The 121146-nt window shown below is 38.3% G+C and overlaps 1 protein-coding gene across 1 annotated transcript; it reads left to right on the top strand.

The window, feature by feature from the left end:
• The first annotated feature begins 42899 nt into the window (after positions 1–42899).
• RNF145 (ring finger protein 145) lies at positions 42900–115077 on the top strand. The gene is made up of 11 exons (XM_068536307.1): positions 42900–43235; positions 50177–50380; positions 58457–58565; positions 78768–78859; positions 86183–86418; positions 88879–89054; positions 92425–92565; positions 102781–102963; positions 109765–109912; positions 110835–111191; positions 113454–115077. Exons 2-11 carry the CDS (start codon positions 50197–50199, stop codon positions 113835–113837), a joined length of 2010 nt encoding a protein of 669 aa, XP_068392408.1. The 5' UTR covers positions 42900–43235; positions 50177–50196; the 3' UTR covers positions 113838–115077.
• Positions 115078–121146: the final 6069 nt, after the last annotated feature.

Raw genomic sequence — 121146 nt, 5'->3', positions numbered from 1 at the left:
ACAAGAGAAGCCACCACAATGAGAAGCCTGCGCACCACAACAAAGAGTAGCCCTCGCTCGCCGCAACTAGAGAAAGCCCGTGCACAGCAACAAAGACCCAACGCAGCCAAAAAATAATAATAATTAAAAAAAAATAGTACAAGACTTCCCTGGTGATCCAGTGGTTAAGACTCTTGCTTCCACTGCAGGGGGCACAGGTTCGATCCCTGATCGGGGAACTAAAATCCCACATGCTGTGTGGCATGGCCAAAAACAACAACAACAAAAATAATACAAACATATCCTTACCACTATTAATTTTTAGGCCTATCCTTGAAAATCTTTTCTGTGCTTTAGATATATACATGTGTATACAGTTTATACATATTTTAAAATAATTATGTATACACAGGAGGTTGCAAAAAGAGATTATGTGTACACTTCACTCAGTTTTTTCTAATGATCTCATCTTACGTAATTATAGTACAATATCAAAACCAGGATATTGACATTGGTACAATGTGTGTGCATATAATTGTATGCCATTTTATCACATGTAGATTCATATAGCCATCACTGCAATCAAGGTACAGAACTCTTCCATCACCACAAAGATACGCCTTGTGCTCCCTCTTTATACTCACACCCACCCCCATTTCTGTCACCATTCCTAACCCTTTGTCACTAATCTGGTTTCCATCTCTATGATTTCGTCATTTCCAGATGTTATGTAAACGGAAATATATGGTATATGCCTTTGAGATTGGCCTTTTTCACTCAGAATAAGGCCTGTGAGATTTATTCAAGCTATTGTGTGTATCAGTAGTCCATTTCCTCTTATGGCTGAGAAGGATTCCCTGGTATGGATTTATCACAGTTTGTCTAACCACCTGTTGGACATTGTGGTTGTTTCCACTTTTTGGCTTTTACAAATAAAATAGACCGTTTGTATGTAATACAATTATTGATATTTTAAGGCTTCAGGCTGCCACTTTATTGTTTTCTGGTTTTTGTTTTTCTATTTTCTTTTTCCTGTCTTTCTGTTGGTTACTCAAACATGAGTTAAGAATTCCATTTTGATTTGTCTGTATTGTTTTAAAGTGTATCTCTTTGTATACATTTTTAGTGATTGCTCTGAGTATTATATATACATAACTTAGCAGTCTACTGGTGGTAATATTTTACTAGTTCCAGTGACGTATAAAAACCTTGACCGCTAATTAAGTTCCTTTACTGTCTCTAGTTTATAATTGTCTTAAATATTTCCTCTACGTACATTGAGAACCATATCGAACAACGTTATAATTTTTGCTTCAATCATCAGATACAACCTAGAAATTTCAAGGAGAAGGAAAGTCTGTTGTATTTACCCATATTTTTATTCTTTCCATTGTTCTTTCTTCCTAATGTCCCAGGATTCCTTTTTGTTTAGAGAACTTCTTTTAGTCATTCTCTTAGGATAGGTTTGCTAGCAACAAATTCTTTCAGGCTTGCTTCATTTGAGAATGTCTTGACTTCTCCTTTATTACTAAAGCATATTCTCACTGCTTATAGAATCTGGATTGACAGTTCTTTTCTTTTGGCACTTGAAAAATGTGCCACTTCCTTCTGGCCTCCATAGTTTTAGAAGAGAAATCTGTCAATAAAATTGTTTTTCCTGCTGTTTATAAGCTATTGTTTCTTTCTTGCTGCTTTCAAGAATTTTTTTCTTTGTCTTTAGTTTTCAGAAGTTTGACTATGCTGTGTCTTGGTGGAGATTTATTTAGGTTTATTCTATTTGAGATTCACTCAACCTTTTTATTCTATATGTTTATGTCTTTTGCCAGTTTGGGAATTTTTAGACATTATTTCTTCAGATACTTTTCGTGGTTGGGGTAGAAGTCCAAGCTCCTCATTAGGGCTCCTTTGACACCCCATGTGGGCAGGAAAGGGCACCCCATTACTCTTGTACAGGGGTGAGGGTTCAGGTTCTCCACCAGCCTCCAGTGATACCACCCGAGTTGGGAGGTAGAGGGGTACTTCATCACTACACCCCACATGGCCTCCACAGGAAGATAGTAAAAGTTCTGGCTTCCCACTCAGTCTTCTCTGACACCATCCTGGAAGGGAGTTGGAGTACCTCATTATAGCCTGGCAAGGGTGAAAGGCTAGACTTCCCACTGGGCTACTGCTGACAGAGGTGGTGGAACTACCACTTTTTCTTGTGATATTTGGTTGGAGTATGGCAATGTGTCAGGGGTCTCCAAGAACACTCCTTTGTTCAATGATTCACCAGGAGGACTCACAGGACTCAATTTATTGTTGTATTCACAGTTGAGATTTACGGCAGAAGGTTACAAAGCAAAATCAGCAAAGGGAAAAGCTTCAAGGAATGAAGTCTAGAGGAAACAAAGCACAAGATTCTAAGAGTTCTCTCTCAGTGGAATGGCCCAGGGTGTGCTCAGTTTTTCAATCAGTGAATTGTGACAACACATATGAAGTGTTTTCTCCTGGGAAGCTCTTTAGAGATTCAGCACCCAAGGTTTTTGGAGGTCTGGTCATGTAGGTACTCACTTCCTAATATCAATTTCAGACTCCCAAAAGGAAAGCAGGTGAGCAGCATAAACCACGTGGTTTCCATGAACAATCTAGGCACAGTGAGACACTCTTCTCATTTAGGGAAGGTTTAATATCAGTGCAGGAAAATATCAGTGAAGTTCCCAGATGCCAGCCAAGGCCCAACCTCGCAAACAGGACTTTTTGGCGACAACAGGCTCAGGCCTCCCACGTTGACTCCTTTCTGCACAAGTGGTTATTTTACTTCATTTTTTTAACATCTTTATTGGAGTATAATTGCTTTACAATGGTGTGTTAGTTTCTGCTTTATAACAAAGTGAATCAGTTATTCATATACATATGTTCCCATATCTCTTCCTTCTTGCGTCTCCCACCCTCCCACCCTTCCTATCCCACCCCTCTAGGTGGTCACTCGGTGGTTTGTGACCATAAGTGGTTATTAACTAAATATTTTCTCCCTTGCTAGGCTGTGGCTTTCCTGGTTCTTTGTCTAGAGAGAACAGGCTTTTTGTCTGAGCCCACTGACATTTCCAGGTTGCCAGTATCTCTAGCACCCCAACTATGAAGTAAAAAGAAAACTCAGAGAACTCACTGCCTTGTCTTTCCAGGTAACTAGAGAACTCACTGCCTTGTCTTTCCAGATAACTAGCCAATCTGCCTTCTCTCCACCTTTCAGTCTTCTTATATTTGTTTTATAACATCCAGGGTTTTTAGCTATACTTGGCAGAAGGAATGGGGAGAAATGCAACTGCTCTGTCTCATCCCGGAACAGGAAGTCTCTGTATTACTCTTAAAATTAAGAAAAAAGTGATTTTTAAAATTTTCATTTTGAAAACAGAGTATATATATATATATATATATATATATATATATATATATATAACAAAACATACACACATATATATACACATACATATATATATTAAAAATAGGCTTAATTTTTAAAATTGGATTTAGAACACAACGTGGGATATATCCTCTGAAAAAAACTTCTAGATATACAGTATAGTATCCCTGCAGGCAGTTACACATGCAGAGTGTTAACTGTAAAACCTGTGCTTCTGGTTTATATCCAAAGTCATGTGCATAGGAGACAATATCTTCTTAATCATGGGGGAAATAATTACAAATGTCCCTACCCACACATTCTAGACTAATGAACTATTTCTGAGATGAAAAATTTAGTATGATATACTGCCACCTAATCAACATTCAATTTGAAATCTTAAACAAGAACATCAAATTGTTATTACGTTGCAGTATTTCACATTATGAGGGAAATTTCATTTATTTGTTTTTTATATCTACAGTGACTCATAAGTGAATAAATTAATGTCTCCCAACTTCAATAAATATTAATGAAATGTCTAGACTGTTAGAATCTAAACATTTACAATGTGACAAAGCAAGTTTTGATCACCAATAAGCTATCTGTAATGACTAGTTTACCATTGTTTTATTCATTATACTTCTAATTGTCAGGAAACATTTCTTTAGCAATGTGTTAATGTCCAAAAAGCATTAGATGGGGTTCTAGAGGCAGCCTTGCCTAAAATTATCCTCCTGACTTTGAGGTAATCAATTTCCCCTGACCTCAATACCTGTTTATAAAAATGAGCTAATCGAATAACCAAAAGATGCTTTTAAATTCTATATTGTAAATCTCTAGGGCTTCCCTGGTGGCACAGTGGTTAAGAATCTGCCTGCCAATGCAGGGGACATGGGTTCAAGCCCTGGTCCAGGAAGATCCCCCATGCCACGGAGCAACTAAGCCTGTGCGCCACAACTACTGAGCCTGCACTCTAGAGCCCGCGAGCCACAACTACTGAGCCCACATGCCACAACTACTGAAGCCCGCGTGCCTAGAGCCAATGCTCTGCAACAAGAGAAGCCACCGCAATGAGAAGCCTATGCACCACAACGAAGAGTAGCCCCCGCTCGCCACTACTAGAGAAAGCCCGCGTGCAGCAGCGAAGACCCAGTGCAGCCTAATATGAATAAATAAATAAATTTATTTTTAAAAAAAAGAAATCTCTAGGGGACTTCCCTGGCAGTCCGGTGCTTAAGACTTTGCCTTCCAATGTAGGGGGTGCGGGTTTGATCCCTGGTGGGGGAGCTAAGATTCCACGTCCCTTGAGGCCAAAAAAACAAAAAACAGAAGCAATATTGTAACAAATTCAATAAAGACTTAAAAAAAAAACTGGTTCACATAAAAAAATCATTAAAAAAAAATCTCTAGGTTTTAATTCAATAGTTCTCAAACAACAGCCTATAGACCTATTTGTGTCATGGTTTCCATCAATCTTTCACTTTCAAAATTAGAAATATAAACATCATGTAGTGCATTTTCATAAAGCCAAATGGAAAAATCATGTTCTTTTTCATTGATAGTTTTTATTACTTCTCTCATGTCTGTGTTTATCCTTCCTGGAATTTCCAGAGCTTCATTATTCATAGTGAAATAAACTTCATAGAGAATTTACATTTAGTATTTAAGATTTCATTGATAACATCAAAGTGGTACATTTTTTTCTTGATGCTGTATAAGTATTACCTCAAGTGATTTGTTTTGAAATATTATTTATGGTGTTAACTAACAGAAACTTAATCAGGCTAGCTTGTGCTAAAAAAGTGGGGACTGGGGTGGGGAAGAAGGGAAGTATTACAAGGGCACAGTACCTGACAGAGGGTATTAATTAAATGTTGCTGAACCAGGTACCAAGACAAGTTTAAGATCTTTCACAATAAATCCACAGACCTTATCCTTAGAGTACTGCTATTAATATGACTCTGATTCCCAGTCTCTGTATCACTCAACTTCAAATCCCCAAATCCTGGGATCAGATCTTGTGGTGGTGTAACTTAGGTGACATGTCTGTCTCTGAACCAGTCAACTCCTGCAAGGGCATCAGGTTCTGCCTAAGCCTGCCTTGGCTACTGGGAAGAGTTCTCAGGGAAGAAGGCCTCCCTGTAGGTCAAACAGCCACTCCTGAAGTATCTTCTATACTGATAGTTAAGAGTATTAATTCTCTTCCTGACAGGTCTCAACATTATTCTTTTTCTCTTCTTAACATTCTAGTTAATTCAATATTTATTTATCCACTCTATTCTTTAGTAATAGTCACATTTTATCTGTAAGCAAATCATTCATTTTCATCCTTTCCATCCATATCTCAGCTCTTTGGATGTACACTAAGTTTATTTTATTTTGTTTGAACGAATATTTATTTTGCGTTTTCTTAACACCATAAAATTCACCATTTTAAACTGTACAATTCAGTGGATTTTCGTATATTCACAACCGTCATCACTATCTAACCTCGCAAATTTCCATCACCCTGCGAAGTGATCCAATATTTGTGAGGTGTTCCATTTCCCCCTTCCTCTAGCCCTTGGCAACCGCTAATTTGCTTTCTGTCTCAACCGGTTTGCCTACAATGGACATTTAATATAAATGGAATCATACAGTGTGTGGATTTGCGTCTGGCTTCTTTCACTTAACATAGTGTTGTGGGGTTCTTTTAAATTTTATTTATTTATTTATTTATGGCTGTGTTGGGTCTTCGTTGCTGCGCATGGACTTTTTCTAGTTGCGGCAAGCGGGGGCTACTCTTCGTTGCGGTGCGCGGGATTCTCATTGCGGTGGCTTCTCTTGTTGCAGAGCACGGGATCTAGGCGTGCGGGCTTCAGTAGCTGTGGCTCTTGGGCTCTAGAGCTCAGGCTCAGTAGTTGTGGCGCACGGGCTAGGTTGCTCCGCGACATGTTAGCCACCAGGGAAGCCCATCGTAGTGTTTTAAAGGTTCATCCATATTCTCATCTGTATCAGTATTTTGTTCCTTTTTATGGTTCTATTGTGTGGCTATGCCACATTTTGTTTATTCATTCATCAGTTGATGGACATTTGTGTTGTTTCCACTTTTTGGCCATTATAGATATGCTGCTATAGACATTTGTGTACAAGTTGTGTGGACATACATTTTCAATTCATTTGGGTAGATGCCCATAAGTGGAATTTCTGGGTCATATGGTAACTCTATTGTTTAACTTTTTGAGGACCTGCTAAACTGGATTTACACAAATTTTAAATTCTACCACCTACAAATGTATTTTATGCTATCATTGCTACTAACATATGAAAAAATATTAAATAGTTCCAAATTAGTTCATGGTTCTCAAATATTGAAATTTTTTATATTTTAACTTAACACAAAGACTTCCCTGGTGGTGCAGTGCTTGGGAGTCCACCTGCCAGTGCGGGGTACTTGGGTTCGAGCCCTGGTCTGGGAGGATCCCACATGCCGCGGAGCAACTAAGCCCGTGCACCACAAGTACTGAGCCTGCTTTAGAGCCCGCGAGCGACAACTACTGAAGCCCGCGCCCTTAGAGCCCATGCTCCGCAACGAGAAGCCACTGCAGTGAGAAGCCCACTCACCGCAAAGAAGACCCAACACAGCCAAAAATATATATAAATAAATAAAATTTTAAAAAAATTAACACAAATCTCTCCATTATTTTTTTCTTAGAATTGCCCCCTCAGAATTTGATTACATTTGAATAACTCTGATTTTGACATGAGTCACAGTTACTATTCCCTTTTTGGTGTAGTGAATCTAAGTGTAACTTCTTTTTCATTACTTTCCCCTAATAATATTCCTAATTAACAATGACAATGATAACAGCTATTGTTTATTCATGTAAGCACCTTAGATGTATTATTTCATTTAATTCTCATAACAAACTAAAGAGCAAACTATATATTCTGCATTTTACTCATTGTTTGAGAAAATCACGGGCAGCTGTCTGTTTAAAAGCACAATTTGTGGGCTTCCCTGGTGGCGCAGTGGTTGAGAATCGGCCTGCCAATGCAGGGGACACGGGTTCGAGCCCTGGTCTGGGAAGATCCCACATGCTGCGGAGTAACTAGGCCCGTGAGTCACAGCTACTGAGCCTGCGCGTCTGGAGCCTGTGCTCCGCAACAAGAGAGGCCGCGAGAGTGAGAGGCCCGCGCACCGCGATGAAGAGTGGCCCCCACTTGCCGCAACTAGAGAAAGCCCTCACACAGAAACGAAGACCCAACACAGCCATAAATAAATAAATTAATTAATTAAAATAGCTTTACAAAAAAAAAGCAAAATCATTAAAAAAAAAAAAGTACAATTTGTTACTTGCTGTTCTACTTTTAACCTTGGTTTAATTCAGTTTCTGATCCCTCAACAAGGCTGGAGAATGCAACCTTAGGACTCCAATAAACAGTGACAGACATATCACTGGCACTGCTTTTTAGTCGTACTGGTTATTATTTCTAATCAATGGTCAGCACATCTGATATCTGGTACTATTCCCTCCAGATGTCATCTGTATCAACTGATTTGGACATGGTGCTTTTATGATCATGAGAAATGGAACTTCAAACATTACTTAATTAGGTGCCTGTTTGCTTTCTGTTTTTGTTTGTTTGTTTCAATAAGCTGCTCCAGTGATACTTCCATTTCTGAGCTATATCCCACTTCCAATTCTGTTTTCTGAACTGCTCACTCTTTGATCTTTCTGCTGGTTCCCTTATTATTAAGTTACTAACCACTGACACATGCCCATATCAACATGTCCAAGAAATGCCTTTAACAGGTTAAGTATTATCATTACACCCATTGTGCAGATAAGGAAACTGAGACATAGTGAAGTGCTTAAGTCACACCAAGGAGTTAGTGGAAGATTTGCACCCAGGTAGTTTGACTGCAGAGCAAAATTATCCAATAGAAACATAATTTGAACCACATATGTATAATTTTACATTTTCCAGTAGTCACATAAAACAAGTAAAGACAGGAAATATCCATTTTAATAATATTTTTATTCAACCCAATATATCCAAAATATTATAATTTCAACATGTAATTAATCTAAAATATTAATGAGATATTTCATCTGCTTTTCTTCATACTAAGTCTTTGAAATCCATTGTGTCTTTTCATTTCTCCAAAGAAGACATACAGATGGCCAACAAATGCATGAAAAGATGCTCAACATCACTAATCATTAGAGAAGTGCACATCAAAACCACAATCAGGTATCACCTCACACAGGTAAGAATGGCCATCATCAAAAAGTCTACAAACAATAAATGCTGGAGAGGGTGTGGTGAAAAGGGAACCCTCTTGCACTGTTGGTAGGAATGTAAATTGATAGAGTCACTATGGAGAACAGTTTGGAGGTTCCTTAAAAAACTAAAAATAGAACTACCATATGACCCAGCAATCCCACTACTGAACATATACCCTGAGAAAACCATAATTCAAAAAGATACATGTACCGCAATGTTCATCGCAACATTATTTACAATAGCCAGGACATGGAAGCAAACTAAACATCCATCAACAGATGATTGGATAAAGAAGATGTGGCGGGGCTTCCCTGGTGGCGCAGTGGTTGAGAATCTGCCTGCCAATGCAGGGCACACGGGTTCGAGCCCCGGTCCGGGAAGATCCCACATGCCGCGGAGCAACTGGGCCTGTGAGCCACAATTACTGAGCCTGCGCGTCTGGAGCCTGTGCTCCGCAACAAGAGAGGCCACGATAGTGAGAGGCCCGCGCACCGCGATGAAGAGTGGCCCCCGCTTGCTGCAACTGGAGAAAGCCCTCGCACAGAAACGAAGACCCAACACAGCCATAAATAAATAAATTAGTTAAAAAAAAAAAAAAGTTCATTTCTAAAAAAAAAAAAAAAAAAAAAAGAAGATGTGGCACATATATACAATGGAATATTACTCAGCCATAAAAAGTAATGAAAATGAGTTATTTGTAGTGAGGTGGATGGACCTAGACTCTGTCATATAGAGTGAAGTAAGTCAGAAAGAGAAAAACAAACACCATATACTAACGCATATATATGGAATTTTAAAAAACGGTACTGATGAACCTAGTGGCAGGGCAGGAATAAGGACACAGACGTAGAGAACAGACTTGAGGACACAGGGTGGGGGAAGGGGAAGCTGGGATGAAGTGAGAGAGTAGCATTGACATATATATACTACCAAATGTAAAATGGATGGCTAGTGGGAAGCAGCCGCATAGCACAGGGAGATCAGCTCGGTGCTTTGTGACCACCTAGAGGAGTGGGATAGGGAGGGTGGGAGGGACGCTCAAGAGGGAGGGGTTATGGGGATATATGTACACATATAGTTGATTCACTTTGTTGTATAGCAGAAACTAACACAACATTGTAAAGCATTTATACTCCAGTAAAGATGTGAAAAAAAAAAAAAGAAATTCATTGTGTCTTTTATACTCAGAGCACATCTCAGTTCATACTAGCCATATTTCAAGTGCTCAGTAACCACACGTGGCTGGTGGCTACTGTACTGGGTAACGTAGCTTTAGAGTATGCCTTTTTAACCCTTTATTCTGCCTCCCCCAGTACTTCTCTATACTATTACATCTTCATTATGATTTTGTAAAAGTTTCTTTGCCTTTCCCCAAATTTTATCATATTGGAATTGAAATAATCCATAACTTGCCCATGGAAATTTTTACAATCACACCACTCAAAAGGAAAAATTTAAACACCCCTTCCAAATGCTTAGAATGCTATTATTGCATTCATAATTCATTTGTGGGGGAAAATGAAGTTGTTGGTATTCTTTAGTCTTTAAAACATCATAAAAAAATAACTATAATTAGTATCTGTGGGTTCAAACTGGAATTTAACTCACTCAACATTTGTTGTGCACCTGCAGTGACAGAAACTACCAGCTGGCAGAAGGAAGAAAAGATGCCCTGAAGGAGGGAAAGTATATGGGAGAGATGAGATCTGAGTGTAAACACATCTGTTACCTGCTTTTCCCGTCTCCTCCCTAGGGAAATTCCAATCTTAATTGTCAGTGTGCACTGTAAGTCTTTTTTATTTTCTTTTTATGTTTTATACCTAATTTCTCATATAACAATAGTGTTATATACTGAATTTACTTATAGTACCAAGACAATCTTGGCATTTTGTAAATACTTTCTTTTTTTTTAAATTTTCTAAATTTATTTTTTTTTTATACAGCAGGTTCTTATTAGTCATAAATTTTACACACATCAGTGTATACATGTCAATCCCAATTGTCCAGTTCAGCACACCACCACTCCCAAACCCCCATGGCTTTCGCTCCTTGGTGTCCATATGTTTGTTCTCTACATCTGTGTCTCAATTTCTGCCCTGTGAATGGGTTCATCTGTACCATTTTTCTAGGTTCGACATATATGCATTAATATACGATATTTGTTTTTCTCTTTCTGACTTACTTCACTCTGTATGACAGTCTCTAGATCCACCCACGTCTCAACAAATGACCCAATTTCATCCCTTTTTATGGCTGAGTAATATTCCATTGTATATATGTACCACATCTTCCTGATCCATTCGTCTGTCGATGGGCATTTAGGGTGCTTCCATGACCTGGCTATTGTAAATAGTGCTGCAATGAACATTGGGGTGCACGTGTCTTTTTGAATTATGGTTTTTCTCAGGGTATATGCCCAGTAGTGGGATTGCTGGATCATATGGTAATTCTATTTTTAATTTTATAAGGGACCTCCATACTGTTCTCCATAGTGGCTGAATCAATTTACATTCCCACTAACAGTGCAAGAGGGTTCCCTTTTCCCCACACCCTCTCCAGCATTTGTTGTTTGTAGATTTTCTCATGATACCCATTCTAACTGGTGTGAGGTGATACCTCATTGTAGTTTTGATTTGCATTTCTCTAATAATTAGTGATTTTGAGCATCTTTTCATGTGCTTCTTGGCCATCTGTATCTCTTCTTTGGAGAAATGTCTATTTAGGTATTCTGCCCATTTTTGGATTGGGTTATTTGTCTTTTTAATATTGAGCTGCATGTGCTGTTTATATATTTTGGAGATTAATCCTTTGTCCGTTGATTCATTTCCAAATATTGTCTCCCATTCTGAGGGTTGTCTTTTCGTCTTGTTTATTGTTTCCTTTGCTGTGCAAAAGCTTTGAAGTTTCATTAGGTCCCATTTGTTTATTTTTGTTTTTATTTCCATTACTCTAGGAGATGGATCAAAAAAGATCTTGCTGTGATTTATGTCAAAGAATATTCTTCCTATGTTTTCCACTAAGAGTTTTACACTGTCCGGTCTTACATTTAGGTCTCTAATCCATTTTGAGTTTATTTTTGTGTATGGTGTTAGGGAGTCTTCTAATTTCATTCTTTTACATGTAGCTGTCCAATTTTCCCAGCACCACTTATTGAAGAGACTGTCTTTTCTCCATTTTATATCCTTGCCTCCTTTGTCATAGATTAGTTGACCATAGGTGCATGGGTTTATCTCTGGGCTTCCTATCTTGTTCCATTGATCTATGTTTCTGTTTTTGTGCCAGTACCATATTGTCTTAATTACTGCAGCTTTGTAGTATAGTCTGAAGTCAGGGAGTCTGATTCCTCCAGCTCCGTTTTTTCCCTCAAGACTGCTTTGGCTCTTTGGGGTCTTTTGTGTTTCCATACAAATTTTAAGATTTTTTGTTCTAGTTCTGTAAAAAATGCCATTGGTAATTTGATAGGGATTGCATTGAATCTGTAGATTGCTTTGGGTAGTATAGTCATTTTCACAATATTGATTCTTCCAATCTGAGAACATGGTATACCTCTCCATCTGTTGGTTTCATCTTTAATTTCTTTCATCAGTGTCTTATAGTTTTCTGCATACAGGTCTTTTGTCTCCCTAGGTAGGTTTATTCCTAGGTATTTTATTCTTTTTGTTGCAATGGTAAATGGGAGTATTTCCTTCATTTCTCTTTCAGATTTTTCATCATTAGTGTATAGGAATACAAGAGATTTCTGTGCATTAATTTTGTATCCTGCAACTTTACCAAATTCATTGATTAGCTCTAGTAGCTTTTCAGTGGCATCTTTAGGGTTCTCTATGTATAGTATCATGTCATCTGTAAACAGTGACCGTTTTACTTCTTCTTTCCCAATTTGTATTCCGTTTATTCCTTTTTCTTCTCTGATTGCTGTGGCTAGGACTTCCAAAACTATGTTGAATAATAGTGGTGAGAGTGGACATCCTTGTCTTATTCCTGATCTTAGAGGAAATGCTTTCAGTTTTTCACCGTTGAGAATGATGTTTGCTGTGGGTTTGTCGTATATGGCCTTTATTATGTTGAGGTAGGTTCCCTCTATGCCCAGTTTCTGGAGAGTTTTTATCATAAATGGGTGTTGAATTTTGTCAAAAGCTTTTTCTGCATCTATTAAGATGGTCATATGGTTTTTATTCTTCAGTATGTTAATATGCGGTATCACATTGATTGATTTGCATATACTGAAGAATCCTTGCATCCCTGGGATAAATCCCACTTGATCATGGTGTATGATCCTTTTAATGTGTTGTTGGATTCTGTTTGCTAGTATTTTGTTGAGGATTTTTGCATCTATATTCATCAGTGATATTGGTCTGTAATTTTCTTTTTTTGTCGTATCTTTGTCTGGTTTTGGTATCAGGGTGATGGGGGTCTCATGAATGAGTTTGGGAGTGTTCCTTCCTCTGCAATTTTTTGGAAGAGTTTGAGAAGGATAGGTGTTAGCTCTTCTCTAAATGTTTGATAGAATTCACCTGTGAAGCCGTCTGGTCCTGGACTTTTTTTGTTGGAAGATTTTTAATCACAGTTTCAATTTCATTACTTGTGATTGGTCTGTTCCTATTTTCTATTTCTTCCTGGTTCAGTCTTGGAAGGTTCTACCTTTCTAAGAATTTGTCCATTTCTTCCAGGTTGTCCATTTTATTGGCATAGAGTTGCTTGCAGTAGTCTCCTAGGATGCTTTGTATTTCTGCGGTGTCTGGTGTAACTTCTCCTTTTTCATTTCTAATTTTATTGATTTGAGTGTTCTCCCTCTTTTTCTTGATGAGTCTGGCTAATGGTTTATCAATTTTGTTTATCTTCTCAAAGAACCAGCTTTTAGTTTTATTGATCTTTTCTATTGTTTTCTGTTTCTATTTCCTTTATTTCTGCTCTGTTCTGTATGATTTCTTTCCTTCTGCTAACTTTGGGTTTTGTTTGTTCTTCTTTCTCTAGTTCCTTTAGGTGTAAGGTTAGATTGTTTATTTGAGATTTTTCTTGTTTCTTGAGGTAGGCTTGTATAGCTATAAACTTCCCTCTTAGAACTGCTTTTGCTGCATCCCATAGGTTTTTGGATCATCGTGTTTTCATTGTCATTTGTCTCTAGTTACTTTTTGATTTCCTCTGATTTCTTCAGTGATCTCTTGGTTATTTTGTAACGTATTGTTTAACCTCCATGTGTTTGTGTTTTTTACGTTTTTTTCCCTGTAATTCATTTCTAATCTCATAGCGTTGTGGTCAGAAAAGATGCTTGATATGATTTCAATTTTCTTAAATTTACTAAGGTTTGATTTGTGACCCTAGATGTGATCTATCCTGGAGAATGTTCCATGCACACTTGAGAAGAAAGTGTAATCTGCTGTTTTTGGATGGAATGTCCTATAAATATCAATTAAATCTATTTGGTCTATTGTGTCATTTAAAGCTTCTGTTTCCTTATTTATTTTCATTTTGGATGATCTGTCCATTGGTGTAAGTGAGGTGTTAAAGTCCCTCACTATTACTGTGCTACTGTCGATTTCCTGTTTTATAGCTGTTAGCAGTTGCCTTATGTATTGAAGTGCTCCTTTGTTGGGTGCATATATATTTATAATTGTTATATCTTCTTCTTGGATTGATCCCTTGATCATTATGTAGTGTCCTTCCTTGTCCCTTGTAACATTCTTTATTTTAAAGTCTATTTTACCTGATATGAGTATTGCTACTCCAGCTTTCTTTTGATTTCCATTTGCATGGAATATCTTTTTCCATCCCCTCACTTTCAGTCTGTATGTGTCCCTAGGTCTGAAGTGGGTCTCTTGTAGACAGCATATACATGGGTCTTGTTTTTGTATCCATTCAGCAAGCCTGTGTCTTTTGGTTGGAGCATTTAATCCATTCACGTTTAAGGTAATTATCGATATGTATGTTCCTATGGCCATTTTCTTAATTGTTTTGGGTTTGTTTTTGTAGGTCCTTTTCTTCTCTTGTGTTTCCCACTTAGAGAAGTTCCTTTAGCATTTGTTGTAAAGCTGGTTTGGTGGTGCTGAATTCTCTTAGCTTTTGCTTGTCTGTAAAGCTTTTGATTTCTCCGTTGAATCTGAATGAGATCCTTGCCGGGTAGAGTAATCTTGGTTGTAGGTTCTTCCCTTTCATCACTTTAAGTATATCATGGCACTCCCTTCTGCCTTGTAGAGTTTCTGCTGAGAAATCAGCTGTTAACCTTATGGGAGTTCCCTTGTATGTTGTCATTTTTCCCTTGCTGCTTTCAATAATTTTTCTTTGTCTTTAATCTTTGCCAATTTGATTACTATGTGTCTCGGTGTGTTTCTCCTTGGGTTTATCGTGTGTGGGACTCTCTGCGCTTCCTGGACTTGGGTGGCTATTTCCTTTCCCATGTTAGGGAAGTTTTCAACTATAATCTCTTCAAATATTTTATCGGGTCCTTTCTCTCTCTCTTATCCTTCTGGGACCCCTATAATGTGAATGTTGTTGTGTTTAATGTTGTCCCAGTGGTATCTTAGGCTGTCTTCATTACTTTTCATTCTTTTTTCTTTATTCTGTTCCGCAGCAGTGAATTCCACCATTCTGTCTTCCAGGTCACGTATCCATTCTTCTGCCTCAGTTATTCTGCTCTTGATTCCTTCTAGTGTAGTTTTCATTTCAGTTATTGTATTGTTCATCTCTGTTTGTTTGTTTTTTAATTCTTCTAGGTCTTTGTTAAACATTTCTTGCATCTTCTTGATCTTTGCCTCCATTCTTTTTCCGAGGTCCTGGATCATCTTCTCTATCATTATTCTAAATTCTTTTTCTGGGAGGTTGCTTATCTCCACTTCATTTAGTTGTTTTTCTGGGGTTTTATCTTGTTCCTTCATCCGGTACATAGTCCTCTGCCTTTTCATCTTGTCTATCTTTCTGTGAATGTGGGTTCTGTTCCACAGGATGCAGGATTGAAGTTCTTCTTGCTTCTGCTGTCTCTGTAAGTCTTTAAAGTACATTATAGGCAGACTTTTCCCCTTTATTTTAAAGATATATTTTGTCTTTAATTGGTATAAGGTTGTAATGGTAAAATAAAACCCAGATCCCCAAGAATCCATATAGCATGATTGACGTAAGAAAATTAAGAATGTAGCTTTTTCGTAGATTGCCTCTTATAAGTCATACAGAAGAGGAAATTATTTTAACACAGCTTTTTTTCTTAGCTAAAATTTGTTTTGATACAGACATTAGCCTTTAATTAGAGTAAATTCAGCCTCTGGTATAAAGAACTAGACTTTGAATTTCAAATGTCTCTATGTGTTATAATTGCTCATGTAAAACTCTTACTACAACTACAGTTCATGTTATTGAGGACTTTAAAGTAAACACCAACAATTGAAATACTGTCTTCATACTGTCTACATATAGAAGAAAATGACATTCACTTTTACATAAATTTATAAACACTATTTTTAAAATTACAGTTCTATTGAGATTCCATTTGAGCAGTTGTGTAATCACATAACTGCAGCAGAAAAACTAAAGAAGAGAACGCTGAAAAATACCTTAAGAGAAAAAATTATTGTGTTTTCCTCGATCAATAGACTTGTTAAATAGCAACATCAAAAAATAGTATATGTAGATATTGAATAAAATGGAAGCAATTTACTAATAAAACTCCCATTCATATAATGTATATGTGTAAAACATCCTGAGAATATTTCTATCATGTTTCCATTTGAGCACTTTTATATCACTTAACTAATAGCAATGAAACTAAAAGAGAAAATAATCAAAATTATTTTAGAAGACAATATTCTTACTGTGTTTCTGGATTATTTTAGTGGATGTGTCAACAACAAAAATACTGTAATTACTCTACTTACAAATATAATAAAATGGAAACAATTTACTTTTAAGATTCACATTTAAATAGTCTACAGTTATAAAACAGTGTCTTAAGAATTATAATTCTATCTTCCATTTGAGGCTTGGAATGATCGCTTAATAGGAATGAAGCCAAGAGAGAAAATATCCAAATTACTTTAGTAGAAAGCAAAGATGCATTTTCCCTATGATTCTGATCTTCAGAAATAGGCTCGTTAGAAGCTGAATCACTTCTGTTTTCAGGTTGTGTGGACAAAAACCAAAATCCAGCACTTGTCTAGAGATGTTTATTGTTGAAGTAAAGGATGTGCTGGGCCATGCTGTGAATGTAGTAAAAGACATTGAACTGTAAACTTTAAAATGGTTAATATGGTGAATTTTATGTTATTTGAATTTCACCTCAATAAAAAAATTTTGTTAATATTCTATGAAATATCCACTGTCTGAAACATTCATTATATCCAATTCCAAGATCCCGCAGCCCATTCTCCCATCTTCTCCAACTTTTTCTGTTTATTAAGTTCACTCATTCTTTCTTTCTAGGATTCTGTCCTTGGTCCTCTTTCTATCTCATTTTACTGGGTGACTTTAGTGGGTGATTTCATGACTTTCAACTTCCACTTAAGTAGTGATGATTCACAAATTTGTGTCTTTCTTAAACTCCAGACCCAGACATATAGCTATTCATTAGACCTTTCCACTTGTTGGTTCTGTAATGCCTCAGATTCAGTTTATCTAAAACGTAACTCATCACCAACCAGATTCACTCTCCCAGTATATTTTTCCTGAATTTTACTCAGTTGCTCATGGACAGTATTTAGAAATCACCCAATACATTCCTTTCCTCTGATCCCTTTCCCAATTATAATAAGTCACCCCAAGTCCTGTCACTGCTACCTCATTTACATCTCTCAAAGATGCACTCTAAAATTTTATTAAACGTATATAAAAAGTATTAAAGATATGATATGAGTTGAATTGTGTCCCCTCAATTCATATGTGGGAGTCCTCACATCTAATACCTCGATGTCACCTTGTTTGGAAATAGGGTCATTATAGATGAGGTCATACTGGAGTAGGGTGGCCCCCTAATCCAATATGACTTGTAACCTTATAAAAAGGGGAAATTTGGACCTGAACAAGCACACAGGGAGAGTGCCATATGGAGAATAAGGCTGAGATCGGGGTGATGCAGCAGAAGGCAAGGAACGCCAAAGATTGCCAGAAAACCACCAGAAGCTAGGAGAGAGGCATGGAACAGATTCTCCTTACGGTCCCCAGAAGAAATCAACCCTGCCAACAGGTTCATCTTGGACTTCAGGCCTCCAGAACTATGAGACAATAAATTCCTCTTGTTTAAACCACCCAGGTGTGATACTTTGTTTCATCAGCCCTAGAAAATTAATGTAGTATGTGTGCTCTTTGACCAGAGTATTCACAACTAGTAATTAATCATATGAAAATAATTGCACAACTGAATAAAGGACAACAACAGTGTTTATAATTGTATAACAGGGGAAACAACCTAAGTGTCTTACAGTGGAGACAAAGTTCGTAAATTATGGCATATTCAAACAATGGAATGTCATGTAGCTCTTAAAATTGATGATGTGCATATAAAGCGTAAGACAGAAAGAAATTCATAATATAGTTAAGTTGCTTGAATGGGGCTACAAAAGTGTATATATTATGAGGCCATTTTTTGTCATTTATATTTTGTGTGTTATAAATAGGAAAAAGTCTGAAAGTATACCAACATGTTTACAGTAGTGGAATTTCAGGTAATTTAGTTTCCTCTTTTGCTTATCCATATTTTCTTAGGAGATGTGGTTAAGAAATTAACCTTTAAGTTTTTCTAGTTTTCTCTTTCCCCACTATCTTCTCATAAAGATGCTGCTCTCTTTGCCTGAGTAGATTCACAATTCTTCTCTACCTTGGGAGGGAGGCATGAAGAAAAAGAGAAAGAGGAGGAGGGGAAGAAGGAAAGGGAAGTTAAATCGATCTACTAAAAAACTAAGAAATAAAGATTAGGGAATTTAGAAAGCAAAATATCTAGTGCAAACTGTAGGAGAAAACGTTTTGGGGAGGTAGAGAGGTATGAGGAGAATGTGGAAGAGAGAAAAGGGCAGACGAAGAATGTTCTGGGGGGTTAGAAGATTTTTGAGCAGTGCAAGCTAAAGCTCAGAATTTCATTTGCATTGTTCTTAGCTGTTTGGATTGTACTTCTTTGAATGCAATGTCATAGAGTGAAAAGATCCAATGAGTCTCGGATTTACAAAGTTTACGTTTATTTTTTCTATAGTAATGAACATACAGATTCCAGTGCACAAACTGAAGTATGTAAGAAATGTGACTTTATTTTTCTATATCTGGACCTTAATTTTATTTTTTGTTATTATTCCACCCAGGGACAAAAACTTATCCTTAGATAATGTGAGTTTTTCTGAGATAATATTTAAGTGGAGGCAGGGTGGGGGGCACAGGCTTAAGTAATGTTGAGTCACATGTGGGGCACATCTGGGCTTCAGCTCTTAGAAAAATGGCATCTTCTGAGATGTGGCTCATCCCACCTGGTCTTTGGTCATCCGTGCACCTAGGATCCTGACTTTTCTGGTCTGGTGAGTCTCTTTGGTGGGCACATGCTGTTTTTAAGGCAAGGGACACACTCACTGGGCTCCTGAGCCATACTGGTCCATGTCCACTTTATTCCCTTACACCCTGGGCTGTGGGTAAACTCTGGAATCTTGTCACCTCCCGGGCTCAATATGGGACTTGGGTAGGGAAAACATAGATCCACTTAAGCCATACAATGAGAGTCTGTAATTCTCAAATGCTTCTAGGGTTTTTGCCATTGTATTCCCAACCTTCTAGCCACCTCCCAATACAGATACCGCGAGTTTGACCTCTTTCCTCAAGGACACTTACTGATATTTAACTCTTTGGAATTATCTCAGATTCTCTCTCTCCCCTTGGTCCTGGGAAGTCTTGCCACAGTTTTGTGCTATCTAGATTCTTCTTAGGTCTCTGGGCATCCCTTCACTGTCTCTTTCTTGGACTTTTGTTCCATCTTTTGCCCATGAAATATTCAGCTTCCCAGTGTTCCTTCTTCGGCCCACTGTCTCTCTCAGTTTTCCCAGGTTACCTCTTCCATTCCCAAAGATTTAACCACCACCTCTAGGCTAATGACTCCCGAATCTGCAGTTCCAGTGCAAAATCTATGTCCAGTTGCTATATATCTCCTCTTGATCTCCCACAAGCCAATAACAACTCAACTAATCCCAAACTCTATGTATCTTCTGGAAACCTTTCTCCTGCATTTTCTTTCTCTCTCCTTCATTTGGTAGATACGATTATAAACTGCTAAAGTTACTAAGGAAAAGTGTTTAGTGCTCTGAGGATGTTCACTGGAGGTGCTCTTCATCTGTCTGGGATGGCGAGTAGGGATAAAACAAAAGGTTCTCTCACTGACATGTTACTGCCACCAGGATCTCTGTATCTGCACGGGTCAGGAAGCTGATTATGTCACTTCCTTGCCCCAGATCTTCAGGAAAAACATGCAGTGGTGCATTCAGTGGGGTGGCCACCTTGAAAGAGAGGAGTATTTTATTATTGTTTAGAATTGTTGGCAATTTATTCATAATTGCTTTCAAATACCCCACAGATAGTGCACCCCCTTTTTGCCTGCACCTGGGGCGAACCACTCCAGTTGCCCTCTCCTTGGTATACCATTGAAAATTTGAAAGTCTCCAACCTCCTCACTTATTCCATCTGCCTTTCAGGTAAGGATCTAAAGCTGCATCACTCTGTCATTTCTCACTTCTGTGTCTTTTGGCATGCTCTCCTCTCTGCCTGGAATTTCCTCACTCCATACACACACTTCATCTGTTTAAGATGAAGTTTAAGATTCAGATTGACATCATCTCCCCAAGAAGCCACCTCTGTTCCTCCAACACTGAGTTGTGTGCACTGCTTGGGTTTCCATAGTATCTTCTAAATAGTGAATTCCTGCGTTGTCCACATTGTACTCTAGTCTGTTTATGACTCTATCTTCCCCAATTAGTGTGCCCAAATTATTCATTTTCCTATCGCCAGGATCTAGGGAACTACTTGTCACATGGAAGCCTTCAACAAAGGTTTGCTGAAAGAATTAAGAAATAATAAAATCATTATCACTTTATTTTATTTCGTTATTTTGGTTTTTTTCCAGTTCTATTGAGATATAATTGACATACAGTACTGTATAAGTTTAAGGTGTACAGCATGATGATCTGACTTACATACATCATGAAAAGATGACCACAAGAGGTTTAGTGAACATCCATCATCTAAAATAGATACAAAATAAAAGAAAAAAACATTTTTCCTTGTGATGGGAACTCAGGATTTACTCTCTTATCAACTTTCATATATAACATACAGCAGTGTTAATTATATTAATCACCTTGTACATTACATCCCTAGTACTTATTTATCTTATAACTGGAAGTTTGTACCTTTTGACCACCTTCATCCAATTTCCCCTCACCCCCACCTCTGGTAACCACAAACTTGATCTCTTTTTCTGTGAGTTTGTTTCTTTGTTTTTGAAGTATACTTGATCCACAGCACTGTGTTAGTTCCTGATGTACAACACAGTGATTTGATATTTCTATACATTACAAAATGATCACTGTGATAAGTCTTGTTACCATCTGTCACCATACAAAGATAGTACATTATTATTGACTATATCTCCCATGCTGTACATTTCATCCCTGTGACTCATTTTTGTAACTGGAAGTTTGTATCTCTTAATTTCCCTCACCTATTTCCCTAGTTACCCTCATTCCCCTCTCCTCTGGCTACTACCTGTTTGTTCTCTGTATCAGTGACTGTTTCTGTTTTGTTATGTTTGTTCATTTGTTTTGTAGACTCCACATATAAGTGAAATAGTATGGTATTTGTCTTTCTCTGTCTGACTTATTTTACTTAGCATAATACTCTCTAGATCCATCCATATTGTTCCAACTGATAAGATTTCATTCTTTTTTATAGCTGAGTAATATTCCATTGTGTGTATATTATATGTGTGTGTGTATATATATATATATATATATATATATATAAATATATTATATATGTATAAAATCTCACATCTTATTTAACCATTCATCTGTTGATGGGCAGTTAGCTTGCTTCCATATCTTGGCTATTGTGAATAATGGTGCAATGAACACAGGGGTGCATATATCTTTTAGAATTAGTGATTTTATTTTCTTTGGATAAATACCCAGGACTGGAATTGCTAGATTGTATAGTGGTTCTATTTTTAATTTTTTGAGGAACCTCCAAATGTTTTCCATACTGGCTGCACCAATGTACATTCTTACCAACAGTGTAAGAGGATTTCCTTTTCTCTACATCCTCACCAACACTTATTTGTTGTCTTTTTGATAATAGCCATTCTGACAGGTATAAGGTGATATTTCATTGTGGTTTTGATTTGCATTTCCCTGATGATGAATGATGTTGAGCATCTGTTGGTCATCTGTATGTCTTCTTTGGAAAAATGTCTCTTCAGGTCCTTTGCCCATTTTTTAATTGGGTTGTTTGGGTTTTTTGGTGTGTTGTATGAGTTCTTTATATATTTTAGATATTAACCCCTCTTATGAGGTATATCATTTGCAAATATCTTCTCCCATTCAGTAGGCTGCTTTTTCATTTTGTGGATAGCTTCCTTCACTGTGTAAAAGCTTTTTAGTTTGATGTAGTCCCATATGTTTATTTTTGCTTTTGTTGCCCTTTTCTGAGAAGACATACCCCAGAAAAGTATTGATAAGACTGATACTGAAGAATGTACTGCCTATGTTTTCTTTTAGTTTTATGGCTTCAGGTTTTACATTTAAAGTCTTTAATCCATTTTGAGTTTGTTTTTTAATGTATTTTATATATTTATATGTTTTTATGTAATTATATTTTTAATATTAATTAGGAGTTAACACATTTAGTACCTCTGAAATGCTGCATGTATGAGTTTATGATAAAAGGTGTTTAGTATTATTCTTGAGACATAAGATTTCAATTCTACAGAATACTTATTTTCATGTAAAAAAATGTTTGGAGCAATCCCTTAGTATCTCCTTCTACTTCCTTGGCTGATGCCCCTTAGAAGCCCTTATGTGAACTTTCCACACATCTATTTAAAGCCAGGGTTTGTCTCCACCCATGCTGCCTTGATTCTGCGACATCACAAAGTGGAAGATGTTTTTGAGTTTTAAAGAATGTTCTTCTCCAGATCTCTGCAGAGCTTTTGTTTTGGCAAGACAGTTACACTCAGTGACTTAAAGTTTGGGATTCAATTATTATTCCATTCATTTAATTCCACCAGTAAATGGTGATAGAATTCAGAACTCTGAGCTACAATAATGTGGAATTTTAAAAAGGTACTTGAAATCCTTGACAGCTGAAGCAGGAACATTTTAAATACATATGACAGGGAACCAAATTGTGTAATGTTCTCTCTGTTATCTTCACCAGAGAGATGGGCTCTGGAAATGATTCCTTATTCCAGGTGATAAAATACAATCTGTTCCTCTCTTCCCATTGCCGCCATTTATAAACCATCAAATCTTACAGAATTTTTTCTTCCCAGTGTCTCTCATAATTACCTCTTTCATTTTAACTATAGCAGCCTTGTGAATGTTCCATAACTTCATACCATATCTTATGCACTGATTCTATAAATAGTATTCTAGTGTTGAAATATCAAAAAGAGCTGGAAGGAGTGGTGTGCTGGTAAATGTATCACAACCAATTCTCTGGAGAAAGAAGCTCCGTTTGTAGCACTTGCCAATTTCCATGGTTTAAATACCCCTACCAAGACAGATTTCAGACTATTAACTTGGTGTCACTGAATGAGGAATTAAGGAGAAGTACAGACAGTTAGCTTTTATGAGCCAGTGTGTGCTGCTACAGATCAGCTCCGGCCTGCCACTGGCTGGAGGATTAATTTTTCTAAAGCACATTTAAATCAGGTTGCTCTCAAATTTAGGAATCTACCTGAGCTTCTACTGCCTACCATGGAAACAGCAAATATGATCTGTCTAATTTTCCCTATCACAAATATTATGCTAGACCACTTGATTGAAGACTGCATTAACCATTTAAATGAGCTCCCTGCTTCCACTCTGGCCCTATAATTCTTTTCCACACAGTACCCAGAGTGTTCTTTTAAAAACCCTAATTTGACTGTGTCACCTGCAGGGAGGCAATGTGCCACACTAGGGACTTTGTCAGCAGTGTCCCATGGAGTGGTACAGTGCCCATACTCAGCACCTAAGGCCTCTCTTTAAAATCCTCAGTGGTTTTCCGTTACACTTAGGAATTTGTATAGTATTTGTATTTGTATAATAGATGATTTAACATGACCTCTGAAGGTCTGTATGACCAGGCCCAAACTCCCTCTCCATCCAGCCCCATCTGTGTTTCTTTCCCTCTGATTCATTTTGTTCCAGGTACACTGGACTTGCTCAGTTCCACCACCCCACCAAACTCTTTCCAGGATCCCACCTGGAACTCCCCTCTCCTTGTTCTTCCCCTGGTAATCCCTTTTTCTGAGGTTTCTGCTCACAACACATTTTCTTAGAGAAGCCTTCCTTGAACCCCTAATCTAAATTAAACTCCTTCAATTACTCTCTTTCATGGCATCATACTCTTTGCCTTCAAGGCACTGTAGTGGGTTCTGTCAGTATGAGCTTTTTGGTGGCAGTTTTTGTGTCTAGAAAAGATTAGCAATGATTAGTTTGATTTTAAAATTTAATGCTCCACTTAAGGTTATAATGTCAAAAATCTATTCATCTTTAAGCCTGTTGACTGAAGAAAAATGAGCAACCTAAAATTTGCAAGTTATGTTTTATTTGGGGATCTTACTAAGGACTTTAGCCCGGGAGACAGCCTCTCAAATAGCTCTGAGGAACTGCTCATAAGACGTAAGGGAGGAACCAGGATATATAGGAGTTCTGGCTGAAAAAAAAAAAGTTGTCAAACATGAAAAGTTTGTTGTTGCTAATCTTAAAAAAAACAGACATTTCAAGTTAATGATTTTAGTGCTTCTCTAAGTATGTGAAGATGCAAAAGTCTGAGCTCACTGAAATCATTCCTTAGATATGCATCTTAACTATCTAGGGCTGGCATCCTGTTTTCTCCATCATGAATTCCCTTCAGGGTGTACCGTTGGAGACAGCTGCAGTGGCTGATGGCTTGATTGTGGGCAACATTTGTAGTTTACTGGAATGGCAGGCAACATTCCTTGTTTACTGAAATGGCAGGCAATATTTTTTGTCCACAAGCCTCTAAATTCAAAATAAAAATACATTGCTCTATTTATAAGTAAACAAGACTTTTTTTTTTCCATAAATAAATTTATTTATTTATTTTTAGCTGCGTTGGGTGTTAGTTGCTGCGCGCGGGCTTTCTCTCGTTGTGGTGAGCATGGGCTACTCTTCGTTGCGGTGCCAGCTTCTCATTGCGGTGGCTTCTCTTGTTAAGGAGCACGGACTCTAGGCGCGCAGGCGTCAGTAGTCGTGGCACGTGGGCTTCGTAGTTGTGGCTCCTGGGCTCTAGAGCACAGGCTCAGTAGTTGTGGCGCACGGGCTTAGCTGTGCCACGGCGTGTGGGATCTTCCCGGACCAGAGCTCGAACCTGTGTCCCCTGCATTGGCAGGCAGATTCTTAACCACTGTGCCACCAGGGAAGCCACTAGACAAGACTTTTTGCATTCACTTTTAAGGAGACCTTCATTAATGTGTGAGGCCATTTACGAACTTAATTTTAGTTTCTCAAACATTTTAAATTACATTTATAAATGTAGTGTAATTGTTGTTATTTTGTCATTCAATTGTCTAACAAAAATAATTTAAGTAACTAATATATTAAACACATAAATATGGTGAATATTAGATTCTCTTAAATATTTCAGTACTGTCTTTAAATTTAGTAAAATATTCTTATTAACTGAACTTAAAATCACAAATCAAATGATTGTTCAATTTATACTACAATTTGAAATCACAGGCAATTCTGTTTGATTTGCTAATATACAAAATTCTCCAAAACATTACAAGTATTCTAAACAGCAAGCATACCCCTATTATTCCTCTACTTACCACAGTATATCAATATAATAAGCTTGAATTAATCAGTTATCATCATTTACTCCATTATCTCTAATTGCAATTCTAAACCTTCCTGGAATTACTTAGAGAACGAACTTATGGTTACCAGGGGCAAAATGTGGCAGGGAAGGATAGTTAGGGAATTTGGGATTGACATGTACACACTGATATATTTTAAATGGATAACCAACAAGGACGTACTGTATAGCACAGGGAACTCTGCTCAATATTCTGTAACAACCTACAAATTCTTTTAAGAAAGAATTTGAAAAAGAATAGATACATGTATATGTATAACTGAATCACTTTGTTGTACACCTGAAACTAACACAACAATGTTAACCAACTATACTCCAATATAAAGTAAAAAGTTTTAAAAAAAAATGACAGTTCAGAATGCACCCATACTTTTATAAATATAAGACAGTCATAGTGTTTTCATAGTCTGGTTAGGGATCCAAGAGATCCTTATATATAGTTACCCTGCAATTAAAAATCTCATCTTACTTGTTAAAAAAAAAAAATCTTCCTGGAATTAAAATGGACAGATGAAGCAGACAGTTACACTAAACCAAGCAATTTGGGGTTATCTTTCAGGCAGGATGGCAATTAGGATACAAATTGACCCATGATTGTCTGGGACTTAGGATTTTGTGTTCTCCCAGCACACTGAGGCCTGTTTGTTCATTATAACAGGGATTCCATAGCCAGAAAGGGTCCCATATCCACTTCCCTAATTCTAACCAGATTTGAGTCTATAATCCCTCACCTAGGTTGTTTCACTTTATAATTGAATTTATTTTTATTTTTTTTATTTTTTTATTTTTTTAAATTTATTTATTTATTTATTTTTTTAGAAATTCACATTCTTTTATTTATTTATTTATGACTGTGTTGAGTCTTCGTTTTCTGTGCGAGGGCTTTCTCTAGTTGCGGCAAGTGGGGACCACTCTTCATCGTGGTGCGCGGGCCTCTCACCATCGCGGCCTCTCTTGTTGCGGAGCACAGGCTCCAGACGCGCAGGCTCAGTAATTGTGGCTCACGGGCCCAGTTGCTCCGTGGCATGTGGGATCTTCCCAGACCAGGGCTCGAAGCCGTGTCCCCTGCATTGGCAGGCAGATTCTCAACCACTGCGCCACCAGGGAAGCCCTAATTGAATTTATTTAATCTCTTAAATTATCTTCTAAGTTAAATCATTTCTAAATTAGCTTTTTCTTCCTAGCTGGTCCAGCTTATCTCTTATTGATATTTAAATAGCATACAATTGGATTTTCACATATCTCGTATAGTTTCTACAGCCCTGTTTAAAGACAGAGATGGATCTCAATCTACAAACTCAGTTCTGCAAAAACTCTTACTTTTTAAAAGTATAACTGACCTTAATTAATAATTTGAGCCTCCATTCAACCAGAAATTAAAAACAATATTAGAATCATTACTCACCCTCCTTTTCTTCCTGGGGTCCCAGGGACTTACTTAGAGCCACGACATTAGGGGAGGGGGAATATGGTCCTTGATTGTCATTCATTCAAGCTGATGACTGCTGTGAAGTCCCTTGTCGCCTCAGTTTCTCAGTAACAGCCTACACTGGTCTCTTCTGTCACCTTCTGGCTCCCACCTATAGGACTCTCCAGGTACAGCTCTGCCTGGCTTCTTCCATTTATCCCTTAGGGGTGGGGCAATCCATTCTGCTGCTCCGGCACCACGCTAAGTTATGGAAAATTCTCTGTGTGTATTATAATAAAAATATATATATATATTTGGTTTTTGTTCCTGGTTCCTGGCAGAGAACTCCTGAAACCCTGGGAATTTCCAATAGGAATGTCTTTTGTTATTCATAACAAGCCCCTTTCCTGCATACCTGAAATTATGCTCATGAGGTGATTCTTGGCTTCTAGATAGCTTCAGGGTGGGGGCTGGTCATTAGAGGAACCAACCACATGATTAGAAGGTTGGAACTTTCAGCCACACCTCCAACCTTGGGGAGGGGAGAGGGGACATAGATTGAGTTCAGTCACCAGTGGTCAGTGATTTTATCAATCATGCCTATGTAATGAAGCTTTAATAAAATCTTTGGAACAACGAGGTTTGGGGATCTTCCAGGGTGGTGAACAAACACATCCACGTGCTAGGAGGATGGCGCACCCAAGGAGGACATAGAAGCTCTCTATGTACGCCTCACCCCACCCCCCACCCCTTGCCTCATGCATCTCTTCCATTTGGCTGTTTCTGAGTTGTATCTTTATAATAAAACTGTAATGGTAGGTATAGAGCTTTCCTGAGTTCTATGAGTTGTTCTAGTGAGTTATTGAACCTGGGGAAAGGGGAATAGTGGGAATTCCCAAATGCGTAATCAGCTGGGCAGGTGTGAGTAGCTTGGGGATCCCATTTGTGGCTGGCATGCGAAGTAGGGGCATTTTTGTTGGACTGAGCCACAAACTCCCTTAACTTTTGTGTAGGCACTAATTCCACGTAGTTAGGATCAGAATTGAATTGAATTGTTGGATACCCTGTTGGTATCAGAGAATTAGAGAATTGGTTGTTGTTGGAAAATGACAGGCTTGCTGTCAGCAAAACAATACTAAGCTTTTTTTGAGTTTTATTCCTCTGTGCCCTTGGATCACTTTGCTTCCTGCACCAAAGAGAAGCACTGGCGACTATGTGAGGCTTCAAAAGTCAAGTGCCTAGACCTATCACAAAGCCATTTCTACTCTGAGGTTGGTCGGCTTGCTGGGCTCCATGTGAGAAGGGGACCACCATTCTCTTCTGGTTTCATGCACCACAAACCTACCTTGGATTTCTGTCATTCACCAGATCATGGGCTGGCAATGAGATAGGATAGAGGCTCCTTTTCCCAGAGATCCAGCAACATCTAAGCTCTAATCACTTCCCTTCTGATTCTCCTCTTCTCCAACCTGGAAATGTGCTAGTCTTTGGGCCAAGAAGATTTGCTCTGACTCATCAAGTATTTTCCAAAATCACTCTTCATGCCAGAGTTATATTCTTTGCCTCCTGAAGACTGGAATTTTAAAGACAAAAGCTGGGACAAGATTCCTGTTAGTTATATATTGGGTTCTGCTGTGTCATACCTTTTCTGAGTCATTACATACAGAATACTAAGCTGAGTAAATGAGTAAGGACCAAAGGGGAACAGAAAATACTGGGAACAGAAACCACATTGATTAATGTTATCAAAATATTAACCCAGCATACACTTTGGTGGTTTGTTTGGCAATTGCAAATGTTTATGGAATATTATTATTTGATGTCAATCTTCCACTAGATTGTAAACACCATGAGGACAGAGATTATATCTCTCTTGCTCATTATTGTATAAAAAGCACCTAGATGGTACCTAGCACCCAGAAGAAACTCAATAAATACTGTTGAAGGCATAAATGAATTTAAACTCCTTAAGTTGACATTCAATATGATTAACCAAATGATGATGACTCCCTGCTCTGATAAACTAATTTTACTTGGGTATTGACCAACTTTCCACATCACCTGAATTAGTATGGTTACTAGCCTCTGTTTGTCACTTATTCAAGACTGGATCACTTCTTTGAATATCTTCTTTGCTAAAAATGTCCTTTCTCCACTCTAATAATTCATCATCTTGCCTACTTTCAGACTATGATTTAAAACTGACCTCCAAACAGCCTTCCGTGATTGACCTCACTCATACATTCACTCATTTCATTCATTCACCCATTTAAAAATATATACAGAACAGTTGTTATGCATTGGACACCATTCTAGGCATTGAGGATATAACTGTAATTAAGACAAAGAACGTCTCTATTCAAATAAACAAATATATAAATAAGGTATTTTCAAATAGTGATAAATGCTATTAAAACACAAACATAGGGCGATGTGATAGAGAGTGATTGGAGAACAAAATTAAACAAGGGTTCAGAAAAGGACTCTGAGCTGAGACCTGCATAGTGGGAAGACAATATTAGGGTAGAGCATTTATGACAGCATTTCCAGCTTGAAGATGAACAGGTACAAAGGACCTGGTACAGACACAAGGTTAGGGTGTTCTGGAAAAGCAGGGGTGAAGGCGTGCCTGGAGCTACATGAGAAAAAAGAGAGTGGTAAGAGTGAGGGTAGAGAGGTGAGCAGGGCCAGATCAAGCAGGGATTTGTAGGCTAAGAACAAGAGTGTGCATTTTATTCTAAATGTAAGCAGGTACTTTGGAGGCTTTGAAACTTGGGTGTGTCATTCTGATTTATGTTTCAAAAAACTAATTTAGCTGCTGGATTACAGATAGACTACAAAAGTGAAAGCAGAAAGACCAGGTAGAAGGTAATTGCAGTAACTCGAGAGATGATGATAACTCAGTGTGAACTGGAATGGTAGTGAAAATGTAGAGAAATGGACAGATCAGGGATTTATTGATTGATTGATTGATTGATTGATTGGCTCACTGATGGATTCGTTGGGGGTGGTAATGGAGGAAAGGGTGGATGGGGAAAGAGCAGAATCAAATTTGATTTCTACACATTTTAATTTGAGCAACTGGGTGTTGGTGGTGCCATATACTGAGATGTGGAAACAGGGAAGGAAAGATTAAGGTGGTAGTTTAAGATTAAGGGGCATTCTATTTAGTTCATGTCTAAGATGTCTATTAGACGTCTAGGCACAGATGTCAAGTGTGTAGTTGAATATGTGAGCCTGGAGCCCAGTAGAAAGCCAGAGTATATAGTGGTCAAGAGAGAAGACTTTGGACCCAATGTACCTAGTTTCAAATCCTGGCTTCTCCTTGCTATGTGGGCTTGAACAATTTACTTAACCCCTTTGTGCTTCAGTTTCTTCATCTATGAATTAGGGATAAAAAGAGTACTCAACCCATAAGTTTGTTTTAAGGATTAAATGAGTTAATACATGTAAAGCACTTACTATAGGACCTTGCACATGGTAAGTATTCAATAAATGTTAACTACTATTATCAATATGTGGCTGGGATTTGGGTATAGGTGAGGGCTGGAGCATAAATTTGGGAGTCATCAGTGGAATTTCAAAATCATGGTATTAGATGATATTCCCTCAGGAGAGAGTGCATTTAGAGAAGGCAAGGGGACCCTGGGCCAAGCCTTGGGTGGTCGCAACATTTTGAGCTGAGGTGGGGGAAACAAAGTTACTACCAAAGAAGAGCAAGTAGGAGCCAGCCAGGAAGTAGGAGGAAAGCCAGCAGACTGCGCAGTCACAGAACATGTACTGGGTTGAATAGTGTGTGTGTGTGTGTGTGTGTGTGTGTGTGTGTGTGTCCCCGTCCCCCCACCCCCGCAGAATTCATGTCTATCTGGAATCTCAGAATGTGACCATACTTGGAAATAAAGTTTTTGCACATATAATTAGTTAAGTTCAGATGAGCTCTTTACTAGATTATGGTGTGCCCTGGATCTAAAGACTGATATCCTGTACAAAGGCCATGTGATGATGGATACATCATCTATAAGCCAAGGGACACCAAGGACTTCTAGGGGCTGCCAGAATCTAGGAAGAGGCAAGGCGTGAGTCTTCCCTAGAGCCTTCAGAGGGAGCATGGCGCTGTCAATACCTTGATTTTGGACTCTCAGACTCCAAAACTGTTAGGAAATAAATTTCTGTTGTTTTAAGGCACCCATTGGTGGTAATATGTTACAGCAGCCCTGGAAATTCAATGCAGAAATCAAGAAATGGAAGTGTTTTCCAAAGAAGGATTGATGGACCCATGGGATGCTGCTGAGAAGTAGAATAAGATGAGGACTGACAAGGGCTCATTGGATATGACAATGAGGAAGTCTTTGATGCACTTGCTTGGAACAGTTTCAGCTGAATATTTGGGATGGAATTCTGACTGGAGCTGATTGAGGGGAGAATGGGGAGTAAGGAAGTTGAGACAGTAGCTATAGACAGCTTTTCAGAACATGTTCACAGTGGGGATGATGGTAGTGGGGCATGAAGTCAGGAAAATGTTTTTTTAAAGATTGCCATCCCAAGTATGCTTATATGCTAGTGGCAATCATCCAGTAGGGAGAAAAGTTGACGGCACAGAGGAGAAAGGGAATTACTGCAGATTTTTAAGTCCTTAGAAAGCCAGAGAGGCTGAGATTCAGATCACTGGTAGAGATCTGGTTTTTGATAGGAGCAGGGAACTTTCTCCCACTGTACAAGAAGGAAGGCCCAGAACATCATTCTAAAGCTGGTAGATTCCCGGTGGAAGGATGAGGAGCTTGATAGATTGTTTCTATTTTCTCAGCTACTCACTCAGCTGAAAGTGAGCGGAGGAGACAGAGGGCAGGTGGTATTGGAGGTTTGAGTAGAAAGTAGAGTGAGCCACTCTGGGGAATGAAGAAAAACTTATCAGGACAATGCAGTGAGTTTGTGGAGCAGTGCTGAGGGCTAAGCTTTGAGATTAGTGATCCGGTTGTGCGGTTTATCCAGCAATATCAGCCTCTCAGGTGCAGAGCTGACAGAGGGGAGAGAAAGTTAAGAACATTTACAGGCAAGAATTTAAATGGTAGACTATAGAATTTACTGTGGGTAGAGAGAGATGTAAAGACCTAAGAGGGGTATATAAAGAGTTGGTTGGCTCAGTGGATTGGAAGCTTGATGCTGAGAAGAACACGAGTGTAAGCACTATAAAAAACAGAATCAGAATGTTTGTAGGAGTGACCAGAGAGAAAGTTGCTCGAAATAGAGGTTTTGGAAGTTGATGTTAAAGACAGTTTGAGAGGTAACTATGGGTGTAGGTGGGTTGGAGAAAAAGATCATTTAAGTGGGAGGGTTAAACTAGGAGATTGGGCAGGGGGGAATGGGAAACAATTGCTTAATAAGTACGGGGTTTCCTTTTGGGGTGATGAAAATGTTTCGGAACTAGGTAGAGGTGGTAGTTGTACAACATCGTGAATGTACTAAATGTCACTGAATTTTTCACTTTAAAATGGTTGATTTCATCATATGTAAATTTCACCTCAATAATAATAATAAAAAGAATAAAATACACATGGATTATCTGTGTGGTTGTTGAAGTCACCAAGAATGAGGACATAAGCAGAGACAGAGAGGAACTCAGTGAGCCAGGTGTAAAGTTATCAGTGAATGGGGGAGAGAGACTAAGCATGAAGTCATTCCATTTATACTGTCCCAGCGGTGTGTAATCCTATAAATTTGTTCCTCATTTGCTTCATGTTCACTCAACCACATTTTAAAAGACTTAGCTATATACAACATCCTAAACAGAAGGGAGAGAAGGTGAGAGATTCAAAAGAAAAATAAACATTGGTTCACACCATGAAAGAGTTTATAATCAAGCAAAGGAGAAAATACACACAAAGCAGCTTTAAATCAAGGCATCATAAGTAGTCCATCCATCTAACATCAATAAGAGGCTTGAAGGCAGGAATTATCTGTTTCATTTATATCATACTTAACATCTGCAGGAATTGTGTGTTCTGATTCATTTATATCCTATCTAGCATCTAACAAATGCTATGAATGTGCTTAATAAATATTGACTGACATTTAGTATCTTTACTATCTTTGAATAGTGAAGTTATTAGCATGATGAGCCAAAATAGAAACAACAATAATAACAATAACAATAGTTAATGCTGCTTTTCTTGTGCTAGGCACTGTTCTAAGCAATATATGTATAGTGCGTGTGTATAAAATTTAATCTACAAGGTAGGGGTTATTACATGGGAAATTAGGCACAGGAAGGTTGAGTAACTTGCTCAGACTCACACAACTAGGAAGTGGCAGAACCAGGTTGTGAATCCAGGTGGAGTAACTCCCAACTCCACTCTCTTAACCACCATCTCTATTTCCTATTTAAGAAAAGGCAATTTTCCACACTGTACTCTGAAGTCTATGGCCCAAAGCAAACTTTCTCAATTTGTGCAATCTTGTACAGACATCAAAGAGTGCTCACAGGGAATACTCCTGAAGTGTTACTCTCCTTCCTGTTTATATAGGTAGTTTAGGGAAAACTAATACCAAGGTATTCATTACCAAAGGGAGACCAGTGGAGTTTGTGTTCTAGACTCTGAAATGTGCCTCGTGAACAAACTCATTAGCTCTCTGGTACAGTCAGTCCGACAGAGGGCAGAGTACAGTGTGGTCAGGGACACAACACAACCAACCCAGATGCATCTGCGTTTAATCTGAGCTCTGCTCTTGACTAGTTAGTTGCGTGACATCAGGCAAGTTACTTGACCTCTCTCTACCTCAGTTCCCTCACTTTAAGGATGGAGATAATTATCCTATCTACTTCCTAGGGTATTTGTGAGATTAAGTGTGATAATTCATGTAAACCACCTAGTACAGAACCTAGAGCAGAGTGAATGTCCAATACAAACTACTCTCCTGCACAAACTCCTCAGCGGTGCTCCATTTCCCGTTAAAGTCCAAACTCCTTAGTATGGCTTGGAAAGTCTTTCCTCAACTCCCAAACAGACCCCAGCTTACCTTATCTCTCCCCACTTTCCCTCTGTAAATCTAAGATCCTGTCATAATTGTATGCTTGTCATTTCTTGCATGCACTTCACTTTCTGGGCATACCTAGCAATATTCGTGATGTAGTCAAAGCACAACCCAATTTTGTCACCCACTAGCCCTTAGCATTTTTATTCAGAAGAGCTAATTTTGCCCTGCCCTCCAGTGCAAACTTGGGCAAATCCCAAGACATCTTAATTAATGGACAGTGTTACTCATTTTAAGTCACAAATAACAGTCTTGATTCGTAATTAGAATGTGTCTAGTTAAGAGATTAGTTAAATACCTCCATCTCTGTTCAAAAAGTGACAGTTCTCTCCATGTGTGAAGGCCTGTGGTCAACCAGCAGCTACATCAGACCCCACCTGGGTAGAAGCCACCTGAAGCTTTTTATTGAAAAGGATATATGGACATAAAACAGAAAGTGATATAATTGATAGACGAGGACCCACAGTATCACTGATTCTCTAATCGCTCTGGGAAACTACTGCATACAGTGACTAGAATAGGGCCCTGGTTGCAGAGTGCACAGGCTGCTTCCACACTGGTTACTAGTTATTTTGTAGGATCTGAACAATCAGCAACCTACTGCTACTGCTACTTCAAGTAGAGGAAGCTAGCTGGCTTTTTTTGTTTTGTTTTGTTTTTTAATTGACATATAGTTGATTTACAATGTCATGTTAGTTTCAGGTGTATAGCAAAGTGATTCAAATATGTATATAGATTCCATATATATGTGTTAGCATACAGTATTGGTTTTTCTCTTTCTCACTTACTTCACTCTGTGTGACAGACTGTAGGTCCATCCACCTCACTACAAATAACTCAATTTCGTTTCTTTTTATGGCTGAGTAATATTCCATTGTATATATGTGCCACATCTTTATCCATTTATCTGTTGCTGGACACTTAGGTTGCTTCCATGTCCTGGCTATTGTAAATAGAGCTGCAATGAACATTGTGGTACATGACTCATTTTGAATTATGGTTTTCTCAGGTTATATGCCCAGTAGTGGGATTGCTGGGTTGTATGGTAGTTCTATTTGTAGTTTTCTCAGGAACCTTCATACTGTTCTCCATAGTGGCTGTATCAATTTACATTTCCACCAACAGTGCAAGAGGGTTCCCTTTTCTCCACACCCTCTCCAGCATTTATTGTTTGTAGATTTTTTAATGATGGCCATTCTGACTGGTGTGAGGTGATACTTCATTGTAGTTTTGATTTGCATTTCTCTAATGATTAGTGATGTTGAGCATTGGGGAGTCTTGGAACTAGTTTACTCACATTCCTTTTATAAATTATGGCCATGGGGGAATTTGCCTTATACTTTTGCTAGTCTCTGAATCTGTTGTTTTGGCACCTCATTTGTCACTGAGGTAGGAAGTGTTCCATCTTACCATTCTGAAATGTGTGTGTGAAGTATGTGTTCTCCTCCCCCTCTATTTGCCTTACCTTTTACTCACCTAGCTGACCCTTGTCTATTTTCAACACTTAGAATGTCTCTCCCTTCCTCCCACCCCATGACCCCATAGAATGGGCTAATCTCTTTTATTTGTATTTCCATGGTAACCTTTGCCTACCTGTCATAACCAATCCAGTCCACTTCATATTAAAGCCATTTCTGTGTTTGTCCCTAACCCCATGAGACTGGAAGTTCTGGAAGGCAGGGACTCTTGAGATGTACTGTTATATCTTCAAAGTCTAACAAAATACAATTTAAATTACCATTGGTGATAGCATAAAAATCCTCAAATAACTTAGGAATTTATGTAATAAAAGATATGCAAGACCTCTATGTTGAAAACTTAAAATCTCAGTGGTGTCTTGGAAAACTCAACAAGCCAAAATTCCAAATGTGACTCCAAAATTGATAAGAAAATGCAAAGAGCCAAGATCCTCTTGAAGAAAACAAAACAGAAGAAAGGAAACCTGGTGCGAAGACTTGTTCTTCCACATATCAAGTCTTCTTCTTTAGCCAGAGTAATTGAAACTGTTGGTATTGGCACAAGCATAGACAAACAAATCAGTTGTTTGGAATAGAAAGTTCAGAAACAGAGCTCCTCAGATATGTACATTTGATTTATGATAGGGAAGGCTCTATGGAGCAGGAGGAAAACACGCTTAAAACAAGTATTAAACATAAAAATATTAAATTTAAATGAAGAAATTATGTTCATCAAAAAAAAAATACCACTTAGAGAATGAAAAGGGAAGCTACAGAACAAAAGAAGATTTTTGCAGCGTATATAATTAACAAGGCGTTGCATTCAGAATATACAAAGGATTACAAAACAAAAAGCAAAAGATAAATAACCCAGGAGAAAACTGGGTAACAGACTTGAACAATTCACAAAAGAGGAAATATAAAAGGCCACCAAATATATGAAAACATACTTGACCTCATCAGCAATTAGGGAAATGCAAGCTAAAAACTCCACTAGAATGGCTAAAATTAACAGGACTGACAATCTTAATTGCAGGCTAGAATATAGAGTAATAGGAACCCTGACAGATTGCTGTTGAGAGTGTAAATTGGTAGAAACATCTTGGAAGACAGTTTGGAGTTATCTAAGAAAGTTGAACACCTGCGGACCCTTGGGCCAGCAGTTCTCTTCAAGAGAAATGTGTGCACATGTGCACCAGGAGACAACTGCAGAAGTGTTGATATCAGCACCATTCATAGTAGCATCAAACTGGAATTTGGGTGTTCCTGAATCCAAATGTTCATAAATAGCAGAATGAATAAATAATAGTGTTATATTCATAAGATAGAATTCTATACTGAAGTGAAAATTAATGAACTGCAGTTTCACATAAGAATATAACTGAATCTCAAACACAATGTAAAGCAGAAAAAGCTTGTCACAAAACAACAGTTACCATATTATTTCATGTATAAAAAATTCAACAACAGGCAAAGGAAACTACAGTATTTAGGGATTCATACTTAGGTGGTCAAACAAAGAAAAGGAAGTCACTATATTACATCAGAAAAATGGTTACCTTTGTGGTTAGTGAGACCGTTTTGAATAGGAAAGAATATGTGGGAGACTTCTGAGTATTAGCAAGCTTCTATTTCTGGATAGTAGTTAAATGGCTGTGTTTCTCAATAACTTGTTCAGTTGTACAATTGTGTTTCTTTGTACTTAATCATCATCATTTTTTGTAGTTACTTCCTTATCTTCATAACAGCATATTATACTGACTAGCAAATTAAAAGGATTGAAGGCCTTGGGACTCTTTTCACTACAGATAACAGAAAACACAACCCAAACTGGTTTAAGCAAAAAAGATAATTTATTGACTAATATAATTAAAGAATAGGGGGTGGACATGCTGGCTGCAGATGAGGCTTAGATCAGGGCTTATACACTGTGACCAGGTCCTGGTTTCTTTTTACGCCTCGGGTTCTTTTACTTCCTTTGGCAAATTTTCAGATTGGCTCTTCCCTTTTGGATCCAGGATGGCTGCCTGTAGTCCATGAAATTATAGGATTCCTTCTTTAGGTCTAGCAGGAAAGAGAAACTTTACTCTCTCAATAGTTCAGTCATAAGCCCTATTGTGTCTTCCCTGATTGGCTTGACTTGGGTCATGGGTCCTTCCCTGGACTAATCACTATGGGAGATAGGATAAACTGATTGATCCATCCATGGCCAATAGCCAATAGACTACATGGCTAGAACATTCAAGGTAGTATTAAAAAAAAAAGAGAGAGAGAGAAATAGATATTGAGGAGGCAAAATAAGTAATGTCTATGACAATCAATATCCATTCTGTTTAGTTGGATGTCATCATACTTGAAAAGCAACACACAGTTTTGTACTATTAACCATCTCAGGCTTACTTAGAATCAAGACAAAGAAGGTGGCTGGGTAGGATAGAGGTACACCAGCTGAGCTTAAATCTGAAAACAACAACAAAACATTTTTTTCTCTGCTGATGTTAGAGATTCAAAACAGTCACAAGCTCTCAGACTGATTAAAAGCAAAGCTGGCTTGTAAGACATAGCAATAAGGCAATGAGTGAAACTTGATTGGATCTAGATTAGAAAAGATCTTGATTGGATCTTTGTTCTAGTTATCTGTAAAAGATATTTCAAGGAGAACTTGGAAAAACTGAGTATTGGCTGGACAGTAAAAGATTTAGGGAAATTATACTTCATCTTATTAAGTGTGGTAATGGCATTTGGTAATATTGGAAAAAGCTCTTATTATTAGAAGAGGCAGGCTAGAGCATTTAGGGGTGCAATGTGTTGATGTATACAACTTACTCTCAAATAGCTTAACAAAAGACACACACATATAGATAAAGCAAATGCTCAAAACTTTAACAATTGTTGACTCTAGATGGTGAGTGTATGAGTGATGATTGTAATATTCTTTTAATTCTTCTGTATATTTGAAACTCTTCAAAATAAAAAGTTGGGGAAATAAAAAAATGTTTGAGGGAAAAGCTAAAAAATCTTGACCAAACAAAAAGCTGACGTGTTTCTATGCTTTTTCCTCCTGCAGTCTAGGTCTTAGTTCCACAAGAGGTAGAAAAAAATAAATTTATTTTGGTATTAAAACAATATACAAGTGCTATTGCTTTTCCAATTATCCATGAAAAATATTTATTCAGCACCAACTATGTGTATGCATCTCATTGTTAATAGGGAGTTATAATTTTATCTCTATCTGATTTTATTACAGAATAAATGTTGCCAACCAAATACCAAAGGCAGAAGGAAGGGAACTAATAACATTTACTGAGGGCTTACTTTGTACCAGGAATATTAGCATACATCGTTTCATTTATTTTTCATTATAACCCTGTGAAGTAGATACTATCATTATTCCTGATTACAGATGACAAATGGAGGCGTTTGTATACTTGGCACAGGGTCCCACATCTAACAAGTAGGGGGCATCTGAATCTAAGAGTAAATCTTTCATTGTCACTGCTGGTGGGAATGTAAAAATGGAGCAGCCACTTTGAAAAACAGTCTGGCAGTTCCTCAGAAAGTTAAACATTGAGTTACCATATAACCCAGAAATTTAATTCTACTCCTAAGTATATACCAAAGACAAATGAAGATGTGTTCACACAAAAGCTTGTAGAACATGAATGTTTATAGCAGCTCTATTTCTGAGTCAAAAAGTGGAAACAACCCAAATGTCCATCAACTGATGAATGGATAGATGGAATGTGGTATATTCATACAATAGAATTTTATTTGGCAATAAAAAGAAATGAAGTACCTATACATGCTACAACACGGATGGACCTTGAAAACATTATGCTAAGTGAAATAAGCCAGATGTGAAAGGCCACATCTTACATTACTTCATTTATATGAAATGTCTAGAACAGGCAAATCTGTAGAGACAGAAGGATTAGTGGTTGCCTAAGGCTGGGGGGAAGGGAGAGTGACCTAATGGATGCAGGGATTTTTTCAGAAGGGAGATAGTGATGAAAATGTTCCAAGATTGATGGCAGTGATGGCTGCACAACTCTGTAAATATACTAAAACCCACTGAATTTTACAATTTAAAATAGGTGTAATGTATGGTATGTGAATTATATCTCAATTATATCTCAAAAAGAGTGACTCTCCCCTTTACTGACCCATGTTACCTGAGAAAACTATAGTTTTTCTCTTAGAACTGGCTTTCAAAATCAAACTATGGAGGTGCCAGGTTGAATGAGATTTTATATATCAAGACTCTTCTATTCTAGAGAGTTAACTCTTTGAATTGGACAGAGAAAACCCTTGAAGTTCCCAGAAAACATTAGGAATGAATAAAGTGAGTGAATAAGTGAATTCATGAAAATTTTCCTCTCCCCGTGTTTCCAATGTTGGCTATCCAAGTTGTTTGGATTTTGGCCCCATTATGTGAAGTTTGGTATATGAGCTTTTATCTCTGGATCTAAAAGGCAGGGCATAACTGGCCACCGGATATCTGCAGGTTGGAACCAAAGGACTATTTCTATGTGAATATTAGCAAGAGTTGGTTTTATAAGGAATTCAGAGACTTGCCTTTTGGAATGGCTTGAACTGTAACAAATATGCACTCTTCCAAACTTTGAACTGACTTCCTCCTCCATGTTGAATACAGTTAGTGAACAGTAAGATAACCTTTAGAATCCTGAACAGTTTATGACTATTCCATAGTCATAAACACTCCACTTCTTTCCTTCTAGCACATGAAGCTAATTCCTTTTATGACTAAGCTGTGGCATTTGGGTATTTCCTTAAGCTTGGTTCCAGGTACTTACCATGTTTTTTCTCCTGACCTTTCCTGATTGTGTGGGTTTGGGTGCCTCTAGAAAGTACTTACTCTGCACTGTGATTGCTTTCTTTTATTTGAGCAGTCCTGTCTAATACCCCATCCCCTTGTTCTTTTTCCGTCTGCTTTTCTCTTTAGTTTGATTTGGTTACCTGTTTCTGGCTATGTGGAGCTTTCCCGAAACTGGATTAGCAGCGCTAACAGCAGTAACCCTTTAATTACCAGAGTAATTTTCTTTGCTTGTTTTGAGGTCCAGTGTTTTACAGGAAGCTGCTGTAAAAATCAAATGTGAAAAAGACACGTGACTTTTTCCTGCTTTTACCAGTCCAGAGAACTTAAGTGAGGGTTACAGGGCTTCGCACCAATGTGTTTTTCCCTTTAAAAAAGGAAAGGTGAGAGCTGAGGTAGGCTTCTCCTCCATTTAAACAAAACACACAAATCCAGTAACAGTGCTAAAGTAATACTTTCCAGATTCTGTAATTCACCCTAGAAGAATAAATCAATCCAGTTCGAATCTGTTTATATAGGTTTTGACTTCATTGTAATCTTGTTTCTGGCCTTATGTTTTCTTGACTGAGTCAGTAGTAAAATTGGTAAAACAGGGAGGAAATCAAAGGAAAGGCCTTGCTATCTTGGGCAGTTTCCTACTCCAGTCGTTAGTCATGTGGCCTCTGTAATTTCTCATTTACCAGGCTATATAAAGAGACTTATAAAACTGCCTCCTGGCAATGTAGCAGGCTTAATGATTACTCTTAAGTAGTCAAAGGCACCAGGATGAAAGGTGGCTATAAAGAGTTATGAACGCAATTCCCAGAAATTTTATAATAATTTTTTTTTAAAGATTGATTGATTGATTGATTGATTGATTGTTATGTTGGGTCTTCGTTTCTGTGCGAGGGCTTTCTCTAGTTGCAGCAAGCGGGGGCCACTCTTCATCACGGTGCGCGGGCCTCTCACTATCGCGGCCTCTCTTGTTGCGGAGCACAGGCTCCAGACGCGCAGGCTCAGTAATTGTGGCTCACGGGCCTAGTTGCTCCGCGGCATGTGGGATCTTCCCAGACCAGGGCTCGAATCCGTGTCCCCTGCATTGGCGGGCAGATTCTCAACCACTGCGCCACCAGGGAAGCCCCCAGAAATTTTAAAAACTTGATTTCTGTAGAGATATCAAACTGGTGGAAGGGAAGTTACTCTGAATTTGATTGATTGATGCCTACAGGAATTACATCTTCTAAATGTAGAGTTTGCATTTACAATTTTAGCCAGATACAAAGGTCGCTCAGAATTGGGGATTTACCATAGTACAGAGGCCAGAGGCTTGAATTTCCAAGGAGAGCCCGCAACACGAATCTAGGTTGAAGGACGTTAATTTCTTTTCTAACACGCAGAAGTTGAGGCTTTACAATTTCAAGATGCTCCAATCTAGTGGCAACATTTTATCCACTACTGGGTGTGTATCTTCTGTGTATGTAGGCATTGCCAACCTCAAAGGCCAGACTGGTTTCTAGTAGCAACTGGCTCTCAGGAACTAACCAAAGACAAAGCAAGGAACAGTGTAGGGGTATTTTTGGGAAGGGGCCGAGGGCCAGGGGATTTGTGGAGGGTCGTGGTGAGGCAGGGAAGTAGAAAAACTGGAGAATAAGGAGTCCTGCCAAAGCCCAGAAGACCAGCAACATCCTTGATTCATTCTGTGCACAATGTGTTTCAGGCTTTGTATCGTGGGTAAGTGCGGAACAGTTCCTGCCAAGGTGTGTTCACATTTAAATTAAGGTAGGAATGCTGGTCAGTGCTAGGGACTTGAACAGAACAAATGGATTTCCTAACCTTGGGAAGGGGGTGTGTACACTAATCTGTTTTTAACCGTGGACTAAAAGACAAACACACACTACTTGATTTCATACTACAGTAAAATTCTTTGAACAAATTCTTTAAACCAAGGGGTCGGAATTTTAAAATTACAGATAGTGAATAGTTCTAATTCATTTATTCATACATCCACTCACTTATTCAACAGAAGTTTATTGAGCGCCTATTCTGTGCTAGGCACTGCTGAGCCATCACAGATGTGGTCTCTGACGCCAAGGAGTTGACAGTCTAGACCAGTCAGTAAGGGAGTTAAAAAAAATTCTGGCATCATTGCTCCTGCGGCTGCATCGGGTGAGGATCAGCCCTTCCAACTCTCCCCCGTGGTCCTGGCAGGTAAGTATGGGTGTGAGCGCGTGTGGCTCCTGGTGTTTGGGGAGTGTGAAACAGCACGTGTCAGAATGGCGCGTGTCACAGTGCGCGTGCAGATGTCGGCGTTGTACGCGTCTCCATTGCGGCGGGAGCCCGCCAGTGTGGGCTGCGGGAGGCTTGTGTCTCCCGCCCACTTACCGGAGGCGGCGCGGGAACCACCCGGCCAGAGCGACTGCCAGTGACCGCGTGTGCGCGCGCGCCCGTGCGGGGGAGGGGCGCGCCGCGCTGGCAGCGCCGCGCGCAGGCGCAGAGCGCGGGAGCGCGGCCACCGCCGCGGCAGAGCGCCGGGGGCTGGAAGAGTGAACGAAAGGGGTCATGGCTGCCGCCGGCTGCTGAAGAGCTCGGCCCGCGAGCGCCTGCCGCCGCGTACGATGGTGACCGCACGGGTCGGGCCGCTGCCGCCGCCGCTGCCGCCGCCTCCCAAGACGCTGCATCCAAGGCCCGGCGCGGAGGAGCCGCCTCTGTGAGCCGCGCCGTCCCGGCCCCCGCCGCCACCGCCCGAGGAGAAGGAGAGGGCAGGCGAGAGAGCCGGGGAGTTGCGGAGTCCGTCTGTCCGCCGGCGGCGCTGCCCCGCGGGGAAGGAGGCCGCAGCCTGAGGTGACCGAGCCGTCCGCCCCGGCCGGCCCACTCCTATCCCGGCGCCCGGTTCGCATGCCATATCCTCTCTCACCCCCCTCCCCCTTCCCTCCTCCCTTCCCCCATCCAGTCGCCCGCTCTGTCCTCTTCTCCCCCTTCGCCCCTTCCCCCGTTCGCCTCCCTCCTCTTCTACCAAGCTTCGGCGGCGTCCACATCCCCTCTTCACCCGCAGCGCCCCTCTCTCCCTCCCAACCGCCAGTCCCTCCCGCGGTCCTCCTGGCCCCCCCTTCGGCTGTCTCCGACTCTGCCCTCCCCTCCCGGGGCCCAGCTTAGAGCCCCCTTTCCCGGCTCCCGGGCCTTGTTCGCCGCCTTTCCACCCTCCACCCTCCTGGAGCTCTCTCATCTCCCCCGGCATTCCTTAGATGCCCTCGCTCTGAGCACTCCCCCATCGCCTCCCCAGTACCCCATTTCGGGGCCTTTTTTAAGCCCCTTTCTGAGCTGCCCCTTTCCTAGCTGCTCCTTTCTAGCTCCTTTCTTCCAGTTCCCACTTCCAACTTTCCTTCTTTTTCGTTTTTGTCCACTTTGCTCACAAGCTTCCCTCCCTCTTTTATTTCACCCTAGTCTTCTTTGGTTTACACAGCCCCAAACTCAGCTTCTCCCCTTTCATTCGGTTTGAGGTTGTTTGGGGGTGCGGAAAGGCCTGCCAAGTCATTCTTCAAGTGGGGACCCATTTGCTCTGCATGGCGTCTGTCAGTCCTTTTTTTACAGTAAAAGGGGTCCTCATCCCTTTTTGTCCCCATCGCTTCCTCTCTCGTTTGCCATCCTTTCCGCATCCCCCTCCACTTATGCTTTTACCAACCAAGGACCCCGAGACCCTTGCCCTCCTTCAGGAATGGGTCCCCTTTCTGTTCAGGGATGAAGAACTTCGCCCGTGTCTTTCTTCAGCATCTTTTTGGTGCGTGGCGCGGCCGAGCCAGCACCCTTGGCCAGACAGGAGGGGAGCTCCCTGGCACGGGCCTCTCTCCTGGCAGAGTTTTTGTGGACGTAATCCCTTAGCCCCGCGGCAGCGCCTGCTTTGCAGCGAGCTGGGTTGGGGTTACTATAGTTCAAACGCAACTGAGATCAGCAGGCGTGGGGGGCGGGGGAGGAGGTGCGGGGAGAGAGGAAGGGGGCTTTGCAGTGAGAAGGCATCAAAGATTAATGGATGGCTTTGCATCGCAGCCTGCAGTAAACAGGAAACTAGTTTGAAAGGAAAGGAGAGGGACTGTGTCTTTTTATTTTTTAAAATACGGACTGTGCAGTTCCGGTGAATCTTGAATCCTGCCCAAAGGATGAGCTGTCGGTGCTGCAGTCATGACCCAGGCTGAGCGCCCAATGACAGAGAGAGCAGTTTTTATTTCCTCTCTCTGGCTGCTTAAGTTGAAGGATGGCCCTTGTATTCAGAGTGGACTCCCTATCTTTGTCGATTTGGAGATGACCAGAAACCACAGAATTGCTAGTAGTTTATGTGGAAATCAGGTACAAAGTTAGCTAGCAGTGAGTGGGAGTGGGGAGGGCCAGCTATATTTAAAACTTGTGCCAATGCTTATGTAAGAAGTGCGTTCTCCCTGGTATCTAAGTTTTTGGCTGAGTTTACTTATGATTTTAGGTTTTTGCTCTGCCCTCTGACATTTTCAGGGATATGGACAGCCAGAAAATCTGTCTTTCTGAAGATTGGCTTTAGCTGATGGTATAATTTTGTTTTGTTTTTCAAATTGGATTGGACAAAGATGATGAATGATAGTTTTTCTTCTGTGCTGAGGGAAAAAGGTGTAAAAACTTTAGGCATTAAATTATCTAATACTGTACTGAATAATTTTAAATTGGATTATATGGCATTCTTTGTTTTGTCCAGGAGATGTGAATTCTGTTCATTTTTTGGGTAAGATAACATTTTCATTTCTTTTTCTTATTTAACATAATTCTTCAGCAGATGAGAAGAGCTATGACTTTAAAAACTTAGGTTTTTCGTATTGTTGATGATTTGTTTGATTTCTTCATATTCAAAACCAAAATGTAGTGTTTTCAGGAAAGTGTAGAATGAGGCCCCCTGTGTGTCCTAACCACAAACGTGAAGGATGAACTGTGCAATGTTATACTTGTACAGGACATTCTTGTGTTTTTAAGTAGCAACTTGCTGCTTCCAAGCCTGGGAATGTCATTTAATGAAATGGTTTGGTCCTCTTTTTGGTTAGCTTTTTTTTTTTTTTAATTTTATTGATTGATTGATTGATTGATTGCTGTGTTGGGTCTTCGTTTCTGTGCGAGGGCTTTCTCCAGTTGCGGCGAGCGGGGGCCACTCTTCATCGCGGTGCGCGGGCCTCTCACTATCGCGGCCTCTCTCGTTGCGGAGCACAGACTCTAGACGCGCAGGCTCAGTAGCTGTGGCTCACGGGCCTAGTTGCTCCGCGGCATGTGGGATCTTCCCAGACCAGGGCTCGAACCCAAGTCCCCTGCACTGGCAGGCAGACTCTCAACCACTGCGCCACCAGGGAAGCCCTGGTTAGCTTTTGTTGAGCCTTTTTTTTTTTTGCTGTTATTGGAAAGAAAGGATGGATTTTTTTTTTTTTAAAGCTGTTTTACTGTGTAAAGCATCTATGAGTCGTATTTAGTTTTCATTACTTTCTGAGATGGTGTGGTGGAGTGTTATTTTCCCAGTTCTTTTCACATTTCAAGGAGGAAATTTAAAAATCATGCACATTGGTGACCACCTAGAGGGGTGGGGTAGGGAGGGTGGGACGGAGACGAAAGAGGGAGGAGATATGGGGATATGCGTATACATATAGCTGATTCACTTTGATATAAAGCAGAAACTGGTGCACCATTGTGGAGCACTTATACTCCAATACAGATGTTAAAAAAAAATCATGCACAGAAGGCAAAATGTACGTAACTGAACAAGGCAGGAAGTATCTTATATACTTGGCTTTAGAGAGTGTCAGACCTTTGAATTTTCTTTGCCTTCAGCTCTTCTGCTTATTTTCGAGGCTTATTTGGTATTGTTTTGGTTTTAAGAGAATTTTGAGCTCCCTCTGACTTAGAATATGCTCATTAGCACTAACAAATCTAAGAAAAAGATAAATTAGGCTTGAACCAAACATCTTAGTGGTATAATAATCTCTTTACCCCAGTAGAGAAGGCTCCATTTTTATTTCACGTTTTTAAGTTAGTCATTTGGCACATGTGAGTGATTTCAGGTATCTGCAAGTAAGATATATTTCAACATTTTGTTTAGGTGTTGGTTTAGTTTGTGGTGCCGGAGTGTGGTTTATGGTATTTGTCTGTGATGGTCACCACCCTATCATGTGGCACTTCTACTGCAGAAAGGTTCAAAATGTGTTTTTCCCCCACCTCTCATTTGTTTCCACAGCTCTTGTGGGTAACATTTTAGATTTGGTTTTCCGTGTGTTAAACTTGTTTCCTCCATGTCCCTCCCCTATACATGGCCAGTTTGCCAGTGATGTACTGAAATATCACTCATATACAGAAATAAATGAAACATGTAGTAAGCAATATATTTGTTATTCAATGGGATATTTCGTTCTCTGCAGGCAGTAGAGTTTAGGGATCTGTCTTGGATGTTCTTTTGTATCAATAGCTTTAGGAACCCAAGATTTTCTTTTTATCCTTGTTCTGTTTGTGAGGCAAGAGTAGTGGTAATTAAGAGGGAATGTATACCATTCTGCTAATGGCCTTTTGTAATAGAAATATGGTCCTCTGTAAGAACTGGGAGATTTTTTTCCTTAGCATTTCAAATTTTGATTTCTAATGCAGGATTGGTTTAAATTTTTTTCTTTACCCCTGTAAGAGCTACAATAAATAGTGAAAGTGGGCACAGTTAAAAATAATGAAAACATTAAAAACATACAAAGGCTCTAAGTCAGATGAAATAAATATGGACCACGAATATTTTTTATTTATGTGTGTATGTATGTATTTATGGTTGCGTTGGCTCTTTGTTGCTGCGTGCGGGCTTTCTCTAGTCGTGGCGAGCGGCGTCTACTCTTCGTCGCGGTGCGCAGGCTTCTCATTGCGGTGGCTTCTCTTGTTGTGGAGCACGGGCTCTAGGGCTGCGAGCTTCAGCAGTTGTGGCTTGCGGGCTCTAGAGCGCAGGCTCAGTAGTTGTGGCACACGGGCTTAGTTGCTCCGTGGCATGTGGGATCTTCCTGGACCAGGGCTCGAACCTGTGTCCCCTGCATTGGCAGGTGGATTCTTAACCACTGAGCCACCAGGGAAGTCCTGGACCACAAATATTAACTCAGTAATTGTCTCTTTTTGTTGTTGTTGTTACTTACAAAAGCAGTAGTGATTTATATTGGATTCTAGAATATGGAAAAATACTTCTCCATTATAGAATAAAGCCTCTCAGTGATATTTTTACCTAGGTCCATGGTAATTTTCACACTGGTGACTGGTGGTTTGTGACAAAAATCTATCATTTGTGTACTTTGAAATGAATTCCAAAAGTGCATTGAGTTACCAGTTTGACCACCAGAGTAAGTAGTTACTTTCTGTGTATTTCCTTAAGTCATCTAGATAGCTTAGGCACATTACATTACACTTTTTTTTTTTTTTTTTTTAAGATTTATTTTATTGATTAATTGATTGATTGATTGCTATGTTGGGTCTTCGTTTCTGTGCTAGGGCTTTCTCTATTTGCGGCAAGCGGGGGCCACTCTTCATCACGGTGCGCGGGCCTCTCACTATCGTGGCCTCTCTTGTTGCGGAGCACAGGCTCCAGACGCGCAAGCTCAGCAGTTGTGGCTCACGGGCTCAGTCGCTCCACGGCATGTGGGATCCTCCCAGACCAGGGCCCGAACCCGTGTCCCCTGCATTAGCAGGCAGATTCTCAACCACTGCGCCACCAGGGAAGCCCTACATTACACTTTTTACCAAGAATTTATTTTTTCAAGTGGGCTGCTCCCCACCAAGTAATACATGGGTATACTGAAACATTTGGCAAACAGAAAAAGGTAGAGGGGAATAAAAATCACCCCAGGGCCACTGTTGAAAGGATGTTAATGTGAACATTTTGGTGTATATCTTCCCAGAATATTTTTTTTTCTTAATAATATTATGAGCTTTGAGAAATTTAGGTTCCTGAATGGCATAATTTGTAATAAATGTTGATTAGAGATTTTATTTCTCAGCGCTTTTTTCTCCTTAGGACACAGCTATTTGGTTGTGATTCTCTCACAATATTATCTTTTTCTTATGTAGGAAAATTATTAAAGCGGTGTTGTTCTTTTAAAGTAATCAGAATTACAGTTCTTATTTATAAAAATGTTAATTCTGCATTATTGGTAGGATATACATAACATTTGGGTAGTGGGAATGATATGTAATAAATCAGTTTTTAAGTGATTGAAAAACTTATATTAATGGTTTGCCAAGTTGAGCTGCCTTTTTTTCCCCCCAGCTATCTGAGCTAGGAAGCTATGAAAATTAGAGGGTGAAATGGAAATACTGACAAATATTTAACCATAACATAGCAATCTGTCACTATAATTTTCTTCAGAAATCAATGTTTTCATTTGTCCTGTAATGTCTGAAATTACTGCCAAAGCTAGAAGTGTGTTTTGCTTTCTCAGCAAAGTTCTTAAAAGAATATTGTCAGAGCAACAATCTAGAATTATCATTACTCCTAAAATTGTCCTTTACCACTTCAGTTTGTTCTCTTCTCTTGTCTATAATTCCTTGGATTAATTTGCAGCTGTATCATATAAAGCAGTATTACGCCAAATTGTCCTTTTAAATAGTAGATTGTCTGGGAGATCCTTCATTTCCTTCCTTTTTTTTCTTCTCCCCATTCCACCACTACTAATCAACAGCTAAGCAAAGACAGAGGCTGCAGACCCACAATGCCTGACTTCTTCCATGTGCCAGCATGTTTGTGTGTCAGGCGAAGAATTTAATGAGCTTTTTCCTACTTTGAAGGCAGATTGTGGGAATTTCAGACTAAGTTTAATTTTAATGATTCAAGGAAACAATATTGCAAATAATGTTATCTTTACCTATATCATGAGTTCTCTGAACTGTATCTATATCACATAAATTCAGTACTTCAGTTTTGATTTTAAGTAATAAGGAAAAGGATAGACTACGAGAAGCTGTGCGCTAAATGTGCAATCATGAAATTCTTATTGAGTAACTTAGGCTTTTTCATGTAATAACTATTTAAAATTTGCCTTCTTTTTAAAAAGCTGCATAAATCTCAAAGATTTTTATAGAAGTGAATTTTTCAAGATAATTGGACAAAGGTTACAGTATTCTTATAGGGTGTTTTGTTAAATGCCTAGATTTGGAATTAGGAGGGTTTTTTTTTTTTTTGACCATGCCATGCAGCTTATGGGATTTATTTATTTACTTATTTATTTTTAGCTGCATTGGGTCTTCGTTGCTGTGTGCAGTCTTCCTCTAGTTGCGGCGAGCGGGGGCTGCTCTTTGTTATGGCGCGCAGGCTTCTCATTGTGGTGGCTTCTCTTGTTACAGAGCACGGGCTCTAAGCGCACAGGCTTCAGTAGTTGTGGCGCGCAGGGTCAGTAGTTGTGGCGCACAGGCTTAGTTGCTCTGCGGCATGTGGGATCTTCCTGGACCAGGGCTCAAACCCATGTCCCCTGCATTGGCAGGATTCTTAACTACTTTGCCACTAGGGAAGCCCAGGAGCTTTTTATAAACAAATTTTGAGGTCTGAACATTTCATCAGAGTCTTAAAGTTGAGCAGACCTGAGAGAGTCCATGTGAAAACACAATACAAAGCTTATTTCCTAAATATCTAGAAGTAGTAGATGTGTCTAAGGAGCTTTTTTTACATTGTAACATAGTTTTTGTGTAGTATGTGAGAATCCATTAGATTGATAAGAGGATATCTGAAAGCTATTTGAGGTAACTTATTTTTATATATTGTGTCTCCTGAATTTTAGGTCTGCTCCAAGAAAAAAACATGGCTGCAAAGGAGAAACTGGAGGCAGTGTTAAATGTGGCCCTGCGGGTGCCAAGCATCATGCTGTTGGATGTCCTGTACAGATGGGATGTCAGCTCCTTCTTCCAGCAGATCCAGAGGAGTAGCCTCAATAACAACCCTCTTTTCCAGTATAAGTATTTGGCTCTTAATATGCATTATGTAGGTAAGTGTCTACAGTATCTTTCTTAAGCTTCTGGTGAGCATTCTGATTTATTTTATGTCTTTGAATATTCTTAAATTTGGGTAAAATGAAGTCCTTTTACATTGAGATGACAGTAATATAGTTGATGAATATGAATCTTGTTTATAGTCTTATTTGTCTTACAATTGCACATGAATTATTAGGGGTAGAGGAAAACAGACAGTGTTGGATTTATTTTACTGTATGAAACGAGAAGGCAGAAGAAAACATTTTATTTTTTAATTTATTTTTTTCTTCTAGGTTTATAAGATATAATTGATGTACATAGAAGAAAACATTTTAGATTTTAATATGAATAAAATAAATAACAGGAAATACCTTTCCAGGCATTTGGCCTGTTCTAATTTGTCATTATTTTGGGATTTGGTAGTAATTCAGAAAGTAAGCTTTTTAAAATGCAGTATTTTTATTGTTCCAAAACATTAGTATCATTTGAAGGTAAAGTATTCATTTCAGTTAAACGAAACATGGAAAATGATATTATAATATTAAGAAAAGTGCTCCTTGAAATATAATTGATATGATTTGGAGTTAGTGGTAGAAATAATGTGGAAAGAAATTAGAGTTAAAGGTTAAAGAAATTAAAGTCAAGAAATACAGGCAGGAAGCAGATAAAATCCATCTAGAATAAAAGTCATGATTCTTAATTTTTAGGTTAGTTTTTGTTTTATATGTAATGATAGCAACAATATATTTTCATTTAACATTGCTGTTTTATAACTCAAGATGTGGTTTGAATGATGTACTGTAGTGGTTTTATTAATATTTTTATTATTAGAATTGTCTGTCAACAAGTATATCTTTTTAAAATTTGTAAAGCTTATCTTTTATAAAATTGTTAAGGGTTGTCCTGTCTCTATGAGACTTATTTTTATCTATAAAAGAACTTTCTGCGTTTCAGAACTTAGCCCTGAGAACCCCTTACAGCTCTAAGAGATTACCAAGTAAGCCATTGTGGGAAGGAGTGTGGTATAGTAGAAAAGACAGTGCACGAGAGGCAGAACATCTGGGTACAATAAACTCATCTCTCTTAGTTGGTACTACCTTGGGAAAGTCTCTGAAATGAGAAGGTTCTTTTATGCTGCAAAACACTAATTCTCAGCCCTTTATTCAAGGCTTGTATGTTAGCCAATTTATGGAAAATAATTCCAGTCTGTAGTAGAAGAACAATTGGGTACTTGGCTTAGAATTTTAGCTTGATCACTAAAGTAATTCGTACTGTGGTTTTAAAAATGTGATTATCATATGTATTATTTCTGAATAGATTGAAATATTTATTATAAAAACAGCTGCCTAATAACCAGAAACATTAATTGCAGAAATTGTATGGGTCCTAGTACAGTTGCAGTTCATACTCACCAGCTTATAACTTTGGGAACTCAACTGAGCCTTTTTTTTTTTTAAGAATTTATTATTTATTTATTTATTTTAAAATACAGTTTTATGCAAATAAAAACAAAGGACAGATCATTGGAATTTCTGCCCTCCTTAAGGAAAGACATCAATACTTTTACAAGCTTAGCCTCATTCAGATAGAATTTGGAGGCTTTCGGTCTTCTTTTATTTTTATTTATTTATTTTTCATTGCTGCATGCGGGCTTTCCCTAATTGCGGAGAGCAGGGGCTACTCTTCGTTGCGGCACGCGGGCTTCTCATCTGCGGTGGCTTCTCCTGTTGCAGAGCACAGGCTCTAGGTGCACAGGCTCAGTAGTTGTGGCACACAGGCTTAGTTGCTCCACGGCATGTGGGGTCTTCCTGGACCAGGGCTCGAACCTGTGTCCCCTTCATTGGCAGGAGGATTCTTAACCACTGCGCCACCAGGGGAGCCCCAGTTGAGCCTCCTTAAATACACTTATTACATGCTATGGTAGAGTAAGCTCAGTGATTGCATGAGTAGATATTTTCAGCTTGAACAGTTTTTTGGTTAGAGTAACCTCTGTGTCAGTATTATGTAGTGTTTATGTAATGTTCCAGTTTACAGAATTTCACCCTTAAATAAATTTTTAAAATTGGTAGTTTATGGTTCAAAAACCAAAAAGCATAAAAGGTACACAGTGAAAAGTGCCTTCCTCCTATCTCTGTTCCTCATCCACTAAGTTCTCACTTTGAGTCCCAACAAGTAGCTATTTTTATTTCCTTGTGTATAATTCTATGGATATTTTTATGCATGTATAAGTAAATATAAAGATATATTGATATATAAATGTAAATATAATAGAGAAGTACAAATGTATATATTTCCCTTTTTAGTACAGATGATAATACTACTCTTCTGAAACTTTGTTTTAACTTAATGATGTATCATAGAGCCATAACTGCTGTTTTTAGATATTTACTGTTTTTTTACGTTGACACTTTCTGTTCTGCCAAATCTTAAGATTCTGATGAACTCTTGAGGCCTCACTCTCCCCCCAGCCCTCCAATTCTGTTTCATAGTGGCACGGTACCCTTGTATGGCTGTACCGTAATTTATTGCACGAATTGCTTCATTGGAGGATGTTTTAGATAGCTTCTGTCTTCTGCTGTTTCATTCAGTGTTGTACTAAATAATTTTGTATAGCCATCATTTCAAAAGGTGCAAATATAGCCTTGGGATAAGTTATTAGAAGTGAAACTGCCGGGTTAAAGAGTATATATACATTTGTACTATTGATTGATAACGCTCTCCATAGGATTTTACTATTTTGTACCTCCACAAACGGTGGATGAGAGTTCCTGAAATCCTATATCCTTATCAAAACAGAGTTATCATACTTTAATATTTGGCTGCTCAGTAAGTGAAAAATGGTTGTTTTTTAATGTAGTATTAATTTGTATTTCTCTTATGAGTGAGATTGAATTTATTCACGTGTTTTAAAAAAACGTGTATTTCCTCCTCTGAGTTGTCAGTACATGTCCCTTGCTCACTTTTCTATGGGTTTGTTAGCCTTTTCTTACCAATTTATGGGAGTTTGGTATATACTAGGGAAATAAACCCTGTGTGATGAGTTGGAATTATATTTTCCAATTTCAGTTCTCTTGATTTTGCTTCAGATTTTTTTGACATGCAGAATTTGTTTTATGTGATTGAATTTATCATTTTTTTCCTATAGCTTTAGGATTTTGAATCAATTAAAAAAAGCCTTCTCTGTTTTTGAGTTTATAAAGTATTGTCATGTTTTATTGCATTATTTTTGTTTTGTCATTTTTTACATTTAAGTCTTTTGCTCCATTTAGAATTTATCTGCTTGTACAGTGTGTTTTATTCCATTTCTAAACTTTTTCTTCTGTTTTTTTAGTTTCTTATTATTGAGGATTTAGATTATATTTTACTGTCTGATAGAATTAGTCTCTTCATTTTTCTTTATTTCCCTCTCTGAGTTTTTTTGTTATTATTAGTTTTCTATATAAACTTCAGAATTATCTAATCTTGTTCCAAAAACAACCCTGTTGACCTTTTTGCTGAGATTGCAAACTATTAAAATTTTAAGTTAGGATGAAGAGAGAACTTAAGGATGCTAACTCTTCCTTAGCACAGAGAGACTTGCTATGTTCAGATTTCTTTTGAGTCCTTCTGGAGTGTTTAACGTTTTCTTTATATAGGTCTTAGACTTACTGTTAAGTTTGTTCCTAGGTATTTTATCTTTTTTATTACTATTATGAGTTTTTTTCCCCTTTATAGCCTCTAATTGTTTGTTATTAAGAGCTTAAAAATCAAGGTGGGCAGTGTTAATATTTTTGCTTATGGAGTATAATTGTACCTTTGAACTTAGAAGCTTTCCAGTGTTGGTTCTGTCTGAGAACAGCAAAGAAAAGTGACTGTCCAAATGTAATTGGTGGAATGTTAATTATAGAACTGTTTTGCAGCATATAGGATATAAAAAGGGGAATAGAAATAATATTGAAAAGGAAGAATGGGGCCATTTGTGAAAAACCCTGAATACAAATGTTAGGTATTGTGCTTAATTTGGTAGCTAGTGATGGGTCAGTAAGGAATTTTGAGCAGGTGAGCTGCATCTTAAAATTGATTAGGCAATGTTGTATAGGATAATAGGTTGGGGAGGGGAGAAACTGGAGGTAAGAAGACCAATTAGGATTTTAGGCAAGAGGTAATGAGAGCCAGAGCTAGCATGGTAGCAGTAGCAAAGGAAAGAGTGGATATGAGAATAGTTCTGTTGTAACTGCAGTCATTAAAATCATTAGCGACCTAACATGTAAAACTCAAACTTCATTTATATCCCTATTCTGCAGACCTTTCCATGTTTGTGAAGCTGTTGACCACTTTCTCTTTTTTAAAAATGTTTCTGTATTCTTCTAACTTATTGACCATTCCTTCTGACTCTTTTGCTGTATTTTTTTCTTTGGACTTCTTTAGTCTTGATATTCCCAGAATTTGTGTTTAATTTTCATCTTCTGTCGTTTGGGTGATTTCACATAGTTTTGGCTACAAATCTCTATCTACACTTTTCACAGCTTTTTTGACCACCTTAGCCTGTGGTAGTGTTCCTCCTCTTTGATCCCATGGTATCCAGTTCATACCTCCACCATAGCACTTATTGTGCTGCATTCTAAGGGTCCATATGCTCATCTATCTTCCTAACTAGATTGTTAACTCCTTTAAGGTAGGATTGGGGTTGTCTATTATCTCAGTATTCCCAGTACTTAGCTAGTGCCTGATGCTGAATAAATGAATTTCTAACTACCGTTAGATATCTCCACCTAAATATTCTACAGACACCTCAACTTATTACTGAACTCATCATCTTTACTTCAACTCAAACCTCTTCCTTCTTGTGTATTTCCTGTCTTAATAGCAAAGCCATCCTCTCAGTTATCTAAGCTAAAAACATCAGAACCATCTTCACTTCCTTGTTCTCAACCACTCACCAGTAGATCACCACTAAGACGTATTTGAATATGTATCTCATAGCTGACCCTGCCAACTCTATATCCAAAGCTACTGTTTTATTCCATGTCCTCATTTTTTCCCCCACTGCTAAAATAATCCTTTAAATATTAGAAATTTCTATATTTTGTTAGGAAGATTCATCAATGTTATTTTAAGCAGGTCATCATTTTTAAATACTGCCAGTCTTGCTTTTTAATTATACATTACTGTTGGGTTAGCTTCATCATTATCAATTTAGTTTGTTGTGTTCTGTTTGGATAATCCTATAGCGTGAATAATGATGCATATTTGCATCTGCAGTAGTTTTGTATTTTTCAAATAATTAGATTATGTATACAGTTGACCCTTGAACTGTGCAGGTCCACTTATATGTGGATTTTTTCAGTAGATACGTACTACAGTACTACATGATCCACAGTTGGTTGAATCCGTGGATGTGGAACTGTGGATACGGTGGGCCAACTGTAAAGTTACACTCAGGTTTTCTACTGAAGAGGAGGGGGAGGGGTTGGTGCTCCTAACCCCGGCATTGTTCAAGGATCAACTGTTTATTGTAGTTCGGATGATTTATTCCTACTGCTCTTATATCAGCATAAGTATTCATAATCTCTCAAAAATCTTCTTGTGTGATATATTTTCTTATCACAGAATTATTTTTTCACTGGAATGTGAAAATGGGGGTATAGGTGAGCCATATGGTTTTTGTTGTTTTTTGTTTTCTTACCTCACCTAAATGGTATCTAAAGGATCTGAGAACGTTAGCCCAGGCTAAGCTCCTTATTATCATATTTAAGTCTTTATACTGAGGCTTTAGCCACCAGTTCTATCAGCATCATCTCCCAGTGCCCTCCCAATACTCTTTCTATTTACACCAGAATCTAGTCTAGCCTATAGAATTTACTGTCTCCTGAAAATATCCTTCGTGCTTTCATGGCTTTTGGACCTGCTGTGTTCTTTTTTCTTAGAATGTTTCCCCCTTTTCTTAGCCTAGTAAAGATCCATTCATTCTTTGAGGTCCAGGTGAAACTTAATCACTTAACCATAGCCCTTCTAATTTTTGTTTAATAGAGCACCAGTAATGTATCATACTTTTGTTCTTGTTTGTTTTTTCACTAGACTGTGAATCTTTTTTTTTCCTTTGGATTTTCCATGTCTAGGAATGCATATGGATAATACTTTACACATAATAATGTTGGTTGAATGACTGAATAATTGAAAGAATGAATGAAATGAGTATGTTCCATCTAGAGGATTTGGCAGCTCATTTTATGAGATGTGCAGGAGAAGGGAAAGATAATATCTGGAAAGGAAAACGATAGTTCATTAAAAGTCAAGAATTTAAGGAAACGTTTCATGCAGTAGACTGATTAGAAAATCCTTCAGCCACAAACAGTAAAAATGCTTGCTAAATATAATAAACATCCTTTTAAATACTTCTAAGGTCCTGTGAGATAGGGATTAACACAATTATTTGGGGGAAATTATTTTAAGAAGTGAAAAGCAGATAGAAATATGTATCTCTGGCTTCTGCTGGGTTGTTCTTGAAGTTCGGATGTGTGGGAAGTCTGTAGTCTGTAGCACCACTCCTGTTTCTTTAGCTTTAAGCATGATCGATTCAGCATGAGCGAGACATTAGGTGCTAAGAAGGGACATCTGTGCCCTAATAAAGACTCATTCATAAGAGGAAAATAAACTAGGATCAGATTTTTGCAAGACATAGAATGTTACACTGAGAGGTTCAAAACTTTTGAAGGTTTTAGAGCAAGAGAGTTGTCTAAATGAAAGTGATAGTTTTGGGAATATTACCCTGGTAACAAAGCATAGGATGGATAAGGATGGGAAGAGACAAAGAAAAATAGCAATTAGTATCAATAAATTATTACATTACAGAGCGGATTAAGACGGGGCATAGGGACTGGGAAGGAGGGGTAACGTAAGAGATCTGTTGAGGAAGACTCAGTGGGACTGGGTGATAACAGGGGACTCAGGTTTGAGTCAGAGTGAATGGGATTTAGGAGAGTGAAAGAGGGTGAGGTGAGCTAGCTTGTTGAGGGAGGAGGATGGGAGCTCAGTTTGTACTTATTGTATATGAGAACCTTTAAGTGGAGTATATCTCAGGCATCATGAGCTACGAGATGTCTACTTAGAATAGGAAATGAGTAAGGTTTTTTGCTTATGTAGTGGGTTCTCAGAACTATTGTTGTGTCATCTGGAATGGTATATTTGAAACAAGAAAATAGATTCTTTGAGCTAGATACTTTATATAGAGAATAGAAGTTGTTCAGGAACTAAATTTTCTGTGTTCACTTGAGAGGGTGAAAAGAAAGTAGAGAGGAGGATTTAGAGGGTAAAAGGAAATCCACGTCACAGAGCCAGAGAATAAGTTTTGAGGGTAGTTGCTTCAGATGCTGGGACAAGGATTAAACTTGAGTCTTAGATTTGTCAAGTAGGTAATTGTTGACTTTCAAGTTTCTTTAGAGAAAAGAAAAGGGGGTTTGTAGAGGATCTAAGATTGTAAAGGGTAAAGAGGGAATAATAGTTAGAAAATAGAGGCTTTGGTACAGATAATTTATAACATTTGTCAGTGGAATGAGAAAAATAGGTAATAGGAAAAGGAGAAATCAGTGTGGAGAGAAGTTTTTCTTTAAGACTGGGGAGAAGAGCCCTGCACATCCTTTGAAAAAAGAGTTGAGGATGGTGTCAAGGGAATGATTGAAGATACAGGAGGTAGAGTGTCTTTTGGAGTTGGAAAAATAAAATCTGAGTCACATAGAAAGCGCAGTCATAGAGAGGGACAGTAAGACACTCAGTTCTTCTGGGACTAGAGAATGAGAGAAATGGCATAGAAGAAATAAGGAGACAAGGAAAGGTAGATGATGGAGTAAACCCTCTTGTACCTTTGTGTGATATATTTGATTATAAAGTAGAAAAATTTACAAAGGAAATGAAAAATGCTTTATATTTTTAATAGAAAAATCCATACTGATTTTGCTGTCCTAAACTTGCTTTGGTAGTGAAGTAAAAAACCTCAAAGTTGTTGAAACCTAATTGGGAAGTAATTTACTTCAAGCTCTTTTTATTATTGTAATTAACTGGAAGACTAAATTAGAATCGAATTTTATTTATATCTCTCTTAACTTCTACTACAGGTTATATCTTAAGTGTTGTGCTACTAACCTTGCCCAGGCAGCATCTGGTTCAGCTTTACCTATATTTTTTGACTGCCCTGCTCCTCTATGCTGGACATCAAATCTCCAGGTAAGAATGTGAGCCATTTTTGAAATGTATGACTGAATTTAAAGTTTTCCTTTACCAATAAAATACTTTTCATGAACACTGTTAAGAAGCTGAGGCTTTGGTAGGTATCCAAAACAGACTTTTTTTTGATACTTGTTTTCTAAATGAATATTATCATATAGGATTAATAGCTGGGGTTATGTCTCAAAATTTTTTTCTGCTTTTAAAAACAATCTTACTATGAAACGGACCTTAAGGGTATGTTTACAAAGATACCCATGAGCTTTTCTTTATTACCTGAGAAAAGAATATCCAAAGACAGGATACAGGAACTATTTAACAATTACGGACTTCATTACTGTCATCATTTTAGGAAGTCGGTTTATGATGCATGAGTTATCAGCATAAGGTGCAACCATGTATATAGTGGATGATTGATATAAATTATTTCACGAGGTTAATTGTATAGCTCAGAACTTCTGCCTCTTTAGAAGTATTGTCTGTTTGTCTTGGTCTGCTGGTCCTAAATTTTAAGACTCTGGTCTGCCAATGAATATGAGCTTCTTACTTTGAAACAATATTAAAATTGTTAATATTGTTAACAGTACATGTAATGGGGTAGAATAAGTTTTGTGGGTACAATATTTGTTTTGATTGAAATGTGTAACTGTAGCAAAATGTACTCCCAATTCTAAGAAGAGTGGCAGTTACTTTGCATATATAACAAGATATAATTTTCTAGAGGTTTGAAACACAGATTTTGGTGTAGGTTTGAAATTTAATCTTAGAAATAGCATTTTTGTATTACTAGAATTGAATGGTTGACTTTTAAAAAACCTTTTTCCCCCTGATTATAAAATTATACTGTTCGCTGTAGGCAGTTTTTGGGAAATATAGAAAATTTAAAGGCAGTAGCAATCACCTGAAATTATACCACCCTGAGATAGACCTGTTAAGATTCTGTTATTTCCTTCCAGTTTTTTAATACCTTCCACTTTTCACCACTTCATTGGGTACAAAAGAATGACAGTTACTAACAGTCACTGACTCTTGGTCCCTTTTGCTGAAGCAGGACCTCCATCTTCCTTATTTCATCTAGTTATTTCCTGAAGTCCCCCAAGTATTTCCCAGAAACTCAGTCTTCTCACATTCTTCTCCTCTGTTCCTATCTGGTTGATTTCCTCTGCTCAAAATGGTACCTGGAGGGTGGTGTCTTACTCTTTAACTTCTGCTGCTATCCTTGCCCAGGGTATGTTCTTGGATGTCAGAATTGCAAAATATGGAGCTGCAAGAGCAGTGCTGCATGTTTGTAATTGTCACAGTGCTTCAAATCAAGCTGCTTTACTCTAGGCTTTTCTAATTTCGTGTCACACAAGTATGTCCCTGTGTCTTAGCCTCCTTCACGGGAACAGCTTGAGCCTTTTCCTACAGCATCTTTCTCCATAGAGCCTAGACTAGGAGTCCAAGGGCCAGCACTGACTCAGACAACAGGATATCCTTCCCATTCCAGGACCACCAGTCCCAAACCCTGACGCAGTCTGTTCCTGTGGCCTTACCCAGACACTTCTGAATCTCAGCTCAAGCTGGAGACACTAACCTATCTTAATTTATTCATTTTTAAATAAAAATGGTATCTATGGAGTATAATGCAGTAGTTAGAGCATGGGCTCCTTAGTCACCATTTTAGTGTGTAAAATGAGTGTTTGGGCACCTAAGAATGACATATCTTTTGGAAGAATGGATGGGGATTGGATAGGTTCAAATCCATGTTTCTCATTTACTGCTCTATAACCTTAGTGTCACTTACCAGAAAGGTACATCTCAGTTTCTTCACCTGTAAAATGCTGATAATATTTTAAGGGGCTATTATAAAGATTCATTAAGATTAAGCATTTAAAACTCTTAGCACAATTTCTGACACATCATAAGTGCTCAGTGAATTTTAACTTTCTTATGTCTTGCTTTTATTATGCAGCGATGTTTTGTGAGCATTTTCCTGTGTTGTTAGTCTTTAAAAAAAGATTTTTTTTCATGGCGGGGTATTCCATGGTATAGCTATATAATGCTATCTTTTTAGAGTTGATAGGATTTTGATGATCAATCAAAGAAATCTGAAAGTTGAAGGTAGAGCTATTAAAATTGTTATTTTTATATGTTGTTATAATTCCTGGTGAAAGAACACTGAACCAGCACTTTCCCCTTATGGTTTTTTGGTTTCCATGAGGTTTAGTGATGTAGTGATGGCTAAAACCTTGTATCTCTATTTTATCTGCAGTATTATCATCCAGGGCTTTTCTAGAGAGATCAAAATTCTGTTATGTAGGGATAAAGGGGACCCTAACAGTGTCAGAGATAAAGAAAGCCTTTTTCTAACCATTTTTCTTTGCCAATTTCAACGTTTTACTTTTAGTTTATAGGAATGTTTTTTCCAATATTTAAAGTTTGTTTTCATTATCAGAAAATTTATATTTATTTTAAACAGTAAAAAGAATTGTAATAAAATTTTACAGTGTGCAAAAACATTTCTTATTTTTTATTTCATTTTGATCCTTCTTATAATCCTTTGAGATTTACAGATGAAAAAACTGAAATTGGCCAACATCTAGGAAGGCATGATCCCAGACTTTAACTTGAATCCAGGTTTTCGGATTCCTAGTTCAGTCCTGTTAGGGAAATAGCATGGTTAGTGGAAGGAAAATTAGTTTTAGAATCAGTAGGATATGAAGTAGTTTCCCTACTTAGTAAATATGTTACCCTGGCAAGTTGATTCTTCAAAACTGTAAAGTAAAACAATGCCTATCTTATGGAGTTAGTTTTGGTGTTAAACTAACAAATTTCAAGTTATGGCATATTTTAGTATTTCTCTTTTTAGTATAATTGACACTACATGGTGCTATCTCAAAAAGATTAGCAAAGATGTGTTAATCCTTGAATAATTAATAAAATGTCACGTTTAATAAACTTTGTGTCTTGAAGGTGTCTCATTTACAGACTATTAAGGCTGAATTTTTTAGTTTAAAAAGTATAAAGGTTCATATTTCATGTGGCAGCTTCTTAAACAAGTATCTTTTTAAAAAAATAACAGCTTTATTAAGATATAATTCAGATACCTGTTTAAAGTGTACAGCTCAATGGTTTTGAATACATTCACAGATCTGTGTAAATCATCACCCCAATCAATTTTAGAACATTTTTATCACTCCAGAAAGGAACCCTGTATCCATCGGCAGTCACTTCCAATTTCCTACCAATCCCCTTCCCCTAGCCTTATGCATGTCAGTCTGTTTTCTGTCTTTATGGATTGGCTTATTCTGGACATTTCATATACATTGAATTGTATAGTATGTGATCCTTTGTGCCTAGCTTCTTTCACTTAGCGTGTTTTCAAGGTTCATCCATGTTGTAGCATGTATCAGTACTTCATTTTTCTGTCCAGATCATATTTTGTTGTATGAATATAACACATTTTGTTTATCCATTCATCCATTGATGGACATTTGAGTTGTTTCTGCTTTTTGGCTGATACGAATAACACTATGAACATTTATGGTTTTTGTGTAGGTGTCCTTTTTGTGTGGGGGGGTGCATATACCTTGGAGTGGAATTGCTGGATCATATAGTATCTATGTTTAAACTTTTGGGGAACTACCAGACTATTTTCTAAAGTGGCTGCACTATTACATTTCCACCAGCAGTGTATGAGTGTTCCAGTTTCACCACATCCTTGCTAATACTTGTTGATATCTGTCTTTTTCAGTATAGCCATCATAGTAAGTGTGGACTGATATTTCATTGTGTGTTTGATTTGCATTTCTCTGATGGCTAATGACGTTGAGCATGTTTTCATGTGTTCATTAACCATTTGTAAGTTTTCCTTGGAGAAATGTTTATTCAGATCCTTTGCCCATTATTTACTTGGGTTATTTGTCTTTTTTAAAAAATTGAGTTGTAGGAATTCTTTACATATCCTAGATACAAGTGCCTTCTCAGTTAAATGATTTGCAAATATTTTCCAGCATTCACTCCAGTCTACTTATATCAAGGTAGAGTGTAGTATGGTCCTGAGAAGGAAAATCAATACTTGGATAATTTAAATAATGAATTTGATACTTCAAAAATTGGCTGTAGAAAAAGACATTTGCAAGTATTAATTCCTTATATTGAAAATTTCATGAACTCTTGAAAAGCTGGGTCTCTCTTTGCTTTAATACATGTATAGGCATACCTTGTTTTATTGGGGTTTGCCTTGGTTTGCAGATACTGCAGTTTTTTTTACAAATTGAAGGTTTGTGGCAACCCTGCATCAAGCAAGTCCATCAGTGCCATTTTTCTAACAGCATTTGCTCACTTCATGATTCTGTCACATTTTGGTAATTCTTGCAGTGTTTCAAACTTTTTCATTATTATATTTGTTATGGTGATCTATGATCAGTGACCTTTGATGTTACTATTGTTATTATTTTAGGTCACCACAAACTGCACCCATATAAGATGGCAAACTTAATAAAATGCTCTGTGTTCTGACTGCTCCACTGACTGGCCATTTCCCCATCTCTCTCCCTCTTCTTGGTCCTCCCTATTCCCTGAGACACAATAATATTGAAATTAGGCCAATTAATAACCCTACAGTGGTCTCTTAAGTGTTCAAGTAAAAGGAAGTGTCATGTCTCTCACTTTAAATCAAAAGCTAGAAATTATTAAACTTAATGAGGAAGGCATGTCGAAAGCTGTGATAGGCTGAAAGCTAGGCCTCTTGTGCCAAACACTTAGCCCAGTTGTGAATATAAAGGAAAGGTTCTTGAGGGAGATTAAAGTGCTACTTCAGTGAACACATGAATGATAAGAAAGCTAAACAGCTTTATTGCTGATATGGAGAAAGTTTTAGTGGTCTGGAGAGAAGATCAAACCAGCCACAACATTCCCTTAAACCAAAGCCTAATCCAGAGCAAGGCCCTAATTCTCTTCAATTCCACGAAGGCTGAGAGAGGTGAGGAAGCTGCCCAAGAAAAGTTTGAGGCTAGCAGAGGTTGGTTCATGAGGTTTAAGGAAAGAAACCATCTTCATCACATAAAAGTACAAGGTTAAGCAGCAAGTACTGATGTAGAAGCTGCAAAAAGTTATCCAGAAGATCTAGCTAAGATCATTAATGAAGGAGGCTACACTTAAGAACAGATTTTCAGTGTAGACAAAACAGTGTTATATTTATAAGGAAGAAGATGCAGTCTAGAACTTTTATACCTAGAGAGGTCAGTGGCTTCAAAGCTTCAAGGGACAGGCTGACTCTATTAGGGGCTAATGCAGCTGGTGACTTTAAGTTGAAGCCGATGCTCATTGACCATTATGAAAATCCTAGGACCCTTAAGAATTATGCTAAAATCTACTCTGCCAGTGTTCTATAAATGGAACAACAAAACCTGGATGACAGCATAACAGTTTACAGCATGGTTTACTAATATTTTAAGCCCACTGTTGGGACCTACTGCTCAGAAAAAGATTCCTTTCAAAATATTACTGATCATTGGCAATGCATTTGGTTGCCCAAGAGCTCTGTCAGAGATATATAACAAAATTGAATGTTTTCATGCCTGCTGATATAACATCCTTTCTGCAGCCCATGGATCAAGGAGTAATTTTGATTTTGATCTTCAAGACTTACCATTTAAGAAATACATTTCATAAGGCTATAGCTGCTGAAGATAGTGATTCCTCTGATGGATCTGGCCAAAGGAAATTGAAAACCTTTTGGAAGGAATTCACCATTCTACATGCCAGTAAGAACATTTGTGATTCATGGGAAGAAGTCAAAATATCCACATTAACAGGAGTTTGGAGGATGATTCCAGCCTCATGGATGACTTTGAGGGGTTTAAGTCTTCAGTGGAGGAAGTCACTACAGCTGTGGTAGAAATAGCAAGAGAACTAGAGTTAGAAGTTGAGCCTAAAGATGTGACTGAATTGCTGGAATGTAACAACAAAAACTGTAGCACAGGGCTTCCCTGGTGGCGCAGTGGTTGAGAATCTGCCTGCCAATGCAGGGGACACGGGTTCAAGCCCTGGTCTTGGAGGATCCCACATGCCGCGGAGCAGCTGGGCCCGTGAGCCACAATTACTGAGCCTGCGCGTCTTGAGTCTGTGCTCCGCAACAAGAGAGGCTGCGATAGTGGGAGGCCCGCGCACTGCGATGAAGAGTGGCCCTGCTTGCCACAACTAGAGAAAGCCCTCGCACAGAAACGAAGACCCAACACAGCCATAAATAAAATAAATAAATAAATATAAAAAAGTGTATATTAAAAAAAAAAAAGGAAAAAAAAAACTTAAAAAAAAAAACAGAACTGTAGCACATGAGAAGTTGCTTCCTATGAATGAGCAAAGACAGTGGTTTCTTGAGACGGAATCTACTCCTGGTGAAGATGCTGTGAAGAGTACTGAAATGACAACAAAGGATTTAGAATATTATATATTACATAAAAATTGATAAAGCAGCGACAGGGTTTGAGAGAATGGATTTTAATTTTGAAAGAAGTTCTACTGCTGGTAAAATGCTATTAAACAGCATTACATGCTACAGAGAAATCCTTCATGAAAGGAAGACTCAGTGTGGAACACTTCATTCTTGTCTTTTTTTTTTTTAACATCTTTATTGGAGTATAATTGCTTTACAGTGTTGTGTTAGTTTCTGCTGTATAACAAAGTGAATCAGCTGTACGTATACGTGTATCCCCATATCCTCTCCCTCTTGCTCTCCCTCCCACCCTCCCAATCCCACCCCTCTAGGTGGTCACAAAGCATGGAGCTGGTCTTCCTGTGCTATGCATCTGCTTCCCACTAGCTATCTATTTTACATTTGGTAGTGTATATATGTCAGTGCTACTCTCTCACTTCATCCCAGCTTCCCCTTCCTCCACCCAGTGCCCTCAAGGCTGTTCTCTATGTCTGCATCTTTATTCCTGCCCTGCCATTAGATTCATCAGTAGCACTTTCTGAAATTCCATATATATGCGTTAGCATATGGTATTTGTTTTTCTCTTTCTGACTTCATTCTGTATGACAGATTCTAGGTCCATCCCCCTCACTACAAATAACTCAATTTTGTTTCATTTTATGGCTGAGTAATATTCCATTGTATACATGTGCCACGTCTTCTTTATCCAATCTTCTGTTGTTGGGCACTTACATTGCTTCCATGTCCTGGCTATTGTAAATAGAGCTGCAATGAACATTGTGGTACATGACTCTTTGAATTATGGTTTTCTCAGGGTATATGCCCAGTAGTGGGATTGCTTGGTCGTATGGTAGTTCTATTTTCAGTTTCTTAAGGAACCTCCATACTGTTCTCCATAGTGGCTGTATCAATTTACATTCCCACCAACAGTGCAAGAGGGTTCCCTTTTCTCCACACCCTCTCCAGCATTTATTGTTTGTAGATTTTTTGATGATGCCCATTCTGACCGATATGAGGTGATATCTCATTGTAGTTTTGATTTGCATTTCTCTAATGATTAGTGATGTTGAGCATCCTTTCATGTGTTTGTTGGCAATCTGTATATCTTTGGAGAAATGTCTGTTTAGGTCTTCTGCCAATTTTTGGATGGGGTTGTTTGTTTTGTCGATGTTGAGCTGCATGAGCGGCTTGTATATTTTGGAGATTAACCCTTTGTCAGTTGCTTTGTTTGCAAATATTTTCTCTGATTCTGAGGGTTGTCTTTTCATCTTGTTTATGGTTTCCTTTGCTGTGCAAAAGCTTTAAAGTTTCATTAGGTCCCATTTGTTTATTTTTGTTTTTATTTCCATTTCTCTAGGAGATGGGTCAAAAGGATCTTGCTGTGATTTATGTCATAGGGTGTTCTGCCTATGTTTTCCTCTAAGAGTTTTATAGTGTCTGGCGTTACATTTAGGTCCTTCATCCATTTTGAATTTATTTTTGTGTTATGGTGTTAGGGAGTCTTCTAATTTCATTCTTTTACATATAGGTGTCCAGTTTTCCCAGTACCACTTATTGAAGAGACTGTCTTTTCTCCATTGTATATTCTTGCCTTCTTTATCAAAGATAAGGTGACCATATGTGTGTGGGTTTATCTCTGGTCTTTCTATCCTGTTCCATTGATCTATATTTCTGTTTTTGTGCCAGTACCATACTGTCTTGATTGCTGTAGCTTTGTAGTATAGTCTGAAGTCAGGGAGCCTGATTCCTCCAGCTCTGTTTTTCTTTCTCAAGATTGCTTTGGCTATTCGGGGTCTTTTGTGTTTCCATAAAAATTGTGAAATGTTTTGTTCTAGTTCTGTGAAAAATGCTATTGGTAGTTTGATAGGGATTGCATTGAATCTGTAGATTGCTTTGGGTAGTAGAGTCATTTTCACAATGTTGATTCGTCCAATCCAAGAACATGGTATATCTCTCCATCTGTTGGTATCATCTTTAATTTCTTTCATCAGTGTCTTATAGTTTTCTGCATACAGGTCTTTTGTCTCCCAAGGTAGGTTTATTCCTAGGTATTTTATTCTTTTTGTTGCAATGGTAAATGGGAGTGTTTCCTTAATTTCTCTTTCAGATTTTCCATCATTAGTGTATAGGAATACAAGAGATTTCTGTGCATTAATTTTGTATCCTGCAACTTTACCAAATTCATTGATTAGCTCTAGTAGTTTTCTGGTAGCATCTTTAGGATTCTTTATGCATAGTATTATGTCATCTGTAAACAGTGACTGTTTTACTTCTTCTTTCCCAATTTGTATTCCGTTTATTCCTTTTTCTTCTCTGATTGCTGTGGCTAGGACTTCCAAAACTATGTTCAATAATAGTGGTGAGAGTGGACATCCTTGTCTTATTCCTGATCTTAGAGGAAATGCTTTCAGTTTTTCACCGTTGAGAATGATGTTTGCTGTGGGTTTGTCGTATATGGCCTTTATTATGTTGAGGTAGGTTCCCTCTATGCCCAGTTTCTGGAGAGTTTTTATCATAAATGGGTGTTGAATTTTGTCAAAAGCTTTTTCTGCATCTATTAAGATGGTCATATGGTTTTTATTCTTCAGTATGTTAATATGCGGTATCACATTGATTGATTTGCATATACTGAAGAATCCTTGCATCCCTGGGATAAATCCCACTTGATCATGGTGTATGATCCTTTTAATGTGTTGTTGGATTCTGTTTGCTAGTATTTTGTTGAGGATTTTTGCATCTATATTCATCAGTGATATTGGTCTGTAATTTTCTTTTTTTGTCGTATCTTTGTCTGGTTTTGGTATCAGGGTGATGGGGGTCTCATGAATGAGTTTGGGAGTGTTCCTCCCTCTGCTATATTTTGGAAGAGTTTGAGAAGGATAGGTGTTAGCTCTTCTCTAAATGTTTGATAGAATTCGCCTGTGAAGCCATCTGGTCCTGGGCTTTTGTTTGTTGGAAGATTTTTAATCACAGTGTCAGTTTCAGTGCTTGTGATTGTTCTGTTTATATTTCTTATTTCTTCCTGGTTCAGTCTTGGAAGGTTTCGCTTTTCTAAGAATTTGTCCATTTCTTCCAGGTTGTCCATTTTATTGGCATATAGTTGCTTGTAGTAATCTCTCATGATCCTTTATTTCTGCAGTGTCAGTTGTTACTTCTTTTTCATTTCTAATTCTGTTGATTTGAGTCTTTCCCTTTATTTCTTGATGAGTCTGGTTTCTCGATTTTGTTTATCTTCTCAAAGAACCAGCTTTTAGTTTTATTGATCTTTGCTATTGTTTCCTTCATCTCTTTTTCATTTATTTCTGATCTGGTTTTTATGATTTCTTTCCTTCCGCTAACTTTGGGGTTTTTTGGTTCTTCTCTCTCTAATTGCTTTAGCTGTAAGGTTAGGTTGTTTATTTGAGATTTTTCTTGTTTCTTGAGGTAAGATTGTATTGCTATAAACTTCCCTCTTAGAACTGCTTTTGCTGCATCCCATATGTGTTGGGTCATCGTGTTTTCAGTTTCATTTGTTTCTAGGTATTTTTTGATTTCCTCAGTGATCTCTTGGTTATTTAGTAGTGTATTGTTTAGCCTCCGTGTGTTTGTATTTTTTACAGATTTTTTTCCTGTAATTGATATCTAGTCTCACAGCTCTGTGGTCAGAAAAGATACCTGATATGCTTTCAGTTTTCTTGCATGTACCAAGGCTTGATTTGTGACCCAAGATGTGATCTATCCTGGAGAATGTTCCATGACCACTTGAGAAGAAAGTGTATTCTGTTGTTTTTGGATGGAATGTCCTATAAATATCAATTAAGTCCATCTTGTTTTTTTGTTTTTTTTTTTAATTTATTTATTTTTTGGCTGTGTTGGGTCTTCGTTTCTGTGGAAGGGCTTTCTCTAGTTGCGGCAAGCGGGGGCCACTCTTCATCACGGTGCGCGGGCCTCTCACTATCGTGGCCTCTGTTGTTGCGGAGCACAGGCTCCAGACGCGCAGGCTCAGTAGTTGTGGCTCACGGTCCTAATTGCTCCGCGGCATGTGGGTCTTCCCAGACCAGGGCTCAAACCCGTGTTCCCTGCATTGGCAGGTGGATTCTCAACCACTGCGCCACCAGGGAAGCCCGTCCATCTTGTTTAATGTGTCATTTAACACTTGTGTTTCCTTATTTATTTTGATTTTGGATGATCTGTCCATTGATGAAAGTGGGGTGTTAAAGTCCCCTACTATTTTTGTGTTACTGTCAATTTCCCCTTTTATGGCTGTTAGCATTTGCCATATGTATTGAGGAGCTCCTTTGTTGGGTGTATAAATACTTACAATTGTTATATCTTCTTCTTGGATTGATCCCTTGATCATTATGTAGTTTCCTTCTTTTTCTCTTGTAATTGTCTTTATTTTAAAGTCTATTTTGTCTGATATGAGAATTAGTACTCCAGCTTTCTTTTGATTTCCATTTTTTCAGTCTATGTGTCCCTACGTCTGAAGTGGGTCTCTTGTAGATAGCATATGTATGGGTCTTGTTTTTGTATCCATTCAGTCAGTCTGTGTCTTTTGGTTGGAGTATTTAATCCATTTACATTTAAGGTAATTATCGATATGTATGTTCCTATTACCACTTTCTTAATTGTTTCGGTTTTGTTATTGTAGGTCTTTTTCTTCTCTTGGGTTTCCTACCTAGAGACGTTCCGTTAGCATTTATTATAAAGCTGGTTTGGTGGTGCTAAATTCTCTTAGCTTTTGCTTGTCTGTAAAGGTTTTAATTTCTCCGTCAAATCTGAATGAGATCCTTGCTGGGTAGAGCAATCTTGGTTGTAGGTTTTTTCCCTTTCATCACTTTAAGTATGTCCTGCCACTCCCTTCTGGCTTGCAGAGTTTGTGCTGAAAGATCAGCTCTTAACCTTATGGGGATTCCCTTGTATGGTATTTGTTGCTTTTCTGTTGCTGCTTTTAGTATTTTTTCTTTGTATTTAATTTTTGATAGTTTGATTAATATGTGTCTTGGCATGTTTCTCCTTGGATTTATCCTGTATGGGACTCTCTGCGCTTCATGGACTTAAGTTTGACTGTTTTCTTTCCTGTATTAAGGAAGTTTTCAACTATAATCTCTTCAAATATTTTCTCAGTCCCTTTCTTTTTCTCTTTTTCTTCTGGGACCCCTATAATTTGAATGTTGGTGTGTTTAATGTTGTCCTAGAGGTCTCTGAGACCGTCCTCAGTTCTTTTCATTCTTTTTTTTACTCTGCTCTGCAGTAGGTATTTCCACTATTTTATCTTCCTGGTCACTTATCCGTTCTTCTGCCTCAGTTATTCTGCTATTGATTCCTTCTAGAGGATTTTTAATTTCATTTATTGTGTTGTTCATCATTGTTGGCTCTTTAGTTCTTCTAGGTCCTTGTTAAACGTTTCTTGTATTTTCTCCATTCTATTTCCAAGATATTGGATCATCTTTACTATCATTACCTGAATTCTTTTTCAGGTAGACTGCCTATTTCCTGTTCATTCGTTTGGTCTGGTGGGTTTTTACCTTGCTCCTTCATCTGCTGCATATTTCTCTGTCTTCTCATTTTGCTTAACTTCCTGTGTTTGGGGTCTCCTTTTCACAGGCTGCAGGTTCGTAGTTCCCATTGTTTTTGGTGTCTGCCCCCAGTGGCTAAGGTTGGTTCAGTGGGTTGTGTAGGCTTCCTGGTGGAGGGGACTAGTGCCTGTGTTCTGGTGGATGAGGCTGGATGTTGTCTCTCTGGTGGGCAGGACCACGTCCACTGGTATGTTTTGGGGTGTCTGTGAACTTATTATGATTTTAGGCAGCCTCTCTGCTAATGGGTGGGGTTGTGTTCCTGTCTTGCTAGTTGTTTGGCATGTGGTGTCCAGCACTGGACTTCACTGGTCGTTGAGTGGAGCTGGGTCTTAGCGTTGAGATGGAGGTCTCTGGGAGAGCTCTCGCCGATTGATAATTACGTGGGGTCAGGAGGTCTCTTGCAGACCAGTGTCCTGAACTCGGTTCTCCCACCTCAGAGGCTCAGGCCTGAGACGCAGCTGGAGCACGAAGATCCTGTCAGTCACACGGCTCAGAAGAAAAGGGAGAAAATAAATAAATAAAATAAAATAAATAAAGTTATTAAAATAAAAAATAAGAAAATATTACTAAAATTTAAAAAGTAATTTTTTAAAAAAAGAGCAACCAAACCAATAAATCCACCAGTGACAACAAGCACTAAAAACTATACTAAGATAAACATAAAAATCAGAAACTAGTCTGTCGTGTACAGCAAACCCCAAGTCTACAGTTGCTCCCAAAGTCCACGACCTCAATTTTGGGAAGATTCCTTGTCTATTCAGGTATTCCACAGATGCAGGGTACCTCAGGTTGATTGTGGAGATTTAATCCGCTGCTCCTGAGGCTGCTGGGAGAGATTTCCCTTTCTCTTCTTTGTTTGCACAGCTCCTGGGGTTCAGCTTTGAATTTGGCCCCACTCTGTGTGTAGGTTGCCCTCTGGTGTCTGTTCTTTGCCGAGACAGGAGGGGGTTAAAGGAGCAGCTGATTAAGGGGCTCTGGCTCACTCAGGTCGGGAGGAGGGAGGGGTACGGTAGTTATAATTGGAATGTGGGGTGAGCCACCGTAATGTTGCACCAGCCTGAGGTGCGCCATGCGTTCTCCCGGCGAAGTTGTCCCTGGATCATGGGACCCTGGTGGTGGCGGGCTGCACAGGCTTCCGGGAGGGGAGGTGTGGATAGTGACCTGTGCTTGCACACAGGCTTTTTGGTGGCTGCAGTAGCAGCCTTAGCGTTTCATGCCTGTCTCTGGTGTCCGCGCTGGTAGTCGTGGCTCATGCTGTTCTCTGGAGCTCGTTTAGGCGGTGCTGTGAATCCCCTCTCCTCGTGCACCCTGTAGCAAGGGTCTCTTGTCTCTTAGGCAGTTCCAGACTTTTTCCCGGACTCCCTCCCAGCTAGCTGTGGCACACTAGCCCCCTTCAGGGTGTGTTCAGGCAGCCAACCCCAGTCCTCTCCCTGGGATCCGACCTCCGAAGCCCAAGCCTCAGCTCCCAGCCCCCAGCCCCCAGCCCCCACCCGCCCTGGCTGGTGAGCAGACAAGCCTCTTAGGCTGGTGAGTGCTGCTTGGCACTGATCCTCTGTGCGGGAATCTCTCCGCTTTGCCCTCTGCACCCCTCTTGCTGTGTCCTCCTCCGTGGCTCCAAAGCTTCCCCGCCACCCTTACCCCGGTCTCCGCTCACGAAGGGGCTTTCTAGTGTGTGGAAACTTTTCCTCCTTCACAGCTCCCTCCCAGAGGTGCAGGTCCTGTCCCTATTCTTTTGTCTCTGTTTTTTCTTTTGTCTCTGTTTTTTCTTTTTTCTTTTGCCCTACCCAGGTACTTGGGGAGTTTCTTGCCTTTTGGGAAGTCTGAGATCTTCTGCCAGCGTTCAGTAGGTGTTCTGTAGGAGTTGTGCCACGTGTAGATGTAGTTTTGATGCATTTGTGGGGCAGAAGGTGATCTCCACGTCTTACTCCTCCGCCATCTTGAAGGTCCTCCATCCATTGTTGTCTTATTTTAAGAAATTGCCACAGCCACCCCATCCTTCAGCAGCCACCATCCTGATCAGTCAGCAGCCATCAACCTTGAGGCAAGACCCTCCACCAGCAAAAAGATTATGACTCGCTGAAGGCTCAGATGATGGTTAGCTTTTATTTAGCAACAAAGTATTTTTAAATTAAGGTATGTACATTTTTTTTAGACATCATGCTATTGGACACTTAGTAGACTACAGTATAGTGTAAATGTAACTCTTATATGCACTGGGAAACCAAAAAATTCATGTGATTTGCTCTATTGTGGTATTCACTTTGTTGTGGTGGTCTAGAACTGAACCTGCAGTATCTCCAAGGTATGCCTTTACTCATATAATGAAGCTGATTCTCCTTAAGTGAATAAAAACTTGTTTAGAATATGTTTATAAAATGGGTATAACTTGCAGTTCACAAGAATTAAACTTTAGAAAATCCATGGGCACAGCTCAGTTAGTATGAACATTTAATATTAATACTCTAATTGAACTCATTAGAATTTGATAAATGTCAGGTTCTTTAATACTTAAAATTCTAAACTATGCTTTTCATTTTGAGTGATCTAAGGAATGTATTTTCCAGTGTCAATCCTACTTTAAAATTGAGACTATCCAGAACTACAGGGAAAAAAAGAGAAATTGTACAAAGTGACATGACCATTACTGTGAGAGTGTTTTCATGGTTTACATCCACATTAAGTGTTTTTCTCTAAAATTTTAAACTTCATTATTTTTAAATGCCTTGTGTTATTGTTAGGTTTATGAACCAATGTATCAATTTTGTACATGTATGACTTAAGAGCCCATGGGTTTCAAATGATAAAAGTGTACTCTTTTTCATCCTTGTCTTGGGTGTGTAACTATGATTTCAAATGTAAAACTTTCCCAGGAGTTACTTACGTGTCAATACAGATAACTAGGTCTCCATTTTATGAAAGCTTGTGTAATTCAAAGCTATAGATGAGGGGTTCTCTCTTTTGGAACTGTTAGCATTTTGGGCTGTGTCATTCTTTGCTATGGAGCAGTTGTGTGCATTACAGGATGTTAACAACACCCTGTCTCTGCTAACAGATAGCAGAGTACCCCTTCCCCACAATTGTGAAACCAGAAAGTACCACTAATTGCCAAACGTTGTCACCCGGGGAACAAGATTTTTTCGGTTGAGAACTGCTGTTAGATAAAGGAATTGTAAAATGAATTTTATCATTATATACTCAACTCCTAATTTTGACAGGAATAAAATTGGTCCATTTCAGTGTCCGATATGTTTTCTTCTTTTGAACATTATCAGATCAAGGCACTAAATATTTAGTAGGTGGTCAGAAAGAAGCTGAAGAGAGAAAATAGGGTGGCCGTGTGGCAGAGAAGATTTAAATGATGAAACTGGGTAAATGAACTGTTCAGTTGCTAGTACAGCGCTTAGGGTGTGGTAGGTACTCAAATCCCGGTGTTTGAACATCTCGGGAATTCCCTAGTGGCCCAGTGGTTAGGACTCTGCACTTCCTGGTCGGGGAACTAAGATCCTGCGTGCCGTGCTGTGCGGCCAAAAGAAAAAAAATGAACATCTCACTATCTGGGATCTCTTAAATTGAGCAGTGCCTTTTGTTTGCACATATTGCGAAATATAACTTGGAGGGCTCACCACTTCGTTCTGTGTACAAATAGATTAGGTTTCTTTGGAATTAATATTGTTTGAAAGCTTTAAGTGGCCAGAGTGTACAGATTGTTCCTACGTTGTTCAGTGACGCAGCCAGGTTGCTTGAGAGACTTAGAAATAAAGGTCTTTAATCAGCTGATGAATTGATAAGCTTCTAGGTTTTGTTGTTACTTATTTTTTTATAACTTGTATACTTCTCTTTATAGCAAGAGTTTTTCCTATTGTAAGCTATCCTTGGGGCTCTTTTTTTATACATCTTACACATTCCTTATGCCCCCAAATAGTTGCAACCACAGGAAAGTAGTGTACCACAAGGGGTGTAGAGAAGTAGATTTTCAAAGTGTTCAGTTTACTGGTGCTCAGCGTTAATTGTTAGCATTGCACAGATTGCACAAGTGAAAAAAGAGGTTTAAGAAGGGGAAGATTTTATTCAGTTACAAGCAGAATGCAGGGATTCTTGCTTCTGACTAAATTAATGCATGCTACTCTTTAAATCTAAATTTAAAAATTCTAATACTGCTTTTGAACATCTCATCTGATTCAGTCTTAAAATAGGTATAAAATTCTGTTAAAAATAGAATTTCATGGCTCTTGCCTCAGAGTAAATTTTGGCCTAAAATGACTCATGGAATTTTGGATAATTCTTTCTCTGGATCCTTCTTATTTAGGCTTACTGTCTTGTTTTTTACTGTTGTAAGTGACCCACTCTGTTGAGACTGAGTAACCAAGAGTTTTCATTGCCCGCATGAGATTCCCTGAAGTTGTACATAACTTAGATATAGAGATCTTTGTTAATGTTGCCAGTTTTTTTTTTCCCCCAGTTTTTCTGTATAGTTTGGGAGGCAGTGCTCAGATTCTTCTCTCAGAAGAGACAGGTAAGTAGTGGCTGCCTGGCAAGACTAGTAGTTTAGCCTCCACCAAAGCCACTGCCCTGGCTCTGGCAAGCCAAGCTCGGCCGACCCAAAGGGGCTGCAGGCTTTCTGGGTCTGGCTGTCTTTACTGAGGTGGGGCCTATTGGTGAGTCAGCCAAACAGAGAAATTCTGAAGACTGTCTTGAGAGATAGGAGTTGAGCAAAGGGGAGAGGGTCTGAGGTGCTTAGGAAAGATGTTAATTTCTGTGGTAGGGTGATTGATGCAATGACAGGTCGGGCAGTCCTGGGAGAGGTTGCAGCATTGAGAGAGAGCTATTCATAGGGTCTTAGAAGAGGGCAAAGTGGGAGAGCTAGTGGGAGGAAACTGCTTAACCTCAGGGTGTTGTCATTGTGGCCTAAAGGTTGGTGATTATTCTGGAACGTAGTCGTCCCTTAGTGTCCTATAATCTCAACAAATCACAGAGTGATGAAACATGGAAAGAGAAGAAGAACTAAAAAGAAAATCATAAAAAGAATTAGAAAGTTAAGAGGAAACTTTAAAAACAACAACAACAAAACAACCAAAGGAACATAGGGTAGGATAAAAGAAAAGGAAATAGTTGCATTAAACCCTTTAAAATAACCCTATGAAATAGAATGAGAGGTAAAATAAGTGATATTTAAAATAAAAAGGCAGAAAAAACTAGCTAAATGGAAAAATATGAATCTAGAAGTGAAGATAATAGAAGATAATTTTTAAATAAATAGAGTTGTGAATATAAAAATTTAAAAAACCATTACAACATTCTATATTTTTTTATTTTTTTTAATTTTTTTATTTTATTTATTTATTTATTTTTTTCATGCTTAGTGTTTTATTTCATAAAACAAGCCACGCTTCGGCCCTCAAAACCACGTCCCTGTGTCCCTCCCGTTTCCGCCTCCCAGCCGTCTGGCTTCTTATATTTTTTTCTTACAGCATTTGACACAATTGTAATTTACTAATTGTTAGCCTAAGTATTTGTTTAATGTATGTCTCCTCTCCTGGTTCGTAAGCTTCATCCTAACAGCAACTGTGTCTTTCTTGTCTACTGCAGTCTTTTCAGGGCCTAGCAGTGTGCTAGCAACATAGGTATACAGCAAATTCTTTTTGAGTTAGGATAAAGAAGTATAGAAAATATTAATTTTCCTTAGAAGTTTTGTTATGTGAAATTAGAATTTAAGGTAAGGGACTAAAGAAAAACAAAGAGGCTTTTAAAAAGAGGCTAAACTAAAGTAGGCTAGGAAATAATACAAAACAATTAACAAATGTCTCAGCAGTAAGAAATTCTTGATAATGTTGAGTTTCCTGAGTTTATTATGAAACATCAGTAATACGATGACAAAAGCAAACATGTGAGAGAAAATAAGACAGGGAACCCAACTGTGTCATCTCCTCCCCTCGCCCCTCTCTGTGAGAGAGCTCCTGGGACTGAGGTCCTTTTGGTCCATCTTTTGGCTTTTCCCCTTGGAGATAGTGCTCTTGTAGGCCCCCCTTTTTTATTGAGGTGAAATTCACGTAACAAAATTAACCTTTTAAAGCGAACAGTTCATATAGTACGTTCATAATGTTGTGTAACCGTCACCATTATCTAATTCCATTTTCATCACCCCAGAATAAAACCTGCTACCCTTAAATAGTTGTTTCCATTCCCCCTCCCCCCATCCCCTGGCAAACACCAACCTGCCTTTTGTCTTTATGGGTTGTCCCTGCCCTCTTTTTATTTTTTTTTTATTTTTTAATTTAATTTTTTTAAAGTCTTTATTGGATTTGTTACAATACTGCTTCTGTTTTATGTTTTGGTCCTTCAGCCGCTAGGAATGTGGGATCTTAGCTCTCTGACCCAGGATCAGACCCGCACCCCCTGCATTGGAAGGCAAAGTCTTAACCACTGGACCGCCAGGGAAGTCCCACGTGGCCTCTTTTTAAACTGGATCTATTTGAGAGGGATGTGCTATGGCCAAAAAGAAATTATTTGGCTTTAAAGGCCTAGGTAGTACTGGGACTCAGAGCTACATATCTTTTAAATATAAATTTATTTCTTTAATAGCATTTTCAAAGACTTCGTAAACGTAAATGGTAGTTATGTGTCTATTTTATTTTAAACTTCATAATTCTCTTAATTCTTTAGCTTTCTATCTTAAAGCTCTATAAAATATAATAATTACATTGACGGTTACCTATACTACTCTAGTAATCAGATATTTATATATAATTTGCACGTGTAGCGTTTGTGTCTCTCTACATTAAAACAAGATTTCAACCACTGACCTTCTGGAGTGGGTAATTCTTTGTTGTGGGGGCTGTTCTGTGCACTGTAGAATATTTTAGCAACATCTTGGCTTAGGTGCCAGTAGCACCCCTCCACCCTTCCAAGTTGTGACAACTAAAAATGTCTCCAGACATTGTGGACTATCCCGTCAGGGGCAAAATCACCCCTGGTTGACAGCCACTGCAGTAGAATCATTCCCCTTGAGAATTTGGCATTCTCTTTACTAGAAAGAGACTATTAATATGTTATTTGTTAAAAATAATCCTCCTAGAGTTATAGAGGAGAATTGCTAAATCACCCAAGAAGCTTAGTCATTCATTGGTTTTTATAATTGTTCCCAAAACTGCTTTAAATTTTTATTTTAGTTTTTAATGTTGATTTTTGGCAATACTCTCCTTGCTAATTATGTAAGGGTCATTTCTTGTTTGGCTATGTTATGCTAAAGGAATTCAACTTGATTGCCTAATAGGAAGTAATTTCATGGAAAAAGTAAATACAGCCATCTGAGTTTTTCAGAAATACTTAAACATTAAAACTGTATTAAAGTACAGTGAATAAAGCATTCAGCAGGTGAAGAAAAGGAGAATTTTTTTAACACAAACTTTCCTACTTTGATGTCAGAAGAACTTAAGACAACCATGTTCTACTATTACCACTGAACTTATTGATAATAAATTAAATTCTCCCTTTTTGTGCTTCCCTCCTCTGCCCTAAAAGTTCTGTTTTCTCAGAGTGTAAAGGCTCTTTGGCCACTACTTAAAGCTTGTTATTTCTCAGTGATCAATGTTAAATGAATTAAGTTTTAAAAGGAATATTTGATTTGATTTAAAATATATCTCAAAATAAGTTTGTAGCCTACTAAATATTATAATTCTAATTATAGATTCCATGTAGACTTGAAAGTGACAGTTTTTAAGGACTGTCCTGCTACAAGCTAGTTTGCTAGCTAGTTTGTGATTTTACCTGTAACTAATTAAGTATAACTTGGGACAAAACTTTGGGGAAAAGAAGATGGGAGGGATGTTGGAAGCTAGTCAAAAGAGGGGAAATTCAATGTAATAGTATTAGGTGTTATCAGTTAAGTAGTAGGGTTGAGAGATGGCATCTCAACTGGCTTTTTCCTGGGCATAAATTATTTAATAAGGTCGTGAGAAGAAAGAAAATCCCACAAAGTGGAGCTTTGGCTGCTTCTCTGCATAGTAAAATTCAGTTTCAGTAAATTCTGTTTCCAGTGCATGGACGAAGGAGATGAAGCCCATCCCTCTATAATTTTTTGTACCTAAATTTTTCCTTAGTATAGATGTGGAGAGAGGTGTTATTAACATAATATGCTTTTTATAAGAATGCTTTGCTGTAGCAACTTCTGTCTCCCATATATGCTTGCAATGTATCTAATGCATTCTTATCATTTTACTTATTTAGGGACTACGTTAGGAGTGAACTAGAGTCCGCCTATGAAGGACCAATGTATTTAGAACCTCTCTCCATGAATCGGTTTACCACAGCCTTAATAGGTAAGTATTATAAAAGAATTAAAAGTGTACGTAGGAACCAACCAATCTTAATTACTATCTTCTAAAATTGGTTCATACTTAATACAAAAAATTGGAAAACTCAAAGTTATTCATGACGACTTTCAAAACATAGCCATTGTTAAATGTTAGTCTTTTTCTTTCATACATAGGTGTTTCTTATTTTACATGTTTATGATCACATATAGCCTGTAGTTCCTTGTGTTTTTTTAAGGGTAATGTAAGTATTTGGGAAGATTAATTGTAAAATAAAGCTAATAATTACTTTGTAAGATTAAAATGAAATATGTAATGTCTTAATATTGTTTACTGTTGTTGAAAGCCATTATCCTATAGTCAAAAATAAAGTGCCAGAAACATCAAGAACTTGAGACATGATTGAAATATTCAGGTAGCAGAATGCTTAAAATAGAAGTGTTGGCTAGGACCCCAAAACAATATAGATACAGTCCAAAGTGAAATACTAGACCCTACCATGCCAAAGTTGCAAAAAAGAAAGTGAGAGAAAACCAGTATGTGATTCTTAAATTCACCCATGTAGAGGGTGTTAAGAGGTTGAATGTTGGGATTTGAAGGAGGATTTCTTTAGGGAGCTGTTTTCTCTAAAATACCTGCCGGGCCCTTCTCATTTAGAGAATTTAGTGGTAGACCATTTGGAGACACATATTTTTTTGTGGCTTAGGGGGGATACTACAGACTGGTATCCAACCTAGGCCTGCAATATCTAAAGCTACACCATCCAAAACAAGCCACATGTGGCTTGTGAGCCCTTGAAATGTGACTAGTCCAAATTAAAATATACTGTAGTGTAAAACACACCCAATTTCTCAAACGTAGTACAAAAATTATGTAGAATGTCTTGTTAATTTTTTAATATAGATTGAATGTCTATGTGATAATATTTGGGATATATTAGGTTAAATAAAATATATTATTAATTAATTTTACTTTTTTTTTTTTACCTTTATAAAATGATGCTACCAGAATATTAAACATTATATATATGGTTTGTATTATAATTCTAGTCTGATATAAAGGCCAGCACTGGGCTGGCTGGCTGGCTGTTGAGTTTCTGACTGTGGAGTGAAAATGTCTTGCGGGGTTCTCCTGTATCATCTAATCTGTGTAGGCAAACGATGTTAGTTTACTATGGACTAGATGAGGGCCCCAAGAGTCAGTGGAATTTTCTTAGGTCCTCCCAAGAGGGCCCTTATAAAGATGAGAAGACTCCAACAGGGATTGAACTTCTAGATTCCAAGGAGCTGAGGAAAGAACCAAAAACAGCCAGAGGAGGGTACATAACAAGCATCCAAGGGTACTGCAGGTGAGAGATCCACAGTGATGGGAACAATCAGAAGAATCCTTAAAAGTGCCCAGGAGAAAGGAGATCCATTTTAAATATGCCAACTGCAGGGAGCACCAATACCATACCATTGTAAGAACATAGTTCAGTAAGAATTTTCTACTTCCCTCCCTCTCCTTCCCTGCCTGCTTCAGTCGTGAGTAAGTCAGGAAAAGAGTGAGACTGTGCTGGCAGAGAAAGAGGAAGAAGCTTGCCTTAATCTCTCTACTCCCTCTCACAATTGCAGGTTTTCTGTGATGCCATAGGAGGCCTCAGATGTAATAAAGGAAAACTCTCAACTTTAAATCAGTTTCAAAGTTTTGTTTGTTATTAGATTGAGGTTAGATTAGATTAGATTAGATTGTGTAACCTGTGCTAGATTAGAAAAGGTATGGGACTTGCCTTAGGGGCAGGAGAACACTCAGTTCACAGAGTGGCTTTTAAAACAGTAGGACACAAAAATAATGTTGCTTTATGGCTGTTTCCCATGAATTGGTATATTCAGTAGTGGTAACATCCAAGTATGAAAATATTTGCTAGGTTAGAAAACTCATAAAGTGTTCTCTTTTATTCTATAATGGACACAATTTAGTATAAATCTGTATATTTCCTTAAATTTTTCCTATCAATGGTTATGATAGTGTGTTTACTCAACTAAGATTCAATTAATTGGAAATAAAACAAAATCCATAAACTATTAAGTAGCAATTTTCTTTAGACTTTGATTTTAAAGTAACTTTCTACTCCTTTTCTTCCATTTCACTAATGAACTTTTAATGAAAAATTAAGTAATTTGAATATGCCATCATTTCTTAGGATTACAGACTTCTTAGAGATAGTTCTTACAGTGGAATCCTGAAATCCAAAGAGTACATTGTGATTTTGATTTATTCAGAATTGTCAGTTGGAATAGGCATGTCAAGTTAAACAACTTCCTATTCTTCTGGAGCTATAGGAAAGATTTCCACTAACAGTATGACTCCTTCCTTCTTTCACCTAAATAAGAGGAGTAGTCTTCTCTTAAAGAGAATCACAGCATATGAGTCATACTCTTCTGTGAAAGAAGATAAATGAAGCCTGTAACCCCAGAGCTGAACACCGAAATGTGCTGTCCTAGACTTATGGGAATTTTCAGAGCTTAAAGGAAGTTTACATCATGCTGAACAAGGAAAAAAAAAATTTTTTTTTTAAGAAGAAAAAAGAGAATTTTATTTGAGCCAAACTGATGATTATAACACAGGCAGCAGATTCTCAGAAAGCTCTGAGAACTTGAACAAGGAAATTTAAATATCATAGCTATGAGTACAGTGAAAGTAAGACATACCAGAATGAAAATTCCTAATCATTCCTAATATTAAAGCATTTCCTCTGAGTATTTTATTTCTTTCAGAGTTTTAGCTAATTTTTTAATCAAAGAAATATACTTACTTTTAAAAGTCAAGAAATACCACAATTTTATGATGAAAATTGGCTTTCTCCTGTACCACTCCTCTCTACTCTCAGGTATCATTCCCCAGAGGCCTCTCTCCTTTCAACTCACCGTAACTTTTCCCTGCTGTTTTCTCTTTTGTCCCTTTCTGTAAATTCTCTTAATTGGATAAGGTTCCTCCCACATTGAGCCCCTAATTTTCTTACTGTTCCATTTTCCTTTTTCTCTCTCTCTGTCTCTCTCTTTGTCTTTTGTTTTACTTTCTGAGATTTCCCAACTTTATCTTACAACCCTTTTGTTGTTATATATTTTAATATCCTGGAGTTTGTTCTCTTTTTGTTGTGACAGTCTTTTGAATTTCTTAGATATATTATTTACTTTGAAGCTTTCTTTTGTTCCTTGCGTTCTCTCCATTTGTTTTGGTCTTTGCCTTACCTGGGACAGCAGTATTTCTTAAGCCTGGATTAGAATCACGTGGTTATATTACATAAAAAATTATAAATACTGATGCCTAGACCCCATATGAGGCTGATAAACTGTAAGTGTTACTTAAATATCCTTGTGTGATCGTTTGTATTAAAGTGAGTTATTAAGTTGTCGATTGGAATCTCTTTAAGGCTTACCAACGGGTATGTTTCACATTTGGTGTCAAGTGGGACTGGCTGTTTTTGGGGGGACCCCTAAGTGTGCGTATTTGTAGGTCTTTTCACTTGGACTTGGGTCAGTTTCCCCAAAGAAGAATCTTTCTATCTCCTGTAGGGGAGGCTAGTGTCAGTGACAAGAGCTGGGTGGCAATAAACATGGCAGCAGTGTTTGGAGATCTAGAGCGATCTCATCTTTCTGGGTGCAGAGTTTTATTTTAATCTCCGTTTTTCATTTGGGCACTGCACCTCACCTCTGCCCTGAGCTGTGCACGGTGCCCAGGAGCCTATTTCAGCCTTTCCGGAGAGCAAAATTCAGTCTTCTTCTCAGGGTGGGGAAAGAGTAGTGGCCTGATGGTTGTTTTCTAGCCCCTAAGATTTTGTTGACTTATCTTACTAGGTGGCCTCTCTTCTCAGTTTTCTTTTTCTATTTCTTTCTTTCTTTTTTTTTTTCTGAGGGTAGAAAGCAAGATTATTGAGTACACTGCAGGGGAGCAGCAGGGGAGACCAAGAGGGGGTTTGCGCTGGGGGAAGGAAACTGGGCTTCTTTTATGGTCCACTCTGGTCACCCTTGGGTTAATGTTCCACCCGTTTCGTGGTTAGGGCTGAGTGTGTCATAGCTCTATCTGCCTGGAATGCCAACTGCTTGTGACTGCTGGTAATTTCCGTTGGGGGGAGAGTGCATTTGTCTTATCTTAAAAGGACTGCCCCAGCCTAAGATGGCTGTTCTTTTGTTAAGCTCTACATTTCCCCCCTGTCAGATCATCAGAGTCAAATCATTGACATCTGGGCAACGACATCATCTTGGGCTACTTCCTGCTGAGAAGGGGCGACATTGGGTCCCAGTTGGCTTTGCTGGTCGGCTATGGGGCTGTGGGATTCTGTGTGAATAGAAATTTTGGGAGGCCTGTTTGAGAGTAGTCAACTGTATTGATTCTAGAGGTTGGAATCCTTGTCTTGTCACCATTTGTAGCTTGATGGAATGAAGTCGGTTTTGTAGCAACTTGTTTGAAGTACTTGGTGACGTTGGTGGATCAGGATGGAAGGAGAAAAGAGGATCTCACAGTGTGCCTGGATTTGCCACAGACGAGCTGCCGCTGCCGAATGCACCAGGTGTTAGAAGTCAGGAGTCCCAAGGCTAGGCCCAAAGGACACTGCCACCCCATCGGGCAGGGACAGTCAGTCGATATGGGACTGGGCTTTAGGTCTGCCAGAGAGTCAGGATGTGCAATCCCTGGTCTCCAGGGACCTTAGACCATCGGCAGTGTTGAAGAGGAGAAAAGACTTTCCAGAACGTAGGCCTTGGGGTGACAGTGAGTCGGAGCCCGTCCGGAGGCCTTGGGTCCCGCTGAGCAATAACCCTGGACGGGGACCTTCAATTGCCCCAAGTCATTAGGTCGATCATTACTATCGGAAGACTGATTAGAAAAGGCAGAGAGAGGAGAGAGAGGCATTCCCTGTATGGGCCACCAAAATGCTGTGGACTGCGGTGATGGGGCTGGCAGTGTGGGTGGTAAAAGAATTTACCAAGCCAGAAGTGAGGGTAGAAAGCGAGATCTATTGAGTACACTGCAAGGGAGCAGAGGGTGAGAGCAAGGCGGGGGGATCTGCCTCAATTTTCTTTATTATTAGGTGTTTTTCTCTTTCTTAATGCCTTTATGAATGTTTTTCATATGATTTGAATATCAGTTCTTTAAAAGCTAAAATTAGTACTTTGTGGGAAAAAATACCACATATGTTACATACAGTGTAGTAAATTGTTAATAAATTTTCAGCTTTGTATAAAAATAGTTGCCGTTTTTGAATTCTTCTAACAATAATATGGATAGAACACAAATTAGAATCAAAAAATATTGTTTTGCTTTTCATTGGCAAGAAGGAAAAGAATTTGACTGATTCTTAAATTAATTTGGAAGATGACATGTTCAAGAATTTCTAAGAAATTCTGAGAGGAGCAATAGGAGGAGACTTGTCCAGTCAGTGAAAAGGAATACTGGGCACTGTCATCAGAGTAGAGCACTGAAAAAAAATAGCAAGTTCCGACACAGACACAAAATATACAGAAGATTTTGAAGTATACCAAAGTGGCATTTCAAATTAATGAGAAAAGAATTGGATGATTCCAATAGCTAGTTTTGAGACAACTGACTACACATCTGGAAAAACAAACATAGATCTTTACTTTTTACCTTATTCTAAAATAATTTCCATATATATTAATTTTTAAATTAAAGAAAATATATGTGATTACATGTATAATCTTGAGTAGGGGGAGCCATATAATTAACCATGGTACCAGAAGTAGAAACCATTAAGGAAAAGATTGATAGGTTTGACTCTTTATAATAAAAACTTTTATACTATGAGAGAAAAAAGTTATTAAAATACTCAAATGACAGATTGGTAAAATACAATCATATGATAAAGGAGGTTAATATCTTGATCAAACAACAGAAGGCTACATATCCTAGTAAAAGAATAGACAAAGAATGTGAACAAACGTTTTGCCAAATAATTGCAAATGCTTTTACATATTGATTGGCCAAAAAGTTCGTTCGGGTTTTTCTGTAACATCTTACAGAAAAACTCGAACGAACTTTTTGGCCAACCCATTATTTATTGGTAATGTTCAGTGCTACTGGTAAACGACAAAATACAAATTTAACAAAAACTTAGAAAATATTCCTTGCCCTTCCCTTTCTTAAATTATTTTCACTGTTGACAGGTAGGTGGGAAAATGGGCGCCCTGTACACTGTGTGTTTTGTTTCTGTAGGGCAATTGACAGTATGTGTCAAAAGCCTTAAAAAATGTTTCTTCTGACTCAGTAATCCCACTTATAGGAATTTAGGCTAAGAAAATATTAGGAAATGTGCTCCAAGTAGTTTATACAGTGATGTAAATGTACAAGCTTATTCATAACAAAGCATTTTATAATTATGAAATATTTGAAAATAGCCAAATGCTAATATTGTCATATGCATTCAGTTTTTTAACTAAAAAAACAACAAAAGGCTTTATTTACTTATTTATTTATTTGAGAGATATATGCATAATGTATTAAATGAAAAAAGCTGATTGTGTGTATGCAATAATCTCCTTTATATAAAACATTTGTGTATATTCACATGCATAGAATAAATCTGAAAAGGTAACAACATGAATAACTTTGAGCACTGCCTAGGTTTCAGATAAAATGCTAAGGCTTTACGTGCAATACCTTATTTAATGAACACGACATTAACAGTGCTACCTTTGGGTGACAGGACTGTAGGAGATTGAGGCTTCTTTTTCCTTTTTACTTCTCTGTATTTCCTAACTTTTCTATAATCATGCATAATCCTCTGTGAGAAGAATTTGTTGTTTAAACTTTTCAGTTTTAACTTCTCATTATTGAGTCATTTGGGAAGGCTTGCACGGTCCTGTAGAAGCAATTAAAGATTGAAAACCTCAGAATAAATCTTGTCACAGCATGATCTTGGACAAGTAACTATATCTCTTGGATTTTATACTTTTACCTCTAGACGAGAACAGTTAAATATTGAGGGCCTTTGTAAAAGGAGCTAAATATATTTAGTTGTAGCTGAATTATTGTTTGAGTGAGACATTTTAAAAAATTGCCATATTATATATGCCATCTGGAATGTGATAAAGACCAGTGGATATTTGTGCTGTTTTTTTTAAGTCAATCCTAGGGAATGGGTGCTCAAAATTCACAGAACATGTGAATATGTAATTTTGGTCAGATGAAATTAAAATTTGATTTAAAATATTATCTAAGAGATCCTAACTAAACTCCTTCAAAAGCTGTGTCATCATCCTTATTAACAGTGTCTTGTTTTTATTTTGTGGATACCAAATCTCAAAATTAAATACGTTCTCCCCCCCCCTTTAGGTCAGTTGGTGGTGTGTACTTTATGCTCCTGTGTCATGAAAACGAAGCAGATTTGGCTCTTTTCAGCTCACATGCTTCCTCTTCTAGCACGCCTCTGCCTTGTTCCTCTGGAGACAATTGTTATCATCAACAAATTTGCTATGATTTTTACTGGATTGGAAGTTCTTTATTTTCTTGGGTCTAACCTTCTAGTACCTTATAACCTTGCCAAGTCTGCATACAGAGAGTTGGTTCAGGTAAGACTGTGTAGATAAAATTCTACATAAATATTAAGTATATTAAAGATTTAGTTCACTTTTATTTCACAGTCATGGTCATGGTAACATTATGTTTGACAGTTTCAAAATAGTAACTATTTTCAACCTAATTAGGAGCATCTGAGATTCTTTATTAAGTTCTATTGAGAGGCAGTAAAGTGAGGTAAGTGCTTCTCCGGAAGCAGATGGTCTGGGTTCTCACTCTGATGCTGCTGTTTACCAGCTGTGTAACCTGGGGTTACTCACTTAAGTTTACTCATCTGTAAAATGGAGCTAATAATAACTGTTGTACTTAACGCATAGTGTAGCCGTGAGATTTGAATGAGTTCAGTGCCAGGTAGATGATATTCAGTGTTAACTACGATAACAAAGACAAGAATGATGTAGAATTGAATACCTAGAGGTCAAATCCTGTTTTTTTCCTGATTATAGTCTTGTGAGTACAGTTTTTTCCTTACGTTTGTTTAATAGACTGAGAAGTTAAATAGTTCTGGTATGGTATGACAGATTTCATTTAGATGTGGTGCTTGGACTGATTTTGCCAACATAACGTGCTTCTGTTTCTCCTACTTTTATCAGCCTTTGCTCTCAAACAGATTATTTCCAGACACAAACAGTAGGTATTCAGCAGATAAATAGTTCTATTTGATTTAATCAGTGAATTTCAGTATATAAAATAGGTCTTAAAACTGACATTGGTATAAAGAGAGAATTAAAATGGGCATTCTTTCCTAGCTCTTTACTGTGTGCATGACCGTAAGGTACAGGAAGCTTTCAGATTGGTCAAACTGATACTACTAAATGAATCCTTTCCTTGTTGTTATTGTTGTGGCCCCAGGGGCAGATTTCCCAGAAAAATTCCCTAAGCTCTTGGCCTTACCCTGATTCTACTGATTTCTTCATCTTACGTAATGATTAACTTGAGCAACTTTCTTGAAAGTAGATCTTCCGAAGAAGATGAAGTTATTTTCATACTCTGATTGAACAGTTTCTTCATGGGGAAGGGTTGTTGTATTCAGAGTCAGAATGACGAATTTATGTATTTTTTATTTGAATTCAATCTTGTGGAACTACCCTGGTTTGTAAGAAGCGGTAGATATTCAGTAAATATTACTTGGATACTGTTTATTTAGTCACTGTAAGGACAAAGCCTCCGTTTTTCAGTGTCATGTTTACCTTCTCGCTTGCCATAAGGTTCTTGTAGCACAAGGTGTTGCAGTTGAAAATAAAGTATAGGTTATGAAATTCGTGACCTGGAAAGAATTGGATAGACAAGAGATGGAAACTGTCAGGTATTTTAGTGGTATTTTCCTTGAATGGAAAGGAGGAAAAGTACTCTACCTCTCAGTGATTAGTTTGCTGCTAATAATAATTTTGCAGCTAGCTGGACAATTTCCTTTTTCTTTCAGTATTTTCTAGTTGGGAAAAAATAGGGGTTAATCATGACTCAGTTTTAGAAAAAATATTTGATTTACAGATGAAAAAATGTAAATTTAGAATAACCTACAAGTCAGTGTATTTTCATTTAAGGTCTTTATAGTTTTTGAAACATTCTGGTGTCACACCGAGCATTCCGGCAAGACCAATTGGCTGCTTAGGTTAGAGTTTGTAACCTACTTGGCAAAACGCTGTTGTGTTGCCAGGATCCGGCGGTCCCTGGCTTAGTAACTCCAGAAACTTGGTTACGGCTATACTCTTAGGCTGAATCAGATTATGAGAATTAATTCCTCCTAATCAGTCTCATAAGAAATTGTTTTATAAACTAGACAGCTAATTTATTGACTTATAGTAGTTTAATAAACTTTTTTTAGGTGTGCCTTTTTTCCTGGTGTTAATGCACTTGGCAAACCAAATCATTTGAGAAATGTTGCTTGATAAATACACAGTAGGAGCAAGGGGAATTGATTTGTCTGGGGGAAAAGACTTCCTGTCTTTGCTCCATAATAAACTTCTCCAGTGATTATTCTGTCTTCCATCAAACTACTTCTCATCTATGACCTTCCTGAATAAACTCTGGAAAATTCTTTTATATTTCCCTTCCTCCTAGCCCCTCAAGCAGTATTGCATCGTTCATGCTAGTCCTGTTAGACATGAGTAAGTTTACCAAGGCTCCTCAAACTCCCTTGATGTAGTTTTACTCTGACTGTGACTTTATTTTAACATTATCCCTGAACTGTTAGGGCAGTTTACTGTTGCCATTTGATGAATGTGTGTCAACGGTTAATAATAATGCAAAATCAGAAAATTAACAAAGACATGCTAATTCCTACTTGTATGTATAGAGCTAACTTTGAAGGAATTGAGTTGAAATAATCTTGCAAGAAAAGAAAAGCTACTCAGTTTTTCTCTTTAAGTACTTTAGGTTAAACTCTTTTGTGTTTAAATGTGTTTATTGAAGTGATACAAGGTGTTTTCCTAAAGTCGTATTTTCTTACTCAGGTAGTGGAGGTATATGGCCTTCTAGCCTTGGGGATGTCCCTGTGGAATCAGCTGGTAGTCCCTGTACTGTTCATGGTTTTCTGGCTCGTCTTATTTGCTCTTCAGATTTACTCCTATTTCAGTACTCGAGATCAGCCTGCATCACGAGAGAGGCTTCTTTTCCTTTTCCTCACAAGGTAATTAATAAGAGTATACGATACTATATATAACCTTAGGAAGAGAAAACTTTGATCTAGGAATAGTAAGTTTTTCAAATTAACTTTTGTCAGTCTTTTTATAGTGCTTCATATTCAATTAAAATAGGATTTTCACTCAGTGGAGGCCTAGGTCTGGCAATGTAGGGAGGTGCTAATATAATAATGGTGGTATATTTGGCTGCACTGTAGACTGTAGTACAGCAAATGATTTGTGGAAAGGTATGTAGCAAATTGTAAAAATGTTTTTTCAATTTCAAGTTAAACTACTGGAAAAGAAATATGTTACTAAAAACTGTCACTTTAATTGAGTATTTAATATGTGCCAGCCACACTAATAAACACTTCTTCATACTTACTTTTATAGCAGCCCTGCAAGAAAGGTGCCTTTATTATCATTAGCATTTCAGAGCTAAGGAAACTGTACCAAGAGTAACTTGCCCAGGTGCCAGTGCCAAAAGAAGGGGTGCTGACACTCAAACCCCATCTGAGTCCAGATCCTATGACTTACCTATATACTTTCACTATGCCCTGTTATTTTCAATGTTTTGCTTCCGTATTAAGATAGAGTCAAATAATGGTAAAATGAGTATATCATAGTATTTTACTATTTAACCTAAAGGAATTCTAAGACTTGGTTTCTAAAGTAAATTATTAAAAAAAAAAATCTTAAGTCATTAGAGTCCTTTTTCCACCTCATTATCTTTGTTGTGAGCTTATCTAGACATTTGTCACTGTTAAATTCCAAGTTTCCATCTCAAGCCCTCAGAATCTAGCAAATGGGTCTACATCTTCATTCCCTGGCTCATTGTCACTTTAAAAGGCAAGAAAGAAACTCTCCTCCTGGGAAGTAAGTACAGGCGAATACAACTTTAGAGTTTTAGTTAGTAGAGCTGTTGTTTCCCAGCCATCCAAAATGATGGAGTGTTGTGCACTAAGTGGTGTAGGGGAGGAGAAGTTTAAGACAAATTTACTCTCTTTAAGGAGCATGTTACTTGTTAAGATTGAAAATGTTACAAAGTTAAACAGCAATAAAAATGTCATGGGGCAATACCTATTTTGACAAGTAAGTAAAATAAACTTATTGATACTGAGTCAGATTTTGTACTTTCTGAGACTTTTAATTAAAAAGTAGCTTTTATAAACATGCAATAACTGATATCAAACACATTTTAATGGCCAATTCATTGTTTCACTGCTATTTGTTTTTATGTAAGTATTATGGAGATTTTATGCAGAGTTTTAAAATGGTCCAAAAAGTAACTGAATTTAAAGAGAAAGAGAGATATACAGTTCTGTGGTTAGGATAACCTAAGTGTGGGACTGGGATTGGTCATGTTTTAAACCAAATTATTATCCATTGTGAAGCACAATCAAATGAAGCATAGTATAATGTAAGAGGCTTAACAAATCAGTAAGCTATGAATGAATTTGGACTTAACAAAGTAAGAAAATAATGCTGAGATTTTAGGTGAGGCTTAGATATCTTGCCAAAATAATTTTCTTCTTTATTCCTTTTCCATACATAGGATAGGTTGCCCCTTCTCTATATAAGAATATTTTAATTTGGTGTTTTATAGAGAAGTTCCTGTGTGGTTATTTCATTAATTTGTATCTGTGTAAGCATTGTTCTTTGTCCTTCTTGATGCTCTTGTGAGTCAGGTTATGTGTGTATGTTGCCTAGCCAAAGGACAACTTACTTTCAAAAAGGAGGATCACAAGTTTACCAGGATACCCTGACTAAAACAAACCAACAAAGCACGACAAACAAACTGAAAAACAAAAAGAAGGGTTTTTTTGCAGCCAGGAAATAGAAACTAAAATCAATAAAATGTCTCACTGAGGAGAGATGGGAAGAAAAGTTTTATAAATTTCCCAGCCTCTTTCACTTCCCCAAAGCTAGGTTGAAACCTTTCGTTTTCTTTAGTATGCTCTTGAAAAGTAGCACCACACTCTTTTTTAAAGTAAGAGAAAAAGAATGTGCTCCTCTTGAAAATGTAATTAAATCATGCTGTTTGGGTAAAAAAGATTTCTTTAAATATAGATACAAGAATAGAGAAATTGTATGGACATTCAGTAAAACTTTCAGACTTTTCCAATAGGAATGAAGTAAAATTTTTAGTGTTATTTTTAGCCGTGATTCTCGTATTTTTAAATTACTGGACAATTTGTTGAAACATGTTATATAATGATTTTTCTGAGAAAAATATCAAACATTTCAGAAATTAGACTTGTAAGAATGCCATAAAATTATTTATTCATTAGCTGTCAACTACCATGATTGGTAGATATTTTGGCTCCTAATGGAAAACCAAACATTTTTTTCCACATCATAATGCACAGTGGTCTACGTAAAATTAGATGTTTTCACATAAAAAGTAACTTAAAAACAGTTGTGTAAGAAGGATAACCGTGTAGCAGAGGCATGGACCTACATAGTAAAGGGCAGATACTGATTTGCCTGAATGAATTCCTCATCCATGCAAGACACTCTTCACTGAAATTTCAAAATTTAAGATACTGTGCTTTGAACGTTTTTTTATTAGTTGCTTTGTAAATGCTAAATCCAAATTATTGGTACATAATATTACATATATTTGCAAAATACTTGTTAAATTATTCTCAAACATGTTCAATAAAAGTATTGAATGTATTTCTATAAAATATGAAAGTATTTCCAAGGTTTAGTGCAAGTCCAGTTCTCCTTATTAAAAATTGGTATTAAAATTATTTTTAAATGGTCTTGGGCTGCATTCTTGGACATGCTTTTGAAATAACCCAGAAAAAAACCTGCATTTACCTATGCCTAAATTAATTAAAATGTAAAGCACCAGTAGCATGGAAGGCACTGTTGGAGTGAGAGGAGTCAGGGGCTGCAGAGTCTGCACAGGCCCTACCCCATAGCAGTTTGGTCAGAGAAGGAGTTTTGACAAGGAACCACATTAGCAGTACAGTCTGATCGATTTGAACAGCCAGAACCTTTCAGAAGAACAATGGGCAACTATACACGTTTCTTTTGAATATTATCAGCATGTTAATTAGATATTTCTTAAGGTTTGAACAAGAGTTTTACTACCTTTGAAGGAGATGATAGTTAATAAAAATAAAAAAGACTGTGTTTCAGATTTGGTGCTATGTGCTGAATATTTGCCAAAGAGTTAGAAAAATGAGGTTAGAATAATAATAAGAATGGATTTAAATTATTAACAGAGTGGTTAGGTGATCTCATCTCAAATTTTGGGTGTTTTCATTGAGGATCAGATCAAGCTTGGTGGTTATTTAAAGGCCTAAGATGTTTCAATTCCAAATAAACAATTTTAATCGGTCAATATTTCCCCCCCTTTTTTTCTAGTATTGCTGAATGCTGCAGCACTCCTTACTCACTTTTGGGTTTGGTCTTCACGGTTTCTTTTGTTGCCTTGGGTGTTCTGACACTCTGCAAGTTTTACTTGCAGGGTTATCGAGCTTTCATGAATGATCCTGCCATGAATCGGTAAGTTCTTCACCCTGAATAGCTCTAGGCATTTAAATCTTATGTAACTTGAAGAAGGAATGATGAATTTCTTTGTTGATGAATCTTAGAGGAAATGGAATTTTGAGGACTTTTTTTTTGGAATGGTTGCAATATTTAGATTAAAATACTATGAAAAAATAACTAAATTTCTGTGTATAAAAGATGTATTTTTATTGTATGTACGTAACAATGTATATTAGACACTTTCCTTTCCTAGATTTATTTAAGAGATTTTTGGATAGCTTGCTTTTTCCCATTTGACATTTGTGTCGCTCTGTTAAAATCAGATTTCTAAATTTGATACTTTCTTAAAGATTTTTTTTTTATGTTTGAACATAATTTTGATACTGATTGAAGTTTCAAAGGATGCATTAATGAGGATGCAGAATAGTTATTCCAGTTGTTATTAAATCACTAAGATCACGTATTAGGAAACTATTTCTAAAACTTGTCATGATTTCTGTTATCTGAATTAACATAGAGGTTTAATGGTTTCATTTATATAAATTTATGTAACCTCTTCTTAAAGTATCTAAATATTTATGGGATATTTCATAATTAGTAGATGCTGAGTACCTTGTAAATTGAGGGGAAATTTTAATTTGTTGTATATTAGTTTTTTAATGACAGAAAAGAAAAAACCTATGCTCTGTAATTTTCCTGCCAGTCCCAGCTAACACCTTTATAATGGAAAAAGGGAGTGGGGACAAGACAGAAAAATAATTCATGTTTAAGTTCACAGAATTCATACCATTCAGAAAGCACAAAATGGAAAATGACAACTTTCTTCCCCTACTTCCCATTTCCTCTCCCCAAAGGTAACAGCTATAGATGGTAATTTAAAACATTTCTTATAGGGAAAAGTATATATAGTCTTTTCCACATACTATACACATTGTTCTGTACCTTATCTTGTCACTTAATATGGTTTAGATAGGTTTTTTTGTTTTGTTTTTATGTCAACACATATACCTCGTTCTTTTCAATGAATGCATAGTATTGCAAAAATAATGTATCTTTTTTTTTTTTGGTATTTAAAAATAATGCTGCTATGAGTGTCTTTGTTCATGTCTCTCTTTTTAAACCCTTAATTAGGAAAACTTTAAACCAGGAAAGCTGAGAAAATAGTAAAATGAACCCCTATGTATGTACCTGGCACCCATCTCCAGTAATATGGCCAGTGTTGTGTGTTGTGTGCCCCTGTCAATTCCACCTACCTTGTCCCATAACACTCCCTAGCTGCATTTGTTTGGAGCAAATCCCAGATATAATATTATTTTACCTCTAAATCTTTTAGGAAAAAACCGTAACTACAATAGAGCATTCATTTCTTTTTTTTTTTTTTTTAAACATCTTTATTGAAGTATAATTGCCTTACAATGGTGTGTTAGCTTCTGCTTTATAACAAAGTGAATCAGTTATACATATACAATATGTTCCCATTTCTCTTCCCTCTTGCATCTCCCTCCCTCCCACCCTCCCCATCCCACCCCTCTAGGTGGTCACAAAGCACCGAGCTGATCTCCCTGTGCTATGCGGCTGCTTCCCACTAGTTATCTATTTTACATTTGGTAGTGTATATATGTCCATGACACTCTCTTACCCTGTCACATCTCACCCCACCCCCTCCCCATATCCTCAAGTCCATTCTCTAGTAGGTCTGTGTCTTTATTCCCGTCTTGCCACTAGGTTCTTCATGGCCTTTTTTTTTTTTTTTTTCCTTAGATTCCGTATATATGTGTTAGCATACTGTATTTGTTTTTCTCTTTCTGACTTACTTCACTCTGTATGACAGACTCTAACTCCATCCACCTCATTACAAATACCTCCATTTCATTTCTTTTTATGGCTGAGTAATATTCCATTGTATATATGTGCCACATCTTCTTTATCCATTCATCTGTCAATGGACATTTAGGTTGCTTCCATGTCCTGGCTATTGTAAATAGAGCTGCAATGAACATTTTGGTACATGACTCTTTTTGAACTATGGTTTTCTCAGGGTATATGCCCAGTATTGGGATTGCTGGGTCGTATGGTAGTTCTATTTGTAGTTTTTTCAGGAACCTCCATACTGTTCTCCATAGTGGCTGTATCAATTTACATTCCCACCAACAGTGCAAGAGTGTTCCCTTTCCTCCACACCCTATCCAGCATTTATTGTTTCTAGATTTTTTGATGATGGCCATTCTGACCGGTGTGAGATGATATCTCATTGTAGTTTTGATTTGCATTTCTCTAATGATAAATGATGTTGAGCATTCTTTCATGTGTCTGTAGGCCATCTGTATATCTTCTTTGGAGAAATGTCTATTTAGGTCTTCTGCCCATTTTTGGATTGGGTTGTTGGTTTTTTTGTTATTGAGCTGCATGAGCTGCTTGTAAATCTTGGAGATTAATCCTTTGTCAGTTGCTTCATTTGCAAATATTTTCTCCCATTCTGATGGTTGTCTTTTGGTCTTGTTTATGGTTTCCTTTGCTGTGCAAAAGCTTTTAAGTTTCATTAGGTCCCATTTGTTTGTTTGTGTTCTTATTTCCATTTCTCTGGGAGCTGGGTCAAAAAGAATCTTGCTGTGATGTATGTCATAGAGTGTTCTGCCTGTGTTTTCCTCTAAGAGTTTGATAGTGTCTGCCCTTACACTTAGGTCTTTAATCCATTTTGAGTTTATTTTTGTGCATGGTGTCAGGGAGTGTTCTAATTTCATACTTTTACATGTACCTGTCCAATTTTCCCAGCACCACTTATTGAAGAGGCTGTCTTTTCTCCACTGTATATTCTTGCCTCCTTTATCAAAGATAAGGTGACCATATGTGAGTGGGTTTATCTCTGGGCTTTCTATCCTGTTCCATTGATCTATATTTCTGTTTTTGTGCCAGTACCAAACTGTCTTGATTACTGAAGCTTTGTAATATAGTCTGAAGTCAGGAAGCCTGATTCCCCCAGCTCCATTTTTCGTTCTCAAGATTGCTTTGGCTATTCGGGGTCTTTTGTGTTTCCATACAAATTGTGAAATTTTTTGTTCTAGTTCTGTGAAAAATGCCAGTGGTAGTTTGATAGGGATTGCATTGAATCTGTAGATTGCTTTGGGTAGTAGAGTCATTTTCACAATGTTGATTCTTCCAATCCAGGAACATGGTATATCTCTCCATCTATTTGTATCATCTTTAATTTCTTTCATCAGTGTCTTATAATTTTCTGCATACAGGTCTTTTGTCTCCTTAGGTAGGTTTATTCCTAGATATTTTATTCTTTTTGTTGCAATGGTAAATGGGAGTGTTTTCTTAATTTCACTTTCAGATTTTTCGTCATTAGTGTATAGAAATGCAAGAGATTTCTGTGCATTTATTTTGTATCCTGCTACTTTACCAAATTCATTGATTAGCTCTAGGAGTTTTCTGGTAGCATCTTTAGGATTCTCTATGTATAGTATCATGTCATCTGCAAATAGTGACAGCTTTACTTCTTCTTTTCCGATTTGGATTCCTTTTATTTCTTTGTCTTCTCTGATTGCGGTGGCTAACACTTCCAAAACTATGTTGAATAATAGTGGTGAGAGTGGGCAGCCTTGTCTTGTTCCTGATCTTAGTGGAAATGGTTTCAGTTTTTCACCATTGAGGACAATGTTGGCTGTGGGTTTGTCATATATGGCCTTTATTATGTTGAGGAAAGTTCCCTCTATGCCTACTTTCTGCAGGGCTTTTATCATAAATGGGTGTTGAATTTTGTCGAAAGCTTTCTCTGCATCTATTGAGATGATCATATGGTTTTTCTCCTTCAATTTGTTAATATGGTGTATCACATTGATTGATTTGCGTATATTGAAGAATCCTTGCATTCCTGGGATAAACCCCACTTGATCATGGTGTATGATCCTTTTAATGTGCTGTTGGATTCTGTTTGCTAGTATTTTGTTGAGGATTTTTGCATCTATGTTCATCAGTGATATTGGCCTGTAGTTTTCTTTCTTTGTGACATCTTTGTCTGGTTTTGGTATCAGGGTGATGGTGGCCTCGTAGAATGAGTTTGGGAGTGTTCCTCCCTCTGCAATATTTTGGAAGAGTTTGAGAAGGATGGGTGTTAGCTCTTCTCTAAATGTTTGATAGAATTCGCCTGTGAAGCCATCTGGTCCTGGGCTTTTCTTTGTTGGAAGGTTTTTAATCACAGTTTCAATTTCAGTGCTTGTGATTGGTCTGTTCATATTTTCTATTTCTTCCTGGTTCAGTCTCGGCAGTTTGTGCATTTCTAAGAATCTGTCCATTTCTTCCAGGTTGTCCATTTTATTGGCATAGAGTTGCTTGTAGTAATCTCTCATGATCTTTTGTATTTCTGCAGTGTCAGTGGTTACTTCTCCTTTTTCATTTCTAATTCTATTGATCTGAGTCTTCTCCCTTTTTCTCTTGTTGAGTCTGGCTAATGGTTTATCAATTTTGTTTATCTTCTCAAAGAACCAGCTTTTAGTTTCATTGATTTTTGCTATTGTTTCCTTCATTTCTTTTTCATTTATTTCTGACCTGATCCTTATAATTTCTTTCCTTCTGCTGGCTTTGGGGTTTTTTTGTTCTTCTTTCTCTAATTGCTTCAGGTGCAAGGTTAGGTTGTTTATTCGAGATGTTTCCTGTTTCTTGAGGTAGGCTTGTATTGCTATAAACTTCCCTCTTAGCACTGCTTTTGCTGCGTCCCATAGGTTTTGGGTCGTCGTATCTCCATTGTCATTTGTTTCTAGGTATTTTTTGATTTCCCCTTTGATTTCTTCAGTAATCACTTCGTTATTAAGTAGTGTATTGTGTAGCCTCCATGTGTTTGTATTTTTTACAGATCTTTTCCTGTAATTGATATCTAGTCTCATAGCGTTGTGGTCAGAAAAGATACTTGATACGATTTCAATTTTCTTAAATTTACCAAGGCTTGATTTGTGACCCAAGATATGATCTATCCTGGAGAATGTTCCATGAGCACGTGAGAAAAATGTGTATTCTGTTGTTTTTGGGTGGAATGTCCTATAAATATCAATTAAGTCCATCTTGTTTAATGTATCATTTAAAGCTTGTGTTTCCTTACTTATTTTCATTTTGGATGATCTGTCCATTGGTGAAAGTGGGGTGTTAAAGTTCCCTACTATGATTGTGTTGCTGTCGATTTCCCCTTTTATGGCTGTTAGTATTTGCCTTATGTATTGAGGTGCTCCTATGTTGGGTGCATAAATATTTACAATTGTTATAGCTTCCTCTTGGATCGATCCCTTGATCATTATATAGTGTCCTTCTTTGTCTCTTGTAATAGTCTTTATTTTAAAGTCTATTTTGTCTGATATGAGAATTGCTACTCCAGCTTTCTTTTGATTTCCATTTGCATGGAATATCTTTTTCCATCCCCTCACTTTCAGTCTGTATGTGTCTCTAGGTCTGAAGTGGGTCTCTTGTAGACAGCATATATATGGGTCTTGTTTTTGTATCCATTCAGCCAGCCTGTGTCTTTTGGTGGGAGCATTTAATCCATTTACATTCAAGGTAATTATCGATATGTATGTTCCTATTCCCATTTTCTTAAATGTTTTGGGTTTGTTATTGTAGGTGTTTTCCTTCTCTTGTGTTTCTTGCCTAGAGAAGTTCCTTTAGCATTTGTTGTAAAGCTGGTTTGGTGGTGCTGAACTCTCTCAGCTTTTGCTTGTCTGTAAAGGTTTTAATTTCTCCATCGAATCTGAATGAGATCCTTGCTGGGTAGAGTAATCTTGGTTGTAGGTTTTTCTCCTTCATGACTTTAAGTATATCCTGCCACTCCCTTCTGGCTTGCAGAGTTTCTGCTGAAAGATCAGATGTTAACCTTATGGGGATTCCCTTGTGTGTTATTTGTTGTTTTTCCCTTGCTGCCTTTAATATGTTTTCCTTATATTTAATTTTTGACAGTTTGATTAATATGTGTCTTGGCGTGTTTCTCCTTGGGTTTATCCTGTATGGGACTCTCTGTGCTTCCAGGACTTGATTAACTATTTCCTTTCCCATATTAGGGAAGTTTTCAACTATAATCTCTTCAAATATTTTCTCAGTCCCTTTTTTTTTCTCTTCTTCTTCTGGGACCCCTATAATTCGAATGTTGGTGCGTTTAATGTTGTCCCAGAGGTCTCTGAGACTGTCCTCAGTTCTTTTCATTCTTTTTTCTTTATCCTGCTCTGCAGTAGTTATTTCCACCATTTTATCTTCCAGGTCACTTATCCTTTCTTCTGCCTCAGTTATTCTGCTATTGATCCCATCTAGAGTATTTTTAATTTCATTTATTGTGTTTTTCATCATTGCTTGGTTCCTCTTTAGTTCTTCTACGTCCTTGTTAAATGTTTCTTGCATTTTGTCTATTCTATTTCCAAGATTTTGGATCATCCTTACTATCATTATTCTGAATTCTTTTTCAGGTAGACTACCTATTTCCTCTTCATTTGTTAAGTCTGGTGTGTTTTGACCCTGCTCCTTCATCTGCTGTGTGTTTTTCTGTCGTCTCATTTTGCTTATCTTACTGTGTTTGGGGTCTCCTTTTCACAGACTGCAGGTTCGTAGTTCCCGTTGTTTTTGGTATCTGTCCCCAGTGGCTAAGGTTGGTTCAGTGGGTTGTGTAGGCTTCCTGGTGTAGGGAACTAGTGCCTGAGCTCTGGTGGATGAGGCTGGATCTTGTCTTTCTGGTGGGCACATCCACGTCTGGTGGTGTATTTTGGGGTGTCTGTGGCCTTATTATGATTTTAGGCAGCCTCTCTGCTAATGGATGGGGCTGTGTTCCTGTCTTGCTAGTTGTTTGGCATAGGGTGTTCATCACTGTAGCTTGCTGGTCATTGAGTGATGCTGGGTCTTGATGTTGAGATGGAGATCTCTGAGAGATTTTTACCGTTTGGTATTACGTGGAGCTGGGAGGTCTCTTGTGGACCAGTGTCCTGAAGTTGGCTCTCCCACCTCAGAGGCACGGCCCTGATGCCTGGCTGGAGCACCAAGAGCCTTTCGTCCACACGGCTCAGAGTAAAAGGGAGAAAAAATAGAAAGAAAGAAAGAGGCTATAATATAGTGAAGTAAAATATTGCTATTGTAAAGCAAAGCTATACAGACAAAATCTCACCCAGAAGCGTATACATATACACTCACAAAGAAAAAGGAACAGGGGAAAAATTAATATATCCTGCTCCCAAAGTCCACCTCCTGAATTTGGGATGATTCGTTGTCTATTCAGGTATTCAACAGATGCAGGCACATCAAGTTGTTTGTGGAGTTTTAATCCGCTGCTTCTGAGGCTGCTGGGAGAGATTTCCCCTTCTCTTCCCTGTTCACACAGCTCCTGGGGTTCAGCTTTGGATTTGGACCCGCCTCTGCGTGTAGGTCGCCTGAGGGCGTCTATTCCCCGCCCAGACAGAACGGGGTTAAAGGAGCAGCTGCTTCGGGGGCGCTGGCTCACTCAGGCCGCGGGGAGGGAGGGGTACGGAGGAGGCGGGGCGAGCCTGCGGCAGCAGAGGCCGGCGTGACGTTGCACCAGCCTGAGGCGCGCAGTGCGTTCTCCCGGGGAATTTGTCTGGGGATCACGGGACCCTGGCAGTGGCGGGCTGCACCGGCTCCCGGGAGAGGCGGTGTGGAGAGTGACCTGTGCCTACACACAGGCTTTTTGGAGGCGGCAGCAGCAGCCCCAGCGTCTCACGCCCGTCTCTGGGGTCCGCGCTGATCGCCGCGGCTCGCGCCCTTCTCTGGAGTTCGTTTAGGCGGCGCTCTGAATCCCCTCTCCTTGCGTTCAGCGAAACAAAGAGGCAAGAAAAAGTCTCTTGCCTCTTCGGCAGCTGCAGACCTTTTCCCGGTCTCCCTCCCAGCCAGCTGTGGTGCGCTAACCCCTTCAGGCTGTGTTCACGCCGCCAGCCCCAGTCCTCTCCCTGCGATCCAACCGAAGCCGGAGCCTCAGCTCCCAGCCCCGCCCGCCCCGGCGGGGGAGCAGACAAGCCTCTCGGGCTGCTGAGTGCTGCTCGGCGCCGAGCCTCTGTGCGGGAATCTCTCCGTTTTTCCTTCTGCGCCCCTGTTGCTGTGGGGTCCCCGCTGATAGCTGCGGCTCGCGCCCGTCTCTGAAGTTCGTTTAGGCGGCGCTCTGAATCCCCTCTCCTCGCGCACCAGGAAACAAAGAGGGAAGAAAAAGTCTCTTGCCTCTTCGGCAGCTGCAGACTTTTTCCCGGGCTCCCTCCCGGCTAGCTGTGGTACACTAACCCCTTCAGGCTGTGTTCACGCCGCCAACCCCAGTCCTCTCCCTGCGATCCGACCTCCGAAGCCCGGGCCTCAGCTCCCAGCCCCGCCCGCCCCGGCGGGGGAGCAGACAAGCCTCTCGGGCTGGAGAGTGCTGGTCGGCACCGCTCCTCCATGCGGGAACCTCTCCGCTTTGCCCTCCGCACCCCTGTGGCTGCGCTCTCCTCCGTGGCTCCGAAGCTTCCCCCCTCTGCCACCCGCATTCTCTGCCCGCGAAGGGGCTTCCTAGTGCGTGGAAATCTTTCCTCCTTCACAGCTCCCTCCCACTGGTGCAGGTGCTGTCCCTATTCTTTTGTCTCTGTTATTTCTTTTTCTTTTGCCCTACCCAAGTACGGGGGGAGTTTCTTGCCTTTTTGGAGGTCGGACGTTTTCTGCCAGCGTTCAGTGGGTGTTCTGTAGGAGCAGTTCCACGTGTAGATGTATTTCTACTGTATCTGTGGGAAGGAAGGTGATCTCCGCGTCTTACTCTTCCGCCATCTTCTCTCCTCCGAGCATTCATTTCTGATAGAAGAATTCCTTGACATCAAATACCCAGTTGGTGTTCATATTTCCCTAATTATCTGTCTAAATTTTTGAAAACATTTTGTTTGCTCAACTCAGGATCCAAATAATGCCCATATTGTAGTTGACTGGTATGCCTCTTAAGTCTCTTTCAATATTTAGGTCCCTGCTATCTCTGTATTTTTTCCCTTTAATGTTATTTGTTGAAGACATCAGATTGTTTGTCCTACTTAGTTTTTCAGTCTGGATTTTACTGATTGTATCCCCATGATATCACATAACATGTTCCATTGTTTATTTATTTATTTTTTATTTATTTATGGCTGTGTTTTGTCTTCGTTTCTGTGCGAGGGCTTTCTCTAGTTGTGGCAAGTGGGGACCACTCTTCATCGCGGTGCGCAGGCCTCTCACTATCGCGGCCTCTCTTGTTGCGGAGCACAGGCTCCAGACGCGCAGGCTCAGTAATTGTGGCTCACGGGCCTAGTTGCTCTGCGGCATGTGGGATCTTCCCAGACCAGGGCTCGAACCCGTGTCCCCTGCATTGGCAGGCAGATTCTCAACCACTGCGCCACCAGGGAAGCCCTCCATTGTTTACTTTATCTCTCAAATCTATGTGTGTGTGTGTGTGTATATATATATCTTAAAAATCTATATCTATATATCTTAACTTTTATAGTACATCCATAGGGTAAATTACTAATAATATTATTGAACTGAAGGGTATGTACATTTTAAATTTATTAGCAATTCTTCTCCAGAAACATTTTACTGGTTTATATCTCAATATTAGTCTGCCCATATTTTTTTACATTCCTTGTCAGTACTTGGGTCATCAAACTTTGAAATATTTGCTAATTTGTGTATCTGAAAACTGTACCTGTCCTTTGCTCATTTCTCATTTATTTGTGAGATTCTTTATAATTCAAGTCAATAGGATAAAAAGGTCTTAGGACTTTGTATATATTTTCCATATGGAAATTGAATTTCAAAAAAAGTATTTTTGTTTACATCTCTGGTTCTTATGGTCTTCTTAAATAGACCTTCCCTACTCCAAGATTATAGAGACATTCACCTGTGGGTCTCTATTTTATAATCGGGATATAGCTCATGATGTAAATATGTATAATTCAGTGGATATCTAAGAATGGTAGGAGTGTCTGACTCGTTAGCAAAGCCTGGTTAGAGCACTTTTATTTATCTGAGAAGTTGCTTTTTTTCTCCTCACTGTATGCTAAAATTATAGCTATTATGTTTTGCACATGTAGTGATACATTATGCTTGTATATTATTACATTGACATTAATATTTTGATCAAGTTTTTTTGTCGAAGTCAGAATAGATCACAAATATGTAATAACAGTCTAAGCCTTTGAATTATTTTCCCTCAGAATTAAATGTGATTCTGATTATTGTTTGTTTTTCCAAAAACGTGTGCTTTTCTAGGGGCATGACAGAAGGAGTTACGCTGTTAATCCTGGCGGTGCAGACTGGTCTGATAGAGCTGCAGGTTGTTCACCGGGCATTCCTGCTCAGTATTATCCTTTTCATTGTTGTAGCTTCTATCCTGCAGTCTATGTTAGAGATTGCAGATCCTATTGTTTTGGCGCTGGGAGCATCTAGAGACAAGTAAGAAACTTCCTAAAAGAAATTTTTGTCATATTGTTTACATAATTTGTTGTCTGAAGATCTAGGTATTGTTTAGAGACAAGGTGGATGAATAATTGGTATTAGCTTATTAACAAGTTTACATTTTTATTTTTTGTATGTATTTGACTTTTCTGGTTTTTTTTTTTCTCAACATTCCTGTATATAAAAGTCACATTAAAGGCCAAGTAATTACAAATCAGCTTTTTCTTCTTCAGAGAAATGTAGTACTTTTTTATACTTATCCAGTTTTTAAATTAAGAATGTAGAGCATGAAATTCAGTACAGTAAATATAACAAATAATATACAGTTTTATTCTGTGCAATGCTAAAGGAGAGGAAACATTGAGAGAAAGGGCAAATGAAGGAGAGAAAAATAAAGGTGGTCAGACAGTCATAAAGATAGGCATTTATGGAATAACAAGTCTCATCTGATGGCGTTTTGCAACTAACTGAGGTTATAATGGGGATTCTTGATACCTTATGGGACCAGCTGGATTCATATTCATCTCATATTATAGAAATTTTCATAAGGAATAAAAGTCAAATTATTATTTGGCTCTTTAAGATACTATGATATAAATATGTATAATTCAGTGGATATCTAAGAATGGTAGGAGTGTAACCTACCTAATGGTAGGCTTATGGTAATTTATACAAGGATTTTCTATAAGGAATTGCTTAAAACTCAGTGCCACTATTTTTTTCCAGCATCCTTCTACACACTCTGATTATTGATTATTGAAATACCCGATTTAATTGCTTCCTTGGTGGTGCTTTATAAGTAAGGAAATTAACTTTTTAATTATAGTTAATCAGATTTATCTTTCTATCCCCATTTCCCATATTGCCAAACATTCTGAAAACTTGTCAAACCGTAGAATGGCTGAAAGAGTCAATTTAATTTAAATAAGCTCAAAGCTCTTGGATATGTTTCAGATAATTTTAATCATTATACTTATTTGAGATTTGGTTTTTAGGTTTAAGGTTTCTCAGCAGAAGCATTTAAGATGTTGAATTCAATGGTGAACTTAGTTAAATAGTCACTTAAATTGGGGTTTTGACCTAAGTACAATTACTATTTTGTCCTATCTGGCAGTATCCTTTAGTATTATTAATTATACCAATTAAAAGACTGATATAATACAATAGAAAGTTTGGAAAAGAGAGAGAAATAAGACCATAATTTCACTGCCATAGGCACCAGTAAATTCAGTCTGGGTCCTTCCAGGGTGCTGAACTAGCATCATTTTACTGGCTTCTTCCTCCAAGATCAAATACAGAGGAAATTTAGAGGGAAAGAAGCAAGACTGAGAAGCCCTGTGTGTTGGTGTGGAGTGGTTATTTTGGATTGGTGTCACTGTTGTTACTCATGTCTGTAGCAGCATTAATTGGCCTGAGGCAAGAGAGGCTCTTGGCTGTGACAGGATGAGATAGGAATGAACAGTTAGGGTTCTGTTCTTACTTCTCTCCCACCACTGCCTATGGTAATTAGAAAATACAATCAACAGTTAAATGGCAGTACTTCTTTAAACAAATGAAATGGGAAAGTTGTGAGAAAAATAAAACTTATTAGAGCTGACTTAAGAATTAAAAAGCTTGGATAGTTCTGTTAAAGAAATGGAAGCAAATGGTAAACATCCTGACTCAGATGGTGTTATAGGCAAGTTCTGCCAAACTTTGAAGGAGCAGATATCCCTGTTTTAAACAAATACTTTCAGACAACAGAAAGACTATGCCCCTACCCCTGCTCATTCTTTGAAACCAGTATAAATCCATATTGAAATCAGACAGACAATTTGAGAAAGATAAATTAAAGTTTATTTCACTTACAATAGGAGATATTGTGAAGTTTTTATAATAATTGGCTCAAGTATAGACAACTTGACCAATGGAACAGAGCCCCCAGACAGGTCCATATATATATATGGGACTTTGGTGTATGACTGAAGTGGCATGTCAGATGAGTGGGGCAGGTGGTTCTCTTCTGTAATGTAGCTGGAAAAAAGTGGTTTCTAATTGGAAAAAGACGGAATTGGATTCCTGTCTCACGGCCGTAAACAAAAGAATCAACTCCAGAATGGTAGAGCCTTAAATGTCAAAATAAAAAATTAAATCTGCATAGAGTAGTATATTTTGGACCTTCAAGTAGGAAAAAAAAATCTTAAACTGATGGAACTGACCGTGAAAGACTGAGACTAAGAATGACTATGATTATGAAAGAAAAGAATGATAAATCTAACTATCAAAATTAATAACATTTTCTAAACCTAAAGGAAACTTGTATTAGAAATGATAGTTACAAACCTGGGAGAAGATATTTATAGTATTCACACTTGCTCAAGAATTAGTATCAAGAATATGTAAATAGCTCAGATTGGTGAGAGAAGTGGATAAAATACATCAGGCTTTTAGTGAAAGCGGAAACAATGAATATGAAGAGAGGTTCAGTGTCTTTAGTGGTCAGAGAAATGTGAATCAAGACTGCTGTGAGATACTGTTTTAAACCTATGGAAGTGGCAATGAAAAAATAATAGAAAAGAAGGAAGGAAGGGAGAGAGAGGAAAGAAAGCTGATACCTAGGGTAGAAGAAAACATAGGTCCCCAGATATCCCAGGTTTCTGGTAGGAGTGTAAATTAGTGTAATCACTTTGGAAAACAGTTTAGCATTGTCTCCTCCTACGTAGATACTCAAGACATTCTTGTGCATGTTCAGGAGGGACATGTAGAAGAATGTTCATAGCACAATTCACAATAGCAAAAGCCTGGGAACAAATCATATGCCAATCAAACAGGAAAGGGGGTGAATAAATGTGATAATAGTCACAGTGGAATATTAAAAACATAGTGATGCATTAAACATTATGAATGATTCATAGCAATAGATGAAGTAAATCCAAAAAGATGAGATAAAGTAAATCCAAAAAGATGACAATATAGAATGTTATTTTTATGTCAAAAACAGAATTTTAAAATACACTCTTTAGGAGTACATATGGATAAACAAAACTGTAGAAAGGGAAGCAAGCAAGAGAGTGAAGAGCACAGGACTCATGAAATGGTTTCATTGGGTGGAGGGAGGCAGGACATGGACTAGCCTGGCCTGCCATGTGGTCCAGGGCCTCTTTTTTTTTTTTTTTTTTAAAGAAATTCACGTTCTTTATTTATTTATTTATTTATTTATTTATTTATTTATTCATTCATTCATTCATTCATTCATTCATTCATTCATTCATTCCAGGGCCTCTTTTGTACGGGGAGATGGGTTCATGAATGCTTGCTACATTTCAGGTATTTAAAATAGCTAATTGGATTACGAATTAATAAAAAGAGGGACATGCACAGACCATAACGATAGTGCATTCTAAACAGAGGATTGTGATTAATTCAATTAAGTGTACCAGGATTGTAATTAATTCAATTAAGTGTACCATTAAAAAAGGAAATGAAAAATATCCTAATTCTCACATTAGGAGAACAATTAAAAGATAATATTGAAACTCTGCTTCTCTCTGTCGTTAAGGAAGTAATTATTAGGGGAAAATCCTCACACGTCTTGGTGTTGCTTGGACTGGAGGTAACTTCCAGTGTTTAAACTTAAAAATGTGTCTCAGATAGTTTTCCCATAGATGTAATTGTTACTTTTATCCAGGAATTTTATTACAGTTGTTAGCAAGGAATTTTACAACTAGAGTCTACTGTATTCAAATGATATAGCAGATTTTCAAATGACTAACTTTTCATGAAGTGGGTTGAGGTGAATTAAAAACATTTTTTTTTCACTTTATAGTGCTTAACCTGTTAATGGGATGTGATTCTAGCATCATTTTCCGCTATTCGTTTTATGTTTAATTTTAAATTAGATTTTTATTGAATTTTAACTGCTTAAATAAGGATAAATATGTATGTAATGTCTGTGTGTATATAAAACACAGAAATTAGACGTAAGTTTAAAACTGTTGGCATAATGTTATATTTACTTTTCTGTGTACATGTATAAATATATGTTTGTATATATATGTAAATTATATAAGTGGATCACAGCTAGCTTGATTTTGAAAAAATATTTAAAGTTTTAAGGCAAATTGCCCTATTATAACTACTGTTACAGTAATTCCTTTCTGCCTGCTTTTCTTTAAAAAAAGTAGAAGTTTGGAATCTCAAAGCAGAGCTACTGTGGCAGGTTTATATTTGTCCCTTAACTTCTCGTAAGAAAAATGTTTGACAAGAAAAGATGTAAAACACTTTCCAAAGTACCTAGCTTTAATTTTAACCAGAATAATAATTTACTTTCTTATCAGACTTGCTAATTGTGGACAGTCCCACACAGTATAGCATTTAACTTAGTGTGGTTATTTTTCCTCCCACCTATGTTGTAATAGAGTTAAAGGTAGGCAGGATGATTTATGTTACTTTTCTGTCTCCTTGAGATACTTCACATGGACTTGAGAACATATCACAGATGCTGATATTTAATTAAAACAGCATAATTATTGTGGCTATGAGCTTTAAACTATTTGGTTGAAATTCACGTTTCCTCATAATGTTTTTAAATAATCTGTGTTTGTTTTTATTAGGAAATCATTAAATGATTTAAGTCTTGATATTCAGTTTACATAGATTATAATTGAGTTTTGTTTTTAAGAAAGGGAATGGCTGTTTGGGGCTCACGCTGATTTCTTTCTAGATTTGTGATCCTTATGTTAAAAAATTACTCCAACTTTGGCTTTTATTTACCAAGGAAATGGAAGTATCTAGCATCTTTTTTTTTTTTTTTTAAATCCCTTGTTGGGGTAATAAGTCATTACATCATCATTTGTCTTATAAATTGGATATATAAAGTAAACAATAAACTTGTAGGGGGTGGAAATCATACCTTTTTTTTTTATTGCACAAAAAGATTTTTTCAAGGTTCTGCTTAAGGCACTTGTTGGGGGAGGGTTTTGTGTCATTTTTCTTTTAGAAGTTGGTTTACAATCTGTATTAAATTGGGGGTATATTTAAGGAATGATCTATTAGAATAGTACAATTTACGAAGAACTAAATAAAAGAAAAGATTATGTTCCTTCTCCTTTTGCCATAACTAGGGGACTCCTGCTGTGTATTCCACTATTGACAAGGAGGGTTCAAGTGGAATCAGAAGCTGAAATCTAAGTCTAAGAAATTTCTTGACTTGTTGGGTGTCTTAAAAGCATAAAGTTATACATGGAACTATTCTGCTGTGTAATGACCACAATTAACTTTTGTCCTGCCTATATTATAGGGCTTTGCACTTGGGTGGATAGGTGGGTAGGTAAGAAAAGGTAGTAACTGATGGAAAATAATTTGAAAAATATCAAGCAGAAATAAGTTTTCAAGTTTTATTTGGCACTTATTTCAAACAAGCCTCTGTGCTTAGGAGCTGGAGTTATCCTATTTTTGAGGAGATTAAATATGGGTGATAAGACTTTTTTAAAATGTGTGTACATATATAAAATATTTTAATTTAAATAATAAATATAAAATAAAAATATAAGTAAGAATGTTTAGGTGTATATGATACATAATATATAAAATATTATATATAAATATCTATATATTGAAGCAGTGCTGCAATTTATTGTATGATTGTTTGGTACAGATGTTAAGAATTCTGAGAGGGTAGGTGATTCCTGGGGAAAGGATATCATTACCTGTGTAAATATATTTGTTTAGCTTGAGCTAGTCTAAAGGGTTTAGAAAAGGAGAGAGTGGGATGCAGGCATTTCTGGTGGGATTTTTAAGAGTGCTTGTGTTTTCTTGGGAAGAGAGTTAACCATCTTTGCTTGTAGTGAGGGACAGATGTTGGCAAGTTTGGACCAGAAAATTGGGAGTGATGGGGACTTCCCTGGTGGCACAGTGGTTGAGAATCCGCCTGCCAATGCGGGGACATGGGTTCAAGCCCTCGGCCGGGAAGATCCCACATGCTGCGGAGCAACTAAGCCCGTGGGCCACAGCTACTGAGCTTGCATGCTGCAACTGCTGGAGCCCGTGCTCTGCAACAAGAGAAGCCATCGCAATAAGAAGCTTGCACACGGCAACAAGAGTAGCCCCCGCTCGCCACAACTAGAGAAAGCCCACATGCAACAACAAAGACTCAACACAGCCCAAAAAAAATTAAAAAAAGGCTAAAAAAACAAAAAAATTGGGAGTGGAGGACCTAAAATGCCAGGCTAGGAAGTTTAGAGAAGGTATTGACAGTATTATGCTAGCAGAGCTTTGGAATGATTAATCTCTCTAGGAACAGGGGCTAGAAGGGAGGAAGATCAGCTAGTAGGTCTTAAAGTGCAGTGGTTCATAGTTTTTCCCCAACCTCAACAGATGTGAGGGGTAATACCCCTGCTCATCGGAGAGCCATTCCTCTTAGTAACACTGAACTCACGGCTGCAGAGATTTTCATCCAGGGTGGTGCAGGTGAGGAGAGGACGTCATGACTTAAGACAGCACATTACTGTTAAAATTGTTGAAGTTTAATGTTATAAAAGCCTGACATCGCTTTGAGATTGCTTGGAATGGGAATGAGATTGAAAGCAAACTATTCAGAAAAAAAAAAGAATTGGTGGTACTTGTCAATTGACTGAGTGTGGGGTGTTAAGAGAAAAGGTGCTTTGAAGCCTTTGACATGACTTGCCCTGAAATCTAGCACTGTGACTGGCATGGAGAAGGGTGTGCAGTAAAATGCTGTGAAATTGAAGCATGGCACAAGATCGGTTAGTTGTGCTGCTAGGTGACAGGCACGTTAAAAGAATACTTTTCTTTCTCTAGGAGTTTATGGAAACACTTCCGTGCCGTGAGCCTTTGTTTATTTTTACTGGTGTTCCCTGCTTATATGGCTTATATGATTTGCCAGTTTTTCCACATGGATTTTTGGCTTCTTATCATTATTTCTAGCAGCATTCTCACCTCTCTTCAGGTAAGCCCAGGATTAATTAACTTTATATAATAACTGATTTTCTTATTTTTCCTTCCAGAAAAGGAATTAAATTTTTTCAAGATTAATGATGATAAGTGGTCTATTTAGGTGATTACTTCCCATCCTCTTTACTAGAATGCATTACATTTATTTGAGCATAGGAGTTAGAAGGTAGGTTATTAAAATACTAAGCCTATCTGTCACTGTAGTTTTTTTTAATCAAGGTAATTAAACTTCGCAATATCTCTTTTTCAAAATGGTATGATACTGAACTGTCATGTAAATCTTAAATAGATAAGTAACTATAAAATATTAAAAGATTTTAGTGCTTGTTTGGAGCACATTTTGCCCACTCAAAAATATCCATAGTTTCATAATGTATATAAATAAATGATACCTGTGTATGTATTACACGGACATGATATATACTTTACACACACACACTCACACACTCACACACACACACACAATGTTACCATGGAATGAATAAACTTACTGTAACTTAAAAGTGTATCTTGGCTGCCTAATCAGTAACAAGTAAAAGAAAAATGTAGCACTGGCGATAAAGATTTATTCATTGTTCCTTGTAGAAGTAAAGATTCTTTGAAAGTTGAGGAACAGATATGAGTACAGAATTAGGAAATTTTAGATAGAATTGTGAGGGTTTTGGTGACCAGGGGAAAGAGAGAAAGAATGTCAGAGAAGACTGATTACTAATCAGAATCATTTTAGTAAAGTTGTATCTCAGGGTACTTTTCAGTATCAAAGACCTGTATTACTGAGATCACCCACATTTTAATTGTACCACTGTCTCCTCTGGATATGAAATCTGGTATACTAAAGATATTAGTAATGTGTTATCACTTAAAGTCTAGGAAAAACCTTTATTAGTGATTATATACATACTTTTTTTTTTTTTCAGGTTCTAGGAACACTTTTTATTTATGTCTTATTTATGGTTGAGGAATTCAGAAAAGAGCCAGTAGAAAACATGGATGATGTCATCTACTATGTGAACGGCACTTACCGCCTGCTGGAGTTTCTCGTGGCCCTCTGTGTGGTGGCCTACGGCGTCTCTGAGACCATCTTTGGAGAATGGACAGTAATGGGCTCAATGATCATCTTCATCCATTCCTACTATAATGTGTGGCTTCGGGCCCAACTGGGGTGGAAGAGCTTCCTTCTCCGAAGGGATGCTGTGAATAAGATTAAATCATTACCCGTTGCTACGAAAGAGCAGCTTGAGAAACACAATGATATTTGTGCCATCTGTTATCAGGTAACTCATACAGTAAGAAGCCATTTGGGTGGTTCATACCATGTATCCCTTGGGACTTTAACCACATTATCCAAATTCAAGTTAAATTTCCAGGCAGAAATTATCTCCTGGGTAAAAAAAAAGTGGGCCTCAGATATTATTAAAGACCTGATAAAATATTTCCATTTTATTTCTAAAGTAAGCTTTAAATTTAGTTCCTCAAGTTCTAATTTATTGTTATTTTCAACATTATTGCTCACCCATAAATAAAGGAAAAACAGGTCAGGTGTATTTTATATTTACTCCTGAATATACACGCGCGCGCGCACGCACACACACACACACACACACACATATGTGTACTATCAAATACATACTATGAATCAGGAGTCAGCAACTTCTGAAAAGTGGTGTGCCAAGATTCTGACTCTTTCCCTCTGGTATTTCCAGGGTAGGGAGTAAACGTTCATTCACTTGACGTGGGTGGAGAGTATGTGCTTCCCTGTGGGCTGAGGTATATCTGAGGTGGATGCAGCCTCTGTGTGGAAGTAGGGGGCAGGAGATATGGCAGAGGCACCCAGTTGGTGTACATTATGGTTGGCCTCCCTGGCATCTTTGGCACATGAGCCCTCAATAGCTGATGACTGCCTTCTAGCAAGAATTGAAAGATAGTTTTTAAATCAGCTTGGAAATATAACAGTAACAAACAACAGGCCTAGAGTTTAGTCACCAGTCACCTGTGCAGGAGGGTGATTGAGTAGCAGCTTTTACAGCTAAACTGTACTGTTGGAGGTATGGGCAGAAATTCTGGGCCACAACACAAAACTGTTCCTTTAAAATCACTCTTAAAAAGTGTGGGCTGGCGGAATAAAACTGTAGATAGTGTCAATGAGTATACAGGGGAGGTACTTGCTCCAAGGCTGCTTTACAGTGTAGAAGGGATGTGTGTTTGTGCGTGAAGGCCATCTAGAGTAAGAATTTTTCCTAAGAGTAAAATTAAGCTGCCACTTTTTGATTGTTAATAGAGCATACTTTTGGGTACTAGCAAAATAATATTTTCCAGGTTGTTTTTGCATTTGGGGGTATTGAGGAGCCATGTAGATTCCCCCAAACTTAAGCGGCCATTATCTTCTTTCGGGTCCTTTGTGCTCGGTAGCCTTGTTGTATGCAGGACAAAGCATAGCCAAGACAGATTTGGGGCACATCAACTTCAGCAGCCTATGTCTAAATACCATCTCTGGGATTTGAGAGTCCTCTTTTTGTATTTCCTGTTGTCACATCACTTTTTTTGAGGTGCTTGAACTACCTGCTGATACCACACTGAAAATAAAACTCAAATTGCTTACCTTCCTAGCTGGCTGCTCTTCCTTGGATGGCTTTCTGCTTAAAAGTTGACTCCCAGGTGTTACCAGTTCTTGGCAAGGAATTTCTATTATAGCCACAACTCCTTGTTTTGGGACTTTAAACAAAATTAATGGTTGATCAACCAAATGTATGTTGTTACAATTTAAACTTCATATCCCTAGCCTTCCCTCCCCAAATATATCTTATGCAGGGACTACTAGTGCAAAGTATACCATTTCTTATTCCAGTGGTTATTAAACTTAAGTGTGCATTAAAGTCACATGGGTGGCTTGCTTTACCTATGGATTTGTGAATGCCATCTTCAGATATCCAGTAGGTCTGGGGTGGCCCCAGAATATGCATGGTTAGCCAGCACTCCAGGTGATTCTGATGCACGTTGAAAAAACACTGGCTTATATCGTGAAAACTGGGATGTACATTGTCCCTAATGAAGTTGCCACTTCCTTGCCAATACCCTGGTGTTATGTGGCTGATTTTGTCTCCTTGCCAATAATCTCATCATGGAATAATGTGTTGAGCTGTGTTGAAGCAAAAAAGTGGAAAAAGTCCAATCTTCATCAGATTTCCTGAGGTTCTAATTATACTCGTGGAGACCCAGCGATCATACTGCTACAGTTTTATAACCTTTGTTTCATACTAAGTCTGAACCCCATTACGAAGGTCGTTTCTTCCTCATTTTTGGTTTTTACTTCTTTTTAAAAATTGCTTAGCCAGTGGTTCCTGTATTATTTGTATAAACGGGTCTCTGATGGCAAGAGGATTATTACAAAAATATAAAATGAGTTTTATTCTAAGATCTGTGTTGCAAATTTTCTATGGAGAATTTGTGATAAAGAAATGTTGGAACTAGAACTCGAGCATAGCAGCAAAGATTTTAGATAATAGACATTTACGAGTTATCTTTTTCCCCCTTTTTAGGACATGAAATCTGCTGTGATCACACCTTGCAGTCATTTCTTCCACGCAGGCTGTCTCAAGAAGTGGCTGTATGTCCAGGAGACGTGCCCTCTGTGCCACTGCCACCTCAAAAACTCCTCGCAGCTGCCAGGGTTAGGAGCTGACCCGGTTCCACAGCCTCCTGCTGGAGCTGAGCAAAATGTGCTTCAGGAAGGTACGGAACCCCCAGGCCAGGAGCGTCCTCGGGGGACCGGGGTGCAAGAAGGTTCTAGGGACAATGACGAGTGCATTGCCAGAAGATCAGATAGCCAGGAAGGTGCTTGTGATCCCAAGGAAAATCCTCTTAGTGCAAAAGATGCAGCACATCCTGTTGAGGTCAGCCTAGAAGAAAAGCAGCAGGAGTAATGCTTTGCTACTCTGGAGGAGAAGTTAACTCATGATGGAATTCGTGCCCAGATTTGAGGAGTGAATATATGAGGTGATTAGGCAGGAAACTTGACATTCCAAGGATCTAAATCCAGGAAGTACTCTCAGTGGAGACCACCTGCTTTCATCCCCTTGACTTTGTGGGAGAAATTTTGCAAAGTATGCTAATCAAAATGTATTTATATATCCTATGCTGATGTTTGGTAGAGGTTTGCCAAGAAAATTCAACCTCAGCAACTTCAGAAACGGCCCCTGATTTGTAAGGGATAAATAAAATCAGATTTGAGTGTCTGAAAGGGGCTAAAGAAAGGAGGATAAAGAGCATGAGGACACCATGGGAGGAAGCAGGCAGAAGTGGAACTGATATTTCACTTTCTATGGGACAGGACCATTCTTGTTACAAAGTATGAGTGGTGACCAGCCCTTTTCTCTACCCCCTTTTCCCTCAGTTAATTGGAACTCAGTCAGGTGATTATTTGTACAGCACTGAAACGAAATCAAAGACGTAAAAGCATTGATTGTATTCAAAGATTGAAGCACGCTCATACTTCGTATGTGCTTTGGGGGAGGGGGTGGGTGGGCACTTGGGCCTTGTGGGTGCATTCATGTAATCTGAGACTCTTGAACTTTATGATGGAGTCTTCAATATTTTGATGTATATGAAACTTTTGTTAATACATCGTATACTGTGTTGGCTGTGTGAAGTAAACTAAAACTCTAATGAACACTTTGGAGTCCACATTAGTATAGGAGACCAAAGTGGGAAGGGCTTTAGGGCACTGATAAAGGCCCTAAGTGTACTTTTCAATCCTGTGTAATGTTTAATTCTTGCAACTGAATCAAAACAGTGTTAAATTATGGCAATATTTGCACTTTGGGAATGAGTACATAACTGTATGATCACACTCTGCAAATGCCACTTTTAAAGCTGTTAATAGACTTTGCACCTTTTCTTTGACAAGGATTTGTCATATTTAAATTTTTACATTCATCATGGCTACAGGTGGAACTGGGGAGGGGGGGAATGTAATTTTTTATGGGAATTTTGATATGAAAAGAAACTAGTCATTTATTTATACAATAGGCTTGGCTCAAAAAGTGTTTTTCGGACTCGGTATTCCTAATGTGGGATGTGACTTTATTTTATTTTTAGTAGCAAATTTGGATGTAGACTGACAGACATAGCTGAATGTCTTAATAAATTTAAATTTGAAGATAACAGTGTTTTATTTCTGTGATGATTATTATTGTAAGGTGTCTTGTCGAAATTCTGTTCTCAGGAGGTTTTGCTTAGCCAGCTGGGCTTCTGATATCTTGATCCCTGTCAAAAAATGCCCTGCAGATGGCAAAACATTTTGATTGAAAAGGATCAGTTCTTTGAAATCTTCTACACCAGTGGTAGCAAACCTAGCTCTGCATCAGAAGTATCTAGGGAACTTTTTTAAAAAATTACACATTTCTGAACCCCACTTCAGACCTACTGAGTTAACCTTTGGGGTGCCTGAGAATGTGCATTTCATAGCTTCCTGGGTGATTCTATCCAACTAGCCTGACACCAGCATGATTTTACATTTAGAAAGGAAGTGGCTAGACCAGAATGAATTTCTCCCCAGGTATAGCCGAAAGTTTCTCACTGTCCTTTTGGTGATCCTGGTCAGGCAGAAAACAGCAGATGGCACCCTCTGGTGGTAGTCAGGCTGTTGTGCAAAAACCTAGCAGTAATCTTGGATTTCAAACTGAATTTCAGCCCTTGTGTAAAAGGTACATATTCAAATATTAAATATTTGGTGCCTTGTTTAAAGGAATAAAATTGCCTATGAAGTTGAAATTATTTATGGCACAGTGAACTCGGCCATCCTTAAGCACCAAAGGACTGACTCTCTCATAGACTTCAGGAAAAGTTCTCAGGTGTTTTCATAAAACTATTTATTTGTCATAGTTTCATATTACAAAACACTTTATTTTTTATAAATTTATTTTCTTTTATTTATTTTTATTTTTGGCTGCCTTGGGTCTTCATTGCTGCGCGCGGGCTTTCTCTAGTTGCAACGAGCGGGGCTACTCTTGTTTTCAGTGCACAGGCTTCTCATTGTGGTGGCTTCTCTTGTTGCGGAGCACGGGCTCTAGGCACGTGGGTTTCAGTAGTTGTGGCACACGGGCTCAGTAGTTGTGGCTCGTGGGCTCTAGAGTGAAGGCTCAGTAGTTGTGGCGCACAGGCTTAGTTGCTCCGCAGCATGTGGGATCTCCCCGGACCAGGGCTCGAACCTGTGTCTCCTGCATTGGCAGGCGGATTCTTAACCACTGCGCCACCAGGGAAGCCCCTACAAAACACTTTTTAACCTCCTAATAGCACAGAGACCCCAGCTGTACTTAACCAAGTCACATGAGCCTCTCAGCTCAGCAGCCTGGTGGGCAAATAACACTCTTTTTTTTTTTTTTTTTAAAGAGCTCGGGCAGTTTTTTTTTTTTTTTGATTTTTTTTTTGTTTTTTGTTTTTTTTAATTTTATTTATTTATTTTATTTATGGCTGTGTTGGGTCTTCGTTTCTGTGCCAGGGCTTTCTCCAGCTGTGGCAAGCGGGGGCCACTCTTCATCGCGGTGCGCGGGCCTGTCACCATCGCGGCCTCTCTTGTTGCAGAGCACAGGCTCCAGACGCGCAGGCTCAGTAGTTGTGGCTCACGGGCCCAGTTGCTCCGCGGCACGTGGGATCTTCCCAGACCAGGGCTCGAACCCGTGTCCCCTGCATTGGCAGGCAGATTCTCAACCACTGCGCCACCAGGGAAGCCCAAATAACACTCTTTTTATCAGCGTGTATCCTTTTGTTTCAGTCAGGAGAGCAAGATTATGTTGTAGTAACAAAACCCCTCAAGATCTCAGTGGCTTCAAAACAGAGTTTTATGTCCCACACACTGCATATGTGTCTGTTGGAGAGTGGGTGGGGTGCTGTATTTGGTGCAGGTACTCAGGGATCTAGGCTAGTGGAACAGTCACTGTCTTGAACCTTCCTGATGGTCATGGCAAGGGAAAAGGCTCTGGAAGGCTGTCCTCTAGCAGTTACTTGCTCCTCCCAGCAGTGGATGCACCACCCCCTGGCCAGAATTGTGGTCCCACCCGCACAAGAGGCTGCGGAAGTTCAGTCTTCCTCCTGGGCCTGGAAAGAGAATGCATCAGATGTGCTGATGACTGCCACACCTCAGTGGAAGCACCACTTAATTTTTTATTTACACATTATTCAAAATCTGGGAGCACACCTGTGAATGATTGAAAATATACCAGTTGAGCACCTCTGACTTAATTTGTTCCTTGTTCTAATATGCTGGGACAGTAGCACTGTATAATGCCATCTGTATTTCAAATTTCTATTTTCTGGTCATTTTTTTTTAATAGTATTCAACTCACTGTCAGACCTCTGATTTAAGAAGAAGACATAAAGTTTAACCACCTAATTTGTACTACTGAAGAGAAAACCAGAAAATTAGATTCAATTTCCCTTCTATACTTGATCAAATTAAGTGAGAAAATATCACATCCCTGTAAGCCCTGTCTGCTTAATGATTTCCACTGTTTTTCAGACAGTGCATACGTATTTTCCGTCATGATCAGTTTCCTCTTAAAAACTTTATCACCTTATGAACTTTGACATCAAAGTTAGTACTAAACAGTTGAAACTGTCATACTTGTTCAACTTATATTTCCACTTTGTGTTGCTTTTCATTTTTTTCATGTGAAACTGTTGTCCTAATGATCTAAATCATGCTATTTGCACAGCATGTCTCTAGAGGTCTGATTTTCCAACACTGAACATGTGGCTCCCTGAAATCCCTCATTAGGGCTTCCATGTTTTCTCCTAAGAACATGCCCTGTTTTCATAAGCCTTTTACATCGGAAACACTCTGTTTTCCCAGAAGGTTTTAACATATGTCAAATTGTAAATTTAATTGGTTAATGGAGAAGGAAAAATTTTGTAGTCTCCGCGTTTAAGTGGGAAGGCTTTTTTCTATGTCTGTGGTAATGGGACAAGAACCTTACAGAGATTTAAGTATTACTAAATCATGTGCCGATCTTGGGGGGAAAAGAAAAAGCTGTAAAGAACAAGTTTTACATTCCAGTTGCTTCTACTCTGGCTTTCATATTAAAAATAGAATTTCTCCAGTTTTAGAATTATGGCAAGTTGAAAACAGGAATTAATTATTAGATTTTGATTATTTTTTTTAAATGCTATATGATTTAAAAAAATACTTTTCCCTCATTTTTTCAACACATTATTTGGAAAGTAAAGAATTTAAAAAAACAAACATCACCCATAATCTCACTTTTGGAATTAGTCTCTTCAAGTTGCTTTTATATTCAGTGATAGCAGAACTACTCCCATTGACAAGCACTCTGCCCACCCAAGGATCTCTTTCACATCTCTTTTTGAAGTCCGATGCCTGTCATTAGCTCCTGAAATTCAAATACATTCCAAACAATTTTGTGGTTTATCAGTTAAGGCACACCTGTTTCTCCCACCTTTGAAGATAGAGAATACTCTTAAAAACAGGGTTGTAGGGCTTCCCTGATGGCGCAGTGGTTGAGAATCTGCCTGCTAATGCAGGGGACACGGGTTCAAGCCCTGGTCTGGGAAGATCCCACATGCCGCAGAGCAGCTAGGCCTGTGAGCCACAAGTACTGAGCCTGCGCGTCTGGAGCCTGTGCTCCGCAACAAGAGAGGCCGCGACAGTGAGAGGCCCGCGCACCGCGATGCCGCAACTAGAGAAAGCCCTCGCATGGAAACGAAGACCCAACACAGCCATAAAAATAAATAAATAAGTAAATAAAAATTAGAAAAAAAAAACAGGGTTGTATTTGTAGGTAGTGCTTACTTAGAAAATAATCAAGAATACTGGGAGCAGTTTATAGAATGAGTGATTGTGGCCACTCAGAAAAATTCTTTCCTTCCTCCAGTGGACTGGACATTCGGTTGCAGTATGGTTGAGAGTAAAAGGTAGGACATTGCCAGTGAAGACAGTAAACCCTGCTATTAACCACACTCCTGGTGTCCTGTTCATCTTACTTAATCTCGCTGACACTGATCTTGGTGTTCTTTTCCTAACCTATTTTTTTATGAATGTTGGCTGTTTGACCCGTAATTTTTATTTCTATTCTTAATAGATATAAGCAATTCCTTGCTTTTCTATTGTTTTATATGTTCTAAGGTAAGAGAGAATGGCCTCTGACTAGCTGGAAATAATAATCTCCATGAATGTAGATGAAATTCTGAGTCAGTTCTAGATGGAATATTCTATTATTTTCCAAATGACAGCTTGCCAAACTGAGCTCATCTCTCTGATGGGCATCAAGCCTGCTAGTTTCCTTTGACGATCCTTTATCAGTCCCCTTGTATTTAGGGAAGTAGGCAGCAGAAGGGGTGAGAGGAGCTTTGAGTAAAGGCAGAAGCTCTGAGTTATCATTTTTACTCCCTTTCAAGCTGTATGATCCTTGGCCAGCCTTTGTTTTTCTGGGCTTCAACCTCATCTGAAAAAATAATCTTTGAGGTACCATTTTGCTCTTAAGGCTTTGCCCATCTGTATTTTTAATCTTTACCACTGATGGAGTGATGAGCTTTATGTACTTTTTATGTGCTATGCCAAATATTAAACTTAACTAAGTTTTGGTTTACTGCTGTGTTCTCAGTGCCTGGCATAGGGCAGGAGCCCTCTGCATACCTACTGAGTGAACAGAGGGACTTAGTACGTAGCTCCTTGTGTAAACCCCTTAGTTCAAAAATGGCAGAGACTTCTATTAGTTCTAGAGGCAGAGAGCATAACGTTACGTGTCAGCTGGAAGTAATTTCTGTGAGATAATTTTTGATTATCTAACCGAATTCAGATACAGAACTCAGAACTCGTAGAACAGAACTTAAAAACTTCAGATGTTCAGGTGAAATCTGCGTTGATGAACCTTGCTTTGTTTTATTGTTGGGCCTCAATGGTGCATTTTTAGATGATGTTTGAAGAAACCATTTGATTTAGTTGCCAACCATTTAAAACTTGCAAGACTATACATACAAAATTTCTAGCTTCTTTTGGAAAATTGGAAGAGCTGGCCACTTGAGGTTACTCATTCCTGCCTGGTGGCAGTTGCCAGGAGTTGAGGTGGGTCTAGGGGGCTTTCTAATCCACCCCAGATACCCTCCCCACCACTACCTACTCTAGAAAATTAGATTGTAATCATCAAACCCCTCTGTTCACATGAGAGATGCTGTGATTACTGGGCAAGTTTGGTTTCTCATTTAATGAAATCGTATAGTGCAAATATTCTGTATTGATCAAAGTGAAAAATATGAGAACCAGAAGCAATGTGGATAAACCTCATTTTCCTTTAATTACATTAGTCATTAAAAAAAAAATCAATGACCAAGTGTTTCACTTGAATGTATTTTCAGTTTGGATCTACATCTGAATTTTGCATTGTTGATATCACCAAATTGTTACAGTGTTTCTCCATCTTTGTTAGGCATTAGAAGCAGATGGGAAGCTTGTGAAAAATACAAGTGCCTGGGCCCACCCTGTACCTTCTCATTGGGTAGGTTTGGGATGGAGCCTGAGTATTTACCTTTTTACAGATTTTACAGATGATTCTGATTCCATTGGAAGGTGAGAGTGTTTGATCTGGAACAAATACTCCTGCTCTTTTGGTGAGGGTGGGGGCGGGGGTCCTTGTTTTTGGAACTACTGCTTTTACGGAAGAAGATTCTTAGAGAAGAAATAGACATGAAGATGTTTGCCTCTGAGGAACACTTGTGGTTAAGGATCGCAGCCGATGTAACAGCCTACAGGGCTTCTGCAGTGAAGCAGCAAAGCCTGGCTGGCACATCAGCGCAGGTGCACGCATGAGATCTGACCTAGGTTACTGACCACTTTGGTTGATTAACCACCCAGAAATGCCTGAAACTATTTATATTTGAAGGTAAAACATTGTCAGTTTCTTTCCCACAAGCATACAGAATTAAAGAACTATAGAATTTTTGGAGGTAAACCAGCCTTCAGAGATTTCGATCATTTATCCTATTTTATAAGAAAGCAAACTACCAACTCGTCCAAGGCCACACAGTTGATGGCAGAGCTGAGAACAGTGCTTGGATCTCCTGAATTCCAGTCTGGTGCTCTTTCTGTTATAATCTGCTCACCTCAAAACAATATCCAAATACCTGTGTCTATTACGTTGCATTCACGAGAGCCGTTTCATTACATTTAAAGGTATTATATGTAAGCTTTGGTGAAAAGATGAAGCAGAATTTCTGGGATAT

The sequence above is a fragment of the Eschrichtius robustus genome, chromosome 2 (assembly GCF_028021215.1).
Source record: "Eschrichtius robustus isolate mEscRob2 chromosome 2, mEscRob2.pri, whole genome shotgun sequence".
NCBI lineage: Eukaryota > Metazoa > Chordata > Mammalia > Artiodactyla > Eschrichtiidae > Eschrichtius > Eschrichtius robustus.
The sequence above is the reverse complement of the archived record's forward strand: the minus strand, read 5'-3'. Positions and strand labels throughout refer to the sequence as shown.

Excerpts from the sequence above, each read along its gene's own strand:
- RNF145 (XM_068536307.1), top strand. The coding sequence starts at position 50,197 with ATGGCTGCAAAGGAGAAACTGGAGGCAGTGTTAAATGTGGCCCTGCGG. Across the intron at positions 109,913-110,834 it reads GCATTCTCACCTCTCTTCAG|GTTCTAGGAACACTTTTTAT; the intron begins GTAAGCCCAGGA and ends TTTTTTTTTCAG. Across the intron at positions 111,192-113,453 it reads TTTGTGCCATCTGTTATCAG|GACATGAAATCTGCTGTGAT; the intron begins GTAACTCATACA and ends CCCCCTTTTTAG.